At 45.3% G+C, this 144,179-nt stretch overlaps 1 protein-coding gene and 1 long non-coding RNA gene across 2 annotated transcripts; both read left to right on the top strand.

Moving 5' to 3' along the window:
- Positions 1-74,513: 74,513 nt before the first annotated feature.
- On the top strand, positions 74,514-126,807 carry LOC146835275 (uncharacterized). The gene is made up of 3 exons (XR_014960403.1): positions 74,514-74,699; positions 90,921-91,025; positions 126,338-126,807. It is a non-coding gene; the product is annotated as an uncharacterized LOC146835275 (long non-coding RNA).
- LOC146835276 (uncharacterized) lies at positions 76,684-87,923 on the top strand. Its single transcript, XM_085600178.1, has 2 exons — positions 76,684-76,793; positions 80,355-87,923. The coding sequence occupies exon 2, from the start codon at positions 80,398-80,400 to the stop codon at positions 86,860-86,862; it is 6,465 nt and encodes a 2,154-aa protein (XP_085456304.1). The 5' UTR covers positions 76,684-76,793; positions 80,355-80,397; the 3' UTR covers positions 86,863-87,923.
- Positions 126,808-144,179: the final 17,372 nt, after the last annotated feature.

Raw genomic sequence — 144,179 nt, 5'->3', positions numbered from 1 at the left:
CTATTTATGTTGTTACTACCGTGTCAGAATTTGTTGCAAACAAATTCAGAGGTATTGAGGAGGAGAAATGGAAGGAGTGTGAGGGAAGGGGAACGTTATGCAAACTGTAAGAAGATATGTTATGGAAGAATGGCCTAGCAAAAAACCATGTCAGCAGAGTTCATGTCTTTCTGGAGAGTGGCTGTAGAATTGGAGGTGGAAGGAAATGTAATTTTTCAAAATGGGAAATGTCTTCCACCTAAAGGTGTGTAGGATGTAATTTTGTTGTTGGCACACAAAAGGTATCCAGGAATTTCCTCCATGAAGAGACTTATTCGCACATGTTTTTAGGGCCAGGTCTTGACAGGATGGCGGACAGGGTGGTGAGACAGTGTGAAGTTTGTGTTAACAGTGAAAAAATGTTGAAACCTGCTCATGCCCCCCTTCAACCAGTACCATGGTCATATTTGCAATGGCAGAAGATGGGTTTTGATGTCCGAGGACCATATTATGCCCTGTAGTGTGATGCTCGCTTTGCATTAGTTCTTGTGGACTACCATTCGAAGTGACTGGAAGTGAAATTGGTATCCCATGCCACTACTAGTGCCATTGTTGAGTTTTTCAAGGAGGTCTTTGCGAGGGAAGGTTACCCAGAAGGGACAATAAGGTAGAATTAAAATCTAATGAAATGCAGAGTTTTCCCAAGTACAGGAATATTTTTCATGTCACTATGGCTCTGTATGAACCCCAAGGCAATGGACAGGTTGAGAGATTCAAATGTATTAAAGGAAAGTATTCTGTGGGCAAGTGGTTTTGGTGGAAATTGGAGGGAAATTGAGGGAGAAACTGTGGTGGTATTGCATCACCCCTCAGAGTACCACTAAGGTTAGCCCTTTTAGATTGTTGAAGGGAAGACTACCTGTGTCAAAGTTGTGTCCATGGTGGTTCAGAAAGAAAGAAGGAAAAGGTCAAGAGCTATTGGTGAGGGAGAAAGCAAGACAAAGAGTCTCATTACGCCAAGTGGAGGGTCAGAGTACCTTTTATTGGAGTTGGTGACTGGGTGAGAGTGCTTAAGCCAGGGTTTGTAACCAAGGGTACACTCAAATTTGAATAGGCCAAGAAAGTGATAAAGGTATGCAACAAGAGTGTAGTTACCAGAGATTACAGGTGGTGAGTAAGACCTTCAGCTTATTTTGTTTAAAGTATTTTGGATGGACAAATTTATATAAGCAGAAATCGCCTACCATTATGGATTTGTAATAGGAGGAGTAGAAAGAATGTTCCTTAAGTAGTGCTGTAATATTTTTAAACTGGAAAGCTCTGGAGTAAAATAAAAGGTCAGGGCTGACAATACCTCCTTGTTCTTTTTTTCTGTGCAATTTCTTCCATGTTATTCTTACGCCTTTTGAGGCCCAAATGAAACCATTTAATTTGCCTTGTATCTTCTTAAGTCATTGTTTTTTTAATTCGAGCAGGATAGTATTAAAGATAAAAGAGAATAGGGGTAGAATGGTCATTTTATTGCGTTAGATTTCCCCAGGAAAGACAGTCGTAAACCACTCCAAGTTTTTTGAAGTTTCCTTATCTCTTTCACTCTAATGTCGAAATTTGCTTGCTCGATTTCGTCGATGTTCTGTGATATCTCTATTCCTAAGTACTTTATTCTACATTTTGCTAACGGATGGGGAAGTAGGGAATTCCATTCCCTGATTTCTGTCTTTTGATGGTTAACTTGGTGCCCCGAAATTTCTCCCAAATCGTCTAATAGCTTTGTGATATTGGGTAGTAACACCCTTAGGTTACTTGTGAACACCATTAGGTCTTCTGCATTTAGTGCCTCTTTTCTTCCCACCCTTGAAAGCTAAAAGTGATAACTCCTTGTGTTGTTCTTATGGAGTTAGCTAATGGCTCAATGTACAGATTGAATAAAGACGGTGAGAGCGGGCATCCTTGGCGAGTGCCTCTTTTGATTTTAATTTATTTGGTAAGGTTTCCATTTACCAATATCTTTGCCACTGGGCCTTCATATATTTATTACTGCCTTCAAGAACTTTTCTCCTAGCCCAAAGTGATTTATTACATTGCAAAGAAACACTCAATTTACTCGGTCAAAGGCCTTCGGGGCGTCAAATATGAGGACTGGGGTATCAGATCAGAAAAGTTCTAAAAATCCCGTACTACAGCACCTTTGCATCTATCTGGGAATCAAGCAAAAACCAAAGGAAATGATGGACGGAGTGTTGAACATTGCAAGCACTCACCCCCAGTCAACTGATCTGGGTTTAATCCATCACCGTTCTTTAGCCCACTCTGCCACCCCAGTTCAGACATGGCCATATGCAAATCAGTCTGACCCTGTGCCTCATGGGAACAGTCCAGCCCGAACTGCCAAGCCATGTCTTCCCTGGACCGGAAAAAAGCTTCCTAGGACCGGTTTCTGGCATTTCAGCCGTCTTCAGCCAGGCTTGCTTGAATCCAGTGGGAAAGTGAGCAAGGGACTCACGTCTGAGCATACCCTGCCAACTTATGGCGAACAAAGCAAAAACCAAAGGAAATGATGGACGGAGTGTTGAACATTGCAAGCACTCACCCCCAGTCAACTGATCTGGGTTTAATCCATCACCGTTCTTTAGCCCACTCTCCCACCCCAGTTCAGACATGGCCATATGCAAATCAGTCGGACCCTGTGCCTCATGGGAACAGTCCAGCCCGTACTGCCAAGCCATGTCTTCCCTGGACCGGAAAAAAGCTTCCTAGGACCGGTTTCTGGCATTTCAGCCGTCTTCAGCCAGGCTTGCTTGAATCCAGTGGCAAAGTGAGCAAGGGACTCATGTCTGAGCAAACCCTGCTTGCAATGTTCAACACTCCGTCCATCATTTCGTTTGGTTTTTCCTATCTGGGAATCCCCAGGTACACCAGAATGTTTGATGGACACACTGGCAACCCCTATAAAACATGCGGGTATAACAAAGTGGGGACAGCTGATACAAGCAGGATCTTTGGTAAGCTGGGACTCTCTTCAACAAAGCTCTGAGGGAAAACTTTCTAGATTTAAGTTTTACCAATTGACAAGCTGGGCAAAAGGCTTGGAGAAAGGGTATGTGGAGAATGTGAAACTAGAGGAAGAACTGCAAAGCGACTCACCAAGAAAGGAAGTACCAAAATGCTATTGGCTAATGATTCAAGCAGGAGAGGAAAACTTCACACTGCCAGTAGAGCCATTGGAGAAGGACTTGCCGGCGCTGTGTGTTCAACACCTATGGCAAGTATATATGATTACATTATGGCGTGTAATACAATCTGCACCTCTCAGGAAAAAACATATTTTTACACTACACAGGGCATTGATCAGTGGCAGAATATCGACCGACAAAATATCAAGGTAGCAAAATATCGACAACAGAATATCGACATCAAGAATATCGACTTCCCATCTACAACATAGTAAGTACAAAAATATTGCGAAAAAAATATCGATGTAAAAAATATCGTTGTAAAAAATATCTTTATTTTTAAATGTTTAAAAGTTTTTTTGTTTTTTTATATTTTATTTATTAATTTTCAAAAAAGTGGTACAATACAGTACATAAACAGTACAGCTTGGTGGTGTGTAACCAATCAAATCCAGAGCGGGAACATTTGACATGCACAGTTGAACAAACATTGTATTTTCTGAGGGCAGCAATGACATTATAGACCTGTGATAATATCATCCAACTTTGTATATATTTTCCTTATGGCATGACTCCCTTGACAACCTAACAAGTAAAGCTCCCTCACGACCTAAATATAATTTCTTGTATTTAACAAAATGTTATTGAGACATGTAAAGCAACATGGGCTTTTAAACAAATTTACCACTCATTTCTTTACTCTTATTTATTTTGTTTTTAAATTATCCTTATTTTTAAAATATATAAGTCAGTCTTCATTTATGACATTATCACAATTATACATTTCACATTATTTACATCAATTCCCTAATACAGAATTATTATTCCAAACCATACCCAGGTAGAGAACACAAAACACTCATACTACTCATTCATACATCCACATACCATACACATCCCATATGTAAGTCTCAATAGCTATCCCAGTTGGCGCTTATAGGTTGATTACAGTCTTTGTAACCCTAAAAGGGAACTACTAAAACATTAGTAGGATTTGAAAAGGACTTGGTCAACGCGTTTCGGTGGCATAAGGAAACGTGGAAGCCACCTTCATCAGGACCCGCTACTTCTCATATCACAGGTTCTCAAACCCTGGGGTTTCTATATATGAATCTGATACTGGGGTGCAATACTTCCTGATGTTACAACAGGCAATAACCACAGATATATCCTGTGTAACAATACCCAGCAAACAACACCTTCTATTTCTTCTTGTTGTTGGAAAGAGCCCCGATCCATACGATATTTATTTAGAAATTCTCCGTATGCCTTTGTATAGTGTATCTTATTGGAGTCACAATGATATTTCCATTTCGTCCATATCCGGATACACAGCAGCTCCGGATAAAATTCACGATTTTATCATTCTTCGTAGTGTCCCATTTTTATTTTACGTGTCAATCCTCCATTCGCATGTCAAAGTCGTCGGGTCTCCTTCCTGTAGGTCGGTGAGCTCCCTTGACAGACAGATGAAATATAAACTCCACGTGAAATGCATTATCGTATGCATTTATTATTTTCTTGCAACATTTATTATTGTCTTGTATCCCCCACTTAATCCTGCTTTACACATTGCATTCTGAAGATCACACAGACGGTTCCGTATCCCCAGCTTCTCCAGTATTTACAGGGTCAACAACATGTGCCCGAATCCATTCAATAAAGGGCTCCCATATCTCCCTAGGCCTAGAGGACAGTGGCATGAGTTCCTAGTATGTTCCCAGCTGCGTTTGACCATATGTTGCTTCCCTTAGCCAATCTTTGAGTGTGGGCGTCCTTCTTTTTCCCCAAACAATTGCAAATGACGTCTGGCAAATAATAAAAGTAGCGCTTGCAACTTGCGTTTTTTAACGTGCGTAGTTTTGACGTATCCTAGTAAACCCACCAGAGGGGAAGGGGGCACCCTGAGGTCCAGGATTTGATTAATAGAGTCAAAAATATGAGACCAATATACACCAATGGCAGGACACTCCCAAGCCATATGGAGGAACGATGCAGCATCCATTCCGCACCGCCAACAATAATAATTTGCTCTTAATCCCACCCTGTATAGCGATATTAAAAGACTCCGAGCGCTAAATCCTGTACCTTTGTCTGTATGGTGTAAGAATTTAAAATGGATTAGTCTGAGTTTATAGTTAGGGGAGAGCTTAGTCATCTGAGCACAACAGTATGTCCACTCCTCGTCTGTCATGGGGGTGGGCAACTCGGCATCCCATTTAATACGAGCATACAAAGTCATCCCAAGGGCATCCGTCTGCATACGTGTGTATAGTCTGGTGATCAATTTACGTGGCGATGGAGTGGTCAATAAGTTTTCCAGTGTATTTAGGGTAGGTGGAGGGGATGGGAAATCTGTATGCATCTGCCGGCAGATCGCCCGAAGTTTGTGATACAGAAATACCCCCCCAAACGGAACCCTCTCTCCCTCCTCTGCTGTCGGAGAGTCCCTGAATTTCCCACCTGGGTACAGGTCCGCAAAAGTTTTGAGTTTCATCACTTGTGCAATCTTACCACCGATGTCATCGCTGACCTCAGGTAACATAGGATTATATGCAAGGGGAATCGAGGAACCATACAATATAGGTATCCCCGCCCGTCTCCGCATACGCTCACACACCCATCTGAGCGTTTCAGCCGTGTCAATCCCGTCAGTGGGCCGTTTATGTTTCTGATAAACTGCCACTCGGACCGGAACAGGCGTCACTGCATCTCTCTCCACAGCTACGTGTGGTTGAAACGGTGTCGGATGCACCCAATATTGTAGAAATTGTGCCTGCGCACAGAGTGCATATAGTTTCATGTCAGGGGCGCCTAATCCTCCCATCCTGGTAGGCAGTGACAACAGTTCCCATGATACCCTAGCTTGGCCTCCCGCCCACACCAATGAAATAAGCAACAATCTCAAAGTCTTAAACTTAGGCAAAATTATCATTTTGACCAGCGCAATTTTACCGGCCAGAGACAATGGGAGTCTGCTCCACAGCGCCACCTTGTCCTCCAACCAGTTAATCGTCTTGCCATAGTTCAGGTTCCAGAGTTGTTGCATATCCCGGCTAATCCATATACATAGATATTTCACCGCATCCTCTCTCCACTTTAGCGGGAATTCCGAGTTGTTTGCCTTAGTATTGTCAGTTAGTGGAAAGATCACCGACTTGCTCCAATTTATGGATATTCCCGATAGTCCTCCAAATTTGATAAATTCCCTCAGTACCACATCTAGGTGCGTTCAGGGTTCAATATGTATAGGGTAACGTCATCAGCGTATAGCGATATTAAAAGACTCCGAGCGCTAAATCCTATACCTTTGTCTGTATGGTGTTGTCAAATACACGCGGCCAGGGGTTCCATCGCTATGGCAAATAGCAGTGGGGATAGTGGACATCCCTGCCGCGTGCCTCGCGTGATTGGAAAAGGGTCTGAGATAAGGTTATTTACTCGTACTCTGGCAGTCGGTGCGGTATACAATAATTTTATCCACCTGAGAAACAGTGGTTCGAATCCCATTTGTTCCAGAATTTTAAACAGGTATGCCTATGTGGCATCCAGGAACACCACCGCAGCCTGCACGTCGGGGTGGAGGTAATGTAGAACCGAAAGTACCATATAAAAGTTATGGGAGGTGGATCTACCGGGGATAGAACCTGATTGGTCAGGTAAGCATAGGCTGCAGTCTATTTGCTATCAGCTTAGCTAATATCTTGACATCAACATTTATAAGAGACAATGGCCTATAGGAGTCTAGCTCATTTTCAGGTTTCCCTGGCTTTAGTAGTGTAATAACATAACATAACATGTGTATTTGTAAAGCGCACGTTCACCACTACAGGTATCTTGGCGCTGAATAACAGATGTTTATTGTTACCCAACTCAATGCTACTCATTTTATCAACCTCAGATGGATGAAAGGCTGAGTGGACCCGCCGGGATTTGAACCTGTGACCATGAGGTCGAACACAGGCCCCTTCAGCAGACGCATTAGTCCACTGAGCCACTAGACCCATTGATTGAGGCAATATGCCCGTTTCATGTGCCTCTCCAAACATTGCTAATAATCTGGGCGCCAGCTCCTCAACATACACCTTAAAAAATGCAGTCGTTAGCCCATCCAACCCAGGGGCTTTGTCTAACGGCATACTCCTGATTACGTCAGCGACGTCCTCAACGGTAATGGGCAGGTGCATATATTCTTTATGTCGATCATTAAACCATGCCAACGCCACGGAGTCTAAAAATTCCTGCATACCTTCTGGACAGTCTGTTTGAGTTGCAGTATATAAATTTGCATAGAACTATGAGAATGTATCTAGAATAGCTGGGGAGCCTCTGATTGGGGTTCCACATTCATCAATAATTTCGGAAACAAAGGCCGTGGAACGTGGAGCTCTAAGCATACTGGCAAGCGTATGCCCTGGTCTATCCCCTTCTCCATCTCTACGGGCCTCCGCATATTTCCCTAAGAATTTGACTTCCCTTTGTGCTTCCTCCTTGTATTCCATCAGCTTGCTTTTCAAATCTGCCATTAAGGCCGGTTCTCCCCCACTTTGGATGCGCGTCTCTAGATCTTTTATTTGGGACTCTATGTTCCCCAGAGTGGTTCTAATGGCCTTTAGGACTCCTGCTTGCCTAGATATACATTTCCCCCTGATGATCACTTTAAAGGCTTCCCAGAACGAGGCCTCTGTGTCTACAGATCCTAAGTTCAATGCAAAGTACTCTGAAATATCATTGCGGATTTCCTCTTTTTATGCTTCGTCCAGTAGCACATGCGGGGAGCGTCTCCAGGTGAATGCTCTACGTGTGGTATCTGGTAGGGAGAGAGTCAACAAACACGGAGAGTGGTCAGATAGGGTTCTAGCCAAGTGTTTCACCCCAACCACCCAACTGGCCATATCGCTAGTCATCAGCCAGTAGTCCAGCCGAGACCAGGCATGACGATGTTCCGAAAAACACGTACCTTCCTTAGTCAGCGGATTCTGTAGTCGCCATATATCCACCATATCCCCATCATCCAGCAGAGCGTTGAGAACTTTACTTGCCGCTGGGTGATGAGTTTGCGCTGTGCCCTGTCTATCTAGTTCGTCATGAAGAATGGCGTGGAGGCCCCCCCCCAAAGGGTCGTGGCACAACCGGAAGCCCGCACCTTGGCCCACACTTCCTGAAAAAATTCAGGTGCGTCCACATTTGGGCCATATAACGCCACCAGTGTTACCAGAGTGGCACCCAGGTATCCCAATAGAACAATGTATCGCCCCTCTGGGTCTGTATAGACTTCACGCTCTCTCCAGTCCAGTCCCCGTCTTACCAACACAGCTACCCCCCTTGAATAGTTGGAGTAGACTGAGGCATAAGCTGATTCCCATTTATTATGTCTATGTTTCACAGAGGTCAGGGAGCGGAGGTGGTTCTCCTGCAACATACATATATCAATATTGTGTCGTGCAAGATATGCATGCACCATACAGGCTTTTCTGCTGGCATTGAGTCAGTGTATGTTCCAGGTTAAACAATTTATTATAATCTCATGCATGTCAAGGCCTTTCCACACATCTCATTTCGTGTCCCACCCATAACTACAAATGTCTCCCTGTCCCGCACATCATACCAATCACAGCAAGGCCACACACTACCAACCCAGTACGAAACTTCCCCAAGACCCCCCTCCCACCCACAACAACCCCCCAATTAGGTTGAAGTATACCCCCACCCATGCAAAACAACAACAAATATATATCTGGGAAATCTCCCATGGGGACGTGTGAATACCGAACGACATCCACTACTAAGGGGTCGATTCCGATCCTGGAAAAAGGCTGTACGAATCGCTGTACAGAGCGTTTTCTCCGTACGACTCGTACCCGGTAAACTTTTCTTACAACCTAGGAAGTACGATTCGTACAGAAAGCCTTTTACTGTACGAATCGTACCAAAGACCGTACGGGTAAAAAAAAACAACGATTCTGATCCGGAACAGCTTGTACGGGATGTCCGGACGTATTTAAGCAGCGGTTTCCGGCCCAGCAAGTACGATTCGTCCCTACGTCACTCCGTACGGCTCTTTTCTTACGGGAGCCAAACACAGCCGGAAAAGCAGAGTCCTACGCAAACCGCTACGCAACGGAGCCCCGGTACGTGACGTACACGCCATGAACCCCATCATACGTGTCATCCCGGTCCTCTTAGCCTACGACCTGGTGCACCGGACCCGACGCACACGCCGCAGAAGGTGAGAACAACACCCAGGAGCCAGTGTGGGGGTGAGGGGCAGGAAACATACCCCATACCCAAATCCAAACCTATAATATGGAGCCCATACATTACCACCAGGGTCTGGTCACTTGGGGGGCGTGTCCAGCAACCCCTGCGTACCGCAACAACGGAAGTGGACGTGTACGGTGCGTTGCACATGTACCCCTACGGCACCAGTAGAATAGTGATACGGACCGTACACACGCAATGAATGCGTGGGTACGGTGCGTTTCACACGTACCCCTATGGCACCAGTAGAATAGTGATACAGACCGTACACACGCAATGAATGCGTGGGTACGGTGCGTTTCACACGTACCCCTGCGGCACCAGTAGAATAGTGATACGGACCGTACACACGCAATGAATGCATGGGTACGGTGCGTTTCACACGTACCCCTACAGCACCAGTAGAACAGTGATACGGACCGTTCACACGCAATGAATGCGTGGGTACGGTGCGTTTCACACGTACCCCTACGGAACCAGTAGAACAGTGATACGGACCGTACACGCGCAATGAATGCGTGGGTACGGTGCATTTCACACGTACCCCTACGGCACCAGTAGAACAGTGATACAGACCGTACACACACAATGAATGCGTGGGTACGGTGCGTTTCACACATACCCCTATGGTGTGGAAATATGGATTTTTCTGGTCAGTTATGTCCCCTATCTTGGACCCCAACGGTTCTATGTACATGTCACAAGTACATGTATGTTCCCTCCAGTTCCAGTTATGAAGACGCAAATACATGTGCGTCCACCGTCAACATGTCCTCTGTCAGATCCGCCATGAATAGGCCGGATATTCCATTCCTAAATATGAAAGGCCACCGGCTTTGTATGGTTCACGTATGCCATTTTACAGTCCAGGCAAGTAGGCCCTGATTCTGTCATCAAACTCCTCTTGCCTTCTGCCTCTGAAAACTCGAGTCTGAGCCTGCATCTGTGATCATGAACTTTGTCTCATTCTCTGCGCGGCTCACGAAGCCTGACATCAGCCTATTCTCTGCCAAGAACTGTATTTCACCTTCGAATTATCTGCTTCACTCCTTAGCCGATGCATTCCTGTCTAGCAGTTTAAGTAAACATTCTTCCAGCTACTGAGCAAAGGCTCGGCTTCTCTGTCCCCATGCAAGTAATTCATAGCCCTGTTACCAGGGAATATTCCTACCCCCTCGCATTCAGTGTAGACACTTAGACGCTTGTACACGCACGCACAGTCAGTATAGAATAGATTCTGTCCGAGAGTCCTTCTTTTGTGGATAACATAGTTCTTTAAACATAGGATGTTAGATATGATTTGGGATTAGGTTGACTTGACCCCCCAGACTTTTTGTCTCCACATGTAGAGCTAAATGTCAAGTCCCCTTCACCCCCTAGTTGCACGTCAATTACACGTCATGCTGCTGCGCGCGCATCTATGCCAAGTATTATCTTATAGATCCACCTATATGTGACATCATAACCAATTATGTTCCTTTTACTCCTTATTACACCCATTTTTCGGTTACGCATATAAATCGTCATTTTCCTTATCAATTGTTACGCCTACTGCATTTGCTTCATTGTAATGAATGTTCTATAAAAATCATTTCTTGTCAATAAAGTATGTACTTCACTTCCTGAACCCCCGTGGTGATGGAACTTGGAGCAACCGATTATAATCGATCATTGGAATAAAGCCCATTCCGAACCTCTAATATCACGGATTCTGCCTCTCATTTTACTGAGCTATTTTATTATGTTTCTGTATCAAATTAAGTCCCGGTAAAGGAATTTTATTTACCACATGAATGGCGCCCGAATAGGGACACTTTCTCATCTCACGCGCCGGCGGTGAGTTGCAGGCCCGGTCTCCTGCCACAGCTGGACGGACAATAACGCGTACCAGCAGGATTTCCTGTATCTCCCTCCGGTCAAGCGGGGGCGACTGAGGCTGCGATCAACACCCAGACGAGGCGGTGAGAAGTGCGAAGTATCCCGACCAGAGCCTAGCTGAGAGAGCAAGATCCGAGGTATACAGAGACCCACCAGTTCGAAGTCAGGTCCAGTTTCCGACGAGTCGAGTCGAGTCCAGTCCGGTTCAAGTTCAAGTTACCGAGGCCTTCCGTTTCCGAAGCTACCCGGTGAGTACCATTACTGGGGAGGCATTTCTGACGTGCACATAGGTTGTGCCGGTCAAGACGGGTTTGGGTACACAAATCCGGTCTGCACTGTTTTAGCAGTGTATCTGTACTGTTTAGCAGTATATCAAGTATTCCGAAGTATCTAGTTATTGTCAAGAATTATGCTTGGTGATTAGTTATACAGACGATCATCATTGTTGTTTATTTTAAAGGTTAAAAAAAATGTTTAATGTTTAATGTTTAATGTGTTAAACGTCCTGCATATTGTGGTATGAATGGTTGTTCATTATTGTGCTTTTGTATTAAGTGTGTTCAAGATTAAGTATCGGATCAGTTGTCAATATGCCGCTCTTTTCGAAATTAAGACAGATCACTACTAGAAAAGGGGTACTCGAAGAAGCCGTCCCTATTCCTCCTAGGGATACTCCAGGGCACTTCATGTATCACAAACATGGCTTAGACGCTATATTATTTCTTGATTTATGGGTAGACTACACCAAGGGATTACCAGAAAGTCAGAGGTGGCCCGCAGCGGGGACCTGGGATGCAGAGTGCATCATGAAAGTCGAGGAAGAGTTATGGAAAAGGAAAGTCAGACAGTCACAGAAAGACGCCGTTGAGTTATGGCGTAAAGAATCTCATAGACGCACAGAAAAGGCACTCCGACAGGAAGAAAAGAATAAAGAAAGTTCAAATAAAGTTCGAGAAAATCTATTAATTGAGGAAGGTATCCGAGTGAAATCAGAACAAGTAGATAGACAAAGAAATGCCCTTATGAATGGTATGTATCCCCTTCTAGCCGAAGGCTTACCTAAGGCTACTCCAGAGATACCGAAAGACTTGCCACCCCCATTATTCCCAATTAAGGTACACCCTAAGGGGCATCCTAGAACCGCAGAAGATGTTTTTCTTTCCTCATATTTAGATGACGCAGCTCCCGAGTATGCTAATTCCGCCCCACATAGACCGCATACCAGGGAGGTCCAACGCCAAGATCCAGCACCCGTATCCCTACAGCAACAAATCGAGTCACAAGTTCCGGCAAGCACATCTGTTTCTGCATCTGTTCCTACAGCTACTTCTATAGCTGTGTCCACACCTATAGTTGCTGTGTCACGTTCGACGAATCCTTTCACACCCGACACCCCAGATGGGGCCACGGGAGGTGCTACCAATATTTTTTCTACGCCACCCAGAATAAATAAACTTACTTTTCAAGAGTCAGCACATTCACGTACACCCAAACTCATAAGTGCCCGTACGCTTAAGGAACTTCTTATAGATTGTAGATATGACCCGGTGCCCGGTAAAGAGGACGAAATGACCCTGGCATCATTGCGTATCAGACGAGCCGCAGTGTATTTAGGGAAGTTACCAGGAATGACTGCGCATCTAGATAAAATATATCATTTTGTCCAAACAGGGCGAGATCCAGAATGTATTAACAGAGCTATGGAATACCAGAAAGTAGAGATACAGGGGGAACTGTTACGTTTCCTCATAAATTGTGTGATCAGAAATCAAGACCGACCGGGGGTAGACCCGGAAGCAATGCAAATTCTTACAAGATGGAGCCAGAATATATCAGAAGGGAGACATGATAAGCAAAATTGTATAATAGCCATGTGCCGAAAGATCCGTAAAGAAATAGAACGCCTACACGAAGAAAGATTAGAGGTAGACGAGTTCGAACAAAGCGAGGAAGAGGGGTCAGGACTGCCCGCGGGACAGTCAGACACCATAGCCTATGTAGGTAGAGGAAGATCTTGTAATAGTAATAGATGTCTTACTGACTCGATACGTCCGATATGTCCAGATAATAACAGGAATTTCCAAATACCTATAATTAATATAAGGTCTAACGAGCATTCGTTCCAAACCGCCGACAAACTACTACGAGAACGAAGGGGTTATCATTTTCTCGATTCTATGGATGAACAAGATTTAGCCAGGGCAGCTGTCCATTGGGTGGACAGTCCCGGAAAATATAGTGATGATACCGTAGTACGCACATTTTTGAATCTCACCCCAGATGAACAGAGGTTAGCTGGGATTTATATGATTCAACAACTCATTATACTATATCGGAGTCAGCATTCGGACCCTGGTCCCTTACCTGACATATTGACTGAATTGCTTATGAATAAATGGAGAGGTTCAGGTACTAAATTAATTAAAGAAATTCTAGAATCAAGAAAGCAGTATATTCTTTTTGTATGCTCAGAGCATGTCTCATTGCCCGTCAAGGAAAGAACCACGTATCACATGGATAGACAGAATCCCTTACGAGAAGTGCACCCAATAAAAGGCGAGGACAACGAGTTTAAGCGCGTATTTGTATATACGCCCATATCGAAAATAGAATTGTTACAAATGAAGAAAGTGGTACCCAGTCATGACAAAGATCCAGCGGGTTTCCACCGAGAAATTAAAGACATGTTACTCATGGGAGAGTATACCTATCCCGACATTATGACAATATTAAAGGTATTGATGCCTGCTGGTATTTATGAGAAACTCAAGGAAAAAGAGTGGGAGGTAGGAGACCAAAAGATAGAATGGTCAGTGTTAGAAGCGGAAGAAAAGGCCCGAACTGCAGGAGCAGGACTTGGGGATAAAACTAAAGCACTACCAGGTTTATTAGTACAGGTACTGCCACGTTTATTAACTACGAAAAAGGAAGATTGGGGTACAATTTCAGCCTGTAAACAGAAGCAAGATGAAGACACTAGTGATTACTATGCCCGATTCGAAAAATGTTTTGGTATAAATAGTGGCATAAAAGCAAGTAGCGAATCATACCCGCATCTGTTTGTAACAAAATTAGTAGAAAATGCCCTGCCCCCAGTAAAGAATAGAGTATTAAAATTCGAGAGTACCTGGCAAGGTAACACTCCATCACAAATGTTACAAATGTTACAGTACCATCACAATAGAATTAGAGAGGAACAAGAACATGAACACAGACGCATGAAAGACACGAAAATGAAAATGCTAGTTTCCCAGACAGTTCCAGCTGAAGGACATAAAAAGGGTATGACACATTCCGATTCAGTAGGACCTGTAAAAGGGACATGCAATTATTGTAAAAAGCCAGGTCATTACGTACACGATTGTCCAGTTTTAAAACATAATATCGCCATAGGTAAAACACAAGAAAGATCACGGCCACTCAGACAAGATCAGAATGAACAAGGAGCTCTGCAGCATGCACAGGCCATGCCAGCCGCACAACAGCCAATACAGTTTGTGCCAGCTGCACCACCGTTGCCTGTTGCTGCCACACAGACAACAACACGACAAATGTATCAGACCGCACAGTATGAATATCCTGAGTATCAGCGTTACGCATGAACTAGCCTAGAGAGGGAAGTTGACTTACCCCTTATCGAGATTCCTGTAGATCAAGAAGGACCTTATGTACATAGTGAATTATTAGGCCAAGATAGAAATTTTTTACTCGATACAGGGGCAAGTCGAACAACTATAAAACGTAGTGAAGTTCCAGGGGCACCCCTCTCAGGCTCTCAGAATATTTCCCTTGGTTTTTCAGGAAAACCTATTGTTAATGAAGTATCACAGCCTCTTCCACTTACGATAGGACCTCTGACCCGAACTACAGATTTATTGCTTACTAAATCATGTCCAGAAAACTTGTTAGGAATAAAAACACTGAAAGCTCTAGGAGCCATAATATGTTGTTCTCCGGAAGGAGTAAGGTTGTTTTTACGTGATTTTAAAGGTCACTATGTGTCTAGAGACATGGATCCCCGACTGCAGACTTTACCTACACATCTATGGGCACAAGGCCCTACTGATGTTGGTTGCATGAATATTACACCATATCGAGTCACATTAAAGGCAGGAGTGGTGCTACCACGAATGCGACAATACAAGTTACCACCAGATGCTGTAGTGGCTTTACTACAAATCATTGACGAGCTCATTGCCCAAGGAGTAGTTGTGGAAACAGACTCCAATGTATGTAATTCACCGATAATTCCGATTCTTAAACGAACAGATCCTACGGCCCCGCCAGTATATCGATTGGTTATTGATCTGCGCGAGTTAAACAAATGCATTGTGCCACAATTTCCTGTGGTCCCAGATATCTCGTCATTACTGACAGCTATTGATTCCGAAGCAACATTCTTTACTGGAATTGATCTCAAGAATGCCTTTTTCAGCGTCCCAATAGATCCGGAAAGCCAATATTTGTTCGGATTTAGTTTAAATGGGCGTAGCTTTAAATTCTCACGCGCACCTCAAGGATTTACAGAAAGCCCCAGCATCTATAGCCAAGCACTGAAACGAGAACTTGACAGTATCCACATGCCAGTTACTGTGTCCAGCGAGTTATTTATCTTGGACACTCGCTGTCCAAGGAGGGAAGGCAGCTTACACCCGACCGCATTCAGTTAATAGCTAACATGCCAATACCCAAGACACAAAAGGAAGTACGAGCTTTCATAGGCCTCACGTCATATTGCAGGCAGTGGATCCCTCAGTATGCATTTCTAGCAAAACCACTCATTCAGTTAACAACACAGGAGGCAGCCACATCGACTGTTCTCCCTTGGACTCAGGAACATACACAAGCTTTTGAAAGCCTAAAGAAAGCTTTGTGTCAAGCACCTGTTTTAGCAACGCCATGTTACAGAAAACAGTTTACACTCTTTGTTACAGAACGCGAAGGTACTGCCTTGTCAGTACTCACACAGGAACAAGCAGGAGCACACAAACCATGTGCTTATTTTTCTAGTACATTAGATCCCGTAGCTCAGGCTTTGCCTGCATGCCTAAAATCAGTAGCAGCGACAGCTTTAGCAATCAGACAAAGCGATGCCATAGTGTTAGGACATCCATTGACAGTTCAAGTACCACACGCAGTAGAGGTTCTTGTAAATAGAACGCAAACACAACACTTGACTATAGCGCGACTTACAGGATACGAACTTACATTGTTTCAGCCACATATAGAAATCAGACGCTGTAACACATTGAATCCTGCCACACTTTTGCCAGTAACCGGAACAGACCCACTAGCCCATGACTGTATTGAAGTTATTACAATAACGACAAAACCCAGACAAGACTTAACCGATGTCCCATTGTCAGATCCAGACCTGACATTGTATGTAGATGGTTCATGTATGAGAACAAGTACAGGAGAGTTAGTGGCCGCTTACGCAGTCACAACAGATACTGAAGTCATTGAAACTAATCGTATAAATACTTTGTCAGCTCAAGCCGCAGAGCTTATCGCTCTGACACAAGCCTGTATTCAAGCCACGAATAAAAAAGTCAACATATACACTGATTCACGTTATGCATTCGGAGTTGTACATGACTTCGGCGTGCTGTGGCGAGAGAGAGGTTATTTAACTTCCCACGGTGCCCACATTCAGCACGGACCCCTCATTCATGCCTTATTAGATGCAATACATCTACCCACTGCAATATCAATTATGAAATGTAAGGCTCATACGAAGGTGACTGATATCATTTCCCAAGGCAATGATCTAGCCGACAGAACAGCTAAACAGACTGCTCAAACTCAAACCCCCGACATGACAAAGACAATAGTCCCGACACCGACACATTGTATGACAGTTAAAGATCCTACTCTTGACGTAATTGACATACAGACACATGCTACACCAGACGAAATAAAGAAATGGACTGAATTAGGAGGGATCCAAACGGACCAAGGATGGATGATGAAGGAAAAGTCTGTATGGTTCCTTCCTGATTCAATGGTCCAAGTTATAATTAACACCATACATAGTCCAGCACATCTAGGAGAAAAAGCTATGCTAGACAGCATTCAACACATTTGGTTCAATAAACATTTACGAGCAGCAGCCAAACAAAAGGTCCGTACCTGTATGATCTGTTGTCAGTTTAACCCAGGAAAAAGCGTTCCCGTAGAACAGGGTGGATTTCATCCTCCTAATCACCCTTTTGAAGCCCTCCAGATGGATTATATCCAGATGGAACGATGTCGAGGATTCAAATATGTTCTCGTAGTTGTCTGCGCTCTGTCCCGTTGGACAGAGGCATACCCGGTTTCAGATTACACTGCCCCGACTACTGCCAAACAGTTGGTTCGAGAATTCTTCCCACGATACGGTTTACCACGTGTTGTTCACTCAGATAACGGCCAGCCGTTCTCATCCGAATTAATGAAACACGTTTCACTTCTGTTAGGATATCAGTGGAAATTCCACTGTGTCCGACACCCCGAGGCAGCAGGTCTCGTAGAAAGACATAATCAGATACTGAAAATCAGATTGTCCAAAATATGCAGAGAGAAAGGTGTCGACTGGGTAGTAGCGTTACCAGTTGCACTCTTTTACAAGAGAATGGTAGCACACTCTCGAACAGGGCTATCCCCGTATGAGGTGATCTTCGGCAGACCACCGAATATGTGGGGGACGCCTATACCACGCAAAATAACTGATATTGACTGTAATATGCTGACAGATTACTTGGCTTCCTTGATGTCTGCACTACAATCTTGTCGTTCACAGGTTGCTGCAGCCTTTCCCGACAACACTGAGGTGAAACCCCATGACGTAGTTCCGGGGGACCTCATACTTGTGAGGAATTTCGACCGAAAGACTCAGCTGGAGCCCAGGTGGAAGTCGCCCAAGTTGGTCCTGCTCACCACAAGAACAGCCGTGAAGATCGAGGGCAGGAAAGGCTGGATTCATTCAAGTCATATCAAGAAATTTCATGGACTTCCTGCAGATGTAAACAGCCCACCTCGTGTGTCTTCACCCATTGACTCAAAACTTCCTTTTGTTGAACAGAATAACTCTGAACACTATAAACTAAAGCTTAGGCCCAACAAGTCGAGCAATTTGATTGTTTAAGTCCTCTCCAAGGTGAAGCGGTTGAATTGTCTCTGACATGTATCCCTTGGACCTGAGTAGAGAAAATACCCGGAAAATGTTGAAACGACAGGCGTATTGTAAATCACTGCGTAGCCACTGCATAGTGACATTATTAATTTTGTTTTTCTTGAGTCTTTTAATAATTACTGCAAGTATATTGTTGCACATATATTACCCTATTTCTAGACATGTTTATAATGTTACTGCTGAACATTCTTTTAGTGACTTACCTCCGCATGAATTGTCTTATAGACTTGCGCTGCGCAATAACACTTTCATTAGTATGTTACATCATTCCCATCAGACTAGTAATGCCACTAATTGTTGGGTGTGTGGCCGGCTCCCTCCCTATCAGAATTATGAAGGAGTCCTGCCTTTCTTTCCACATCCATTTACACATAATGGCTCCTGTGGAGCATGGTTTAGTTTAATCAATTCCATAGACTCAGACACAGCAGTTTACCAAGATCATTGGGTATGGGGAAACCTGAACCTAGTTTTACTCAAGGTCTGCTACCCTGACAAGGAGGGTCGCCCCAAAAGAACAGGAACTGATCTAGAAAATGAAGTATATGGATTAGGTAATTTTACACCTAATCTCATGATTCTAAATGTCGTATCCGAAGTTGAACTAGTCTTACCCACCATGTCAGTATTCCCAGCGAAGGGTGAATTGTGTGTAAGAAAGGTTGGTTCCATACATATGGGCCATAGTAAATGCACTACTATAGTAGAATTCAGTGATCAAGGCAAATCTTCATTTAGAGCTTATCGCCACTCCTACTTTATATGTGGTCAGACTGCATATATGCGTCTACCTCTAGATTGGGATGGTACCTGCTACATTGCATTCCTTTTGCCACCTGTTTTCCTAGCTCCTCCTGATTATTACAGAAATATTCATTTAGTACACAACAGAGAGCGGAGAGATCTCCCCATTGTCGATTACACTGAGACGGCATGGGACAAGTATGTAGATTTTAATAAAGGCATCTTTCCCTATATAGGTACTGTTACTAATAGTAAGCTGATACGTAGATTAACTAGAACCCTTGAAGCAGTAGTGAATGAGACTATTTCCGCCTTAGGCAATTTAACAGAAGAGCAGTCTGCTATGCGGATTGTTGTGCTTCAAAATCGTCTTGTCCTTGACGTCATCCTGGCTGATAGGGGCGGAGCTTGTAGGGTCATCGGATCAAGCTGCTGCGTATTCATACCAGAAAATTTGCCATCTGTATATAAAGCCATCACTCGCCTTCATAAGATTGTAAACCAGATACACCAGAACCCAGGCACTTGGACTTGGTCCAGTTGGTTTTGGAATGTGATATCAGCCTGGGGATGGAGAGTTTTATCCTTCCTAGGTATTGGCCTTCTCATACTATTCAGTTGCTGTCTATGTCTACAATGTGGACCAGCGATTTGTGGTCTGTGTACCACATCGTGTATTCCACCATCAAGATTTCATTCGTCACGGAAGAAGAAAGAAGAACAAATGATGCTATATGAACAGATCAATGGATTGATGAAGATTGATATCTCTTAACGGGCAAGTAGGGGACAAGGAGGGAATGTGGAAATATGGATTTTTCTGGTCAGTTATGTCCCCTATCTTGGACCCCAACGGTTCTATGTGCATGTCACAAGTACATGTATGTTCCCTCCAGTTCCAGTTATGAAGACGCAAATACATGTGCGTCCACCGTCAACATGTCCTCTGTCAGATCCGCCATGAATAGGCCGGATATTCCATTCCTAAATATGAAAGGCCACCGGCTTTGTATGGTTCACGTATGCCATTTTACAGTCCAGGCAAGTAGGCCCTGATTCTGTCATCAAACTCCTCTTGCCTTCTGCCTCTGAAAACTCGAGTCTGAGCCTGCATCTGTGATCATGAACTTTGTCTCATTCTCTGCGCGGCTCACGAAGCCTGACATCAGCCTATTCTCTGCCAAGAACTGTATTTCACCTTCGAATTATCTGCTTCACTCCTTAGCCGATGCATTCCTGTCTAGCAGTTTAAGTAAACATTCTTCCAGCTACTGAGCAAAGGCTCGGCTTCTCTGTCCCCATGCAAGTAATTCATAGCCCTGTTACCAGGGAATATTCCTACCCCCTCGCATTCAGTGTAGACACTTAGACGCTTGTACACGCACGCACAGTCAGTATAGAATAGATTCTGTCCGAGAGTCCTTCTTTTGTGGATAACATAGTTCTTTAAACATAGGATGTTAGATATGATTTGGGATTAGGTTGACTTGACCCCCCAGACTTTTTGTCTCCACATGTAGAGCTAAATGTCAAGTCCCCTTCACCCCCTAGTTGCACGTCAATTACACGTCATGCTGCTGCGCGCGCATCTATGCCAAGTATTATCTTATAGATCCACCTATATGTGACATCATAACCAATTATGTTCCTTTTACTCCTTATTACACCCATTTTTCGGTTACGCATATAAATCGTCATTTTCCTTATCAATTGTTACGCCTACTGCATTTGCTTCATTGTAATGAATGTTCTATAAAAATCATTTCTTGTCAATAAAGTATGTACTTCACTTCCTGAACCCCCGTGGTGATGGAACTTGGAGCAACCGATTATAATCGATCATTGGAATAAAGCCCATTCCGAACCTCTAATATCACGGATTCTGCCTCTCATTTTACTGAGCTATTTTATTATGTTTCTGTATCAAATTAAGTCCCGGTAAAGGAATTTTATTTACCACAATGGCACCAGTAGAACAGTGATACGATGCGTAGACACACAATGAATGCGGGGGTACGGTGCATTTCACCCGTACGGCACCAGTACAATACTAATACAAGCCGTACACACGCAATGAATGCAGGGGCACGGTGCGTTTCACAAGTACCCCTACGGCACCAGTACATTTGGGATACGAGGCGTACACACGCCACGAATGTGGGGTTACGGTCTGGCCCTGCATGTTACCTTCATATTGGTGTGTGTGTAGGTCCAGGCCAGCAGTGTACTGCTTCAAGGGGGTGAGTGGGTGGGTGCAGAGGATTCCCAGCAGTGGCCAGCCATATGGGGGTGGCTGCAGATCAATACCAGCAGTGTCCAGACATGTAGGTTGTGGCTGTAGAGGACTCCCAGCAGTGGTCAGCCATATAGGGGTGGCTGTAGATGAATACCAGCAGTGGACAAACATATAGGGCTGGGTGCAGATGAATACTAGCGGTGTCCAGACATATGGGGGTGGGTGCAGAGGACTCCCAGCAGTGGACTGCGATATGGCGGTGGGTGCATATGACTACCAGCAGTGGCCTGCAATATGAGGGGTGTGTGCAGATGAATAACAGCAGTGTCCAGACATATGGGGGTGGGTGCACAGGACTCCCAGCAGTGGACACAGACATGGGGGTGGGTGCATATGACTACCAGCAGTGGCCTGCAATATGAGGGGTGGGTGCAGAGGACTCCCAGCAGTGGACAGAGACATGGGGTTGGGTGCAGAGGACTACCAGCAGTGGCCTGCAATATGAGGGGCGGGTGCAGAGGACTACCAGCAGTGGACAGAGACATGGGGTGGGTGCATATGACTACCAGCAGTGGCCTGCAATATGAGAGGTGGGTGCAGAGGACTCCCAGCAGTGGACAGAGACATGGGGGTGGGTGCAGAGGACTCCCAGCAGTGGACAGAGATATGGGGGTATACATCATTATCAGATGACCACACCTACATGGTGGTATGTACGCATCCATAACTTTGGACTATGATGACAGTGCTATAACAACACATCACTGACAGCAGTGTCCCACTCCCAGGAGGATGGATGTCTTTCACCCACTGCATGACACACCACATGTGGGTGTGAGGACAAATAACACATGCATACCAACCCATGGCGGATGCAGCACAATACACACCCTGATATCATGCCACAAGACTGTATAGTCATGTAACTGCCTACAAAACTAAGATAGCCAAAGGGAACACACACTGTCACGCACATCCCAGGACTGATAGGAATGTCCAGGTGCTGGTCCAGCCACCAAGATGTTGTCTTTCATGGAAGGAATAGGGTGGAATTCCCCTAGATATAATGCCCACAATTGTGAGTCAGGTGCCCAAATTCCCTGCATAACAAGTACCATTTGTGTGATAGGCTGTGATTACACACATGCATAGTGCTGAAAAGGGTGAATTTGTCCCTGAAGGCATTTCGACATACTCAAAACACAAGTACAGTGACTAGCAAGGATGGCACAGACGATTCAGCAGGAGACATCGGTGAGCAGGCATGGCCATTGTTGAAGGGATCCGTCACCAGCAAAGGAAATGTTGACACAGGTCAGCACAACAATTGTGCAACTGTTTGCAGGGAAGATGTCAGGTGCCACAGAGGAAGGAACACTCCTTGGGACAGTGTCTCAAAACAAAATGAACACACACTACCAATGATTCTTTGCAGAGACATTGTGATGGCACACAGATACCATGGTCCACCTCATGACCATCATACAAAAACATTTCTCAGAACACTAACACATTACCAGAACACCAACTCCAGGAGCCTCATCACCAACATCAAGTGCCTGAAATGCAATAGTGTTGGAAGTAAAAATAAAGGCTTTATTCAGCACAATTTTTTTTTTAAAAAAATAGACTATTTACACAGGCCAATGGCCAGTCCATATGTAAAGTCCAAGGGGGGACGTAGGGGACCGCGTCTACGCCTAGCTTGCCTGCACAAATGTAAGTAAGTAATTTTATTATGCATAATTAATTAAAATCATTGCATATTGTAGTCATACAAATTAAAAAAAAGCAAAATTTCCTAGTAATATAACATCTGTACATTTAAATTAAAAGAAATACTTTTCTAAAAATCAGAGAATATTATACAATTATAAAAAGAGGAAAGGTTAATATTCTTAAAACGTGCAAATAGGAGGAGTTTGCAAATCATCCAAGGACTAATCACTGTTTCGTTAGACCAATAGCAAATCTAATTGGATATTTAATCTTTTCTCTGTAATATCCCAAAATTTTGTAAGGCGACAGTTTAATTGTGTAACAGTCGGAATAGAAGTATTGCTTGTCTGCAAGTCCTCACATCATGCTGTATAAAAAACGGTTTTAATAAGGATACCCTTATGTCTCTCAGTTTTTCGCATATACAGATGATGTGGGTGATATTCTCTTCACCTAGTCCACATAATCTACATTCACTGTTTTGTCCGGTTCGTTTCCATGGCGGTAATAATGTTTTTATGGGTCCAACCCCCAGTCTTAACTTCAAGAATTTTTGTTTTGTATGTATCTTTGTTCCTAAGTTTAGATAGGATTGAGGGTTGCCATTTTTATAATTATTTATAACTGTCCATCCATGAGTACGTTTTGACAATATTTCCTTATCCAGTGCGAGGGAGATGCTTTTTGTTGCTTTTGTCGCCAGTTTTTTTTAAAACATTGTGGGATACTGAAGTGTTCCATAGGTTCTCTAAGCCCAGTTTCTCAATTGAATCTTTAAGATATTTATTAGATGGGGACTTGTTGTCCCGAGTTAATTCTATCCATAGGAGGTCATTTAAAGTGCCTTTTTCAGCTAGTCTGATTTTGTGCCAGCTTTTTGCGTAGGCGCCCATTCGCTCCACTGTTTGGTTTTGTACACCAAATTCCAGTCAAAGTTGGGCTGGAGAGACATATCTTGGAAGCTGGAATATCACACGATATGCTGTTGTTATAATATTATTTAGCGATAGAGCCTGCACAAATGAACCTCCAGGTTCGTCGGACGGGGGTGGGGCATCATCTGTGGCAGTACCAGGCACCGCAGGGACAGGAGGGGGAAGTGTAGGTTTGGTGGGTGCAGGGTTGGACGTCTCCACCACAGGGGGTGGGGCAGCGCCGAAGGTGGAGGCGAGCTCGGCACTGCACACGGCTGCTAGTACGTCCATCCGAACCCCTGCACCTGAGGATTCCCCAGGGTCAAGTGAGGGTGTGGTGGGCGAGGGATGGGGTGCAGCGCTCCTGGGGGAGGGGGTTGACGTGGTGGGGGACTCAACTCCCGTGCCCGGGGACTTCCTCGCCCGCTTATGGGGTGGTGGCTCAGCGGGGGCAAGGTCCAGCTCAGCCAGAAAGAGCTGCTTGGGTGAGCGTTTGGCAGGGGAGCCAAGGGGAGTGGTTTTGGAGGGACAGGATTGTGAGGACTGCGGACTGCGACTGTGGCTGCGAGTATGTTGTCTGTCCCCAGACCCTGTGGGTGTGCCTACATCCCCCTGAGTGTGCGTGCCAGGAGGTGTGCGCTTTGCCTGACTTGAGAGTGTGCTGCCTGTGTCTGGTGGAGTGCGTGCTCGTGACTGTCTGGGTGTGCGTTGGACAGGTATGGGAGAGGGAAGTGTGGATGGGTCTGGGGTAGGGGGTGGGACGGAGCGCTGCAGGAGAGTAACTGCTGCAATCAGGGAAGAGTCCATGGACCGCAGATGCGTTGGTCACACATCGTTGCTGACATGCCCTCCATGAACGACACCATCTGTGTGAGCAGTTTAGTGTGGCCATGGAGGACATTCAGCACCGATGCCTGCCCAACCTGCAACTGCCGCAGTATGTCCACAGACTCTTCACTGAGGGCAGCAGGGGTGACAGGGGCAGGGGGTGCGGTGCCTGGGCCAAAGGAGACATGGTGGGCCTCTGCACGGACAGAAGGGACGGGAGCAACTGGGAGGGCGGAGATGGTAACGGAGGAGGCGGGGACAGATGTGGGGATGCTGCCAGGTGGTGTAGCAGCCTCCGGCTCCTCAAGGAAGTCAGCGTCGGACCCGTTGGCGTCATAAGTGGTATCGCCTCCAGACAGGTCCTCGGACTGACTTACCTCGCCCTCCGTGCCACTGGCTCCCTCGGACTCGCCAGCAATGGTGGCACTGTCGCTGGGTCCCTCCTCCAGGTCCGTGCAGGTGTCTCCTTCTATTTCGGATGATGATGCTGTGGGCAAGGAGAAGAAACAGAAATGCATCAGTCACCAGTATACATCTGACACATGAGCATAAAAACAATAGGTCACAGTGCATATCAGGCAATGCATCATGAGTAACAGCTAGATTACTCCGCACATATGTAAGCCCTGTACTGCCCAGTTGGTAGACCCACTATGACACTTGGACACAAGGAAAAAAAGAACACACCAGGCCACAACTTGAATGAGAAATACACTGAGAAACTAGTGTCTGTGAACAGGTGAGCACAGCAATACAATGAAGTCATGCCACCTCTTGTTTACCCTGAAAGAAACAGTAGTGGTGCACCCAAGGTAAACTAACACACCACACTACTCAAGGTGTCACCACACTCAGAGACCTATAAGTACTTTGGAACACAAAACGAAAACATTTTGTTACCTTGGGACTCACAATACTTTACACAATCGACATGTATTTAATGTGGCAATTCGCATTTCGTGAAAAGAACACTCATGTGCCTGCATGAAAGATGTCTCCCAAGGAAGTGCACACAAAACTACATTTACACTGTCATTGAAGTATCTGGCACCTTTTTCAAAGAAGCCACTGTTAGAAATAAATGGTGTTGCAGAAAGTACATATACATGTGCCCACGGAGATCTTGATGTCTTGACACTCGTTAGTTTGTATCCCCAACAACAAAGGAGTTTCACAAAATCAAGACCACTGTGGGAACATGTATTTTTTTTATTTTTTAAATACGTAGTTTATTGGTTTTTTGTACAACCACATATAAATCCTTACAAAATTTTCCAGTATACACCCTGAGGATTGATCACAAGCCCCCCGCCAATCATACAATACCTAATGCAAGGCCATGGAAATCCTTCCAGAGCTATGCATCACACAAACCAAAAACCTTCGTAACAAAACCCCTACCCTTAAACACTATGAAAATTATAAATTCCCTCCCCCTCCCTCAGTCCTCACCAACAACTCAGGTGGCCGTCTCTGTCCTCTTGTATCTTACAGTCCAAGGAATATCTATGTGTTGAGTTATGTGATGTACCCAGCTTGTTCCGGGGCGATCCCCTCATCCCCGGCTCAGTCTCCGCCATCAGCACCTGGCTCATAATCTCGTAGTGCCTGTACTAACGCCTCCCACGCAGCTGCTGCTTCTAGCGCCTTATCATCATTGCTTCTGTGCGCCCATTGATACCGTAGCGCGCCCTCGCTGGTGGCCCACTTGAGAAATTCCCCCTTCCATCGTTTACTAGTGGGACCCACTGTTGCTTTCCAATTTCTGTGGGAACATGTATACTGAGAATCTGCAACACCATTTAATTCTAACAGTGGCTTCTTTGAAAAGGTGCCAGCGTGTTCCATGAAAGTGGAAATGTCGTTTGGTGTGCACTTCCTTGGGAGACATCTTTCATGCAGGCACATTAGTGTTCTTAACACAAATCATCAAATTACCACATTTAAAACATGAAGAACTGTCGACAAGTGCTGTGAGTGCCAAGGTACAATTATTTTTGACTAACAACTTGAATTATGTCAGTTGTCACATGGCCATCCGTTACCTGATGACACAGTTGGCTACACATATGACCCACTGCCTGTCATGTAGAGTGGCACACATGTCCAAACCCAGGACAATGCATAAGCTAATGGGCCTGCAATTAGCTGTACTGTGGAGACACCCTCATGGCAAGCCAGAATGTCCACACAGATGTCAGCACACAAAGACCAAACTGCTTTGCATCTGAACCACACACATGTGCCAAAAAGTATGAGCAGTAATCATGTTTTTAAAAAAATGACACAGGCTGCAAAGCACGAACATTAAGCACTGGCCACCATCACAGGGGCACTGCACGGTGATTCTTTGTACAGCCAATTCTCACACACAGGTCAGACCTGGCAAGGAAAAATCAGGGGTGCCCATGTAGGCCTCTCCCGCACAACCCCCCCAAACCTGGGTCAATGTGATTGATACAGATCAAGAAGTGACACCTCTTAATCAGGGTCTCAAAACTGTGCAGCAACAATTGCTAAATTGACACAACATCACCTCGTGGGGCTGGCAACACATATTTGTGACAAACAACCATCAACAGATTGTTGTGAATAGCCACACAGGCACTGCCCAGTGTGAGTATACACAAGCCAAATGGTGTATCCCTGTCCAGTGGACACATGTAGCACACATTGGAAAAATACAAACTAGGCCAGGGATCAATGCCACAGAGGCAGACCTATGCTGAACCCACAGAGAATGTGCACAGTGTTGGATGACACACATGATTAGGAGGCCAGAGTGTCTCAGGGGATTGTAGTGGGCACACTGCTCCGTGTTCCTGGAATGAGCTGATTGTACCATGAGCAACGGTCATGGCACTATGCATATCTCCCACTCATGCACATCATGTCTGAGGCCACAACATTGGTCATGCATGGTGCAAGGGTGTTCAGTTGAAACCTCACACTCCTATGTTGAGACTCATCATCAGTGCCAACAAATATGGACCCCTAACATAGTGAACAGGTCATGGCACAAGCAAGGTACCAACACATGTCACAGACCACCCTCCCACATGATGCGGAAAGCAATGTGCACTTTGATTTTCTGGCACCCTAGATGACCATGTGCAATTGTGATTACACACACACCAGGGGACACATGTCAAGGAGGGGAAGGGATGAAAAAGAGCACCAGGTGACATTGGAGAAAAGAAAATGCACTGCACATATAAACTCTGGGAGTGTATCCAGGCTACAGAGCACTTCCAAAAGCTGGTGACACATAATAACACAACATCAGATGGGTAGAGCTGTTGCCTCCTCCATGCAGCTATGGTGCAACACTTCACATAGACACTCACCCACATGACAAGGAACATTCACACACATCAATGTCCATGAGGTCGTACACATCATTTGGACACTCTCACCACAGGTCCACTCAACTCATACACATCTGTGGGTACAGTCACCTGTCACATCGGGGGGACCACTGAATCACCTCAGGACAATAGGAAAAAAAGCCACCAAGGATTTGCCAGGCTGAATGTGTCATGCACTATGCAGTGAATGCCACGGTAAGCACAATGCAAGTGAGGAGTGCACACAGGAACTACCTCATGCTCTGCATGAGAGACATAAGCATGTCCCCCCTGGGACCCACTCTAAACAACATTGCATGTCTGTCACACCAGGACACAATATTGACAGTCACACAACAGGTGCATCGGCAAAGGTAGTGGAGTCAGCACTCACCTGCTCCCCTGGTCTCCCATACAGCTTGGGGTACTGTGGGAGGAGGCAGTCCAGCAATGCCTCATTCTCCTCTAGGGTGAGTGGCTGGGCCCTCTCCACAGTACGCGACATGGTCCAGAGGAAGCAGATACAGCAGCAGTGTGGTCGACTCGAAAGTTGTGCAGGCAAGTGCCCTCTCATGGGTGCCTTATATCTGTCTTGCTGAGGGGCATTCCTTTAGAGGAGTACATAGTGATTGGTCAGACTCATTCGCATTATACGTTTACTCCAATCCCTTTAAACAGACACCAATGACACGCATTTGCATCGTTCAAATTTTGAGCATCATGTCAAGTCAACAACCACTTTGCAACATTGTATTTTTTGGCCAACTGACTGTTCCAGGACACATGATGGACACATTGCAACTGAAAACTCTGTATCCATGACAACCAGCATGCGTTTTGGGCCTAATACTTGTCCCCTATGTGTCCCCTATGTAATTTTGAAATCCACACACATGTACGGTGCGTTTCACACGTACCCCTACGGCACCAGTAGAATAGTGATACGGACCGTACACACGCAATGAATGCGTGGGTACGGTGCGTTTTACACGTACCCGTACGGCACCAGTAGAACAGTGATACGGACCGTACACACGCAATTAATGCGTGGGTACGGTGCGTTTCACAAGTACCCGTACAGCACCAGTAGAACAGTGATACGGACCGTACACACGCAATGAATGCGTGGGTACGGTGCGTTTCACACGTACCTCAACTGCACCAGAACAATAGTGATACGAGGCGTACACACGCCAGGAATGGAGGGCTACGAGTCGCACAAGGATGTCCATCAAGTACTTGTCATTGCATACTTTCATGTGCAGGCCCTAGGTGTGTCAGCCAGTGATATTGCACAGGTCATCTCATTTAGTTGCACAGTTGATGTGTGATGACCTGTGTACACATGTCATGTGTGATGGGGCACTATGTGGCACACATCACCTTGACACTTGCCACATGTGTGTCTGTAGTCCAACTGTGTCATGCACAGCAGCAGTGGGATGGCACAGTCATCACCACCCGCACCTGTCTCCTGATGCCAGGGACAGGGACACTCTATCAAATGACATGTCACGATCAGCGTGCCCCTATGTGACTATGTCAGGTGTGTGTCATGTGTTCCCATGAGCTTGCTGTTAGTGTTCTGTCAACTGCATCTGCTGTTGGTGCATCCAACATGGGTCTGTGTGGAGATGGGCAGGACACACATCTACGCACACCATGCCACATGTGGATTCCCACGGCTGTAGGGTCTGTGTGTATCGGACATCATATTTTCCCAGCCATACATGTCTGTGTCATCTCAATGGCTGTGTTTTTTTTGTTGCCATGTGTACCCCTTCATCCCAATGTGTTTGATATGTACATTTGACATTCCATGTGACCTGTGCGTGTGCCTTGCAGTCAGCTGTCTGGATGAGATGACATCCTTCCAATGCAGCTATGTGGATGTGTGTCACTCCGGTGATATCTCTGGCTGTTCACTCAGACTTGCCCCCAGCTCATTTCAGGGCATGTCATGTAGACTTGACAATCAACAGGTGTATCTTCATTGTTCATTGACATTGATGTTGGCAGACTGACAATCTTCATTATTCCTAACAATGTCCTGCAGGGCACCGCCTGTCCCAAGACCAATGCCAGACTTGGCTGCCATGAGGGAACGTGCCTGCATCCGACGTTACAGATTCACTCGACAGTTGATTGAGGACTTGACGAACAAGCTGGCACCACACCTCCAACAGCGACACAGGTATCCTACGGTGCTGACCCCCAAGATGAAGGTGATGGCAGCCCTATATTTTTTTGCTACAGGTACGTTTCAATTGACCCTAGCTGATGTTGGTGGGATGTCACAGACAATGTTCAGCCGTGTCCTGCGTGCTGTTTTGGCAGCCATGTTGGAGCACCTTGATGAATTCATCAAATTTCCTACTCCTGAGGAGTTGACAGATGTCAAGGGTGATTTCTATGCCCTGGGAGGGATGCCCCATGTCATTGGGTCCATTGATGGGACACATGTGGCTTCAGTACCACCACAGGCACAGGAGCAAGCCTATCGCAACAGAAAACATTACCACTCAATAAATGTCCTTGTGGTGTGTCTTGCTAACATGCTGATTTCCCATGTCTGTGCACGTTTTCCAGGATCAGCACACGATGCCTACATCATGAGGCGTAGCAGGGTGCCACAAATGATGCTGCGGCTGCACAACGAACGAGCATGTCTTGTTGGTGGGTATACTCTGTTTGTCCTGTATGTTGCGGTATCTTTGGCTCCTGACCCACTTATTTACATGATGTTTCCATGTAGGGGTCTCTGGATATCTCAACATGCCATGGCTACTGACACCTTTCCGCAACCAAAGAACAGCGGCAGATCACCGGTACAACAATGCACACGGGCAGACCAGGCGAGTGATTGAGAGGACGTTTGGCCTCCTGAAGAGCCGATTCCGGTGCCTTGACAAGACAGGCGGGTCCCTCCCATATGCACCGGAGAAGGTCTGCAAAATCTTCATTGTGTGCTGCATGCTGCACAACATGGCAGTGAAGAAGGCAGTGCCACTCATCCTGGATCCGGACGAGCAAGAACATCCACCCGTGGAGGATCCAGGGCTTGGTCACGAGGCAAGTGATGAGGAGGAGGAGGATGATATCCGGAGTCAGCTCATATGCAACTTCTTCTCATAATGGTGAGTCACTGGGTATGAGTGTGCAAGCTTGTAGCATTGAGTGGGATGTGTTGCAATGTGTGTGTCCAACTGACTGAATGCAAAGTGACTTTGATGTGTGTTCTGATGTGTCACTTGAGTGATGATGTCATGCCACACAGTTTTGCGGTGAGACTTTCTTTGAAATTTGCATGTGTCCAACATTGTTCATGTTTCGTAACTGACCATGTGTGTGGCGAGAATTGTTTTAGGTGACTTCTTGTGTGTCTGTCATTCCCAGGTTTTTGCGCCTGTTGTCTGCTCGTATCATCTTTGTCCTCCTGCTATTCTTCATGAGGATTGTAACGTGTGCTGAATCAGCGTTCCATGCACGGACATGTGGAAATGTCAGTTTGGGTAAGGATTGCAGCAAGGCTTTTTGGTGGTGGTACGGGTTGGGAATGTGTGGGGACTGCTTCTGTGCATGTTGTGGTACCATGCATACATGTCTTCTCACCATGGAGCATATAACATGTAGCATCACTCCCATGACATGATAGTCACCCTTCTTGACAGTCATCTGTAGTGGAGTGTGGAGTCTGATGAAGGCAACAATGTGTGTAGACCTTGCCTCTGAAACATTGCGGATGCTACGGGTGGACATAGTGTGGGTCATCACAACAACAGGCTCTATGGTGAATTGCAGCCTCTCCGTGTGCAGCAGGATGTGTTTGGCTCATCCCCATAACTTGTGTGCTAGTTCATTGGGATTTACAAAATCCGTGTTGTGAAGGGGGGGTCCAGCGTATGTCCCACATGTTATGTCAACTGACATGTGAGTCTGTTCATATGGATGCATTTCCCTTTGTGTGAGTTTGTGTAATAAAGGTGTTCAGCACAATCCAAAGTGCCACATCTCTGTCACTGCAGATCTCTTGCCAGTGTGCATGCGTCATCTATGGCATAATTGTCAAAGATTGAGGTATTCATGGCTAATAATCTGTATTGTGCATGAAGTACCTTGTTGTGTATGTATTTGTGCAGGTTACTCCCGACAACGGGACGTCAACGCCTGCTGACGGTGTGTCTCCTGTGCGCAGCTCCGCATTTTGTTGCCTGATCCTGTGGCCGTCATTTTTGGTGATTGTTCATACATTTTCTCGGAGTGACCCATGAGTAACCTGACACTCCTTCCTTTACATACACCTGTTGCACTGTGCCTTTCTGACCTCCTTGTCTTTGTGTGCTACTTTTTGCCTAGTTTCTCACCCCTTCCGCCTGCTGCTGCCTCACCTGCAGCACCGCCCCACCGAGTGCCCTGATTCTGTAACCCACACGCCTCCAAAATGCTCCTCCCTTCCCCCCTCCACCCATTCTTAATGCAGCCAGCAGCTTGTCTGTGCCACTGTTGCGCCAACGCCGTGCCAAAGGCAGGACTGTCTGCGCCTGCAACGTGCACAGTGCACGACCCTCTGGTCCTTGCATGACCCACGTCACACAACAGGCTCATGCTGCAGCCACACTCCAAGCAATGTCCACCAAACAATCAACCGCCTGCTATCAGGCAACCCCTAAGCGCACACACGACACCTTCGCATGCTGAGTGTGCAACTCCAACTGCCTACACAGCGCTGCCCCGTCTACCAGACCCTGAATCAGGTCATGTGCCTCCTACTCCACACCCGCTCCATCCACCAGCACGCCATTGGACTCTGTTACCTCCTCAACACAACAGCCCACACATCACCTTCATGACAGTAACCTGGATAAAAGCATCCTCATCACACAACTTCTTCATTGCCATCTCTGACGGATACAAGATCACCCGCAGGGACGGCACCAACAATCCCGGAGGATGAATTGCAATTTATTCACAAGTACACCCTCAGAGTCACAAATCCGGTTTCGCACCAACCCCCTGGCAACCCTCAGAGTAACACTCATCAACAGATCTCCAGGCCTACATCCACAATTCCGCAAAGCCATCAACACGTACATCTGCACGCATGCCCTCACCTCCACAGGCTAGATGTGACTGGGGGCCAGTAACTTCTTGCTGGAGGAGAACCACACCACCATCCATCATTGGTCCATCAACATTTGCATCCACGTCTCCGACAAGCAACACACTGCCCCACACCCCGCTACCGATCCCCCAAAGATGCTTGATGTAAGTCACCACAGACAAGCTGTGTGGGACACTCGAACCAACAACCCCGCCACACCCTGCAACCTCACACACTGGATCAGCAACTGATCCAACAATCTTGCCACATTGACAGACTTTCCTGTGAAGCACAACAACAGTTAAGCCACCTGGGACAAGGCAGACCTACTGGACTCATACAGATCTAGCTGGACTCTTGTGCAAACCTTGCAACACAAAGAACCATCAGTTACCTTACAGCCCTGGAAAACGCCACACACAGCCATCACCATATCATCAGCAAGTACAAGTGGAGATGCTTCAGATAGGGCCGAGGCACCAAAATACACGACATCAAGGAGCTCATCAGCATTGTGAGTGAACTGACAGCAGCTCTCCATCCAAAAGACACCCCACCCTTGCAAGGCAGATCAAATCCCTTGCAACTTTCTACCACTGCAAGCTCATGGACATACACGACAGCCTTGGCACACAGAGGCAGATAGCACTATTATCCGCGGGACAAACCCCCCTCAGGTTCTGGACTACCGTCAGCAGCAAATACACCACCTGGCTCATGTGCACCATCCACTCTGGCTCTCCATCAGGCCCCTTCCCACACAACATTTCAACCACATCATTCCCCATACTTGAAGCCCACGTCCAGCACATCATGAATGTCTCCTTTGAGTTTGCCACATTCAATGGGAGCTGGAGGCATGCAGAGACCCAGGCCCTTCTTAAACAACGGACGGCAGTACCGCAGGATCTCCTGGAACATCACCCTGCTTCCCTACCCAGCAAATGTCATCAGGAAGACACTCAACGAGCAACTGACAAACTTCCTCCACGCAAACAGCTCCAGGCAACCGGCACCAGACCATCTTCCACAGTAATCACACCACTGCAACCGTCATAATTGCCACCACCAACGACAACTTTGCCCTGCTCAACAATGGTGAAACCACCCCCCTTGACCTCTCAACGGCATTCTACACCATGTGCTACCACACTGTCAGCTCACACATCTCCAACACTGGTATCCAGAGGAGGGCCCAGGATTAAATCACCAAGTAGCTCACCAGCAAGGCCCAGGGAGTCGGCTTCCACCCTTCAGCATGTAGTACACTGGGGTCATCTGGCCCATGCCCCAGGGCTCATCTCTCAGCGTGACAATCTTCAATGTCTCCATGACCCCCCTCTCCACCATCACATGCGTACACGTCCTCATCATCATCTCGTATGCCATTGACACCCAGCTGCTCCTCACCCTCACCAAAGACCCAGCCATTGCCAGATCCAACCTTCAAGAAGGCATGAGATCCGTTGACGAATGGCTGAACATCAGCCACCTGAGGCTGGACTTGGACAGGACTGAGGTCATCATCTGAGGATTGTCCCCTTACGACTGGGTCAACTCCTTGTGTCCCACCGGCCTGGGCACCGCACCAGCACCCAGTGGCAACGCACGCAAGCTGGTGTTCATCATGGACTCATCTCTCACAATTACCATGCAACTCAACACCATCTGTACCTCATGCTGCAACACTCTCCGCATGCTGCAAATGATCCACAGATAGATCCACTCCAAGGCAAGACAGACCGTCCCCCAGGTCCACGACACCAGCCGGGTCAACTACAGCACCGCCCTCTATGGAGGAACAACAGCAAAACTTCAGGAGAATTTGTAAAACATCCAGGGTGCATCCGCACACCTCATCTTCAACATCCCTCGCCCCAGCCACATCACCGTCCATCTGAGATAGCTACAATGGCTCACTGTCTGCTGCAGGATCACCTTCAGACTCCTCACCCACACTCAGGAGGCAGTTCACAACCCCAGACCCAAAACCGACCTTGGACGTCTGTCATCCAACACCCCGTTGGCCCAACTCCGTGCAGCCAACCTTGCCCTGGCCACCATTCATCACATCCACAGAACAACTGCATGCAGGAGATAGTTCTCTCACCTCGCCAAACAAACCTGGGACTCCCTCCCCGGGCACCTCCACATGACCCATGACCTCTACGCCTTCATGATACTCTTCCAAATTGGTCTGTCCGAGCAGTATTGCAAGCCCCCCCTCAGCAGCTAGAGGCCATCACGGGTGAGTATTGGGCACCATATCTGTATTTGATGATACATTGTGACCCATGTGTGTCCTCGACCGGACTCAGATCCCAGTGTATGGATGGCTGGAGTTAGTTCCACACTCAGGCATACTTTGACATATCCCCACACGTATATTGTGGACTCATGCTAAATGACTGCAACATCAAATTAAATTTTTATTTTTTTATTATAGGTCTGGGGTGTGATTTGTGAAATAAAAAACGTGCAATACAGGGACCATAGAATCCAAAGTTCCCAGGGGGAGATGGGATCCTTGGCATTTGAAAGCAGCAGAGTCCAGACCACAGTGTTTGGCATCATTGGTCAGACTGTGACCAGCAAGTCCATGTGGCAGAGAATGTCATTCAATGAGGTGATGCTGTTGCACATGAAGGCCAGGTGCCAGGCCAGGTGACCTGGGAGATGTGGATGGCCCGCTGCCTCTCAAAGTCTTTTCCGTGGACGACCCACCTTCCTCGGGGGACCCACAGATGCAGGCCTTGATGATGCTTCGGACGCTCCGTCGGACAAATCCTCCTCCTCCTCCCTCCCTGTGGCTGGTGGTGGTCTTCGCCTGGTGGCACAGGGAGGTTTGCCCATGTTGTCTGCGATCCGACGGAGTGAATGGCTTATGTCCCTTTGCACCGCCAGGAGCTCTGCCAGTCTTGCCTCCATCCGTCCTTGGTGTTCTTGTTGACTGGCGTGTTGCTCGGCCTGCTGGTTCTTCATCTCTGTGATGGTCCCCTTTATCTCTGTGAGTGTCCCCACTACCTGGCTGATCTCCCTGGTGTCACGCCGGTATGCCTCCATGATGTTGTGTATGTGTGACATACCGGTCCCTTCAGCTGGCTGGTCAGGTTCTCGCCTCTGCCTGCCTCCACTCCCACAACCCCTGCCCACACGAGCCTGGCCTGCCATTGTGGGCACATCGGGTCTACGGGACCCCTGAGGGATGGCAGTGGTGGTGTTGTCTGCCTCCTCCTGGTTGCCCGGCGAACCTTGTCCCTCCTGGTCAGACTGGCTCAGTTGTTCACTGCGGGCAGGGCTCCTCGGTGTCTCCTGGGATGTGGCAGGAATGGGGGTGGTGGTTGGCACAGATGTTCCTGAACCAGGTGCTGCAGGGGCTTGGACAGCAGAGGGTCCAGGTCGGCCGGGGTCATCCACGGAGTGTTGAGAGGCGTCGCTGCCGGTGGGATCAGGTTCCTCCCGAGCCTGCGACTGTGATTCTTCACCCCCATTGTTGGGGGGAGATTCATCACGTTGCCCTGTGTGTGAGAGACAGACAATGTTAATGCTGTTTCATGCAACATCCATGTTTCATACACATTCTAGTTGGCACTGTTCCTCCAGGTAGTTGTATGTGCCTAGCATTCTCCTCAATGTTCACTTGTGGATTGGTATGTTGCGGGGGACAGATTGATATGTGTTCCTGAGTCTTTGACTTGTTGATTTTTGGCTTGGATGCTTCTTCGGCTATGTATTGGTATTGTTGTGTTACATGTCCATTGTGACAGTGGGTAAATCCATTGCCTGTCCCGGGGGTGTCTGCTTGTATAAGGGGTGTATGTGACAGGGCCTGCTGGTGGGTGTAGTGTGATTTGGCACTGGGGCTCCCAAGTGATGTAGCTGTCCCCCCATGGAGCATGCTGCCATGACAGTGAGTGTGAGTTCCTGTCCTAGATATCTGACCTTGTTGTCTTGGTGTTTGCACTGGTCACAGGAGGGCCTTGTGCTGCCTAGACCAGGGCCCAGTGTCAGCTATCTTGTCAGTACTTTCACAGTCCCTGTGCATTGAGCATGGTGCATGGGTATGCACCTGGGCCATATGGTATGAGGGCAATTGTGTCTGATTTGGAGTTCAACAATGCGTTTTGTGACACCCACCCTCCCAGCATACCGGACATCCATTCTTGGGTTAGTGCTTCGTGTAGCATGGGACATAGCATGGCCTTGCTTTCTCAATGGGGCATACACATGTTAGTGGCATTAGCGTTGTTTTTGACTGTGGTTCTGGCCAGTGATGTTTGGGGGTAGTTGCATGCATTTTGTGTAGTTGGGGTGTGGATGCCATTACCCCCATGTTACATAAGTTGTTTGTGTACTCACCAGGCTCTGGAACTCCTTGAAGTCCATGTACTCCCACCGGCGGAAGCATGGCCATCACCTTCTCCTCCCAGGGATGGAAATGTACTGGTCTGCGGGGCCCACCACCTCCAGTGATGTTGTTCTGGGCGTAGTCGTCATTCATTTTTCGCTTGACTGACCTCCGCAGATCGTACCACCTGGCTTGGCATTCAGTTCTGGTCCTTCTGATGGGTGCAACAGCATTCACCCTATCGACGATCCTCTGCTACAGCCGTGATTTTTCGGCTATGCTGGTCTGTCTGACCAATGTTCCAAATAGCTGTGGCTCGACTCTGATGACTTCATTGACAAGATTCTCCAGCTCCTCCCTTGTGAACTTTGGATTCTTGTCTGTGGGCATGGTGTGGGGTGAGGGTGTGGATGGTTGTGGGTGTGTGGGTCTGAATGTGAAGTTGTTGGTCTGAATGTGAAGAGGGGGTATGTGTGAAGGAGGTTGTGTGAAGGTGTATATGTTAAGGTGGATGGGTGCAGTTGTTGGTGTGTGCTCTCTAGCTGCAGTACGTCTGGTGCAAAGGCTCATGGTTTGTGTGTGTGGGCCCTTTTTATTGGTCCATTTGTGGGTGGGCCTCAGTTTGAATTTTTGGTGGGTGTGTTATAAGGGGTGGTTGTGAGTTTGCCCCGCTGTTTGCCTGTTTGGATGTGGCCAGGTCAGTCATTTCCATGTTTTGTGCACTGTAGACGTGTTTTGTGGTGTTGTGCGAATCGAATAGACCCTCCTTGGGCTGTTTTACATTGCCTATGTACGGTGCATACATACGCGATGTTGTAAGGTGTGCACATACGCGTTATTGGGGTACGCACCGTACATACGCGATGTTGTTGTATGGTGCGTACATACGCGATGTTGGGGTATGCACCGTACATGCGCGATGTTGTTGTAAGGTACATACATACGCGATGTTGGCATACGCACCGTACATGCGCGATGTTGTTGTAAGGTGCGTACATACGCGATGTTGGCGTATGCACCGTACATACGCGATGTTGTTGTAAGGTGCCTACATACGCGATGTTGGGGTACGCACCGTATATATGCGATGTTGTTGTAAGGTGCGTACATATGCATGGGTGGGGCCTGTACGACTCGTACCCCTGTATGACTCGCACCCCAGGAACAACTTTTCCCGGAATATGAGTCGTACAAAGTTCGCTTCGTAGCGGGTAAAGTCATTCCCTGTGTACGGGACGTTTTCTGTACGAATCCTAAATCGGAAAGCCGGTCTGGATCGTACTTGTACGGTCGGACTGTATTTTTAGGATTCATACGGAAAAGTGTCCGGGACCGTCTCGTACAACTTTTCCCGATTCGTACGGATCGGGCTGATCCATATGTATTTTTCCCGTACTAATCGTACTTCACGGGTCGGACGGGACTTGTACGATTCGTACAGACAAAATTACGGATACGAGTTGTACGGAAAACAAAATACAGGATCGGAATCGACCCCTAAGTGGGGTGGCCAAGAAACTGCAAGGACAAGAATTCGCATCCAGTGATGAATAGAGCAATCCCGTGGCCCAAGCAGCATTTCCTCCTCCCTCCATCTCTTGCTATTACGATCAAGTACCTCCCACCGTTTGGTAGATCAGCAACAGACAACTTACATGTGCAATAACGTAGCTACAGAATACTTGAAAGAAACACCTTTTTGATTTTGGCTAACCACATCCAGCAAGAGCCATAAAATGCTATATATCTAACAGCGTCCATAACAGTCCAGAGTCCTATGCCCACCATCAGAGCTAAACAATATATTCCCGGTATCATACAGAGATAGGTAGAACATAGTAAATAGAGTGTCATAGCATACACATCAGTCATTATCACTTAGCTGATTTTCAGTGGCATCTTCAGAGCGAGGGCCAGGTTTCTTCTGCTTGCCTCCTATATGTTTGGCGAATTTCAGAGCCGATTTGGCGTCTGTGAAAAAATGAGCGGAGCCATCATAGGACATTTTAAGTTTGGCTGTGTATAGCAGGGAATAGGGAATTTGTGCTTGTAGTAGGATCCGTTTTGCTGCCAAAAATTCCCTCCTGGCCACCTGAGCTGCCGGAGTGAAGTCTGGATAGAAGGCAATCTGATTTTCTTGGTGTGTCGTAGTCCCCTTAATTCGAGCTTGATGTAGCACCACATTCCGGTCCTGATAATTGAAAATGCTCACCAGAATAGGAAATGGCGGAGCCCCAACCGGTGGCCGAGCTCCCAAGGTATGATGTGCTCTTTCAACAGCACACATAGGTGATAAGTGTTCAGCGAATAAGTCCTTCAGAAGGTCCGCAACATAATTTTCCATCTTAGTGATCGCTGTCGTCTCCGGGACGCCCGTGATGCGTATGTTGTTCTGTCGCGATCTGGTCTCCAAATCCTCGTTCTTCGCTCGGATCACACCTAAGAGCCTATCCATTTGCGACAGCTGGTCCTTGGTCTCGATTTGGAATTCGTGGAGGTCAGATTGTTTATTTTCAAGAACGTCCAACCTGTGCTCGTGTACCCCAATCTGGGTTTTCACAGACTTCATCTGCGTTGTCAGCGTGTCGAGTTTTGCGTCAATAGTGCGCAAGCTGGAGCGCATTTCTAGCATAAGAGTGCGCATGTCTTCGCCATGATCCTCTTGCTGCCCCCCCACTGCCCCTCCAGCTGCTGACTCCGCGTCCGGCTCCATTTTCCTAATCGACCGTCGCTGCTCGAAGCTAATCTTGGGCTGCTTGGCATCCTGTTTCCCCATGACGGTGCAATAACACTGGTGCCCCCAGGTCACAGCGGTCTGGACCCCCGCTCCGCATACGTTGCAATTTAATTCACCCCAGTGAAGGCGTCCTCCTGCGCTTGCTTAAATTAGCCCATCCAGCCTCCCAGGGTGTGGTGGTGCCACCTTCTACTCTCTCCGCCACCTGTGCTCCAGGGGTCAGCAAACAGACTGCACGTGCTCAAGGCGGTGAGCCACCAACTGCAGCAGGTACGGACATGCGGCCCCCAATACCCTATCTATTGCACTGGGAGCCTGATTGACAGTGTCCCGCTGCTGCAGCGTATTGATCAAAATTAGGATTGCATGAAAGTACAATGCAGGGGAAGCTCCACTTCATGTATCCCCAGGGCCTATCTCTTCCACCCGTCAGTAAAATGGTGGCCGGGCAGCATCAAGCTTTCAGGTCAGCCTGCTCCAAAAATTGATTAATACAATTACCATAATGATCAATTAATAAATTAATAAAAATTAATAACCAATTAATAATTAATTAAGTCAATTAATTCTCAATACCAATAAACAAAAAAATATATTTACTTAATCACAATTAACCCCTTCGATGCTGCGCAGATTCCGCCGCTGTGCTGGCGGAATCTTGCGCGGGCGGGGTCAGGACGGAATGGTTCCGTCATGAGCACAGCTCAACCGTGGGTCATGACGGAACCATTCCGTCATGAGCACCGAAGGGGTTAAATTACTTCCCGCACTATTCCCCTATAAACCCACAACCCGCTACAGAACTAAAACGCAAAATTTAATAAAAATTAATTATTAATTCCTAAAAAATATTATTTAATAAACTATAATTAAATTACTTCCCTATAGTCCCAATGTCTTTGTTCTGGGGTGCACTTCAAACACTACTGAAGTGCACAACACCCCGTTCACATTGTAAGCCCCGGCCACAGACACACCACAGGGTTGAGGAGCAAGCATTGTGGAAGGTAGATACAGCCCTATTCAGGTGCAGGTGCTACTCCTCCCACCACTCCAAGGGCCATATGTACGACCCCTTTTTGCATGCGCAAATAGGTTTGCGACCCGTCTGCGCATGCAAAAACCTAATGGGCCATGTACAAACCCTATTTAGCGAGTCACAATTTTTTTGCGACTCGCTAAATAGGAATTGAGACTTTCTATTGGGATGGGGCGTTTCAAGGGCGTCCCTTCCTAATAGAGACTCTCAACCCCATGTATGAATATTTTGCAACCGCTAATGTGGTCGCAAAACACTTGCAATTTGCCGCCCTCTTCAAGAGGGGGTAATGCAGTTGCAATTGGGAAGGGGACCCCAGGGAACCCCTTCCCCTTTGCAAATGCAGGGTAAAATTATTGTTTAGGGGCAGGCAGTGGTCCCTGGGACCACTACCTGTCCTTAAAAAATGAAACGAAAACGTTGCATTTTTATTTTTTAATGCATCCCGTTTTCCTTGAAGGAAAAAGGGCTGCATTTTAAAAAGAACTGCTTTATTTAAAAGCAGTCTGTTGGAAGGCGGACCCCGAGGAGTCGGCGAGACCACCAAGGGGGGCCCTCCCACTGTATGAAGTAGCCGAGCGCTGCCGAGAAGTCTCCTGGGAGATCCTTCTCCGATCACGTACTAGCACAATAACACCACCACACAGGACTCAAGGAGGTTGTCTCAAGACAAGAAATGCTTTATCATCAATAAGAAGGTTACGAGGTCAATATTTACACGAAGGGATCGAGGGATCCACCAAAAGTCTCAATGTCTCTTTGGAAGGGTAGGGGTAGCGGGACAGTCTTTGGCAGGGATGCGGTACGAGGGTACCTGGGGCCTAGTTCTTCTTCTCAAGCTGGAGGACCTCCGACCTCGGAGGGGTCGAGCCGCGACGGTGTCAGCAGGGCTCCGGCGTACAGTTCAGGGAGAGCCGCGATTCGATCAGCAGGGCTCTCAAGGTGGTTTCTGCTCAGCTCGAGCCGCGACGTCGTCAGCAGGGCTCCGAGGAAGGTTTCAGCGAGGGTGGGCCGCGACAGCGTCAGCAGGGCTCCGATGTTCCGAGTGGCTTCAAAGTGTTCACAAGAAGGAGCCGCGACGCAGTCCGCAGGGCTCGTGATGGTTCCCATAAAAAGTTCTTCTCCGTAGGGTCAGCCGCGATTCAATCAGCAGGGCTCTCGACTCCGGGATACAACTGCCGATCTGTGGCGGGGTCACCCCAGATATAGGACTGGAGCCCTTTGATGTCCGGACCCAGGCGCCCGAGGTGGGCGGAGAGGCCGGGTGGAGGTGGCCAGACGCCCAGCAGGAGTGGCGCCAGGCCCAAGAGAGTTGCAGGCCGATCACACCTAGGGATGGGAGGACAGTTGGGGGTCCCATCGATACTGTCCTCCGCCGGGGGCGATGAATGGTCCCTGCGGCGCCCCCTGGCCAGTTCGTGGTGCCTGGATGTCGGGGCTTCGCTGGGGTCGAGGCCGGGTTGAGCAGGGACGCGCTGGCTGGTGCATAGTGTGACGTGGATGCCAACAAGATGGCGGAGCCACGAGGAGGATGCGACCGCGTGCAGCTCCGGGTGAAGGGCCGTGGTGCAGTTCAGTCGGGTGGCCCGTGAAGGCCGGGGCGGGGAACGGGCACAATCCATAGGGTTAGGGACCACGCCACGAGGCCGGGTCCAACAGGCGTCCCCCCCAGCCGAAGGCATGGAGAGTCACCCATCTCCTTGGGGATTCTCCTCGTCAAGGCGGAAGAAGTGGGACAGGCCGTCGGCGTTGGCGTGGTCATTGCCGGGCCGGTGTTCGACGTCAAAGTCCATCCCTTGTAGCGAGATGGACCACCGCAGTAGCTTGGGGTTCTCGCCCCGCATTTGCATTAACCACCGCAAGGGCCGGTGGTCGGTCTGGACCCGGAAGTGGGTGCCAAAGAGGTAGGGCCGGAGCTTCTTGAGGGCCCACACCACAGCGAAGGCCTCACGCTCAATAGTGCTCCAGCGTTGCTCTCGGGGCAGTAGTCGTCGGCTGATGAAGGCCACTGGTCGGTCGAGCCCCTTTTCATCGGCTTGGGATAGGACAGCCCCGATCCCATACTCGGAGGCGTCCGTCTGTACCATGAACTCTTTCTGGTAGTCCGGGGCTTGCAGCACCGGAGCAGTGCACATGGCTGACTTTAAGGTGTCAAAGGCTGTTTGGCAGCGGGGTGTCCAGTGCACCTTCTTGGGCCACTTTTTGGACGTTAACTCTGTGAGGGGGCCAACAATGCTCCCATAGTCCCGGATAAACCGCCGGTAGTATCCGGTGAGGCCCAGGAACGCCCGGACAGCGGTCTGGGTAGTGGGGGGTTCCCAGGACTGGATGGCATCTATCTTTGCTTGGAGGGGGGCCACCTGCCCGCTCCCCACTTGATGGCCCAGGTAGGTCACGGATCCGTGGCCGACTTGGCATTTGCTGGCCTTGATTGTGAGCCCGGCCCGCTGGAGGGCAGCCAGGACGGCTTTCAGGTGAAGGAGGTGCTCTGCCCAGTGGTTGCTGTATATGGCAATATCATCTAGGTAGGCCGCGCTGAAGGCCTCAAGCCCGGCCAAAACCTTGTTCACCAGTCTCTGGAAGGTGGCCGGGGCGTTCTTCATTCCGAAGGGCATCACCCGAAAGTGGCCATCCGGGGTCGAAAAGGCGGATCTTTCTTGGGCGCCGGGGGTGAGCTGGATTTGCCAGTACCCGGCGGTGAGGTCCAGCGTGCTCAAGTAGCGAGCGGCCCCCAGGCGGTCGATGAGTTCATCGGCCCGGGGTATCGGGTGGGCGTCGGTCTTGGTTACAGCATTCAGGGCTCGGTAGTCCACGCAGAATCGCAACTCTGGGGGGTGGCCGGGAGCTGCGGCCTTGGGCACCAGGACGACAGGGCTGGCCCACGGGCTGTCGGAGGGTTCGATGACCCCCAGGGTCAGCATCTTCGTTACTTCGGCCTGGATGCAGGCCCGCACTCGGTCAGGCACCCGGTTGGCTCTGTGTCGCACGGGGGGGCTCTCCCCGGTGTCGACGTCGTGGACGCACCAGTGGGTCACCCCCGGGGTGAGGGAGAAGAGGGCTGCGTAGTCCCGCAGCAGTCGCTGGCAGTCCTGGCGCTGTTCTGGAGTCAGGGAAGAGGCGAGTTGGACCCCTTCGATCGATCCATCCTGAATGCTGGACTGCAAGAGGTCGGGCAGGGGTTCGGAGTCGTCCTCGCCCCCCTCGTCGGTCGCCAGCAGCAGGCTCAGTTCGGTCCGGGCAAAGTGGGGTTTTAGCCGGTTCGCATGTAAGACCCGGAGGGGGTTCCGGGGGGACTCTAGGTCGACCAGGTAGGTGACGGGACTTTTCTTCTCCACTACCTTGAAGGGCCCGGTCCACTTGTCCTGGAGGGCGCCGGGTTCGACCGGGGCCATGACCCATACTTTCTGTCCGGGCTCGAATTCTACGGTAGAGGAGTTCCGATCGTACCACCGCTTCATGTCCTCCTGGCTGGCCTCGAGGTTGGCTTCGGCCATGGCTCGGAACTTGCGGGTCTGGTTCCGGAGAGTCAGGAGGTATCGGTAGACGTCAGGAGGGGCGCCTTGGGGCTTCATTTCCCAACCCTCCTTGACCAGGCTGAGCGGTCCGCGGACCGGGTGTCCGTACAATAGCTCGAACGGGCTGAACCCCAGGGACTTCTGCGGGACCTCCCGATAGGCAAACAGGAGGCACGGCAGCAGAACATCCCATCTCCGCCTGAGGGGCTCTTCCAGGCCCTGGATCATCCCTTTTAATGTTCGGTTGAACCGCTCAACCAGTCCGTTCCCCTGAGGGTGATAGGGGGTCGTGAACTTGTATGTGACCCCGCACTGCTGCCACAGGGACCTCATGTACCTGGAGATAAAGTTTGTGCCGCGGTCGCTCACCACTTCGCAGGGAAATCCCACTCGGGAGAAGATCCCCATCAAGGCCCGGCCTACCACAGGGGCCGTTATAGTTCTGAGCGGGACCGCCTCCGGGTACCTGGTGGCGTGGTCCACGAGGACCAGGATGAAGCGGTGGCCCAGGGCGGTTTGGGGATCCAGGGGCCCCACAATATCGATTCCGACCCGTTCGAACGGGGTGCTGACGGCTGGAAAGGGCTGGAGGGGGGCCTTGACCCGACCCCCCGTCTTCCCGCTGGCTTGGCAGGTCGGGCAGGACCGGCAGTGGTTGTCCACGTCTTTCCGCATCCGGGGCCAGTAGAAGTGGGTCACCAGATGGCTGTACGTTTTGTCTTGCCCCAAGTGTCCGGCGAGGGGCACATCATGTGCCAGGTTGAGAAGGAACTCCCGGAAGCGGAGGGGGACCACCAACACGCGGCTGGCCCCGAGTTCTGCCACTTTCTGTTCGCTGTACAACAGGCCCTCGGCCCAGTAGACCCAGTGGGTGCCGGTCTGGTCACCGTTGGCTTGCGCGGTCGCCTGTTGTCGGATCCCCTCGAGAGAGGGACAGGACTGCTGTTCTTGCTGGAACTGCTCTCGGGTGGGGCCCCCTTCGTGTCGCCATTGTGTCAGTTCTGGTAGGGCGCTCGGGGACGCCATCTCTTCGGGGGAGGATTCGCTGGGTCCAGGGTCGGTGTCCGCCTCCTCCTCGCTGCTGGTGGTAGGGGGTGTGAGCCCCTCGGCTGGGGCGGCCCCGGAGGTCGAGGATGAGCTGGAGGCCCGGGCGGTCATGGACCGGGTGATGGCGCAGGCCCAGTCAGCCAGTCCCAACATCCGGAGGTGCTCCCGTCGCTCCACTTGAGCCCAGGGGGAACTTTCCAAGTCGTTCCCCAGGAGACAGTCGACAGGGGCGTCGTCGCGCACCGTCACTTTCAGCAGGCCCGTCACCCCTCCCCACTCGAAGGGGACCAGGGCCATCTGGCACAGGCTTTCACTGTTGTCGGCCGTCCGTACGGGGCACAGGACATTCGGTAGAATCTGTTCAGGGGTCACCAGGTGGCAGCGGACAGCGGTGATACTGGCGCCTGTGTCACGAAGGGCTTCGGCCCGTTGTCCATTGACCGTGACCTGCTGCCGGTACTTCTGGGTGTTGCTTGGGATGGGGGTGCAGGTACCATTTCTCGGCTACCCAGGCAGACCAGGGACATGGCTGCAGGCTCCCACTCAGTGTTTCCTCGGTCGAGGGCCTCCTCTTCCTCTTCTCCTTCTCCCAGGGCGGCGGCCGCCAGCTGTCGGGGCGGGGGCCCGCCGGCCCCGTTTCTTCGGTTCAGGGGGCAGACCGGATCGCTGGCATAGTGTCCGGTCTGTTGGCAGCTGTAGCAGGTCACTGGTGGCCGTGGTCCGGGTCTGGCCGGGGGCGCCCCCCTTCGGGCTAGGCTCGGGGAGAGTTGTTGCTGCGGTGGCCCTCGAGGGGGGCTCCTGGGGGCCCCGGCGGGAGGGTCTCGGTTCCTGTTCGGCCCTCCCCCTCCACCGCGCTGGCGGGGGGGTCCGGTGGGGTTCCTCTGGTACTCCCCCATTGAGTTCCGGGGGACCCGGGAATTGACCCATCGATCGGCCTCGACGGCGAGTTTTCGTGGGTCGGTCATTTTGCTGTCGAGGAGGTGCTGTCTCAGTTCCACAAAGCAATTGTTGGAGAGGTGCTCCCACACGATGAGGTCGACCAACTGCCCGTAGGTAGTGACTTTGCTCCCTTTGATCCACCCTTCTAGGGCCCGACTGAAAAAGTCCACATATTCCACCCAGGTGGTGCCCGGGATTTTCTTGCAGTCTCTGAACCGCTGGCGGTACATTTCCGCGGTGAGCCCGTAGCGGGTGAGCAGGGCCTCCTTCATGTGATCGTAGGAGGTCATCACCTCCTCCGGCAGCTGGAGCAGCGTGTCTCGACCCTCACTCAGGAACCGCCCCCACAGGCCCGCACCCCAGTCTTTTCGGGGCACCCGATGAGAGGTCATGGCCACCTCGTAGGCCTTGAACCATTGCTGGATGTCGTCATTCTTGTAATACTCCTTGACGACCTCTTTCGGGATATGTACCTTGGTCTCGGAAGGCGGTAGAGTGTCTCTAGTACTGGGGGTGTTGGTCCCTCCGTTCTTGGCCTTGATCTCGAGCTCCTTGAGACTGCGCTCGTGCTCAAGAGTCAGTTTCTTCTCCTCCAACTCCCGGTGTCGTCTCTTCTCCTCGATCTCCTCTTGAAGCCGTAGCTGTTCTAGGGCCAGTTTCTTTTCTGCCAGCTGGAGTTCGCCGTCCAGCCGCAGTCGTGCGAGCTCTAGCTCGTGGCTCCGGACCTTCTCCCGCTCTCGTATTTCGTCTTCGGAGAGGCCGGTTTCCAGGCTCTTTCTTCCTCCAGTTGCCGAAGTCAGTGCGGTTGCTGTGGTCTCAGTCAGGGGCAGGGGACCTTCTTCCTGGGAGGGGCCTGCCCCGGCCTCCCACCATGCCCTTAGAGCCTTCTGCATCTCCTCTTTGGTACCTAGGCCGGTGGTTGCAATGCCTTTGTCCTTGCAGAACTGCTTTAACTCTTTGTGCGTATATTCCTCCAGCCGTTTGGGCTGGAACTCCATTGTCGCGTTGTTTTCCTGGCTGCTCATGATGCTGTTCGTTCGGATGGGTAGCTAGTGGGTACTGGCTGGTACGTATTGCGTTCGGCTCGGATCCCGTCGCTGGCCACCAAATGTTGGAAGGCGGACCCCGAGGAGTCGGCGAGACCACCAAGGGGGGCCCTCCCACTGTATGAAGTAGCCGAGCGCTGCCGAGAAGTCTCCTGGGAGATCCTTCTCCGATCACGTACTAGCACAATAACACCACCACACAGGACTCAAGGAGGTTGTCTCAAGACAAGAAATGCTTTATCATCAATAAGAAGGTTACGAGGTCAATATTTACACGAAGGGATCGAGGGATCCACCAAAAGTCTCAATGTCTCTTTGGAAGGGTAGGGGTAGCGGGACAGTCTTTGGCAGGGATGCGGTACGAGGGTACCTGGGGCCCAGTTCTTCTTCTCAAGCTGGAGGACCTCCGACCTCGGAGGGGTCGAGCCGTGACGGTGTCAGCAGGGCTCCGGCGTACAGTTCAGGGAGAGCCGCGATTCGATCAGCAGGGCTCTCAAGGTGGTTTCTGCTCAGCTCGAGCCGCGACGTCGTCAGCAGGGCTCCGAGGAAGGTTTCAGCGAGGGTGGGCCGCGACAGCGTCAGCAGGGCTCCGATGTTCCGAGTGGCTTCAAAGTGTTCACAAGAAGGAGCCGCGACGCAGTCCGCAGGGCTCGTGATGGTTCCGACAAAAGTTCTTCTCCGTAGGGTCAGCCGCGATTCAATCAGCAGGGCTCTCGACTCCGGGATACAACTGCCGATCTGTGGCGGGGTCACCCCAGATATAGGACTGGAGCCCTTTGATGTCCGGACCCAGGCGCCCGAGGGGGGCGGAGAGGCCGGGTGGAGGTGGCCAGACGCCCAGCAGGAGTGGCGCCAGGCCCAAGAGAGTTGCAGGCCGATCACACCTAGGGATGGGAGGACAGTTGGGGGTCCCATCGATACTGTCCTCCGCCGGGGGCGATGAATGGTCCCTGCGGCGCCCCCTGGCCAGTTCGTGGTGCCTGGATGTCGGGGCTTCGCTGGGGTCGAGGCCGGGTTGAGCAGGGACGCGCTGGCTGGTGCATAGTGTGACGTGGATGCCAACAAGATGGCGGAGCCACGAGGAGGATGCGACCGCGTGCAGCTCCGGGTGAAGGGCCGTGGTGCAGTTCAGAGGGGTGGCCCGTGAAGGCCGGGGCGGGGAACGGGCACAATCCATAGGGTTAGGGACCACGCCACGAGGCCGGGTCCAACACAGTCCCAGACATGGAGGTCTGCTGAGCCCAGCAGGCCACCATACCTGGGAGGGCCAGCCATTCTCAATGGGGTCGCAAATTGTGAGTGCCTCATGAATATTGATGAGGCATGCAATTTGCAACCCCATTGAGAATCGCAAACAGTGTCTCTGACACTTTTGTACATGACACTTTACGAATCGCAAATTGCGACTCGTATTTGAGCACAATTTACGACTCGCAAAATGACATGGTCATATATCTGGCCCCAAATGCAGACCAGTCTTATTCAGGTGCAAGGGAAAACTCCTCCTGCTACTCTAAATTCAGCCATTGTCTATTCAGCCCAGCGCTGAGTCACCCAGGAAAGCCAGGACACACCTCAACCCCCCCTAGGGACTGGCTGGAGCGAATGCACATCTCCTCTCACCTGTCAATCAGAACCATGTGGTCAATACACATCCAGGCAGGGCACAAAGACATATAGCACACAGAAAGGCCAGTTTTTACAAGTAGCATTTCTAAAATAGTAATAATAAATCTGCTTTCACCAATAAGTAGGATTTATCACTACTATTCCAAACATACCAAACATGATCACACTACCCCTCTCAGATCAGAAATTACCACTGAAGCACATATCAGGGAATCCCCAATGCAACCCTATGAGAGGGCAGCCTCACAGTAGTGAGAAACCAAATAGGCCGTGTGTCACTACCAGGACATGCCACATAGTTAAGGCGTGCGCAGGCCCTGCAGTGGCAGATGCCTGAGACAGGTTTGAAAGGCCACTTCGTTGGGTGGCACAAGCAGTGCTGCAAGCCCACCAGTAGCACTGAATTTACAGCCCTGGGTATATGGGATACCACTGTACAAGGGACTTACAGGTACATTAAATATGCAAAACAGGTGTAGACCAATCTTACCAAGTTTACAAGAGAGGGCACATGCACTTTAGCACTGATCAGCAGTGATAAAGTGCCCAGAGTCATAAAACCACTAACAACAGGTCAGGGAAAATACAAGAGGAAGGCAAAAAGATCTGGGATGACCCTGAAAAAAAGGGACAAGTCCAACACAACCCCCTTCCAGCCTAAAGTCAGGGTGGACTAATCAATACCCTGATGGGCTTCCCTGCTTGGGGCGATAGAACATGGACCCTGGCTCGCAACTGCAGAGGCACAATCCAGTTCTATGCCAATCTGAACCCATGTGGATCTCTCTGTCTCTGCACTCATGAGCAACTAAGCTAACCCATGGGGACTCCTTGGTTGTCTGTGGTCAGAACCAGGCCCCAGGACATCCAGGTGTCTCCGGTCCTTGCCATCTCAAAGAGTGGGGGGTGGTAGGCCGAGAAACATAGGGGAATATTCACAAGGAAGTTGCAGAGAGAGGCGCTAGCCTTCTTGCCTTCTTGTCTTAACGCCTCTCTCCGCCACTTCGGAAAAGCAAGGCTGCACCATATTCACAAGGATATGATGCAGCCTTGCCTTACCCCCTGCGATGGAGCTAAATTTCACAACTTAGCGCCAATGCAGGCACCCTTGCACCAGAGTGCAAGGGTGTCTGCAAGCAGGGAGTTTCGTTTGTGTACATGAATGTGTCCCTTCATGCACATAAACAAACCTAAAATGCTAGTTTGTAACTTACATGTGTGCTGCTTGATGCAGCACACATGGAAGTTACAAAACGGCATTTAAAAAAAAGGTTTGTTTATGTATAGTAAGGTACACCTTCATGTACATAAACAAACCATAGCATTTTTCATTTTCCAGGTGTGCGGCACAAGGCAGCACACTTGGAAAAAGCAAAAACGAGGAGAAATAAAGCATTTCTCCTCGTTTCGCCAACTTAAGACAAGGGTTTTCCTGGTCTTACGTTTGGCGTTAGCTCCTATTTACGCTGCCCTTGTGAATAGGGGCCAGCGTAAATATCAATGGGTGTTGCGGTGAAACGCCCACCACAACATACACTGCAAGCCCCTTTCATGCTAAACACAGTGTGAAAGGGGGCCTTATTCACAAGGCAGCATTAAGCCACATTAAGTGGCTTAATGCTGCCTTGTGAATAAGGCGAGGTCCCTATTGCCACCACAACGTCACTGAAAGTGACGTTGGCGTGGCGATAGGGGCTTGTGAATATGCCCCATAGTATCCTTGATCCACTCTACCTCTCATCAGTACAGGAGTTCTACTCTGCCACTGTTTCCTCAACCCAGGCACCCTCAGACTGGCCAGGGGTCACAGGCAAGCTCTCCTCCCCTGCCCCTCCTTCTGGGGTTCCGCACCCTCATCCTAGGAGAGGTACCACCAGAATATAGAACTGTCAGGGTGCTGATATCACACACTTTTCTCCCACCAGTTAAGGATTTCTACCCTGCAACTGGTCTCCCAACCAGAGACCAAACCCGTAGGATGAACCGGGGCCAGAGGCGAGTACTCTCTCTCCCTGCATCCCCTTCCAGAGTTCTACACCCTCCCACCTGGAGTGGTACCCCCAGAAGACAAAATGGTAGGGACACTGCTAGCAGTTGTCCTTCCCTCCAGGTCAAAAATTACATCCTGAACCTGGCCTCCCAGCCCAGGAACTACACCCTGCGGCTGAGCAGGTGCTTGGCAAGCCAGGACTTCCTAGGGCGCACACCCGCCCCCCTCAAGGGTAACACATACCTCATGTGATGCGTGACAGTCTGCCAGGCGCTGATGTCCTGACCCCTGCCCATCTGACAGTGCACGAAGAACAAGAAGCGGTGTCACCTTGGTCATTCCTGGGGAGCTCTACCCTCAGAGCTGGCCCCTGCCCACTGGTTCTCCCACTGGGGAATGCCTCCCCCTCTCACCCCTCCATCTGGGCTTCCGCACCCTCCTCTCAGGAGTGGTGCTGCCAGATACCAGAACTGGTGGAACGCTGCTTACAGAAGCCCCTCCAAGTTCTCCTGACACTAGGAGATCTCCCTCAGCGGCTGAGCTTCCAGTACAGACTAGGCTCTCCTCCAAATGTGATCACTCATGCAACCAACCAGGCTCTGGGATTGGGCTTTGGGCACCTTGGGACACATCCCAATCCCACCCTTCTGAGACAGAACGTGGGTCCCTACACCCCTCTCACTACACCAGGACCTATCTGGGTACTACAAATATTTCTCACCACCCTCGGCTGGGAAAATACCTGAGCCACTCCCGTTAGAATCACTCCCAATTGCCTTCCCAGACTCTCTGGTACTCATCCAGAGGTCCGCCTCCTGTGCAAGTTCCCTGGGATCAGAGAACGCACACTCCAACAAGGGTTTTGGCGTAGCACTGGAACACTACAACGGAACATGTGCTGTCTGACAATCAGTTTGAACAGCCCATTCAAATTGTTTGCTGTGCAACCCGTTACCCAACCCCCAGTGTATCACAACATTCTTCCACAAACTCCCCCCAAGACTGGTGAGAGAGTTTCCTACCGCCCCTGAACCTCAACCTATACCCTTCAGGTGTGACACCCTCCTCCTGGGAACTAGGTACCACGGTCTGGGATCTGGGAGTGGAAGTTTCTACACTGGATACAATATTGCTGCCACCACTGGACCATACCCTCACTAGTGAATCCAGAACCCTGAAACTATGCTCAGGGAGCAACCTATCCTCAAGGACTAGTTTGTCTCTGGCGAAGGCCCTCTCTACCTCTGCCATCCTCTCCTGAACTAAGGCTCTCTCCAAATCAGCCCTTCTCTCCTCCACAACCAGCTGCGCTAGCTCCTTGGCATGCTCCTATCAGAGCCTTTCCAACGCCAGCTGGTGCTCCCTTTCTTTCCTCCTGTCCGCCAACTCCTTTGGGGACAGAGAAAGGGAGAGGACACTATTCCTGGCACTACACCAAGCAAGGGACGCCCTCTCCACTGGGTCCTGTACTTACTGGTGTCCCTGCCCAGTCATTTCCTCCCTCCTCTTCAGACTCTCCAGGGGTATGGACTGGGAACCCTTCCTCTGAGTCCTCCCTAATCTCCAGGTCCTACTCAGGGGCTCCCTCAGAACCATCACCCTCCTGGGTCTCTGTTGACACCACTTCAGGGAACTTTTCGGCATAGTACTTAGTCCTATAATAGTCCTTACGTTCCCATTTGTACTCTTGCCACTTGAGCAGGAATTTCCGAAGGTCTAGCTGAGTTTCTGCCCAACACTCTGCTATGTTCCTCTCCCTGCAGAACTCCTTTAAATCCTCTAGACTGTATTCCAAGTCATGTATGCTAAAGGCAGATTCCATTTTGGTAAGGCTCTAAATACACATGTGCAACACAAGATTCCTAGGAATAAGAGCTGAAGCCTGAGTACACAATAACAATTACTAATAAGAGAAAATCAGGAGACATCAAAACACATGATTGTCGAAATGCAGAGTTTGTATTGCAACCATGCGTCACTGTGGTACTGCGCAAACACAAGTCCTATCGTCACTGCTGACAACCAATGTAAGAAATGGGGTTTCTGGTTCGCTAGGGTATGCACCTAAGCCAGGCAGAACCCACCACTCTAGTCAGGACAAGGGAGTTACACGCTAAAGATAACCCCTGCTCACCCCTTTGGTAGCTTGGCAGAGCAGTCAGGCTTATCCCAGGGGCAATGTGTAAAGCATTTGCGTAACACACACTCACACCAGTGACACACTAGGCACACCACAATAGAGATTCAATACAAGGTTATATAAAAATATTCTTTGTATTATTCATAGGAAAACATTAGATCACAATCACATATATTACTGCGCCACTAGGCACTTGTCATGACATCACAGGGATTACACAAAGCCACTTAACCAATCAAGCTATTGTCATAAACATCACACTTAGGGTGACCAGTAACTACTGGTAGGATTACACTTAGCATAAAACCTAATGCATAAACGCAATCAGCAGTGCACTATACTATAGCAAGTAATAGAAGCGGGCAACTTTAGAAAACCACCATTGTGGTACATATCCCTGCAATATGCAACATTACATCAGCGCACAACACCTACGAATTACCAAATGTCCACAAACCACCAGCTGCACACATGCATCAGGTGGTGCGTACAATTAACATCACCGGTCACAGGGTGTAGCAGTAATTACCACTCCCGACCGGGACATCCAACACGCTCCTGTTTCTGGTGGAGGAGTGGGGGCCTCTATCGAGGTTTACCCTATGCTCCTAAAGATACGACAATGCCCCCAGGTAGGTGCAGATATGAAGGAGGAGGCACTGACACAGGAACTGGTAAGGGGGAAGACCTCCCTGGGTCTTCCACTTTCCCCTAAGCCGGTAGCTGCTGCCTCGGTCTGGCGGTGCAGCTGCCTCTGCCCGCTTTCTACAAAGGGCGATCCTGAGACCTCGACTGGTCTCTAGCTGCCTCGCCCAGGCAGCGCAGCCCGGGACAGGGACACGCTGGTCCCGCAAGCACTCACCTTATTGGCAGTCTCTCGAGGGAGGTGCTGCTCCTCTGGGCTGTGCGAGGCCACACATCCCTTTGCGGCTGGGGAGGCTGATTGTCCCCAGCCGTTATCGGTCAAGTTGGTTGCCTGGCAATGCCTTCCAGTCAGCTCCCTCCTGCCGGGCCTTGGATCTGCGACCTCTCCTTATGACGTGATTGCACTCCTTCACACCTGTTGCACTTTAGTGAACCCACGTCTCGGGCTCCAACAACAAATTCAGTCCCCCCCCATGCGCTTCTGTAGTGTAGTCACAGTGCTTCTGAGTACAGAACAACAAAGCGCTGCACACATTTTATGGCAGTATGAGCCCACATCTGGGGCTCAGGCAAACAAACCTCAGCGCGCCCCAAGCCCAGGTTCAAGGCCAAGAGCCCAAAGAATCAAAGCGCTCGAGTCTGCCGAGACATGGGGGACAGCAGCATTCCTGGGAGAGCACTGGGGACATGCTAGCAGGGTGCAGCCAGGCAGGCCAGCACTAGGGTTCCAGAACATAGTGGTAGTCCTTCTCTCAGCCCAAAAGGTAGCAGACCAGCACTCCAGAGCAATCTAGTCCTGTGGCGGTTCCTCCTGGCAGTTCTCTGGCCAGGTGCAGTCAAGGCAGTGTCTTCTCTCCAAACATGGGGTCACAGCCCCTATACTTGTAGTCCCAATGTCTTTGTTCTGGGGGCACTTCAAACACTACTGAAGTGCACAACACCCCCATTCACATTGTAAGTCCTGGCCACAGACACACTACAGAGGGCTGGGGCCAGTATTGTGGAAGCCAGGCACAGCTCTATTCAGGTGCAGGTGCTACTCCTCCCACTACTCCAAATGCGGACCAGGCCTATTCAGGTGCAAGGGAAAACTCCTACCGCTACTCCAAGTTCAGCCAAAGTCTATTTAGCCTAGCGCTGAGTCGCCCCGGAAAGGCAGGATACACCTCAACCCCCCAGGGACTGGCTGGAGTGAATGCACATCTCCTCTCCCCTGTCAGTCGAAACCAGACGGTCAATAGACATCCAGGCAGGGCACAAGATATATAGCACACAGAAATGTCCACTTCTAAAAGTGGCATTTATAAAATAGTAATAATAAATCTGCTTTCACCAATAAGTAGGATTTATCACTACTATTCCAAATATACCAAACATGTTCCCACTACTCATCTCAGATCAGAAATTACCACTGAAGCCCATGTCAGGGAATCCCCGATGCAACCCTATGAGAGGGCAGCCTCAGAGCAGTGAGCAACCAAATAGGCTGTTTGTCACTACCAGGACATGCCAAACAGTTAAGGCACATGTCCTACCTTTTCCCTAGACAGCACCCTGCCCATAGGGCTAGCCAGGGCCTACCTTAGATGACTTGTAGGTAGTAAATGAGGAGTTGCAGACGTGTCATCCACTTTCAATGCCACGTCACAGCGGCAGTAAGCTGCGTGCGCAGGCCCTGCAGTGGCAGAGGCTCAGACAGGTTTGAAAAGCCACTTCGGTGGGTGGAGAAAGCAGTGCTGCAAGCCCACCAGTAGCGTTTAATTTACAGGCCCTGAGTGTATGGGATACCACTGTACAAGGTAAATTAAATATGCCAAACAGGTTTAGACCAATCTTACCCAGTTTACAAGAGAGAGCACATGCCCTATAGCACTGATCAGCAGTGTTATAGTGCCCAAAGTCATAAAACCACCAACAACAGGTCAGAAAAATACAGGAGGAAGGCAACAAGTCCTGGAATGACTCTGAAGGAAAGGGCCAAGTCCAACAGCGTCCATCCATCCACTCTACCATCCATCCAACCATGCACCAATCCACTCACTCTGCCATCCATCCACTCTGCTAACCACCCACCCATCCACTCACCCATCCATTCCCTGTGCCATCACTCCACACCCTCTGCCTTCCAGCACCCGTTCTTGGGCGAAAAGCGGCGATAATTATATTGCATTATTTACAAGGACACGCTAGCGCGTTTCCTTGATTCAGCTCCCGTTTTGTTCACGCCTCGCTTTGCATCTCTAATGAGATGCAAAGTAGGCGTTGCCTGCAAAAACTAATGGGAAATGGTCGCTAACTGTCCTTCTCCGTATTTACAGTACGGCCCATGACACCCATAGCGATCTTAAAAACAGCGCTAACCGCTGTTATCGCCGGTTTTGTACGTCTGCTTTTTTTATGACTACCCTATCTTTGACATGGGAGGTGGATTCAGTGGCTGAATCCACATCTCCCTATCATCAAGAATCTCCCTAATGTTGTAGGGATATCGTTGGATTTCCAGCGATATTCCTGCATAACTCCGCTTTTGATGGGTTATTTATCGCTCTGGAGAAGCGCGTTGTTGATAACGCGTTATCCAGGTGATAAATTCCAGTGATAGGCAGCGATAAATATTAACGCGCTAAACGTGCTTTGCAATATTTATTGCCGTCTGTTGCTGATATGCCCCAATATTCTTTAATCTTCTTCTTTTCAGTTTACCATCTATAGTTCTCCCTTGCTCCTACTTGCTCTTCTTTTGATGCTGCTTTCCTTTATAGCGTTAATTATGAGCATTTTGTCTGCCGAGTTGCAGATGGAAGAGCCCCACCCCCGCTGTAGTTGCCAAAGCAGTGGGTTCATGATGCCCCTGAGCTAGTCTTTGAAACATAAGACAAATGGTAGGTGACATGGTGTTGGCATCTCGTACAACTGTACATAGTATTACACGTTTAGCGTAGTACTACGCTAAACACGATTACAACCAGTTGGGGTGGAATCACTGGAGCCGGTCAGAGGGAGAAGCTGCACGCAGAGGGGCAGATTTATGTTCCCTGGCGCATCCCTGCAAATCAGCATGGATGCGCCAGGGAAGATGCGTCACGCAAGTTTGCCCTTGCGTCACCGTAGATGCGCCGCATTTACAATGCGGTGCATCGTGGCGCAAGGACAAGCGGATATGTGACGCATCTGCCGGCGTAAGGTTGGCGCAGTGCTGAAGTTGCGTCGCAAGCGCGACGCAACTCCAGCACTGTTCCAACCTACCCTATCCCTAACAAGGTGCGTCAAGCCTTACGCCTGCTTCAAGCAGGCGCAGGGTTTTGACGCATCAGCGTTGGGAGAGTGACTCAGTGAAATCTTATAGATTTCACTGAGTCACTTTCAGGGGCGTTCCTGCGACGGAACGCCCCCTCCTGTGTCAAAACGCCCACGTGAAACCTGACGCAGGTTTCACGTGGCGCAGAGCTTTACACCATGACACATCTCCATAGATGCGTCACGATGTAAATGGGGCGCAACGTGGCGCAGGGTTTACACCACTGCTGCGTCACAAAAGTGACACAACGGCGCCGTAAAAGGGGCGCAAGTCCCTCATAAATCTGCCCCAGAATCTTTATGCAGAAGGTCAGTGGCCCCCCTGCTGGTTTTCTCCACTCCTCACAGGGGCTTGAACCGACAACCGAAAGCAGGAGCCTGTTTCTGTACCAGGAGGCGGAACAGGAGCTGAACCCACCGTACTGCCTGTTTGTCCTGAAGGAGCCTAACCTCGAGCGACAGAACTGAGCACTGTACTCCCAACTCTCCTCTGAGATGGGCCCTGAGATGGGCCCTGTGTGTTTCCGTTAAAGGCCGGAAGTAAAAGTTTGCTCATGGCTGCAACACCAATTCTATTGGTGCAAACATTTATTTTATTTTTTTGCAGTTTTATATAGTGCAAAATCAACCCGAAAGTTATGTTACACAGGGCACATTCTTTTTTTGTGGTAGGTACGGGGAGAATAAGGGCCACATGCATCAAATAAGTATTTTGCGATTACCAAATGACATTTTTTTACCAAATTGCTGCTTGGTAATCACAAAATGCTATAGGCCTTATTAATGAAGGCCTTGCGACAGTTTTGCGCCACCGTTGCATCACTTTTCGTGACGCAGCGATGGCGTAAACAATGCTCCACATTGCACCATATATACAAGGTGACGCATCTAGGCAGATACGTCACCTTATAAAGTCCTGCACCACATTATACTTGCGTCAGCTATAATGTATGCAGGGTAGGCAGTCCTGCTGGAGCGGGTTATGCAAAATTTTGTATACCCACCCCATTTTGCATGTTGTTTTATTAATTAAATTAATTAATTAATTATAATAGAATTAATGGATTGGAGTGATGTGGAAAATACTTACCAGCCTTACTAATATACGAATTACATGTGGGATTTGCATCTGCATGGCCTAATTAATTACATAAACTAAATTTCATACGCATACTAATGATAGATAATTAGAATATTGCATGATATATGTCGCTTTTGTGATGTAATTGTGATTCGTGCTTTATTTAGTAAGTATAAACTGTATTGAGTGTTGTTTTGGCTAGATAAATACATACACATATGGGTATTAGCGAGGGAATAACATTTAATTAGTCATTTCTATGTATTAATTACGTTTTTGTGTTTCTTTGCTTAAATTGACCATTTTGGCCTATCGAAAGATGGTTGCCTTTTGGTGCCTAAACCGACTGCCAACGCTGAACAAGGCCTGGGTGAAGTGTGCCTGTGCTGACAACAGATACACAGTGGCCTCATCCTGACCCCAGATGAACATGTACCCTTCAAGGTTGCTCTGGGATGCAAGCCAGCTTTTCTGAATGAACAATAATGTGCTAGAAAAAAAAAACGGATAATTCAAGTTCAATGACATCAGAGGTTTTTTTTAATGAGAATTCTGTCAGACGATTTCATTGGACCAATCAGAACATTTGAAGACCCGTTTTTGATACAAATTGTCAATGATTTTTACTATAAATTATGGTAGAATAGAGAGGTGGGTGCGGGTTCGTTTCTGGCCTTTCTCGATTTCCTGACGTTATGCTGACGGAGAGGACGGTGACACTGCAGGACAGCTGTTAGCCTGAATCTTTGACGGACTGAATTAATGCCCAAACTCCTGATGAACTGAACCTACTAAATTGATGGGCAGAAATTTGCGAGACTGCCAGATTTGACATAGAGGACGACATTTAGCCAGAATAGGTAAATATGAATGGCAACTTGATCAAATGAATGATTTAATTTGCAAAATTAATATAAATTTGAATTTGAATATCTACAGAAATGAGTTGAGTTGTTTGTTCATTGAAACGTGTTAATGAAAAGATTAATTAGAGAATTAGAAATTCACTGAAACCAGCAACTGACTGATCCGTCCCGATTTATGTGAGGAATACTAAAGGTGAAGTTTAGGGCCTAATGAGTATCAGAAGGTTGTGTATATTTGTCGCTCATTAGGGTAAAAGTGGTATTTTCCCTCTCATTTCCAGCGCTTGGAAGGATAATCGCCTCTCACACGGACTGATGGTGAGTGAATGTTGGTGTTATGGGCCCCACCAGCGAATGTATGGATAGTGTGTGTATGTGAGATCTTTGGTCCATGACGGTAGGGAGGGATTTTGCACTCCGCGCTGGAGCAGTTTTCTGGTAGCAAGATGATGGTTGTTATTGTTTTGGTTTAATGATTATTGCTTGTACATTGCTTATTGATTTGGTTATTGACTGGTATTGATTTATGTACTAACACTCTATGTTGAGTTACGTTGAGTTATATGTTGTTTGCACGGCTTCTGGGATGTAGGAAGTCGGAAGTTTGTAACGGTTCCGTAGTAGAGCAGAGGTAAGCGCTGCTCTCGGGAAAGACGGAATTGTTGTTGCCCTGTAGGTACACAGGGGAAACGTGTGACAATTGAAGTTGCACGGCGCATTGTCTGGGTTCGATTCGGTAGCATCGTCGTGTGTTGCCATTAGAGACATTTACAGTGTGAGAGAAGTGTGCATGATAGCAAAGGTTACCTGTGAAATTCTGGTCTTAGGTACCAGGGATCCAACTGGCATTCCGATAATACTTATCACTGGAAAGGTAATAGGTACTCTCTGAGCTTGTTAGAAGGACAAAGGAGAGGTAAGCGCTGCTTTGTTAACGTATGACATAATTCTGTAGTAGGACAGACTGTTCGCTGTTCTCGGGAAAAACAGGGTTCTGTGCGAATGTACTACATTTTCTTGTGTGAACGAGTGTGAATGCAAAAGCATTTGGGTTGATTGCGAAACTCTGGGTTTATTTCTCAGGAGCATTGGGTCTCCAACTATGTGTCTTAAATGCCAGAGAAACAATTAGCTAATGCTTGTTAGAAGGGTGAAGTAGAGGGATGTGCTACTTTATCAACGGAAGTAATGATTCCGTAGTAGGGCAGAGGTAAGCGCTGCTCTCGGGAAAGACGGAATTCTCGTGAGAAAGGTCTTTTTGCTGTTCTTTGGTTAGCGAAGTGGACAATGGAGATGTTTCTATGTTGTTACTAACAGATGTGTAGAAATTGAAACAAAAACTTATTGAGCGGATTTGTAAAGGAGGAGTAGACAGAAGCAGGAGCAGGAGCTGCTGCAGCAGCTGCTGACGTCAGAACGACCGCGCTGGGATTGGACAGTCGGACAGAACTGTGAAACGCCCCGGATTGGTGTGTTAGTGTACGCCGCGCTAGGATTGAAGAAAAACAGGGTGACGTAGACGTTCCTTATTGGTGCGTTAGTGTGAGTCGCGCTGGAATTTGAGGACTGTGACAGTGACGTGGATGCTCTGAATTGGTGCGTTAGTGTGAAGTCGCGCTGTGATTGGATAGATTAATGTTACAGTTGTAAAGAGGGACTAGCGTTGCGCGAAAGACAAGAAAATGTATTACGACCCACCAGAGAAAGAAAAGAAAACCTTGTTAGGGAGAATCAAGAAGTGGTTTAAGAAGGACAAACCAGTTAAAACTAGGGAAGGACAGTTACTTCCTCCACCGAAAACCCCTGCATCCTTTATGATTACGAAATATGGGTATCATACTTGTAATTGGTTTGATAACTGGGTGAGATATACCAAGGATGACGGAGTATTCGCTTTCCCAGAGCATGGTTCATTTAATTTGGCTGTTTTGAGAAATTTGAGAGAAACAATTATGAATTTGGAACCAAGACCTAGACCGACACAGTTTGAGGCTTTGACGGAATGGGAAGATGAAATGCATGAAAGAGAAAGACAAAGAAATGGTAGAGGATATAGGTACTGGTTTGGAAGACCATACGGACACGAAACGCATAGCGATCGAATGAAAAGATGGCGAGATGCTAGTATGACTGAGGGCGTGTTCCCTGTAAAAACTGTATGAGAGAATGAAGGACGAAAGTGTGTAGAAAAGAGGCATAATGTGGAGTCGAGAGGGTATGGAGCGAATGAGTCTGAGGATGATGTTCTTGATGATATGTTCCATAAAAATCCACCACCGTATCGACCAGAACCAGAAATGTTAACTCCAAGTGCCCCAATGAGAGAAACGATGCGATTTATAAAATCGGAACCAGAATCCCTAAGTTTAAGCAAAAATAGTGTTAACAGGGAAGTAGAAAATAGATCAGAAGGAAGAACAGATGGAGAAAATTCTGCAGAATTAGCGAAGACAACCCTGGAATTAACTGAGAAAATAAGAGAATTGACTAAAAATCTAGAAGCGGTAACTGTTCCAGTAACGATAGGTCCAGTAATGCCTATTTTTGACAAACAGAAGGACAGTGAGAATTGTTTGACAGTCCCTTACAGAAGTAATAAACCAGTAGAACAACCAAGAGTGAGTCAGAATGAGAATCCATGGAGGCAGACTATGAGTGTAATGGAACTGAATTTTACAAATAATCCATTTGCAGATCAGAATTGTGCAGAGAGACGTATGACAATGATAGAGACAGTGTCAGAAACACAAAAAGATTTTGGACACGGGAGTATAGAAAAACCAGTAGGACCATCAACAGACGAGTTAAGTGAATGATTAAGAAGCTTGCAGAGGAAAGACAAGGAATCCCAATCAATTGATGTGGCCAAGTTACGAATGGTATTGGAAGAATTAATCGTAGGGACTATCCCGACAGAAAAATTGAAAACCTATCAGGATGAAGAACTATTATTTTTGTGCAAAAGTGTGACCTGGAGAGCGAAAAATTTGCATGAAAGGTTAGAAGAAGTAGCAAATGAAATGGGTATTGATTTTGAAAAGGTAAAAGCCTTACAGAAACCATATCGAGTAGAATTCACTGAAAAGGACATTGAGAATATGAACACCACAGGACGAATAGGTCAAATTAAGGACATAATCATTTTGATGAGCAAATGGGGAGACGTGGATAAATGGAGAAGCAGGTGGTATAGAAAATGCGATAATGCCGCAGATAAGACATTTTCAGGCTTTCCTGTAAGAGAAAAGGAGAAGGTAGTGACAGAGTGCCCTATGAGAGAGATTCCAGGAGGAGGATATGTACATGTCCCATGGACGAGACAGGATATTTTGTCTTTTACGAATGATTTCCCCCGACTACGCGAAAAGCCCGTCGAGTGGTACAGACAGGTAGACAGATTTGTGAAATTTTCTAAAGTACTATGGATTGATTTGAAAAGTCTATTTGACATAATTGTACCAGCAGATCTATGGTCAGAGTGCAAGTTGATGATCAATTGGCCAACCAAAGAATATCCTGGGGATCCTAAAACAGGAGCACCAGACCCCGAGGTAATGAAGAAATATGAGCAGGTTATGGTATTTCTGAAAAATAAAGTGCCCCCTAAAGAGATAGACTGGGTAAAAATTGATCGAACACACCAGGAAAGTAAGGAGTCAGTGCATGCATATTACGAGAGGCAAATACAAGCTTTTAAGCAGTTTAGCGGAGATGAGAATCTGAGTGAAAAGGATTTGAGCCATTTTGTCTACAGATTTGTATATGGTCTACGACACGAAATTGGTGAGATGATTAAGCAGCATACGGTAGATTGGTAAAACAAGAAAATAGATGAAGTATTGAGACATGCTAAATACTTCAGTGATGAAATTAAAGCAAAACAGCGGAAGTTAAAAGAGAAGACAATGTGGGCACAGGTAAAGGTGGCAGAGAGACAGGAAGCACAATTGGTGGAACAAGCAGGGTCAAAGCCGAAATTTAATACTGGGAAGTATAAAGGGAATATTGAAGAAGCTAAAAAGAAATTTCCATGTCATAATTGCGGCAGGATAGGGCATTGGAAATCCGAGTGTAAGTTTTCCCCGAGTACTAACAATGAAAATCCATAATTGAACCCACAGGTGCAGCATGAGGTGAGTGGTCAACTGCAGCAACAGCAGCAAGTTGTTCCCCCACAGAAACAGGTGCCAAAACCGCCATTTCCACAGAGCAGAAACACACAGAAGTATAGTAGTGAATCGGGATTCTACAATGAAGAACAGGTAAATAAGCCGCCACGCGCTGGCGCTGTCTCGCAGTATTGGCTGCAACGCGATGAGAGTGACGCAGAAGAGAGCTATTGACGGTGCCGAAGGGAGGATGAAGAGTGCGTACTTGGCGCTGCTCTAGAAGTAGACCAGACAGGACCTTTTGTAGATGGGAGGGTTATTGATGAAAATATTACTTTCCTAGTGGATACTGGTGCTACTCGATCTTCCTCTCTCGGATGAAACGATCCAAGTAGTTGGTGTGTCCAACAGACAGATTAAGACATACCTTACAGAACCAGTGAAAGTTAGCATAGGGAACTTTTCAGAAATGCACCGCTTTGTGGTGTGTGACTCCAGTCCTGTGAATTTATTAGGTAGGGACCTGTTGTGCAAAATGAATTGCACTATATTTTGTACTCCGGATGGAATAGCTTTTGAAACACCAGATGATGATGTATTGTACAAAATGACCATAGCTAACAGAGAAAGTGAAGTTACTGAAACATATGCTGTATTCAATCCTGATGAATTACCTAAGGAATTGAGACAATCTGTAAAGGCAGAAGTTTGGGATTTCACTGGAGAAGATGTAGGACTAATGAGAAATGTCGATCCAGTAAAAATAACTGTGAAGGAAGGAGTAACATATCCTAATGTTCCGCAGTATAAACTGACACCTGAGATAATTGAAGGTGTAACTCCTGTAATAGAGAAAATGATTAGGCAAGGAATTTTGAGAGAAATAATGAGTAGTCCATGTAATTCACCGATAATGGGACTGAAAAAGCCTAATGAGAAATTCAGGATAGTGCAAGATCTGAAAAAGGTGAACAAAATTGTGGTATCATGTTGTCCCATTGTACCAAATCCATCAGTGATTTTAGATCAGATTCCCCATGATGCAGAATGGTATACAGTGATTGATATGTGTCATGCTTTCTTTTCCATCCCATTGCATCACGACAGTCAGCAAATTTTTGCATTTCGTTTTGGTGAGCGTATTTTGGCATGGTGCCGAATCCCACAGTGGTATACAGAAAGCCCCTCAATATTCAATCAGCTATTAAAGAAGTATTTGGAGAGTTTAGAAATGCCAGAAAGCTCTGTATTGGTCCAATACATTGACGACCTTTTGGTGGCGTCAAAAACATGTGAAGCTTGTGAGGTAGATACAACAGCCTTGCTGAATCATTTGGCAGATGGAGGACTTAAAGTGTCACCAGCGAAACTACAGGTTGGTAAGAAGGAAGTGCAGTATTTGGGACATAGCATTGAGAAAGGACTAAGTAAAATAACCATAGACAGAATCACAATAATAAGGAATGAGAGCTCCCATGACTCAAAGAGAAGTGAGAATGTTTTTGGGAATGGTTGGGTACTGTCGTCAGTTGACAGGTAACTTTTCCTTGATCGCAAAGCCTTTGGTGCAATTAACGAGAAGTGATGTAAAAGATCCCCTTGAATTAAACAAAGAAGAATTGGCAGCATTTAGACAATTGAGAGATGGTTTGTGTGAAGCACCTTCATTAGGTATGCCTGACTATGAGAAAATATTTGAGTTGTATTGCAGTGAGAGAAATGGATGTGCACTTTCTGTGTTGACCCAGAAATGAGAAGACCAATTGCATATTTTTTATCAATGTTAGATCCGGTAGCTGTAGGTTTACCTGGATGTTTGAAAGCGGTGGCTGCAACATGTCGAAGTTTGGAGCAGAGTGAAGGAATTGTGATGGGATATCCATTAAAAGTGTTTGTAACCCATGATGTAGCAATTCTGTTGACAAGGAGTCGTACTCAGTATATGGCACACAGTCGGCTGACTAAGTCTGAAAAGGTCATATTGGGTGCCACTAATGTGAGTCTTGCAAGATGTGTGAATGTGAATCCTGCAACTTTGTTGCCTGATGCTGAGATTGTGGAAGTAAGAGATGAAGTAGATCATGATTGTTTGGATGTACTTGATTTTTGTACAAAACCACGACCAGATATAAAAGATGTACCTCTGCCAGAACGTAATTTTGTGATGTTCGTTGATGGGTCATGTTTGAGAACAGATGAAGGAGTGCTGAGTGCAGCGTATGCAGTATGCACAGTCGCAGCAGTAATAGAAGTATCATATTTGAAAGGAGTGAAATCAGCCCAAGTAGCAGAACTTGTGGCCTTGACTAGAGCATGCAAGATTGGGAAGAGTGTGAGAGTGACTGTGATAACTGACAGCCAGTATGGCTTTGGAGTCGTCCACGACTTCGGCCAACTATGGCTACAAAGAGGTTTCCTGACCTTGAGTGGAACTCCCATTAAGAATGCAGAAGTGGTTGGAAAGTTGCTTGAGGCGATACAGCTGCCTAAACAATTGGCTGTTGTAAAATGTGCTGCTCATAGTCAAGGTGGTGATTATATTTCCACCGGGAACAGGTACGCAAACGACATGGCGCAGTATTGTGCACGAAATCAGAATTTGGTCAATCGGGCTAAGGAAAGAGAAATGTCTTCTTGCTTATTGATGTTCACTAACATTGTGGGAACTTGGGAAGAGGTAAGACAATTGCAGGATGAGGCAGGAGATGAGGAAATGAGACAATGGGTAAACGCAGGATGTGCCCCAAGGGAAAAGGATCATGTGTGGGTCTATCGAGATGGAAGACCAGTTATGCCTGATAGCATGATGTCTACCATGGCACGGATGTATCATGACCAGGGACATATTGGGAGAGATGCCATGATCAGGTCATTTAAGCAGACCTGGTACAATGCAAAATTCAGACTTGTAGCAGAAAGTCTTCGTCAGAGATGCTTAATATTTCAGCAGTACAATCCTGGAAGGAAGACAGTAGTGAGTCTGGGAACAATACGGCCTTTCACCAGAATGCAAGTAGATTTCATTGAGATGCCTCCCTGTAACAGACTGAGGTTTGTTTTGATTGTGGTCTGCCTATTCACCAGGTGGGTGGAAGCATTCCCAACAAGAAGAAATGATGGTTTGACAGTAGCCAAGCTACTGCTGAGAGAGTTCATTTCCAGGTTCGGGTTCCCAGTAACAATTGAGTCAGACCGAGGAGGACATTTCCATAATGAGATTGTAGGATTAATTTGTGAAGCATTGAATGTACAACAAAAATTACATTGTGCCTACCGACCAGAGGCTTCTGGTGTGGTTGAACAGATGAATGGTACTATCAAAAATAGAATAGGGAAAATGTGTTTGGCCACAGGTATGAAATGGCCTGATGTCTTGCCTCTAGTACTCATGACAATAAGGTCAATTCCAGACAGAATTACAGGATTGAGTCCTCATGAAATAATCATGGGACATGCTATCAGACGTGTTTATACCAGTCAACAAGCTGATGACATGGTGTTGGAATACTGTAAAGGCCTGGCTGACGCAGTTCATTCTGTGTTTCATCAGGTTGGACCAGATGCCACCACACTTGAAAAGAAGCAAGTCCATGATCTGAGCCCAGGTGATTGGGTAAGGATAAAGGTCCACAGAAGAAGAAATTGTCTGGTTCCAAGGTGGGGAAAACCACGACAAGTCATTCTGACCACGACCACAGCTGTGAAGTGTGCTGGACTGAAGAACTGGATCCATGCCAGTCATACATTGAGAATTCCAAATCCGGTGGACAGCACAGGAAAAGAATACTTTGATGAATCAGAATCAAGTACTGAGTCTGATGACGAAGGGTCAAAGACACGAGGAAACTCTGAAAGGGGGGAAACAGAACAAAGTTCACCTTAAATCCCCAGAAGTAGCTCTCTGAGAAGAAGATTGCAGATCTCTGAATCAAGCGATTCTGGAAACAAGCAAGAAGCGCAGGGTTCTAAGAAAGAACACAGAAAGACAAGAGGAAAGAGTACTGAAGACACAACAAAAGAAATTCGTGAAAAGGAAGTGCCAGATGAGAGACTGAGAGAAATTCCACCTGAAGTAACAAATTTAAGTGAACAAGGGACAGGTACAGAGAGAGAGGGACAGATTTCTACGGAAGACCCCCGAGGAGGTTTAGGGAACTGCAACATCCAGTTAGGTGAAGGGACAAGTAGCCAGCAGGAAGATTGCGTGTCGGAGAACCGAGGAGGGACAGAAGTAGGGAAAACAAAACAAGTGGTGGAAGAAGAAGTTGCTGAAAAGACAAAGCAAGTTGAGACAGAGTTTGAAGAGAGTGAAAATGAAATACCTGAAGGTCGAGTTCTAAGAAAGAGAGCTTGGAGGAATGAAAAGAATGACAAAGGAAGTAAAGTAAAAAGAGCTGCAAGAGATGATTTTTGGCCCAATAAAATAAGGAAATTGAGATACCGACTGACACGAGTGAATTCACCGAGAGCCGAACAGGTGAATGAAGTGACAAGTCAAGAAAAATCAAAAGAAGACGAATTAACTGAAGACAAAGAGAGTAAAAGATCAAGGAAACCTAACCAGAAGTATAAGTCACCAGAATGGACGTAGGTGGCTCTGCCTGAAAAGGGAGAAGAGGCAGATAGTCAAGGAAATCCAGAGGAAACTGTACTGAAAGTGGTTGAGGATGAAATAGAATCAGAAATCCTGAGAGTTCTCTTGTCCGACATTGGAGAAGAAGAAATGGAAGTTCAGGGAAATCCATATTTGGATGACGAGAGAACAGTGAAGAACGATGAGATGCCAAACTGAATAAGTTAAGAAAACTACTGATGAAGAAAACCAAATATTGAATCAAAGATAGAGACTGGTAGAACCAAATAGGTGTTAGAACCTTAGGTTAGAAAAACTAGTTGTGAAGTAAAAGAGGCTAAGTCAAAAGATACGGTCCATTTTAACAAAGATGGCTAACATAGAAAGAAGTAAAGGTAGATGTACATTCATGAAAAGATGGTGTCAAATGTGTTGTTGTTGTACTGGATTATTAATGCTTTTATGGAGCATCCTTGCTCTTGTTATTTCTTTTAAGGCCACTATAGATACATTAGAAGGACATAGTGAGTATAAAACTAATATAGGGAAGATTTCAAAGGTAGTTCCAACCAGAATAGATAATAACTATTTACATAAAGACAGGTCAATAACAGATTTTTCTAATAATGTGTTTTCAAAATTATTGTATGAATATGTAAAGACAATGGGCGTACGGGACTGCTACGTTTGTATGCAGTTACCTGCATCTGTTTCTGAAGGAGTGACTTATCATCACCTCCCAGCAACGTATGGAATAACATGTAGTGTAATAGCTAGTTTTTTATGAGACAGGGAAATTAGAATATTATTTTTCAGATGTAGATAACATTTTTGCGCAAGTGCCTTCTTATAATAAATTATACAAAGTAAAACCTGCTAAGGTATTAGGTGAATTCTTCTTAGAAACTAAGGAACTAACATTGGAGTATATTTTTAGAAACAATCTAACATGCAGTTTGAAGAAGGAGGAAAATACATTCCTAGACATGGTTGACGAAAGAAGATTGAAAATGCAAAGAAAGGCAGCAGAAGGAAAAGTGGAGAAAACAGTCTGGGATATAGAGAAAGAAAAACATTTAAAAGGAGAAGCTAGTCCAACTATAGCTTTAGATTGGCCTCAGAAAGGGAAATGTTGTATTCAAAGGAATCAAACGGTGTATGATAATTATTTTCTAGGTAATAGTGAGTGCCATGATACATATCGAATAATGGGAGGATGGGGATTCAAAGGTGGTAAAGATCCAGTCTTTCCTGGATTATATTTTATTTGTGGGAACAGGGCATATTATCGTTTGCCAGACCATTGGTATGGCACATGTTACGTAGGCCTGGTCTTTCCGAAAAAATTTCATATGGATAGAGGAGAAGATGGTGTACATAGCTTAAGTAATCATTTAGCTAGAACCAAGAGAGAATCTTGGGCAGAAATTGTAGGTGACATTTTTCAGGCATTGATACCAGCAGTGGAAATAACTCTGAATGCAAACAAAATTAGAAAATTGTCAACAGTAGTGGATCGCTTGTCAACAAGCACCGCTGGAGGATTTTTATTGGTTAACACTGAAATGTTTGCCATGCGTGCTATGGTAATGCAAAATCGACTTGCCCTTGATATATTATTGGCAAAAGAGGGTGGAGTCTGTGGAATGCTGAAAGTTCAACATTGTTGTACTTACATTCCTGACGAAAGCAAAGATCTGAAAACTAATATTAAGAATATTACTGAATTGCATGATGAACTTGCACCACTGGAGGTTGAAGGTGTTTGGGAAAGGATTGGAAAGAAAATAGCTGCTAATAAGAATTTCTTAGTAAAAATAGGTAATACTCTTATAGGTAAAATATTGTTTCCATTAACATGTGTAATCTGCATAATTTTAGTGATAAGATTAGGTTGTATGTGCTGTAGACACAAGAAAAATAAGAAAAGAATAAAAAGCGAAAATTCAAAAAGAAAAGATAAGAAACAAGAAAGAGAAATTGAGGAAATAGAATTGGAGGAGTGGAAGGAGAGTATGTACGAATCAGTAAAAAGAGAAAACGTAGGTGAAACTGAATTATGATTAAGAGCAAGAAAACATTTTAAAGATTCCGTAAGACAGAACAAAATTTGGGTGGTGTGGTGATAAAATCACCAAAGGGGGGATTGCTGGAGCGGGTTATGCAAAATTTTGTATACCCACCCCATTTTGCATGTTGTTTTATTAATTTAATTAGTTAATTAATTATAATCGAATTAATGGATTGGAGTGATGTGGAAAATACTTACCAACCTTACTAATATACAAATTACACGTGGGATTTGCATCTCCATGGCCTAATTAATTACGTAAACTAAATTTCGTATGCATACTAATGATAGATAATTAGAATATTGCATGATATATGTCGCTTTTGTGATGTAATTGTGATTTGTGCTTTATTTAGTAAGTATAAACTGCACTGAGTGTTGCTTTGGCTAGATAAATACATACACATATGGGTATTAGCGAAGGAATAACATTTAATTAGTCATTTCTATGTATTAATTACGTTTTTGTGTTTCTTTGCTTAAGTTGACCATTTTGGCCTATCGAAAGATGGTTGCCTTTTGGTGCCTAACCCAACTGCCAACGCTGAACAAGGCCTGGGTGAAGTGCGCCTGCGCTGACAACAGATACACAGTGGCCTCATCCTGACCCCAGATGAACATGTACCCTTCAAGGTTGCTCTGGGATGCAAGCCAGCTTTTCTGAATGAACAATAATGTGCTACAAAAAAAAACGGATAATTCAAGTTCAATGACATCAGAGTATTTTGATGAGAATCCTGTCAGACGATTTCAATGGACCAATCAGAACATTTGAAGACCCGTTTTTGATACAAATTGTCAATGATTTTTACTATAAATTACGGTAGAATAGAGAGGTGGGTGCGGGTTCGTTTCTGGCCTTTCTCGATTTCCTGACGTTATGCTGACGGAGAGGACGGTGACACTGCAGGACAGCTGTTAGCTGAATCTTTGACGGACTGAATTAATGCCCAAACTCCTGATGAACTGAACCTACTGAATTGATGGGCAGAAATTTGCGAGACTGCCAGATTTGACATAGGACGACATTTAGCCAGAATAGGTAAATATGAATGGCAACTTGATCAAATGAATGATTTAATTTGCAAAATTAATATAAATTTGAATTTGAATATCTACAGAAATGAGTTGAGTTGTTTGTTCATTGAAATGTGTTAATGAAAAGATTAATTAGAGAATTAGAAATTCACTTAAACCAGCAACTGACTGATCCGTCCCGATTTATGAGAGGAATACTAAAGGTGAAGTTTAGGGCCTAATGAGTATCAGAAGGTTGTGTAGATTTGTCGCTCATTAGGGTAAAAGTGGTATTTTCCCTCTCATTTCCAGCGCTTGGAAGGATAATCGCCTCTCACACGGACTGATGGTGAGTGAATGTTGGTGTTATGGGACCCACCAGCGAATGTATGGATAGTGTATGTATGTCAGATCTTTGGTCCGTGACGGTAGGGAGGGATTTTGCACTCCGCGCTGGAGCAGTCCCACGTAAAAAAGGGACATAGTAGTGTTGAAGTGAAATCTATAAGATCTCACTGTGACACTTCAAGGACGCCACTGCATCAAAACCATACTCCTGCCTCATTGCAGGCGTAAGGGTGACGCAGTGCCATAGACACAGGCCTACTCCATGCATTGCTGAGTTGTGTCATGCTTGCGACACGACTCCAGCAGAGGGCGATACATCAAGATTCTAGACGTATCTGTCATTCCTTGCGACATGGAGCACCGTACATTAAATACAGCGCATCCATGGTGTCGCAAGGAGGGCGCAGTGAAAACTGTTGCATTGCTGTTTTATCGCAGCGATGCAACAGTTTTCATAAATAAGGCCCTATGTATGTAAGGAATCGCCAAAGATTTAGCTATTCCTTAATATTACCTAATGACGATTCGGTAAATAGCAAATCACTATTTGGTTAAATAACTCCATTCGTTCCTAAAGGCCCATAAGTGCGAATGGTTTTGCATTAGCTAATTTGCGATTGCCTTATTGGTAATCGCAAATAAGGTAAACGCAAAGCCAAGGGTGTCGGGGAACCCCCCAAAAATAAATGTGCACATGTGCTTAAATGACACTTTGAAAAATACAGTTTTGTGCATTTTTTTAAGATGGCACATGGTTACCTTCAAGGCGGTGGTAATTGCATTTGCAAATGCTTCATACATTGCTATGGGAATTTTGAAGTCGAAATTTTAGGTAATCAAGAATTTTGCAATTACAATGACCAAAAATTGCTACTTACAAAGCCTTTCACATGTTATAAAAGGCTATTTTGCATTTGCAAAGGGCCGATTTTACCGTTTGCAAAAAACGTTCATATATGTGGCCCCAGGTTCATAACACTCAGCAATAATATAATATCGAACATATTTCAGCGTAACTATGAACTCAGAACCTTCTCTTTTTAAGATGTAATCAGACGATTCCTCCTGGAGTAGGTTTTCAATAATTCAAGCAGTGGGATGGGAATCACCGCCACACAAAGTGCGGTTGCGATTGGGTATTGTCCGGAAATGGGAGCGTTCCCCAGACTGCTCAATCATTAATAATCACTCCAGAATATTAGTGTACCGCCGCAACTCATTGCATTCAATAGTTACATTATGGCAGTAAACGTCAACCTAGCTTAGTATATTTGAGTCGACGCGTCCATGAGAGAAATAGAAGTGGGCGAAGGGATGTAGATCTCACACTCCAAGGCTTGTGGGGAAGTGGGCGGTACGCTCTCACTTTTGTGACGCTGACTGTCCTTATGCATCGACCCTGAAATTTCGAACCGGTGAAGTGCTTGACTACTTTACCCCTACATTCAGACGATTCGTCCTGGAACCGCCCTTCAAAAATTTCGCGTAAGATCTCACTGCCACACGAAGTGCGAGTAAGACCTAACAACGAGAACAAAATACTCGAATCGATATGGGTCGGAAAGTCGAATTACCAAGATATTTTAATCACCTAATAATATTAGTGTGAGACAACAACTTTTTGCAATTGATAGTACTTGGTATGGTGGTAAATCTCAACATATGTTAGTACAAATGCAATTAATACAAATATTTTTCATTCCGTAAGACAGGAAGATGAGTTCCATGTGGGGTTGTATGTAGATATCATAACAAAGGATTATGGGGAAAGTGGGTGTTGCTCTCACCGTCTTGTGACCCTGCAGCGCTGCCTTGCCTTATCTCGCAGCAGCGCAGCACATCTGAAGGGTCTTTGCATCGATCCTGGAAGTATGGAAAGCTGAGTTGCTTTTTGTGGTCTCTCTTTCCATGCAAACATGTGCATGACTTCAGGGCACAAGACCTAAAAGAAGAAGTGGGGGGACAAAAATAGTTCAGGCAGTATGGAAGCGAGTTCACGGCGCGCGGCACCACTGCGCGTGACATCACGGCGCATAACGCTGTAATTCCTCCTTTCCTGAATCCCCAGCAACCACGGACACCAAATGAGCTTCAAACCGGTCTTTTTAATGAGAGCAAATAGGCAAAACAATTACTCTACGCGTTTCGGGATCACACTCCTTTGATCACGAGTAAGGCAAAGTGAACCAGGAAGTACAATATATAGTCATGTGATTCTTTTTAGTAAACAAAGAAAACAGACTTCCAGGCTACTCGTTACTTCACGAGGCCATTTTTTTCTTGAATGCAACTTTAACAAAGTTTACATTTCGACAAAAATTTCATTGAGTGGAACTGAGTAACACACTTGATGTGATCTGAACCTTCATTGCATTATATATAATAAATAACTATTCCCGTTCATTTAAATCATACAGGTTAAATATATACCTTCCATCATATTCCGATTCAATCGTTATTTTTTCTAAACAATTGTCCACTAAAGCCCCTGTGGGCATTAATATACAATGTCAAAATTGCTTGTTTGAACGGAAATTAATCACATCAAGTGTGTTACTCAGTTCCACTCAATGAAATTTTTGTCGAAATGTAAACTTTGTTAAAGTTGCATTCAAGAAAAAAATGGCCTCGTGAAGTAACGAGTAGCCTGGAAGTCTGTTTTCTTTGTTTACTAAAAAGAATCACATGACTATATATTGTACTTCCTGGTTCACTTTGCCTTACTCGTGATCAAGGGAGTGTGATCCCGAAACGCGTAGAGTAATTGTTTTGCCTATTTGCTCTCATTAAAAAGACCGGTTTGAAGCTCATTTGGTGTCCGTGGTTGCTGGGGATTCAGGAAAGGAGGAATTACAGCGTTGTCGTAATACGGAGAGGTTTGCCACCTCGCTGCGGACCACCATCACAAGTGAGTAGGGGGGGGCTAACGGTGGCGGTTCGCTACCATTGCGGTTTTTGATATATATATATATATATATATATATATATATATATATATATATTACCTACTGGCGGTCGCCAGTAGGTAGTTATAGTTAGGACCACGTTTCCATAGGAAAACCTCAACATTCTATTTTGAATAACTTTGGCGCCGGTCGACGAATCCTCGCAAATTTCTCAAAATAGGTGGGGCGCTACGCTCCGCTCCTACCCTGAAAGTCTCGGGGGGATCCGTCAAGCGGGGGCTGAGATAAAAGGGGGGTCCCAAAACGCGTTTTTCCCATGCATTTTTCCATAGGACCTTTAGAACGAGCTACAGCCCGAACGGCTGAACAGAATTACTTGAAATTTGGCAGAGAGGTAGTCCTCAGGTCAAGGAAGTGCCTTTTGTAGGTTTGGTGTAAATCTGTTCAGTAGATTCTGAGAAAATAGCCTTTAAATCAATATATATATCTGAGCCCGCTTACGGTACGCTTACCGTACGCTTACGGTAAGCGTACGGCGGCGTGCGCGAGCGCGATTCTGATTGGCTCTTAGATCTTAGTAAACATTCGAATCGGTCGAAACCAGGAAGCGGCGGCCGCCATTTTGTGTATTTCACTCTGAAAAAAAAGAGTGAAAACAAGGAAAGGGGGCAATGAGGAGAGTTACAGACCCCCTAACAATTGTAAGGGGGTCAAAGAAGGACAGAAAAGTACAAAAAAAACATTTATTGATTTTAAAAAAAATCACGGGGTACGCGTACGGTAAGCTCACGGTAAGCGTACGGTAAAAAAAATAAAAATAAATAAATGAAAATCAGATTTAAGAGTTTAGAAATTAGGGAGCTCTAAAAAGAGCTGTTGTGTTTATGGAGTCATTTTTTTAGTGGTACCTACAAGTAAGTACCGATGCAGAGTCTAAGGTTCAAGAGGAAGACTCTGTTCCCTTCATCATTGAAGTGCACACCATCTCCTCTATAAATGTCTTGCATGTCGTAACGCAAGTTGTTGTGGTAAATGGCACCCATACCATAGTCACGGAGGAAAGCAGAAACAGATTTGTTGACGTGCTTTCTTGCTTTGTCAATCTGTGGACAGAAATGATTGGACCAGTTCCATTTTTGCCTTTGGCATATGTTGGAAAACACAAAGGCAGTTTTAGGGAAAAGTGTAAACAGTTGTGCAAAGGTGTCCTTCATAAGCATTTCCAGACCTACCCCAGTCAAAGTGCCTAGGTCATTGCCACCACAGTGCACTATTATGAGGTCAGGGTGTTGGATTTGCATGAAGGATTTCACCAATGGCATCAATTGGTGCCACTTTAACCCTCTCTGACCAATCCATTTAATGTCTACATTTGGCAAAGCAAGGTCTCTCACCATATCTGTTTTCTCTGCAAACTTTTCACTCCAGAAGACATAGCTGTGCCCTACAATCCACACTGTGAACATCTTCAAAGGAGAACTGGATGCACTCAGGAGGTGTCTTTCAGTAGAATGGCAATATGAAAAGAAAGACAGTTTGGAAATGGAGGCATACATATTTTTTACAAAACAAAAAGAACTGATTGGCTGTTTCATACCATTCTAGAAAAAAAACTAGGCTGTATGTGAAAATTAATAGAAGCATGTTTTGTATTGGTACAAAAAAATGTGTAACCAAAGAACAGTACTATGGATTTGCAGTTAGGTTTGAAAAGTCAAGCACTCTTGCTCTGTGGAATTGAAACATTGTGTGTCGAACTTCTGACCTAACTGCACACAGCAGTGTTCCATGAGCTGTTGCTATGGTAGCAGGCAGAAGTCAAGTTGGGGGAAGGGTACTAGGCAGAAGTCAAGTTGGGGGCAGGGTACTTTTGGAAAAGGGTTGGTTTTCAACCAATAGAAATGTGTCATTACATTTGAAAAAAAGGGGGAAGCACTGAGATTTGAAACTTACATGTATATGTGTGGAAAAATAGAGGGAAAGTTTGCCATTATCTGGTTCTGCTGAGAGGAGAGAGGTGTACAGAACAGAGATCCTGGCTCTGATAATCTGCTGTTTGAGTGACACATTTCTTTCACAACTAACTAATTTTAAAGGTGAGTTTACAGTTTGAGAGGGGATGTATGTGGTAACTTAAGAAATGAATAATAGAAATGGGAATTGTTTTTGTTGTAGTTACACATGGTGGATTCATAATGTGTCAGTCTGTAAAAGAGATTTTCACTTGGCCCGAAAAAAAAAGAGCAGTAAGTGTGCTTTCAAATTGGCAAAGAAATTTCGTTTTGGCACTAATGTGAAAACATGACTGTGTGTGCATAGAAGAATTATAGGCAGAAATGTATTGCGTCTTGCTCTGGTGATTTCACAGTTGCAGTAGATGGAAAAGAGGAGCGAATTTTTGGGGGAAGAAGCAGAGGTTTAGCACACACCCATGTGCTTGCCATGTATAGTCATGCACAGTAATTAGAAGCGAGTGGGGTTTTCAGGTTTAAGTCTGTAATGCAAATACATTCAGCATCACTAAGGCTGGTTGCCCCTGCTGGAGTGTAGGCAGTCACAGAGAATACACACGGTGGTGGTCTGAAAAAAAAACAGCTTGGACATGTGCATTTAAATAAATTTAAAAAAAAAGGTTTCAGAATGTGTCAGTCTGTAAAAGTGATTTCAAAGTGTAAAAAGAGATTTTCACTTGGCCCGAAAAAAAAAGAGCAGTAAGTGTGCTTTCAAATTGGCAAAGAAATTTCGTTTTGGCACTAATGTGAAAACATGACTCTGTGTGCATAGAAGAATTATAGGCAGAAATGTATTGCGTCTTGCTCTGGTGATTTCACAGTTGCAGTAGATGGAAAAGAGGAGCAAATATTTGGGGGAAGAAGCAGAGGTTTAGCACACACCCATGTGCTTGCCATGTATAGTCATGCACAGTAATTAGAAGCGAGTGGGGTTTTCAGGTTTAAGTCTGTAATGCAAATACATTCAGCATCACTAAGGCTGGTTGCCCCTGCTGGAGTGTAGGCAGTCACAGAGAATACACACGGTGGTGGTCTGAAAAAAAAACAGCTTGGACATGTGCATTTAAATAAATTTAAAAAAAAGGTTTCAGAATGTGTCAGTCTGTAAAAGTGATTTCAAAGTGTAAAAAGAGATTTTCACTTGGCCCCGAAAAAAAAAGAGCAGTAAGTGTGCTTTCAAATTGGCAAAGAAATTTCGTTTTGGCACTAATGTGAAAACATGACTCTGTGTGCATAGAAGAATTATAGGCAGAAATGTATTGCGTCTTGCTCTGGTGATTTCACAGTTGCAGTAGATGGAAAAGAGGAGCGAATTTTTGGGGGAAGAAGCAGAGGTTTAGCACACACCCATGTGCTTGCCATGTATAGTCATGCACAGTAATTAGAAGCGAGTGGGGTTTTCAGGTTTAAGTCTGTAATGCAAATACATTCAGCATCACTAAGGCTGGTTGCCCCTGCTGGAGTGTAGGCAGTCACAGAGAATACACACGGTGGTGGTCTGAAAAAAAAACAGCTTGGACATGTGCATTTAAATAAATTTAAAAAAAAAGGTTTCAGAATGTGTCAGTCTGTAAAAGTGATTTCAAAGTGTAAAAAGAGATTTTCACTTGGCCCCGAAAAAAAAAGAGCAGTAAGTGTGCTTTCAAATTGGCAAAGAAATTTCGTTTTGGCACTAATGTGAAAACATGACTCTGTGTGCATAGAAGAATTATAGGCAGAAATGTATTGCGTCTTGCTCTGGTGATTTCACAGTTGCAGTAGATGGAAAAGAGGAGCGAATTTTTGGGGGAAGAAGCAGAGGTTTAGCACACACCCATGTGCTTGCCATGTATAGTCATGCACAGTAATTAGAAGCGAGTGGGGTTTTCAGGTTTAAGTCTGTAATGCAAATACATTCAGCATCACTAAGGCTGGTTGCCCCTGCTGGAGTGTAGGCAGTCACAGAGAATGTACACGGTGGTGGTCTGAAAAAAAAACTGCTTGGACATGTGCATTTAAATAAATTTAAAAAAAAAGGTTTCAGAATGTGTCAGTCTGTAAAAGTGATTTCAAAGTGTAAAAAGAGATTTTCACTTGGCCCCGAAAAAAAAAGAGCAGTAAGTGTGCTTTCAAATTGGCAAAGAAATTTCGTTTTGGCACTAATGTGAAAACATGACTGTGTGTGCATAGAAGAATTATAGGCAGAAATGTATTGCGTCTTGCTCTGGTGATTTCACAGTTGCAGTAGATGGAAAAGAGGAGCGAATTTTTGGGGGAAGAAGCAGAGGTTTAGCACACACCCATGTGCTTGCCATGTATAGTCATGCACAGTAATTAGAAGCGAGTGGGGTTTTCAGGTTTAAGTCTGTAATGCAAATACATTCAGCATCACTAAGGCTGGTTGCCCCTGCTGGAGTGTAGGCAGTCACAGAGAATACACACGGTGGTGGTCTGAAAAAAAAACTGCTTGGACATGTGCATTTAAATAAATTAAAAAAAAAGGTTTCAGAATGTGTCAGTCTGTAAAAGTGATTTCAAATTGAAAAAAGAGATATACACTTGCCCCCGAAAAAAAAAGAGCAGTAAGTGTGCTTTCAAATTGGCAAAGAAATTTCGTTTTGGCACTAATGTGAAAACATGACTCTGTGTGCATAGAAGAATTATAGGCAGAAATGTATTGCGTCTTGCTCTGGTGATTTCACAGTTGCAGTAGATGGAAAAGAGGAGCGAATTTTTGGGGGAAGAAGCAGAGGTTTAGCACACACCCATGTGCTTGCCATGTATAGTCATGCACAGTAATTAGAAGCGAGTGGGGTTTTCAGGTTTAAGTCTGTAATGCAAATACATTCAGCATCACTAAGGCTGGTTGCCCCTGCTGGAGTGTAGGCAGTCACAGAGAATACACACGGTGGTGGTCTGAAAAAAAAACAGCTTGGTTTCATAATGTGACAGTTTGTTATACAGATTTTCACTTGCCCAAAAAAAAAGAGGAGTTTGTGTGCATTCAAATTGGCAAAGAAATTTCGTTTTGTGACTATTGTGAAAAGAAATGTAGTAATATATTTATATATTGTTTTTGTTGTAGTTACACATGGTGGATTCATAATGTGTCAGTCTGTAAAAGAGATTTTCACTTGGCCCGAAAAAAAAAGAGCAGTAAGTGTGCTTTCAAATTGGCAAAGAAATTTCGTTTTGGCACTAATGTGAAAACATGACTCTGTGTGCATAGAAGAATTATAGGCAGAAATGTATTGCGTCTTGCTCTGGTGATTTCACAGTTGCAGTAGATGGAAAAGAGGAGCGAATTTTTGGGGGAAGAAGCAGAGGTTTAGCACACACCCATGTGCTTGCCATGTATAGTCATGCACAGTAATTAGAAGCGAGTGGGGTTTTCAGGTTTAAGTCTGTAATGCAAATACATTCAGCATCACTAAGGCTGGTTGCCCCTGCTGGAGTGTAGGCAGTCACAGAGAATACACACGGTGGTGGTCTGAAAAAAAAACAGCTTGGTTTCATAATGTGACAGTTTGTTATACAGATTTTCACTTGCCCAAAAAAAAAGAGGAGTTTGTGTGCATTCAAATTGGCAAAGAAATTTCGTTTTGTGACTATTGTGAAAAGAAATGTAGTAATATATTTAAATACAATAAAGAATTTTTTTTTTAGTTTTTTTGCAGGTATTGCTGAAGAACAGTGAACAAAATTTAAGATGCCTACAAAATCTCGAGTTCAAAAAACGCTAAAAAAAAAACTATATTTGAGGACAACTGGAGGACCAAAGTTAGTAGAAGATGCTGATGTTGGGAAAAAGAAAAAATCTTCTGGTAAGCAAAAAAGACAATTCCTAAACAAAATATTGAAAACAAACAAAAATGTACAAAATGTCTGTTCTCGGAAAAATGTAACAAAACCTACAGAACAGCAAAAAATTGAGGATTTAGTTAATGCAAATATACCTTCTGCAATTGAAAAGTTTAACATAAACAGAAAAACAGCATTTAAAGAGATACGTAGAAAAATGTTTCAGAGAAGAGTTATGTCCAATTTGATAAAGGATATAAAGAAATATAAGCAAAAGGCTAAATATTATAAGAGAAAAAAAGAAATTGAAGCCATTGCAGCAAAGGCATTAGAATTAAAAAGGAAACTATTCATATTAATTTTGAATAGGATGCGTACATTAGATAAAATGGTTAATGTACTGAAATCACAAAGCAAAAGCAAAAGAGTAGTGAACAGAACAAATTTTTGTAAAGTGTTTTTAGGAAAGTGGATGCATAGCTCAAGTAGTGAACCTTTTTTTAATGAAGAGAGCTATTTTCAAAGTAATAGTTTGCTGCATGCAGTTGACACCAGAGGTCGTTCATACGAAGTAAAAAATGGTTGCATAATGGAGAAGGAGATAATGGTTCCAAGAGATGAGGTACAAGTGATGGCAGATGAGGCAATGGGGAGACGTCCTAAAGCCCCAGTGTACACTTGGAATTGTAGTAGTATTTGCACTGTGCGTCAGGAATCTATTGACAGATTTCGAGAGTTTCTAAGAGAATATAGTAAAAAAAGTGTAAAACAAAAGATTAAGGTGCTTCAAAGTCTGGATCCATGCAGAGTGAGAGAGAATACTGGTTTGCAGGGTCATTCTCTTGCTTGTCTATCTAGAAAAGTGTGCAATAGTGTTTTCCATCATTTTAGGATGCTGGCTGTTCATCATACTGAAATGAGAAAGTTTGTGAGACGGTTGTATTTTGCCAAAAGTCCAGCAATAAAGTTAAATGAATTGAATAGGGCTCTGTTCCGAGGAACGGTATCAGATGTAGAGAAGGTTGTTGATGAAATTCAGTTTTGTTACTTTGGTCCTGAACAAAACAGTGCAGAGAAGGACACAGTAAATGAGGCAGAAGTGGAAGAGAATGTAGAACCTTGTGTAAGTAAGACATTTAATGATCACATAACAAAATTTGCAATAGTCTCTAATGAAAGACCAAATGTTACTTGTATTTGTTGCCGCAGAACTCATTATAGAAAACAAACTAGGAATGTTGATCTCTACAGAAAGAGTGAAAATGAAGATAATTATAAGTGGATGGATTTTGCAACATATATATTTCTTGAAAATTGTTTTGAATTGGGTGAAGATCAGCGTATTTGTAAATACTGCTACAACAAGTTAGAGGAAAATAGAATGCCGACCAGAGCTGTACATAATAATTTAGAATTGGATGCTATTCCTGCTGAACTTTCTGAATTAAATACATATGAGTCTATACTCATTCAATGTGTTCATCCGTTCCAGACCATAGTACGTATGGAGCCCAAAACTGGTAAATTACCTCCTTCAGATTTAGTGAGAGGTTTAAAAGGTAGAGTGGTGTATTTGCCCTTGGATTTGAAAAAAAATATGGAAACTATTGATGCGGATACTTTGGAAACTGAACCATTAATTATTCTGGTTAATGGTGTACCTACAAAGAATAAGAAGATTTGGCAGGAGCTGGTAGATGTGCGGAAAGTACAAAGAGCAAATTTGTATTTGAAAAAAAATAACAAATGGTATGAATCAATTTATATAGTAGAAGAAGAAGAAGAAGAAGATTTACAAGGAGATACAGAAACACCAAGTGGACAAATTGAAAAAGTGGACAAGTCAAAGGAAGAAGAAATTTATGAACATTTTAGCATACATCCTCTCCATTCGAAAGAAGTTATGGGAGACAATATTGATCTCTTTCAGATGAAGAAAGCAAAAGGAAATCCCGTGAGTGTATGGGAGGAGAGCTTGGAAGCTCGATGTTTTCCCCAGCTGTTTCCTAAAGGAAAAGGAGGACGATACGATGAACGTCCGGAACAGATTCCAGCTTCTGAGTATCGGACTACAAGACTATATGCTGAAGATCCCAGATTTCGACAAAGTATCCCTTATTTGTTCCATCTTTTATTTGAAAGCGACTTGTCTGCACTGTCTTATGCAGTAAATCACATTTTAAAAAGTGGAGTACATTTACAAAATGTGTCTGCTAAGGATTTTATGGAGAAAGTGCAGCACCGAGATGATCATTTGGAAACACAACTGATCAATCTGATGGCTTGTCAGCGTGGGACAAATGAATATTGGTACCGACGCCATGGTGAACTAAAATGCATGTTACGCAATTTAGGAACACCAACATGGTTCCTTACCCTAAGCTGCGCCGAGTACGCTTGGGATGATTTACTGGATTTTCTACGAGAGGCCAATTCAAACATTGAAAACATCGAATACAAGACAGCAGGAGAACTGTGCTCATTGGATCCGGTTAATGTTTGCAGATATTTCAATCATAGATTTGAGGCTATGATGTCCTTCATCTGCAATAAAAAAAATCCACCCCTTGGAGAAGTAGTGGATTTCTTTTGGAGAAAAGAGTACCAGGCAAGAGGTGCTCCTCATATTCATATGCTGCTGTGGATCAAGGATGCCCCAAAGTTTGGAACAGATACTGATGAAGCAGTGTTATCTTACATTGAAGAATATGCAACATGTGCTATACCTAAAAGCACAGAAGAGTACAAGTTAAAGGAGCAAGTTCTACGTTTCCAAAGTCATCGGTGTGGAAAATACTGTCGACGGAAATACAAGAGCAAAGAAAAATACTACACTAAATGTCGATTTGGATTTCCTAGACCTGTTCTTACAAATGGAAGAGTCAACAGTTTTATGTCAGCTGTGAGACATACTATCACAAGAAAATCACCTAAGAATACCTACAACCTTAAAAGAAAAGAAGAATCAAAAAATATAAATGACTACAACCCAGTCATTTTATCCATGTGGAACGCTAACATGGATATACAGTATGTTGCTGACAATTCCATTGCTGTTGCTCGATATGTAACGTCTTACATTACGAAATCAGAAAAAACAGAATTGAAGGAAATGTGGGAAGAGATTTCTCACGAGAAGACTGTCAGTAAGAAGCTGTACAGTTTCAGTTTGAAGATGTTATCGCATCGAGAAATTGGATCCTACGAATGTTCAGATAGATTATCTTCTGCAAGTCTCTACTCGAAGTCAAGAAGAATAATTTGGGCAAGTTTAGGCCTTGCAGCAATGAGAAATCGGGTACTGAAATCTGTTGGAGAAATTGAATATTTGGCACAGTTCGAACCTGAAAGTACAGATATATTGAAAACAAACATGTTGGACACATATTATCCCAAGAGAAGTCATCATCTGGAGAACATGTGTCTCTATGAAGTGCTGCAGAACTACATTTATTCACGGAAAGCTGCAGAAGACATCAATAATGGAAAATATAAAGTCGTTGGTGAAGAAGGATGTTTGGTGAAGCAAACCAAAGGAAGTTTGATAAATCACCGGAAGCTGAGTTGCGACACTACCGACAAGAAAGAATTTTACTACTTGGCTCTTTTACAGTTGTTTAAACCATGGCGTTCAGAGGATGAACTACTGGGAGAATTCCAGAGCTATGAAGATTCTTTTAATGCTTGCAAAGACAGCATACAATGCAGTACATTCTCAACTTATCTGCAAATGTTAAATGAAGAAATTGAACAGGAAACTACAATTGCAGCAGAAATTGCTAGAGACAGTTCTCAGGACAGCCAAAGTTCAGGAACATACAGTCAAGATCCCCTAGGACAACCAATCGTTGAAAATGAAGCATCAATAGCCATGAATGAAGTGGAAACGGCTATGAATCAAGCTCAAGAAGCATTTATAGACTTAGAAAATTTGGAAAGACAACTGAATCAAGAGCAGCAACAAATTTATGAAGAGATCAAAAACAAAATTGATCACGGATTTCTACATGAAAAAAAAGAGTGCTCATGCACATCATTTCATCCAATCAGGATGTATGTAAGCGGACAAGCTGGCACTGGAAAAAGTTTCCTAATTAAAGTCATCAGAAGCTACCTAAAGCAAAAAACAGATTCTACTTTGTCTTGTGTGGTTACTGCTCCAACTGGGTTAGCAGCATATAACATAAAAGGAATCACCTTACATCGTTTGCTAATGTTACCAGTGGAGCATGAGAACAAAATACAATTCAACAAGCTAACTGGAGAAGCATGCTTGGAAGTTTCAAGAGTATTGAAGAAGATGCAAGTTCTCATTATTGATGAGGTGAGCATGGTATCAAACTTAATGCTTGCCTTTGTGCATTTAAGAATGCAGCAAATTTTGAAGACAGACTATGACGTGTTATTTGGTGGAAAACACGTCATCGTTTTTGGGGATCTTTTGCAACTTACTCCGGTTAAAGGACAACCAGTGTTTAATACTGTGACACATGAAGACACGAAGAAGTCATTGGGAAGCATCGGTAATACAAATATTTGGTCCTTCTTTGAGTACAAGGAACTTACAACTAATATGAGGCAAACAAACGATGAAGAATATGGAAGTATTCTGAAAGATATCAGGATTGGACTACTCACAGAAGCTGGCAAAAAAGCATTACAGACTCGGCTGCTACATAATTTATTTCCAAAGGAAGAAATAGTTGCAGAGAAGATATACAAGAACATTGCAGAAAACAAAAGTGTCATCTGCTTAATGCCAACTCTACGTGAATGCTCAATATTCAATGAGGAGCTTTTGAAATTGGAAAAGGAAGAGATCATGAAATTGGAAGCAGTGGACAAAATTGAGGATGGAAGAATTACTGTCACAGTAACAGGCAAACTGAAAAATAAATTGGACTCACTAGAGAAGAACATCTCCAAAACAGCAGGATTAGAAAAAAATCTATATGTTTGCATGAACTGTAGAGTGTTTTTAAGGAGAAATTTGGATGTTGAAAAAGGCTTAGTAAATGGAGCGATGGGAAGAGTTGTGGGTTTTATTAATTATCAGAAAAAAGATGGAATTGAATGGTTAAAAATAAAATTTGATCAGATAGAGGAAGTTAAAGACATTTGTCGTTGTTCAGTTCGTTTCATGCTTGTGAAAGACTTATATGTACGTAGGAAGCAGTTTCCGTTTTCTCTAGCATATGCTGTAACTATTCACAAGTCTCAAGGATTGACTGTAGATTGTGCATTTGTGAACATTGGATCTAGTGTGTTCAAAGAAGGTATGGCATATGTTGCTTTGTCACGAGTCAAAACATTATCAGGTTTATTCATGATAGACTTCGATGACTCAAAAGTTAGTGCTGATACAAACTGTGTAAAGGAGTATAATAGATTAAGAAGAAGCTATGCTCCTCATTTAGGTCAGTATCCTGTGTTGGAGAAACGTGTAGTTTCTCGTAAAAGGAGAAATGAGAATATCTGTAATGAAGATGTAGAGAAGAGGAAAAAAAAGAGGAGTGATGTAATTGCAAGCAAAAAGAATAAGGAAAATGAAGAACAGGTTGTAGGATGTCATTTTGAAAATAGCTCTGGTGTCAACTGCTACGCAAATGTAGTGCTGAATGTTGCTTTTTATCTGGAAAGTTTGCAAGAGCAGATAATAATAAATCAGGGAAAAAGATTCTGTTCAGAGCTCAGTCTCCTTTTTCAAAAGCTGAGTAAAGATAAAACTCAAATAGAAAGTGCTACTGATATTAGAAAACTTTTAGATGTATGTTCAGGACGAACACAGTTTTCTCAAAATGAACAGCAAGATGCTCACGAATTTTTGATGTATTTTCTTCAGGTAGTGGAAGAAGAAGGAGTTCCCATTGACATTTTTTTTGGTCTCTCTTATAAATGGGAACATAGTTGTGATAATTGTTATAATATAAGTGGTTCTATTGTTGATAATGAAAGGTTTATTTATTTGACATTGCCAGAGAGTAAAACAGTCACTTTTGCAAACTTAGTTAAAGATGCTAATCATAGCATGAAATGTGGTGAGTGTAATTCTGACATGTTATCAACATTAATTTTAAGGGAATACGGACAGTATGTAATTTTAATGATGCAACGATGTAGAGCTGATGGATCAAAATTGGATACTTTAATAAAGAAGTTTACAGGACAGCAATTATCAATTTCAGGAAAAACTTTTGTAACTGTTGCAATAATTTTCCATGATGGACCTACTGTTACTTCTGGACATTACACAGTTTATCTAAAATGTGAAAAAGGATGGACACTGTGTAATGATTCCCAATTGATTTTCAAACAACGTTTGCCTTTTGATTTAGCAAATTCCTATCTAATCTTCCTGAAACCTAAATTTTAGAGAGACTTGGCAAGATCTGGACAAAATAATTTTACCATTTTACAGGATTACCATTGCAATTTTGTAGAAAAAAGATTTTTAAAATTATCATTTGGCCTAAAGGAAAGATAACCAATTGTAATGTGGACTTTTTAAATTTTTAATGCAATTTTGAAAAACCAATAATTTAGAGATTATCGGTAACTTCTGCACATTTTAAATTTTGGAATGTTATTGGACTGCCACTGGAAATTTTTTCAAAAATAATTTCAAAAATTACTATTTGGCCATGTGGAAAAGTAAGCAATTCTATTGTGGACTAAATAAATTATTCGAAAAATTTTCGTGAACCAAAATGTTACAGAGAATCGGTGAGATCTGGACAGATTAAACTTTAGAATTTTAATGGTTTTCCCTTGGAAATTTATTCCAGGGAAAGAATAAAAAATACTATTTGGCCTAAAGGAAATAAAATCAGATGTATTTTGGAGTTATTTGAGATATATTATTGTGAATGTACTTCTGAAACAAAAATATCAGACGGTATTTTAAAGAAAAAAGTATTGTTTTTAGATGACATTTTTTAAGAATAATATGCATTTCTGTAATGATAAGTTTAAGTGAGAAGAGATTCTGGGCTTTTTTAATACAATCTTTGAGATTGTTATTTTTTTTTGCCCGCTGTAAAATGATGAATGCAATTGCTTTCACAATTTATAGTGAAATGCAATATATTCTGAAAACAGCAAAAATAAGGCAAAAATATTTTTTGGGAAAAAATGTAAATATGTGTACTGTATTATAAAATGTTTTAAAAATATTAATACTTTTTTCTTTTTTTTCAGATCGATATAGAAAATTTTCGTAAACTACAACCATTTTAAAAACTATTTTTTAAAAAAACAAATGAATAAATATTTTTTTCAGTGAGTATGGTAAGTCAATAGTAATAATTGTAGTCTTTCAAGGACCTTGTAATGTGAAAAATGATTTTTAGTGTTTTTTTTAAAAAATAAAAAAAAAGGTACGCTTACCGTACGCGTACGGTAAAAAAAAAAAAAGTTTTTTAAAAAAAATGTAAAAAAAAGATGAAAGATAAGGTTGGCTCTTAAAAGAACCGTTGTGTTCATGCAGGGACAGAGGAAAGGAACCATGGGAAAATCATTCAAAGCTACAAATGTGCTGATCTATTTTGTTATTCACTAGGGAAACACTGGTCTCCCTATAACAAATTAGAGCTTTACAAAATGTGCAATGAATATCAACCTTCCGAAATCGAGGGTTCATTTCCAGAGGGCCAGCAAAAGGAGATTCTCCCCCCACAGATGAAGGGCTCACCTGACCTGCAGAAGAAGGAGTAAGCCCTGCAGGTGATGGTCCAGGCTGAGCTGCTGTGGATGTACTGGCTCGTCTTTCTGAAGAGTTACCTCCAAAAAGATGACCATGTGTCCTTCTGTGTACATCCTGGAGGTGTCTCTTCATGGTGTGATTCCCAAAGGAATACTTCCTGTTAGGATTACCTCTAGAAAGTACACGCTGACACAGCTTGCAAGTAACTAAGGGTGCATTCACCTTTTGCTGGCCTTCTGGAAAAGTAAAATAATCCCAAACATAAGAAGGTTTTACTTTCCTCGCTCTCTGCCTCAAGACAGTGCTGCTGGTGCTAGCCTCACTCTCAGAAGAGCTCTGCTGTTCTGCCATCGTATCCCAAAGACAAACCAGCTCCTTCTCCCAAGGGATCACAAGCAGAAATGAGGGGAATGGGTGTGGTGTAGGAGAGTTCTAGAACTGAAAGTAGTTTCAACCAATCAAAAGTTGTGTTTCAAGATCACATGACCTACCGTACGCTTACGGTACGCTTACGGTGCGCTTACGGCAAAAAGTACGCGTGCGCGTAAAAAAGACACGCGCTTGCGCACATGCGCATAACAGTCATTTCCCGGCACTTCCGCGTAACGTGCGCGTGTTGCGTAAGCGCGCACGCGTCCCACGCGCAGTACGCGCGGCTACGCAAAGTGCGTAACTATACGCAAGCAGCGTAGATAGATTACGGACGTTCCGTAAACCGTACGCTTACCGTGAGCTTACGGTACGCGTACTATAAAAAAAAAAAAAAAAAAATCTGGAAATAAATTTTACATGTTTATTTTAAAAAAATATATATAAAAAAAATATTTAAGGATTTTAAAAATTAAAGCATAGTCTTTATAAAAGATAAGAAAATTAAAATAAAAATATGTTTGAAAAAAATGAAGAATATAAAAAAAAAATAGCATTTAAAAAACCTTGCAAATTCACTGAAAAAACCATGGGTTTCACACACGTTATAGTTAGGAATTAGCATTTAAAAAACCTTGCAAATTCACTGAAAAAACCATGGGTTTCACACACGTTATAGTTAGGAATTAGCATTTAAAAAACCTTAGAAATTCACTGAAAAAACCATAGGTTTCACACACGTTATAGTTAGGAATTAGCATTTAAAAAACCTTAGAAATTCAGTGAAAAAACCATAGGTTTCACACATGTTATAGTTAGCTGGACATTTTACTCGTAAAAAACCAATGAAATTGCCCCGTTATAGTTAGTTCAGCTAACTATAACTCGCGCGCCCGCAATGCACTGCTGATGACGTCACATATTACATCACTCATGACATGGTCAGTGACATCACTCATGACATCACTGATGACATCTCAAATGACATCACTGATGACATCACTGATGACATCATCTAGTGAATGTGTGTTATTCTGAAAATTAAATATGTTTTATATATGTATATCTCATGGTCGATGGAAGAATAAATGGGTATATAAGTGTCTAAATGGATGATTTGTTTTTGAAAAATTGATTGTGTAACTGACTGATTAAGTGTATCATAGTGAATACATGGCTTAGTGAATAATGTTTAAATATGTAAATATCTGTATCAGTCTCTCACTTTGTGTATAAGTGGCTGCATGGGTTGGTGAGTAGCTACATGGGTGCCTATTTAGGTTATTAGTTGTTTTTTTGAGTATCAGTCTGAGTGTCTGCATGGTTCGGTGGGGGGTATTACGTAGTGCATCGGTGCATGAATGAGTGACTCACTGTTTGTATGTGTTGAACACAGCATGTGTGCAGGACTGTATGGGTGGATGAGTGTGTGTATGGGTGTGTTAGTGAGTGAATGACTGTCTCAATAGTGTCTTCAGGAGTAACTACATACGTTTTAAACTAGTATATGTGACTATTGGTGTATATATGTGAGTATATGTGAAAGTGAGAGATTGAAAGAGTTCCTGTATGAATAAGTATGTGTTTCTATAAGTGATTGTTTAAAAGACTAAGTATGTGTAAGTTTCCGTAGAAGTAAGTGTGGTGGTGTGTGTATAACTGTATATGCAAGTAAATGTATGTTTGATTCTTTATTAGCATGAGTGACTATGTGTGTGAGTAACTCTATGGATGAGTGGCATTGTGTAACAGGATGTATAGATGTATGAGTACATATGATGAGTGAGTACATGTATGAGTGACTGTATAGGACTGTTGGTGAATGAGTGGATGTGTATGTGGATCTTAGAATTACTGAAGAGGTTGTTGTAACTGGTATTGGTATGTCCATTGTTTTGAAATTTTTAGTCTCTATTTTTGAATGTGTGTATCAAAGCTTATATTAAGGTGAGAGGAGGTCTGCCACTCTATCACAAGGATGATGTCATCAGTGATGTCATCAGTGATGTCATTTGAGATGTCATCAGTGATGTCATGAGTGATGTCACTGACCATGTCATGAGTGATGTAATATGTGACGTCATCAGCAGTGCATTGCGGGCGCGCGAGTTATAGTTAGCTGAACTAACTATAACGGGGCAATTTCATTGGTTTTTTACGAGTAAAATGTCCAGCTAACTATAACATGTGTGAAACCTATGGTTTTTTCACTGAATTTCTAAGGTTTTTTAAATGCTAATTCCTAACTATAACGTGTGTGAAACCTATGGTTTTTTCAGTGAATATATATATATATATATAAAATCAACTACAATCAAAGATTTCTAAAGATTTTGGTTTTTTAACAATTCTACCACTAGATGTTCTTACGATGTCTTCATTACAAGATAACTGTGGTGTAACAGAATCCTGAACATCATGTGGCTTGTCACCCAGGGGAGAATTGACATCTGAGGAAACCTCAGGTAAGGAAACACTTTTTGGAGAGACAATACAATCACGTGAATTCTCAAGATTAACATCAAAAGATATTCTTGGAATATCAGAACAATCAGAAGTTACACTTTCATCATTTGAATTGAAATTATCCATATGTTGTGAGAAATCACATGTATCTAACCACCAAAAATTCTTGCGTTTATTACATACTTCTGTTTCAGAATTATATGAAACTGGTGCAAGACGACTACAATGCCAAACTTCACCATTTTGAAGTAAAGCAGTGTTGTTCATAACCTTGACTACTACTTTAGGTTCACTAAACTTGCTTTCAGTTTTTGAAACTCTCTTAGCATTTGTAACTCTAACCCATTGAACTCTAAGGGGCATATCAACAACACCCGGCGATAATTATCGCTCAGCGCTCTTAGCGTGAGGATAATTATCGCCGGCTAGCGTGAATTGTTATCGCTGAGATAGCGTGCTATTAGCAACGCTTATCTCAATAGCGATAAAAATCCTCACGCTAACAGGCTAACGTGAGATTATCGCTGGAAACCCAGTGATAATCTCACGTTACCTTGTTGATAGGGACAGGCAAATTTAGCCATGATATCCTCCTTCCATAGGATATCATGGCTAAGTCTGAAAATTAGCAGACGTAAAAAAGCAGCGTTAACCACGGTTAGCGCTGCTTTTTTTGTCTCTAACAGGGTTAGCGATATTCTTGATAATAGGAGAAATGTCGCTTAGCGACATTTCCCCTATTATTTTACTCTGGAACGCCCCCTTTGCATCTCATTAGAGATGCAAGGGGAAGCGTAGAGTAAAAGGGTGCTAACATGCAAATTTGCGTGTTAGCACCCTGTTGTTGATAGGGTGCTAGTTTTATCTCTGCTTTTTTGGCTTTTAAAGCCAAAAAAGCAGAGATAAAACCCTTGTTGATATGCCCCTTAGTAAGTTAACCTGTTTGGTGCCATGTTTCAAATCATAATAGGTCTTGTTTTTCATCTGAGATTCTTTAATATTCTCTCTCACAATAGGTATGTCGCAAGAAACCATTCCACTTTTATTTAACCAACCAGGATTGATTTTTGAATGTGGGATTCTGCCTCTCATTAAGGAAAAAGGACTTACTAGTGGTACTATGGATAGTACTTCTATACGCCCAAAAAAGTTTTTTTAACTCTTCTTCCCAGGATAGGTTACTTTTGTTAGCAAGTTGGATATCTCCTTTAATACTACGGTTGGCTCTCTCAACAATACCATTGCCGCTTGGGTGATACAATGACGTGAATCTCTGTTGAATCCCAGAAGCATTTAAATAGTTTTTCATTTCAAGGGATTTAAATTGTACTCCATTGTCAGATAGAATGAATTTAGGGAAACCTTCCCTTAAGAATATATCGTCTAAAAATGTTATTACTGTTTTAGTATTGATGATATCTACAACACATATTTCTAACCATCTTGAAAAAGTATCAATGAGTACCAAAATGTATTTCTGTGAACTATCTTGCCAACAAATTGGTCCCATACAGTCAATGGCAACAACTTCCCAGGGAAAATTTGGGCAACCAGGAGAAGCTAAAGGTGGATTGAATGTTTTAAGCGTTTTATCATAAATCTCACACTTCACACATGATCTCACACATCTTTCTACATCTAAATCAATCCTAGGCCACCAATATAATTCTTTCAGACGTAGTTTGGTGCGTGTAATTCCTGAATGTCCTTCATGACATAACTCAACTATTTTATTCCTTAGGTTTTTTGGTGGTACAATTTTATCACCACGTAAAACCAGAGTATCAGAAAGATTTAGTTCATTCCGAACTTCCCAAAAACCTCTCAATTCATCGTTGACAAATTTTTTATCAATTCCATTCCATCCCTTCATAATTAATTGTTTGAGGACAAGTAATATTTGATCAGAGTTCTCCGCTTCGAGCCATTACTCTTTGCTAAAACTACTTTGAGTCCTATTTGATGATATGTGAGCTACTGAAAAATGATTCCAAGAATTCATGTCAAGCTCAACCAATGGTAAAGACATACGACTTAGAAAATCTGCAGGAAAGTTTTTGACACCAGGCATATATTGAACTTCATACATGAAGTCCTGTAGTCTCATGGATAATCTAGCAATTCTGGCTGTGGCATTGGTCAAACCATCAGTGGACAGTAATTTAGTCAATGGTTTATGGTCGCATCGTAAGATAAATTTCCTTCCCCAAAGAAATTTCCTAAAATGTTCTAGAGCCTATACACAAGCTAGGGTCTCCCTTTCTAAAACAGAGTAACGTTTATCAGAAGGAATGAGGGAACGTGATGCGAAAGCAATAATGACTTCTTTGTTGTTCTCATCTAATTGTGTCAGTACACTATCTAACCCCCTGCTACTAGCATCAGTGGTGACAATGGTTTGTGCGCAAGGTCCAAAACCTTGAAGACTAGGTGCTTGCGCAATGGCTTTTTTTATTTCCTCAAAGGATTTTTGGCAAGAAGCACACCAAATAAACTGTGCCTTGTTTTTAAGTAGGGATCTCATTACGCAAGTTTTCTCTGAGAACTTGTCCACAAATTTTGAGTAAAATTCTGCAAGTCCTAAGAAAGATCTAAGATCCTCCTTCGATTTGGGTGGAGGAGCATCTTTAATGGCACTTACCAGGCTGGTTTTGGGTCTAATACCTAAGGCACTGACTTCATGACCCAGATATGTCACGTTATTTTCTGCAAATTTACATTTTGAAAGTTCAGCTGTAACTCCTTTGTCTTGTAAGATGCCCATAACTTTCCTTAAACGTTCATCATGAATTTTTTTGTTAGGACCCATTATAAGAATATCATCTTGGAAGAATATTATACCTTGCATATCACCAAATAATTCATGCATGAGCCTTTGAAATACAGCAGCTGCGGACGCTAACCCGAATGGCATGCAGTGAAACTGGTAACAACCAAAAGGAGTACAGAAAGCTGTGAGGTGTTTACTCAAAGGATGTAAAGAAATTTGATGATATGCACACGATAAATCAATCGTTGAGAACCATTTTGCACCTTTGGTTAATGAAAGCATTTCATCGATTCTCGGGAGAGGAAATTGATCAATGATTATATTCTCATTCAAATACCTTAAGTCTATGCACATGTGAATTTTCCCATTAGCGCGTCTGGCAATAACAATCGGGGAAATCCAGATGCTTCAATTGGTTCAATAACTTCTGCTTCTAGTAATTTTTTAAGTTCTGCTTTTACCTCATCTCGAACAATTAGTGGAATGTGACGTACTTTATGAATTTTGGAAATTGCATTGGGTCTGACTAAAATTTTATGTGTAAAACCCTCAAGATTCCCAATGCTGCCACTAAACACTTTTGGAAACTCCTCCAAAACCCATTTCTTTGTGTTCTCTGCTTCACACATGACTAACACTTGCTCAGGACTATTGGGATTCAAAATAATATCAAGAGAACGTTGGTCTTTCCAACCCAAAACTGAAGACCCATCTTGGGCTACATACAATTTACACAATGCCCTTCTACCCTTGAACTCGAATATTAAAGATCTAAAGCCAAGCATATCAATTTTTTGTCTAGTGAAGCTTTCAGGGTTCACATCAGTTGGTTGTAACTGTGGGCCAATAATGCTAACGAATTTATTATCCCACACTGATTTAGCGATGATGGTGAACGGAGAACCAGAGTCCGCTGCAACCTGTAAAATTATGCCACCAAAAGAAATCATACATAAGGGCTTATTGCTATCATTGCTTGTAATATTGACCACGACATGCTTAGTTACACCACTGGAAACATTTGAGTTCTCTAATGAGTCTTCATCTTCATTGTTATCTGATAAATCAGAATTGTTGTTCGTAATACAAGTTACATGTGATTTTTTATAACGTTTCCTCCTACAAACTTTTGAAAAATATCCAATAATTCCACATACTGAACATTTCGTAGATTTAGCAGGGCATTTTTCAAATCTTGCAGTATGAGAAGTGCTCCCACATCTGTAACATACAAAGCCAGACTGAGAAGGATTTTCTTCTTTTTTAGAGTTAGGAATTTGCAGTGGTTTCCAATTGTTGTTTTGATAAGATCTAGGTTGCTTGTAAGTAAAACTTTTGTCTTTCCTGGTGTCAGTAATTTTATTGACAGTGACTACTTCACTTGAAATAGAAACTGCTTTAGCACATCTTTCTGATAATTCTGCTTTTTTAACTAACGTAATAATATCTTTAAGACTAGCATCACCTTCAATTCAAAGTTTGTCCTGGATACTCTTATTTTTGGTGCACAAAACTATTTGGTCTCTTATCATGTCGTCATGCAAAGAACCAAATTTGCACTTTAGGGCAAGATTTTTTAAAGCAGAAACATAATCCTCAATCGATTCGTTAGTCTCTTGTTTACGTTTATAAACCATGCGTCTGGATACTGTTGCACAAACAATAGGTGAATAATGGTCATCTAGGTCAGCTATGGCACATTTGAAGACGTCAACATCACCACTTCTTTAATTTTTCTGCATTTGCTTATAAACCTTCAGGTCCTAAACAATGCATTAAAATTCTTTTTTTCCTTTCAGGAGACATAACACTACCATTATCCTCAAGAGTAGCAATATAATTAATGAAATATTCTTTCCATTCTTGCCATTTAATAATAGGTTCTCCAGGATTGGTCAGAAATTCTTTTGGGTTACTTAGATTAATGCTGACATTTGTATTTTGTGTAATATTGCTTGCTGTGGAGATTGTACTGGATTCACCATCCATAGTCACTTACTTAGACATGCTGTTGAAGTATTTAATATAACAGTAATATGTAAAACAAATCTTACTGTAGAATAGAATGAAAACGGTAGATTTTCAGTTTGTAACTCCTTAAAATGTGGAGAATTCCTTGTAAGCGCTGTTACAATCGAAGTGCTTCACTCGTACTGTATTTCCAATGAATACTGAATAATCAAGATGGCCGCCAGGGTCAAGTTGCGTGACCTCGTAGCTTACGCGAGCTGATGTCACCTCGTTGCGCTGCCAAGAAGCACATAGTAGACGCTTCTTTCAAATCAGCGCCACGCGCCGAGGAATGGAAGCTGCCGCCATCTATACGAGGTAAATAGCGCTCGCACGAGGGAAGTAACTGTCACCAAATTAAATACCAACAGCGCCTGCGTTGGCAGAAACAAGTAGATTCTTGAAGTAGATACGCTGGGAATTTGAAAGAAATCGCAACTAAACTCACGCAAATGTCGAGTTGTCCGTTGCTGTTCCCCCTCGCGAAATACTGCTTTTGTTGAGATGATGAGGGATAATTTGATTATTTATCCGATTCAAAAGTTGGCAGGGGGCTGAGCATCCTTGTCGCCAAATTGATGTAGTATCCTCAAATGAGAGTCAACCCAAATAAAGATGAAATTGCTAAGTTCTTTATTTCAGCCCCCCCCCGCATACAGGAAAAGCACCTCCAGCGCTGACAGTCTCCTTAGCAGACTCTCTTAAGAAAGAATCCAAGAATACAATACATTCTACAATCTAAAATAGTGTGACTCATCTTAAAGCAACATACTACACCCTCCTGATCATGGGAGAAGATTCACACTTTTGTAAGCTACACATAAAACATTGTTGCCTTTTGTCAGAGTAAAGCTTTCTTTACCCAAGGATTCAACAAACTAACTCTACCGCTAGCCTTCTCAACCAGGCATAATATTCCATATGCATCACATTTTCATGTTGATGTGATTGCTTTAACTGCATGCGCTCTCCAGAGCTCTCCAGAGGTGAGACCACGCCTATGCAAAGTAATCTTACTCAGCCTTGCCCACCTGCACTCATTTGAGGAGATTGGGGATCATTTTTCACCAACAGACCATGAGGCAAAGCAATAGGGAAAGACAGAAAGGGAAGATAGAAGAGAGATAAGAAAACAATGATGAATGCATGAAAGGGGCTGAAAAAAGAACCTGCAAAAATAAGCATTTTTAGGGTAGTGAAGAAAAAGGTTATTGCAACCTTGGCATTCAGCAATAGGACCCTAAGAAAAAGTTTGCGTATTTTTGTTTTTCCAAAGCCATGCAAAACGATTCAAATAACGAGGAGAAATGGATATATTTCTTCTTGCTACGCCAGCCTCAGGTAGACTCACCAGTTTGGTGCAAAGAAACCTATATTTACAAGTCTTTGTAAATATGGTTTTGCGTCAAAATACATTGATGGATGCACAGGAACGCCCTAGAACCTCCCATATAATGCTGACCTGAAGCAAGGTAACGCAAGGCAGGGCAATGTGTGGTACTGTAAATCCCAAAATAGATTTTAAGTTAAGGGTCTGCCAGAAAAGTGACTTAACCCTGACGCAAATTTTGGGCCTCAATTTATACATTTATTTTTATTTAAACATGCAACACATTATGAAACATGCAAATGACAGATGTAGCTAGGTAAGTGGGTTACTGCTGTGAACACAGAGGGACATATTATCAAGCACGGCGTTAAAATTATCGCCGCTTTAGCGGCAGAAAACTGCCGCTAAAGCGGCAATAATGGGCTTGATAATATGCCTTTGAGAATTCCAATAGAAGCCCATGTTGACACCAGAACATGGGCTTCTATTGGAATTCTCAAAGGCATATTATCAAGCTCATTATCGCCGCTTTAGCGGCATTTTTTATGCCACTAAAGCAGCGATAATTTTAACGCCGTTTCTTGATAATATGCCCCTGAGATCCTTATGTTACTTGCAGTTGCATTTTAAACCTTTTAATATAGCATAGTGAGCTTGTGGAAGATATGTGACTTTTACACCTTGTAATCCCCCACTGTTTTATGCAACACATCCTGTACTATGATTTACAAATGCATATGATTTATTGTAAATGTAATATGCAAGTGTGATGTAAAGCGTTCTGACACCCTGCATTAGGATGAGTAGCACAATACAGGAAAACATAGTGGTACTTAAATTATGTCAACGCCTCCTCAGGGGTAGCAAATGCTATATAAACTACATCTATTTTGTGTAAATATTGGGAGAGACCAACACATCAGACGTTCTTACAGTGCATGCATTTCTCGTAAACAGAGCCTGAACAAAGTGAAAAGCTGCTTCTTTAAAGTATGTGTGAAGTGCTACAAAGTGTGAGCCTTCGTTTCTTCTCAGCTGCTTTTGTGTCTAGGTGCGTGGCTCCTGACTGCTCCCAGCCAGTTGGTTCAAACATAAGGAGGCCTGATGACCCCTCTGATTGGGCCTTTGTTAGGGGCCCCCATTACAAAAAATGGGGTGACCCAATACCAGTCTTGGACCTGGGCTCAGTTTGATATAGAAAACAATGGAAATATGGAGCAGGCTCCTGCCCCACAGAACGTCAAAAAAAGTGACATTCTGGCGGTGCAAAGGGCCTCGTAAATGAACCCCTGAGTGTGAGTAAACTATGAGTAGCGCTATACAGAAATGAAATGTTTGTCAGAAAGGTGCTATAGAGAGATGAGGTGCATTGTTGGGGAGTGGACGTGAGGGAATTCAAGGAGAAGGAGGAAATGGGGGTGCCAAAAAATGCTGTTGCACAGCGTGCGACCAGTGCTAGGGCCCCTGGCTGTACCATATTCTAGTAAATATTGCGCAGCCCTGCATTTCTAAAGTGATGAAGCGTGTCGTTAGCCTTCTTGGGTTAACCACACGCTTCTCCACTTTCTTGTAAATATGCCCCCAACTGTCAAAAGCCCCCTTGAGACTCCACAGAGCATTGCATTCTAGAACCCTGTGACGTCACATAACCCAGCAGCTACTGAAAAGTGAAAGTCATGCAGGACACGGGTCTGGGGTACACGCGGGTGGATGGCGTCCACCCACTCTTTTCACAGGGTGGACACTGTACACCCTGCCAAGAAGTTGGGCCCCACTGAATAATGTGCTTAATTTGTCCCGGTGCGATTTTCGAACACCGGGATACATTCAGCAGCACCTGCATGTTGTTGTCTGCTTTGGATAAACAACAACTTGCAGGCGGGGACAGGGCGTTCTTAGTTCAGAGTCCTGCTGGGCCCATAACAAATGAATCCATCTTTTGAGCTTATGAGTTGTCCGCTCATAGTAATTAAAATCTAACAAGAAATAGTGTGCAACAGCCCACGATATCCAAAATAACTTAATTTATTCAGTCATAATTGGAAAAGCAGTTATAGACTTTACTGCATTCATTCATTTATAAAGAACAACATTTCAGAGTGGTTGCTCCAAGGGAACGTGCAAAAGAGAGGGTGCTCAAGTGTGGTGAATGGGAAGGATCCCGGGTGAAAATAGAAGAAGGATTTAGAAAATGGTTAAACAATTAGATTGATAGAGGAATATCAATCTGGGTGACCTGGCCTAGGAGTATCAATAGTTTACATGGTCTATTTACATATTTTACACAATCCAAGAGTGTATCATTCTTTAGCACGACATGGATGGGGGTTGTTTGGTCCAGGTTCAAAGGGTATAGGTGTCGACGTTTCGACCTGACTTGGGGCACAGAGGGTGCTTGGGGACTCGGCCTGCGGGTCTTCCTCAGGACTGGGGTGGGCAACCAACTGGGGGATGTGGTGTCCGTGTGTCACATCTATATAGATGATAAATTGGGATGTCAGGGTAATGCACATACATTAACACAATGGTAAAAAGTTAACCAGTATAGCCAAATAATGGGGTTTACCCGCAATGTTTTGCGGAGGGGGCCAATCTAATCCTTAATGGTACCAATGCAGCAAGCAAGCGTCCTCTGCTGAGGTGTGTAATTCAGTGGGTGATATTCAACCCATGTTGAAGGGTGGTCTTACTGCTAGAAGTCAGTTCTATAGGCAAGGAATACAGAGAACTGTAATAAAAAAAACACAAAACTATCATGGTGCTGTCTGGTTTAAACAATCGGTATAAGTTCCAGAGGCAGCGGGGTGCATGCGGCGGGTCAATTACCTGAAGCGTCAGTCTCCATTCCTGAACTCCGATTAAGAGGTAGAGGGCGGGAGAACCGGAGTATTTAACGACAAACCCGTGCCGCGAGGACATTCAGTGGAACGATCTGCTTGCGTAAGCGTGAGCCTCACGCTACTCGCGCAGTGATCATTGATAGAAAATGTCAGGTCGTAGGGCAGTAAGCACGATACCGACACGGGAATCTTATCAAACTCCTTTATTTTCCGCCTTACTGTACCACGTCCCTACTCTAACTAACTTTCCCCGATTTCGCTCCGCCCCCTCAATCCTGGTTTCCCTCCCCACTCGTGGGTTGGTCTTAGCACCCAGCATGTGTCACAATCCTACATCGTCCCCCTTCTTAACAATTTGAAACACTTCAAGTGTGTCCAATGCATGTTGGAGTATACAATAATAGAAAACACTATAGTAACAGTTCTTCGATCAGGCGAACGTGTCTTCGATGAGTTCGCTGAGGCCGGAGGGGTGCTTCTTGAGCCGCCCGTTCCCCTTCGACCAGAGATATGGCAGGTTGATGATTGCTTGCTAACTCAGGTGCATCTCCTTGAACCACACTGCGGGGTGCCGTTAGCATGTCTCTGACCTGAGGCGTGCACTTCTGAAAATGCATCACATTCCTCGTGATTTTCTTGTCCTCCGATTCAGCTGTGATCATAGTCCCTTTTTGTTTCGTAACAACTAGAGGACAGGGATCACTGACATAATATCGACTACCAAAATATAGACCTACAAAAATATCGATGCCAAAATATCGAATGCAAAAAAATCGAATTCCTATCTACAAACAGGTAAGTACAAAAATATCGAGTCTAAAATATCGTTGTAAAAAAATATAGTCAGTCAAAATCTCGAATTTTTTTAAATGTATTAAAAGTAATGTTAAAATAATACATATAATTAACTAAAAAATATTTAAAAATACTTAAATAACCTTAAAAATAATAAATAATTAATGTAACTTCCAAAAAATAAACTTACATTTTTATTTTTTAATAGATATATATAAACGTAATATTAATACAAAATAATTAATATTTTTACTGTAGGATATCGGCTGGGTAAAATGTATCATTACCACTCCAGTGAGTGCAACAGTAGGGAAAGCGTCAGATAGCGTAGAGGTAAAAATAACTATTCCTACTCCAAAGAGTGCAACAGTAGGGAAAGCGTTGGATAGCGGGAGGGTAAAATTTAGTATTCCCACTCCAGTGAGTGCAACAATAGGGAAAACGTTGGATAGCGTATGGGTAAAAATTACTATTCCCATTCCAAAGAGTGCAACAGTCGGGAAAGCGTTGGATAGCGGGAGGGTAAAATTTACTATTCCCACTCCAGTGAGTGCAACAATAGGGAAAGCGTCAGATAGCGTAGGGGTAAAAATTACTATTCCCACTCCAAAGAGTGCAATAGTAGGGAAAGCGTTGGATAGTGGGAGGGTAAAATTTACTATTCCCACTCCAGTGAGTGCAACAATAGGGAAAGCGTTGGATAGCGTAGGGGTCAAAATTACTATTCCCACTCCAAAGATTGCAACAGTAGGGAAAACGTTGGATAGCGGGAGGGTAAAATTTACTATTCCCACTCCAGTGAGTGCAACAATAAGGAATGCGTTGAATAGCGTAAGGGTAAAAATTACTATTCCCACTCCAAAGAGTGCAACAGTAGGGAAATCGTTGGATAGCGTACGGGTAAAATTTACTATTCTTACTCCAGTGAGTGCAGTAGTAGGGAAAATAATAATTTTAGATTTTTATTAAAATAATTTTATTATTAATACCAATACAAACATTATTAATATTAATTACCAATAACAAACTATTTAATAATCAAATAATTATAAATACCAATACATATTGTTTATTTAATTAATTACCTATTAATAATTAATTAAAAAACAATTAATTTTCAATACCAAAATGATTAAATACAAATAATACCAATTAATATTTAATTAATATTAAATTAATTATCAATGTACAAAATGAATTTCAATAATTAATTATTTAAAATTAAATTACTTCTCACCAAATTGCCCTATAAACCCACAACCCACTACAAATAATAAATTAAAACAATTAACATAATTATCAATTAAACAATTAATAAAAATGAATTACCAATTAATACAAATTAATTACCAATCAATAATTAATCAACAACCAATTACCAATTAATACAAATTAATTACCAATTAATAATTAATCAACAACCAATTAATTTTCAATACCAAAATTAATAAATTATAAAAAATGCAAATTAATAATTAATTAACAGTAAATTAATTATCAATACCAATAAATAAAAATAAATATTTACTTAATTATTATTAAATTAGTTCCCACCCTATTCCCCTATAAACCCACAACCTGCTACGGAATTAAATTACGCAACAATTTAATAACATAAAATTAATTACTTTAAAAAAATTAAACATACATTACTAAAAATATTATACACTTTTAACACATATACTAACATGCAAAACACTTTAAAAAATCGATATTAATAAAAATTCGATATTTTTTCATGCCTATATTATGACATTCGATATTACTTACTTGCAATTCGATATTTTTAACGACTATATTATGTCCATTCGATATTGTGTCCATTCTATATTTTAGACTCGATATTATGTCTAGTTACCAGAGGACAGGTATGATATCGACAGTCTGCTTTTTTCTGTTGTACTTGTCGCACCAATACCCAGTCTCCTTCCTGGATAGATGGCTGTGCAGCTTTTGTTCTGCATATTCCTTCATCTTCTCCATTTTTAATCTGTCTCTTGCTGATACTTCTTCGTGGTCAGAGTCTTGAGACATGCCACTGGCTGTGTCTTCCCAGACCGGTAATCTTGTGCTCACGGTGCGACCCAGCATTAGCGTTGCTGGACACCTGCCTGTGGTAGGATGTGGTGTGGTGCGATATGCTCGTAATACCTCATTTAATGCCACTTGCACGTCACGTTTGGACAGTTCTGCTTGTTGAATGGTCTTCTTTAGAGTGGCCATAAATCTTTCCACCATTCCATTGGCCTGTGGCCACAAGAGAGTAATTTTCCTGTGTCTGAAGTTTAGGTGATTGGCAAAGGCAGCAGATTCTTGCCCATTGAATGGTGGGCCATTATCTGTTTTGACTACCTTTGGTATGCCCCATGCTGCGAAAGCTTCATCCAGTACAGGTATGGTGGAGGCGACTTTAGTTGACGCTGTGAGATGCGCAATTGGGAACCGTGAGTATTCCTCCATTATGACCAGGATGTACTTGCCAGATTGTAACGGGCCAAAGAAGTCAACTGCGATATGATGCCACACACCATCCGGCAGTTCAGACATTTGGAGAGGCGCAGGGGGCTCCTCTCGACTCACCAACTGACAGTGGGGGCAATCCTTCAGGGTAAGTTCTACCATCCGATCAAGCGTCGGGAACCAGACTCGCTCCCGCAGCGCCCTCTTTGTGGCAACAACACCTCTGTGCCCTTCATGCGCTACATTGATGACTCCTTGGCGCAGCTGTTTCGGAATGATGATTCGTTTGTCCCTTAGTATAAGACCATAGGAGGTGATGGATAGTTCATCTTTCACATGTCTGAAAGAGGACAGCTCAGGACCGTCAATGTGTCCAGATTCCTCCAGATGTCTCCAGCTATTCGTCTGAATGCGATGTTTTACATTTCGGAGTGTGGCATCTTCGTTGGTAGCATAAAGGATGGCCTCCAAAGGGACGGCGGGTGGTCTGGCTTGAGCCACCACAAAAGGGATATATTCTTCAGCTACTGATGGATTGGATGTGGACGTTGCCTTGGGATGTCTGGACATATAGGTGCCGATTACGATCCGGTAAAAACCGTGTACGAACCGTCGGTCGGAGCGTTTTCCCCGTCCGACTCGTACCCGGTCGTAAAACTTTACAAACATGGAATTACGATTCGCACGGAAACACCATTTCCGTACGAATCGTAAAAAACACCGACCGACGAAAATATACATACGAATGTGATCCGGGAATGCTGCGACGTGACGTCGGGACGCTTTCAGGCAGCGTTTCACGACCCAGGAATTACGATTCGAACCGACAGCAGTCCGGACGGCAATATTTTCACGGCACCCAAAAAGTGCCGCAAAAGCGAAGTACGGCGCGAATCGACCAGAGTAGGTGGCCCGGTATGCACCGTACCCCCCCAGCCCCCGTAGGTACGCGCCGACCCCCCCCCAGCCCCCGTAGGTATGCGCCGACCCCCCCCCAGCCCCCGTAGGTACGCGCCGAACCCCCCCCAGCCCCCGTAGGTACGCGCCGAACCCCCCTGTATGTACACCCGTGTACGTGTCGAACCCCCCCGTGTACGTTCGAGTCGTACCCCCACCCGTGTATGTATGGTGCGTACCCCCCCGTGTACGTACGAGTCGAACCCCCCGTGTACGTTCGAGTCGAACCCCCCGTGTACGTTCGAGTCGTACCCCCACCCGTGTATGTACGGTGCGTACCCCCCCGTGTACGTACGAGTCGAACCCCCCGTGTACGTTCGAGTCGAACCCCCCGTGTACGTTCGAGTCGAACCCCCCCGTGTACGTTCGAGTCGAACCCCCCGTGTACGTTCGAGTCGTACCCCCCCGTGTACGTTCGAGTCGAACCCCCCCGTGTACGTTCGAGTCGAACCCCCCCGTGTACGTTCGAGTCGTACCCCCGTGTACGTTCGAGTCGAACCCCCGCGTGTACGTTCGAGTCGTACCCCCCGTGTACGTTCGAGTCGTACCCCCCCGTGTACGTTCGAGTTGAACCCCCCCGTGTACGTTCGAGTCGTACCCCCCGTGTACGTTCGAGTCGAACCCCCCGTGTACGTTCGAGTCGAACCACCCCGTGTACGTTCGAGTCGTACCCCCCGTGTACGTTCGAGTCGAACCCCCCCGTGTACGTTCGAGTCGAACCCCCCCGTGTACGTTCGAGTCGTACCCCCCCGTGTACGTTCGAGTCGAACCCCCCCGTGTACGTTCGAGTCGTACCCCCCGTGTACGTTCGAGTCGAACCCCCCCGTGTACGTTCGAGTCGAGTCGAACCCCCCCCGAACGTACACGGGGGGGGTTCGACACGTACACGTGTGTACATACAGGGGGGTTCGGCGCGTACCTACGGGGGCTGGGGGGTCAGCGCGTACCTACGGGGGCTGGGGGGGGGCGGCGCGTATGCGGGCACGTCTCCATGGTTGCTATGGGAGTTCGGTGCGTGTGAGAAGTTGGCCTGATATGTAGTGCTCACTATTCTAGTGATCACTGTGTATCATTCCAAACGACCCTTATTGATGATTGGTTGTAAGTCAACCTTTTAGACCAGCTATCCTAGTAGCGTGGATACGAGCAGTCTTAGGCTAAACTCTAGAGGGCGTGTTAAGCCAGCTGTTTACCATCACATATACCCCTTGAACACCAAGTGAAAGGACACCACACAAGTTGTTATGAAAATAAAAGGATATTTATTTATAACAAGACTACCCTGGCTCTTTATGAGTCAGGGAGCTAAGCACACTACAAAACTCTTAGGAAAATACTTCAGTTGCACACTTTACACAAATGCCCGAGGGGCACGAGAAACCATCTACACTAACAGTGAAATGCGAATGGTTAGAGTCTGGAGGTACTGATTCCGGAGTGATCCGATCAGTGGGACTAAACGAAAAAGGAACTGGACACTTGTAGAGCGAACCTGCGATGGAGCACCGAGATGCTCGAGTTACCTAGCCCGGAGGCTGCGGCTGCGTGAAGTTCGGCAAGATGTCGGGAGTCCTCGTGTAGTCTCAGGAGCCTGAAAGAAGAAGTTGCTGGCAGGCGACCAGTGACGATGTTCAGAGCGATCCAAGCCTGGATCGGTGATGAAGGAAACCTGAAAGCAGAGGGGACTCAGTTCTCAACCGCTAGCCAGCGATCGTGTGGGTACCAGGAGGGTACCGGCTGAAGTCACCTCGACCAGGTGAGTGGGTGACGTCGGACTCGGCTGTTCCTCGGACCAGGAGGCGCGGCGGCGACCAGGATGGAGGGCGAGCTGTCCCACGAAGGTGTCTGCTGTCGATGGTGCTGGGCCCAGGAAGGGGCAGCGGATCTTGGCAGTGGCAACCCAAGCGGGGGAGTCAAGATGGCGTCGGGAGTGGACCAGGAGGGTCCGTGGTACTCCTCTGTTGAAGGGGAGCAAGAGCCAGTCTGGAGCAACCAGACTAGTGATGAAACAATCGTGGTGCGTCGTGAAGAGGGCCACAAGCCGGTCGGCAAGTGGTCGGACAACGCGGTGAACAGCAAGGAGCGGAAGGGCCCCCACGCAGATCTCGTGGATGCTGGGGAGACAGACTTCGATGCTGGAGCTGCTCAGGGTTTAGGGCTTCTCAAACCCTAGGTGCACTCACTCGAGGGTCCCTCGGTGGGCGTGCTAGATAAGCGTCGTGCAGGTTCTGAAGATAGCCGGTCCCGCAGGTCTCGTCACACCTACGACTCTCAGCTGGGCTGATGAGGTAGGTAAAAGGTCAGAGATGGCAGGGAACTCGGGGCTCGTCGAGCTGGGCAGTCTTGATCCGTAGGAGAGACTTACAGCAAACCGCAAGCGCTTAGATGGTGCCTGCTGGTGCAGGGTGGCTACTCCTTAGCCACAAGGGAGAGTCTTCAGAAATAGTCAAGAGTTCCTTTCGTGGAAAGTGGTTCGTGATTCGGAGTTATCCGATTATCTGATTATCCAATTTGGGAAGGGGACTCGCTCCTACCTTTATTCTAAGAAAAGGGGCTGGCCCGTGACTAGGTTCTACCTATGGGTGGAGCCAGGAGGGGGGTGGTTACACCCCTATCCTTTGTCCGGCTTCGCGCCAGCTCAGGGGCTGGTGTGCCCCCGAAACTGGTTTGAGCCGGGCTATGCACAGTGAGCACCGGGGTGCCACTTGCAATCACCTTCCTTTCAGCCCTGCCTACCTGGGATACACAAACCCTGTCTGGGACGGTGCTAACACCGCCCTCGACAGGAAACCCTTTGTCCAAGCTCCCCTTGCTGGAAGGTCCCCCAGCAGCAGGAGGTCAGACTTGTGTCTGGTGGCAGCATCCATTTTGTGATGCTGAGGCTTGAGTCAACTTTAACCGGGGTTCAAGGTTACTTCCATGTCGTGTCCCTCTAAAAGGGGGGAATGCTAACCCCGTCACCAGGACTGGCGAGGGGTTCGTATTCCCATTCGTATGACACCTTACTCGACATGTATAGGTGATGTGAGGCCAAAGTTAGCAAAAAACCGCCAGGATTATAATGCATTAAAAGTAGTTGGCCCGCGTCACCATGGAACGGCTATTAGGACTTGGTTCCGCAAGCCGTCGACGGGCTCAGCTCGCGCCAGAGCACCGTCCCACATGATTCCCTGCACTCTGCCTTCAGGATTGATAAGGCCTGCTATAGGAGTGACTGATAGGAATCCATGTGTCCATTTTAGGGTTTAGGTGTAGGAATACTACACCTACAGCAACGGGTGATTACACCACGTGGCCCCAGCTGTCGTGCAGCCAGTTGTGTCAGATTTGGGTGGCCATTCCAGGGGTGGCATAATACATGCTTCAGCCCCTGGTAGGCCCTGGGTACACCGATGCCCTGGATACCTGTGGTATGCTGAGACAGGGACTGACAAGGCGGCCCAGTTCCAATTAGTGGATGCACCTAATGTACATGTGTGTAAATTTCGAGAGAGAACAGCTAGGCTGTGGGTCTGATTGGCAGGCCCACAGCCGGGGAAAGTCGTAAACCAATGAAGCAAAAGCAAAAAATCTGGGTGATCATAGGATTGCAGACCCTACTCTCCTACAGTGCGGACGGTGATTTTTCCATCCGGTTGTAACCTCGGACGCACGGGATGGATCGTGATTCCTCGGTCGGACTTCACCTTTCACGTTTGTACGGTAATTCGTACGAGGACGTGTCGGACACATTTTCCGACCCGAGGACGTGTGGGGAATGATTCCCAATGCGGTTCGTATGGACTTTTTACCATGCGAATCGTGATTGCCAGTTCGTACAGCACTTGTACGATTCGTACGGTGAAAAGACCGGATACGAGTCGCACGGGGTTATTTTTTACCGGATCGTGATCGGCACCTTAGTCAGCTGGATTTGCAGCTTTTCCTGGTTTGTGGATGATGGTGTAGGTATACTCTTGAAGGCGGATACCCCAGCGCTCTATTCGGGGCAGCATCTTGGCTCGAGGATTTCCAAAGATGGTTACCAGGGCCTGGTGGTCCGTAATAAGTGTGAAATGCTTTCCATATATAAAGATGTGAAAGTGTTCGCAGGCCCAGACCACCGCCAAGCTCTCTTTTTCCGGCTGAGAGTATGCTCTCTCTGTGTCCGTAAGACTCCTGCTGGCATAAGCTACAATATATCGCTGATCATTCTCTCTGTCATATTGAGCTAGTATAGCTCCAAGTCCTACAGGACTCGCATCTACGGTGATTTCCGTTTTTCTTCTAGGATTGAAGTATGCAAGGTTATTGGCAGATTCAACCGCAGCTTTGATGGCATGAAATGCTTGATCACATCTCGTGGTCCATTGAAACGGGTGTCCTTGTTTGGTCAACTTCCTCAGAGGGTAACTGATGGTGGCATAATCCTGGATGTATCGGGCACAGTAGCTTGCCATGCCCAAAAATGAACGCACATTCCCTGTGTCTCGCGGCCTGGGGGTCTCATTCAAAGCAGGAATCTTTTCTGGATCGGGTTTCATTCCTGCGCCGGAGAAGATGTGTCCGAAGAATTTTAGTGTGGATTTGTGAAATTCACATTTGTCTTTGTTTAACATGAGATTGGCATCCAACAGAGCATGACAGACTCGGTCTAGTGCCGTGTCATGTTCTTGCAGTGTCGCGCCATAGACAAGGATGTCATCACTGTAGTTCAGCGTGTTGGGAATGTGATGAATCACCTTCCTGATAGCCTCCTGAAAAATCTCAGCGGCAGATGAAACTCCAAAACTGAGGGGCAGATTTATGTTCCCTGGCGCATCCCTGCAAATCAGCATGGATGCGCCAGGGAAGATGCATCACGCAAGTTTGCCCTTGCGCCACCACAGAGGCACCGCATTTGCAATGCGGTGCATCGTGGCGCAATGACAAGCAGATACGTGACGCATCTGCCGGCGTAAGGTTGGCGCAGTGCAGAAGTTGCGCCGCAAATCCAGTACTGTTCCAACCTACCCTATACCTAACATGGTGCGTCAAGCCTTACGCCTGCTTCAAGCAGGCGCAGGGTTTTGACGCATCAGCGTTGGGAAAGTGACTTAGTGAAATCTTATAGATTTCACTGAGTCACTTTTCAGGGGCGTGCCTCCAACGGAACACCCCCCCCTGAGTAGAAACGCCCACATGAAACCTGACGCAGGTTTCATGTGGCGCAGGGCTTTACACCGTCACGCATCTCCATAGATGCGTCACGATGTAAATGGGGCGCAACATGGCGCAGGGTTTACGCCGCCGCTGCGTCACAAAAGTGACGCAACGGCAGCGTAAAAGTGGCGCAAGTCCCACATAAATCTGCCCCTGAGTCTTTTGTATCTGAACAGGCCTTGATGAGTCGAGAATGTGGTTATATATCTCGATTTCTTGTGAAGCTCCAGCTGATGATAACCCTTGTTAAGGTCTAGTTTAGAGAATATCTGCGCACCGTTGAGGGACGCAATCATGTCACTGATGTGAGGCCCTGAGTGTCGTTCTCTGTCTATGGTGGTGTTGGGTGCTCTCATATTTACACAGAGACACACTTTGCCAGGTGAGCCTTTTTTGGGCACTACAACCACTGGAGAAACCCAGGGAGTGGGTCCTAATGTCCTCTCGAGGATGTCAGCCTGGAGAAGGTCCTACATTTCCTCCTCTACAGAAAGTTGAAGGTGAAACGGTATTTTTCTGTGATGTTGTGCTATGGGAGTCACGCGTTCATTTATGTGCAGTCGAACCTGACAGTGCGCCATCTTTCCAAGTCTAGTGAATAGCTTAGGAAACTTGTGAACTATGTCAGGTTTATCATCAACTTTGTACAGAATTTCTTTTTTTGTTTTTTTTTTAACTTTGTACAGAATTTCAACGAAGCGAAGTAGTTCCGCCGTTAGCAGGCTGAGAAGACAATCTGCTTCAGGACCATCAATGACATGGATGCGGGCTGGAATAGTCCTGTCTTTGTATGTGAGATTAGTCGGGAATTGTCCAAAACACAGGGGAGGTTCCTTTGACATCCAGGTGTACACGCGGACGGCAGCTTTATGCAAATGCGGTGGCGGATTCATTTTCTTGTATTCTGCAACTGAGATATAGTTGAGAGATGCTCCATTGTCCAGAACAAACTTGGCCAAGTTAGTGTCCATTTTAAGGTGTAATCGCGGGTCATTCTTCAATCGGTCCGGATCCACGACCATGCAGACATACTCATCACTGTCTTGCGATATTGGCGACAGCGACTTTGACTCGCGAGATTGCGATCGACGGGATTGGTATGTCCCATGAGAATGACGGCTGGACTGTGAAGAACCAGTGGAGGAATCTCTGCAGTTCCACACCGCTTTGGCATGATGACGAGTGTTGAACTGTCTGGACTGTCTGTAATTGTCTCCGCGATTGTCTTTGCGTTGTGCTCCGCACACATTCTCAAAGTGGTTGTCCCGGCCACACTTCCTGCATTTTTGGCCTAACGCAGGGCAGGTCTCCGTGTGAGGGAAGTCATATCCACAACGATAACATTTAAGCTGGCGCTCCTGTCTTTTGTCAGTACGACTGGTACTGCGATGACGGCGATTTGAATAGTGAGACTGCGCTTTGGATCGGGATGATCGTTGCTTTGCAGGAGAGTACCTTTTAGTGTTGCTAGATTGAAGCCTAAATGCCTGTTCACGTTTTTCGCCTCTACCAGCTTCCATTTTCTTGGCATGTTCTTCTGCCTGATCGTGCACTTGCGTCATTTCTTCAATTTCATCCAGAGAGTAGCTTTTCTTTAATAGGCGTCTGCGTAACAACTCAGACTGGCATCCTTCTATGATTCGCAGGCGAAGGGCATCTTCCATCGTGAAGGAGTCAAATTCACAGTAACGAGCCAAACGTCGCAGTCGCGTAATGAAAGTACTCATGGGCTCATCTTTTTCTTGAGATGCCAGGTTAAATGTGTATCTTTCATAATCAATGTTTCGTTTGTGAAGAAATTTCCTGTTCAGAGCGTCACGCACATTGACGTATGACGAAACAGCGTCGGCCGGAAGTTCTTTTATGATCTGACCCGCGTCTTTCCCAATTAAATTGCGTAGTGCAATCAGTTGATGCTCTTCCTCAGTCACATGTGACCCTTTCATGAAGTCTTCGAAGTCCTCTAGCCATTCTTGCCAGCGAAGACCCATGCCGCCCCCCGATATGAGGACTAGGGGTTCCGGCGGCCGTAAAAAGGGGACTCCGAGCATTCCGAGTCTTTGGCCATCCATGTGCGCGGTGGACGTGGATGACACCAGTCCGGCGCTGGTACTCGCAGAGGCATGACCCTGCCTTGATGTGGGTGATCCAGACATTATGTGCGACTGTGTATAAGACAGTTGATCAACTCCTTGGTAGTGACCAGTCTCGCACCAGAGCCCTCGCAGCGCTCGTCACTCAGTTTAAATCAGCATATGTGACACTTATCTGCACATGTATATTCTGTGGACTCACCAGCAAGGAGCCTCGTAGGGATGCAGTCCATGGAAAACTTTAACCTCTTCGGTGCCCGTGACGAGCTGGACTCGTCATGGGCCGCGGTGGCGCTGTGCCCATGACGAGTCCAGCTCGTCACAAACCCCGCCCGCTAATGTAACGGCCGGCACAGGGCGGGGAAAGGGGCGGGCACCGAAGGGGTTAATGTAGCCTTGTAATGTCATTTACAGCATGTATTAGTCTGTCAGAAGCACATTTGCCAAGGCTTGTTGCTATTTTCAGCTATTTGCCTGACTCCAAGATGGCTTCCGGGCACTCCTTGCAAGGGGATTGGTGGAGGTGCCTGACTCAAAGATGGCCGCTGTGAGATCTCGCTCCTCGCGAGATTTGCAAGCCCAACACACACTAGGGCAGCAACTTGGAGATATGCAGGCACCGGTACCTGAGCTCAGCTGAATTCGGTCACCGGGCGTCTCACAGGACTCAGCACTCCTCTCAGGACGGCAGCAGCCATACGAGCGCGCAGGGCCCAGACCACACGACCGGGGTGAGCTCCCGGGTCGCGACTATCAGATGCACTGGCTGAGGACACGCACGCGACTGGGGTGGGCTCCCGGATCGCGATGATGGCAGCACCACAAGATCTAAGCGCGGCTGGGGCGGACTCCCCAGGGCGCAGCAGAGCTCAGAGGCAGCGGAGAATGACGTGGCAGGGTCACAACGCGACCGGGGTGGGCTCCCGGTCCACGAAACAGCACCGCTTCGATGCAGCGAAGCACGCCTGAATGCAAGGTAAGGGAGGCCGGGTCCACGACCACTCCTCGTCGCCAGTTGTCAGGTCGTAGGGCAGTAAGCACGACACCGACACGGGAATCATATCGAACTCCCTTATTTTCCCCCTTACTGTACCACGTCCCTACTCTAACTAACTTTCCCCGCCTTCGCTCCTCCCCCTCAATCCTGGTTTCCCTCCCCACTCGTGGTCTGGTCTTAGCGCCCAGCATGTGTCACGATCCTACAGAAAGGAAGCGAAGACTAGATCCCCTGTCGGTGTCATACAGGAGGGATGCAGTGGGTTGAAGCCTGACTGTGACCTGACATTGGATAAAAGCATGATCTGGTTACATAGATTGAGCCCAGTGATTGTATATACAGCCAGACATATTTACAGTGTTAATCGCACGACACATCGGGATTACAAACCAAATGTATTTATACATGGGTGTGTTACATTGTGTGAACTGAGGTGAACAGTAACAATGTAATGTGGGTGACTTTATTGTAAACACAGATATTTATACATCGGATGATGAGTGATAGTACATATACTCAATATACAGTGCAATACACATAAAATACCATATTTACACGTTAAAACAAAGACAGTAGATCTACAGTTTATTTGCAAGTGAGCTAAATTAAACAGGCGGAGCGGATTGGCGATCAGAGATTTAGCCATTATTGAGTACTGTCACCTGTTTTCCTATATCCTCATATTCGTTGAGGCCCCTTGTTAATGTGTCAAAGAGGTGTATCCACCTACATTCGTGGATGTTCAAGATATTCGAGAAATCCCCCCTCTTGGGTTGGGCTTCACCCTCTTTATAACCCACCATTTGAGACTTTCAAGGGTATGTCCAAAGGTGGTGAAGTGGTTGACTAAAGGGGCTCCCTGGACCCTACATCGTATGCAGCTGCAGTGTTGTAGGATCCGGCTTTTGACTTTCTGGATCGATGTACATAAAGTCACACGGACATGTTATGGCATAGATCACTCCTGATGTATTACAGTTGCTGTGATCTTGCAAAATGTGGGTGTGATTGTTGTGGGTGAATAGTTTGACTGCATTTGCCATGGGGCAGGCCTTACACCAGTCAAGGGTGGTGCCCCTTGACTGGTGGGATTCCCCACAATGTCGTTGTCTGTGTTCTGTCTGCTATGGGTAACAGGGATTTAACTACATGTTCCCTCACATTTTTGCCTTTTTTGAAAGCATGTAGTGGTGGTGGCATGTCCCCTAGTTCATCAGCAACCAAATGCCAGTGTTGGTTAATGATCTTTTTCATGGCGTTACTTTTGGTCGAGAATGTTGTGACGCATACTATGCGTTCCTTATCGTCAGGTGGTTTTCTGTGAAAGTCTCAAATGTTGGGTTATAAAGAGGGTCAAGCCCAAACCAAGAGGGGGTGATTCCTCGAATATCTTGAACATCCGCGAATGTAGGTGGATACACATCTTTGACACAGTAACAAGGGGCCTCAACGAATATGAGGAGATAGGAAAACAGGTGGCAGTACTCAATAATGGCTAAATACGCTCCACCTGTTAAATTTAGCTCACTTGCAAACTAAACTGTAGATCTACTGTCTTTGTTTTAACGTGTAAATATGGTATTTTATGTGTATTGTAATGTATATTGAGTATATGACCTATCACTCATCATCCGATGTATAAATATCTGTGTTTACAATAAAGTCACCTACATTACATTGTTACTGTTCACCTCAGTTCACACAATGTAACTGTAGAGGTGTGGGATTAACAGCACGCAGACCAGGACGTTTAACGTAAGGTTTTATTGTGGAAGTTACACGTCTAAATCTGCTAGGCAGTCTCTCCTCCTTCTTTGCTGGCTCCGTGGTGGCGACGTTGGTGTTGGTCCTCTCTTCGGCTATGGGAGCGTTCTCCGCTGGCACTCCGGTACTCCAGGACCCACAGAACGTATGTGAAGGAAGGGAGAAAAGGACCGTTAGGACTTTACTCTGGGACGTAAAGACACCCTAACACCGGGACCGGGGGTGAGGACACACCTACTCTTGTGTTCAGTGCGGTACGCTTACACGTGTGATTAGTGCAGGGGTAGGAAAATAGAGAAGGGGAACACGGCGGTCTAAACGCTCTTTCGCCAGCCCATCAAGCCCCTGACCCGCTCCCGTACCTGGGGTAGCCACCCTCCTCCGGGAGAGTGGCACGGCGCTGCGTGAGTACGTTGGCCTCCTGGCTTTCCTCTAGAGTCCGTCGGGTAGTTCTCGTCTGGTTGCTCCACTGGGTCGTCTCCTCCGCTCCGCAGCTCGCCTCCCGGAATCCACTCGTCGGTGATGTCACACGCCGAGGTCTGGTCTTCCGCCCCAATATCCAATCCCGTGCGACCACGTGATGACGGGGGCGTGGCTTCCACGAAAAGACAGTGCTGCTTAAAGGGACCCGTCTCGTAATCCTTATCCACTTCTGTATGTTCACGCATACCCCAATCGTCCTGCGGGTGGGTAAAAGAAGAAGATAGTGGGGGTGTAGGTAGCCACCAGTCCTGGTTATCCCGTACCTCTTCCTGAGAAGCTGTGACCCGTTTACAGTAACACACCCATGTATAAATACATTTGGTTTGTAATCCCAATGTGTTGTGCGATTAACACTGTAAATATGTCTACTTGTATATACAATCACTGGGCTCGATCTATGTAACCAGATCATGCCTTTATCCAATGTCGGGTCACAGTCAGGCTTCAACCCACTGCATCTCTCCTGTACGACACCAACAGAGGATCTAGTCTTCCCTTCCTGTCTATCAATGATCACTGCACGAGTAGCGTGAGGCTCACGCCTACGCAAGCAGAACGTTCCACTGAACGTCCTCGCGGCACGGCTTTGCCGTTAAATACTCCGGTTCTCCCGCCCCCTACCTCTCAATCAGAGTTCGGGAACGGAGACTGATGCTTCAGGTAACTGACCCGCCGCATGCACCCCGCTGCCTCTTGAACCTATTGTTTAAACCAGACAGCAACGTGATCATTTTTTGTTTGTTTTTATTACAGTTCTCGGCATTCATTGCCTATAGAACCGACTTCTATTGGTACGACCACCCTTCAACATGGGTTGAATATCACCCACTGAATTACACACCTCAGAAGAGGATGCTTGCTTCCTGCATTGGTATCATTAAGGATTAGAATGGTCCTCTCCGCAAAACATTGCGGGTAAGCCCCATTAACTGGCTATACTGGTAAACGTTTTACCATTGTATTAATGTATGTGCATTACCCTGACAGCCCAATTTATTATCTATATAGATGTGACACACGAACACCACATCCCCCAGTTGGTTGCTCACCCCAGTCCCGAGGAAGACCCGCAGGCCGAGACCCCAAGTACCCTCTGTGCCCCAAGTCGGGTTGAAACCTGGACCAAACAGCCCCCATCCATGTCGCGCTAAAGAATGATACACTCTTGGATTGTGTAAAATATGTAAATAGACCATGTAAACTATTGATACTCCTAGGCCAGGTCACCCAGATTGATATTCCTCTATCAATCTAATTGTTGAACAATTTTCTAAATCCTTCTTCTATTTTCACCTGGGATCCTTCCCATTCACCATACTTGAGCACCCTCTCTTTTGCACGTTCCCTTGGAGCAACCACTCTGAAATGTTGCTGTTTATAAATAAATGAATGCAGTAAAATCTATAACTGCTTTTCCAATTATGACTGAATAAATTAAGTTACTTTGGATATCTTGGGCTGTTGCACACTATTTCTTGTTAGGTTTTAATTACTATGAGCGGACAACTCATGAGCTCAAAAGATGGATTCATTTGTTATGGGCCCAGCAGGACTCTGAACTAAGAACACCCTGTTCCCGCCTGCACATTGTTGTTTATCCAAAGCAGACAACAACATGCAGGCGCTGCTGAATGTGTCCCGGTGTTCGAAAAACACACCGGGACAAATTAAGCACATTATTCAGTGGGGCCCAACTTCTTGGCAGGGTGTACAGTGTCCACCCTGTGAAAAGAGTGGGTGGACGCCATCCACCCGCGTGTACCCCCGACCCGTGTCCTGCATGACTTTCACTTTTCAGTAGCTGCGGGGTTATGTGACGTCACAGGGTTCTAGAATGCAATGCTCTGTGGAGTCTCAAGGGGGCTTTTGACAGTTGGGGGCATATTTACAAGAAAGTGGAGAAGCATGTGGTTAAGCCAAGAAGGCTAACGACACGCTTCATCACTTTAGAAATGCAGAGCTGCGCCATATTTACTAGAATATGGTGCAGCCAGGGGCCCTAGCACTGGTCGCACATGGTGCAACAGCATTTTTTGGCGCCCCCATTTCCTCCTTCTCCTTGAATTCCCTCGTTACCACTCCCCAACAATGCACCTCATCTCTCTATAGCACCTTTCTGACAAACATTTCATTTCTGTATAGCGCTACTCATAGTTTACTCACATTCAGGGGCTCATTTACGAGGCCCATTGCGCTGCCAGAATGTCACTTTTTGTGACGCTCCGGTGGCGCAGGAGCCTGCTCCATATTTACGAGACAGCACTAAGCCACTTTATTTGGCTTAATGCTGCCTCATATATATGGTTCCCTTTAACACAGTTTTCAGCGTTAAAGGGGCGTTCCATGGGTGTTTTGCTGGGGCATTCCCCAGGAGAGGCATAAGGAAGGCACAATGAGGAGAAATATCTTTATATCTCCTCGTTTTTCCTTTTTCTAAGTGTGCTGCACTTGGAGCACACGTAGAAAAAGGAAAAAGCCTCTTGTGATTGTTTTTGTGCAGGAAGGTTTCCCTTCCAGCACAAAAACAATCGTCCCCTCAACGCATACACCCTTGCACCAAGGTGCAATGGTGGATGCGTTGGCGCACAGCAGCCCATTGTGCACCGGCGCAGGGGAAAAGGACAGGAATGTGCTGTATCTCATATGTACGGCGCATTCCTGCCCTTTTCTTTTGCCGTGGGGCAGTGCAGCAGGAAGGCCTGCTGCATTGCCCGACAACAAAAACACATAAATGGGGCCCTCAGTTCTGTGATCTGCATGGTACATGTTCTTTGTAGCAGGCACATTAACCCTCTGCGCTGTGTGGGCGGCAGGAGTGCCCATGTGAGTGTAAGGTGAGTTATGCAACAGTGTGAGAGTAGGGTAAGAGGAGTGACTGCAGGGTGAGTGAGGTGACCATATGAATCTGGGTGCGGATGTAAGTGCAGAAATGAATTAATTAATGCATGGTTAGTGATTGGCTTGTTTGAGTGAGATTGCAGATTGAGCAGTGAGGGGGACAGGTGAGTGAAGTGTCACATGAGTGCAGGGTGAGACGTGTGCTCGTGTGACTGCAGGGTGAGGTACAGGGTGAATAGCACAAGTGCATTGTGAGTGCAGAGTGATCACTGTGAGTGCAGAGTGAGTAGGTGAATGGTGTGAGTGCATGGTGATCAGTGTGAGCGCATTGTGATCGTTGTGAGTGCAGGGTGAGCATGAAAGTGAAGGGCAAGAATGAGGAGTAAGTTGTCTGAATGCAGGGTGCATTCCCAGACACTTAAAATAATTCAGCATGTTATTGGCGGTGGCATAGGGTTTCAGATATAAGTTAAACTATTGCTACTATTGCATTAATCAGAGATCGAGGGAGGAGGAAATAAATAACGTGCTAATCCTTCAACAAACCTCTAGTCTTATGATTAGGGTTGCCACCTCATTATTTTGATGTGCTGGACGGTACACAAATATTCAGTCACCTAAAGCCGTATTTACAGCACTTATCTGTGCATACTTCGAACAGCAAATATAAATAGAAAGCACTTTTAATTGGGTTCTAGGGCTGCCTGAATGATCCATGACTGATAATTAAAGAGAACAAAGTAATAAAAGTCACATTACAAATAAATACATACTTTTTTCTATTTATAACCCTATTTAGGTGCCGATTCCGATCCTGTAAAACCCGGGTACAAATGGTCGTACGGAGCGTTTTCTCTGTACGACTTGTACCCGGGAATTCCACCGTACATACTAGCAAGTACGATTCGTACAGAAATACCATTTCCGTACGAATTGTAAAAAACACCGTACGGCTAAAAAATACTTACAATTCCGATCCTGGACAGCGCGTACGCGACGTCCGCACGAAGTCAGGCAGCGTTTTACGGACCAGCAAGTACGATTCGTACCTACAGCACTCCGCACGGCTATATTTTTATGGGAGCCAAAAAGTGCCGGAAAAGCTAAGTACGCTGCGATGCACGAGGAAAAGGGGGCCCGTTACGCGACGTACATGCCATCACCCACATCGTACGGGTCATCATGTACGGTGCGTACCCCAACATTGCATATGTGCGGACCGTACCCCCACCCCCCCGTATGTACGGACTGTACCCACCACCCCCCGCGTATGTACGGACCGTACCCCTCACCCCCATGTATGTCCGCACCGTACCCCAGGCGTACCCCCCACATGCGTATGTACGGACCGTACATACACGAGGATTGGGGTACGCCTGGGGTACGGTGTGGACATACGCGGGTGGGGGTACTTCTGGGGTACGGTCTGTACATACGGGGGGTGGGGGGTACTGTCTGTACATACGGGGGTGGGGGGTACGGTCCGTACATACGCAGGAGGGGTGGGATCGTACTTGCGCGCTCGGACTTCAGTTTTACGATTTGTATGTAAAACTGTCCGGGGACGTCTCGTAGACTTTTCCTGAGGCGATTCATATGGATTTTTCACGTACGAATCGTACTTCGCCGTTTGTACGGGACTTGTACGATTCATACGTAAAAAAATCCGGATACGAGTCGTACGGGAAAAAAAAATCCAGTATCGGAATCGACCCCTTAGTGTCAAGACGAGATCTTTGCAGGCTCTTTAAACAACACATGGCTGGCATTTTTCTTTTGGCAACCCTACTTTATATTCCTTTTCATGAAATGCATTCTCACACTGTGGCAGTAAATGTAAAATGCGAATGTAAGGAATAGGCAGAGTGGGGGTACTGGAACCATTAAAAAAACACAAGCCTCGGTAACCAGTTTACAAAGGTATATAAGGATGTAAACGTTTTTTAAAGACCTGTGAAAAGCTCGGGCATGCCGGAGATATGACTCCAGACACTGACCCAGCCGAGCCCACAGCAGCTTGAGCTGCAGCAGCCCGGGCTGAGACACACGACGGCTGGGGGGCTGAAGCCCTTTTAGCCCTATGGGCGTTGCGCTCCTGGGTGCAGCCCTGCATTTCCCCCTGTGCTGGTGCTAAATTTGGCAGCCTAGCGCCAATGCAGGCACCTTTGTACTATAGTGCAAGGGTGTCTGTGTGCAGGAGAAGATTGTTTAAGTGCAGAGAGGTTCAACTTCCTGCACATAAACAATCTTTAAATGCCGTATTGTAACTTCTATGGGGCATATTTACAAGTCCCTATCGCCACCACAACGCCACTTTCAGTGACGTTGTGATGGCGATAGGGGCCTTGCCTTATTTACAAGGCAGTGTTAAGCCACTTAACGTGGCTTAAGGCTGCCTTGTAAGTAAGTCCCCCTTTCACTCTATGCTTAGCATGAAAAGGGCGGGCAATGGCTGTAGTGGGCATTTGACGCTGCCTCCTATTTACAGGGTCCGCATAAATAGGAGGTAGCACCAAAATTAAGACCAGGGAAAATCTGGGGGTATATATACAAGCCCCTATTGCCAAGGGGACTTTTTTTTACTGAGGTTTCCGTGGTGATACGGGCTTTGCCTAATTTACAAGGCAGCGTTAAGCCACTTAATGTGGCTTAACGCTGCCTTCCTAATAAGGTTCCCTTTCATGCTATGCTTAGCGTGAAAGGGGTGGGCAGTGGGTGTTGCATTGGGCATTCCACTGCAACACTCATTTATTTTGATGGTGACCCCTATTTACAAGGGCAGCGTAAATAGGAGGCAGCACCAAATTAAGGCCAGGGAAAACCTGGTCTTAAATGTCCGAAACTTGGAGAAATACTTTATTTCTCATCGTTTTTGCGTTTTCGATGTGTGCTGCCTTGTGCAAAAAAGCAAACTGCCTTGGATTGTTTATGTTCAGGAAGGTGATCCTTTCTGCACATAAACAATCATGTAAAAAAATGCTATTTTGCAACTTCTATATTTGCTGCATTAGGCAGCACACATAGGGGCATATTTACAAAGAAAGTGCCAATACACCGGTATATAAGGAAGACAATCCCAGACCCTTATTGGCAATCTCAACAATGTCATGGAGGTACTCCTCTTGCAACTTGGAGCCCCAAGAAGACCACCACCATCACCACAGAGGCAGCGCCGCAGAAGAGAGCGGGTGCAGTGTTTCTTTCATGCCTTTTTCTCTGCACAAAGCAACACGCATAGAAACAACAAAAACGAGGAGAAATAAAGCATTTCTCCTTGTTTCGCCTGTTTAAGACCAGGGGGGATTTTTACAAAGACTTGGCGGAGTGAGGCGTTAGCCGTCATGGCTTAACGCCTCACTCCGCCACTTCAGAAACGCAAGCCTGCAACATATTTACAAGGATATGGTGCAGCCTTGCGTTTCTCTCTGCGCTGGTGCAACACTTAGCAGTGTAGCGCCAACGCTAACACCCTTGTACCATAGTGCAAGGGTGTCTGCATGCAAGGGAAGATTGTTTATGTGAAGAAAGGTGTCCCTTCCTGCACATAAACAATCTTTAAATGCCGTTTTGTCACTTTTATGTGTGCTGCTTAATGCAGCACACATGGAAGTTACAAAATATAATTTTTTTAAGGATTGTTCATGCTCAGGTAGGGTCACCTTCCTGAACATAAATAATCCAAGGCGTTTTGCTTCTTCCATGTGTGCTGCACAAGACAGCACACATGGAAAAAGCAAAAACAAGGAGAAATAAAGCATTTCTCCTCATTTCGCCAATTTAGGACCAGGTTTTCTCCGGTCTTAATTTTGGCGCTGCCTTTTATTTACACTGCCCTTGTAAATAGGGGGCAGCATCAAAATCAATGGGTGTTGCGGTGATACGCCCACCGTAACATCAACTGCTTACTCCTTTCACGCTAAGCAGCGCATGAAAGAGGGCCTTATTTACAAGGCAGCGTCAAGACCCGCTGTGGTGTCTACCACCAAAGGATCACCTTCATACACCTACGGCCAGAGGAGGTGATAGTCCATTTAAAGGCTAAAAAGGTCCTTCATCTTACCCCTACTCAACCAGATAGCGCCAAGGCTGCAGGCCCCATCCTAGAGCAGCACAAACAACCCCCCACAGACCAAGCTACTTGCTGTGCTGCAAATGTTGGCCTTAGCTTCCAACCAACCACAGCCAGAGTGGCTCGAGCCTGCCAGGCATCCTTTTCAATGTTCCTCCCCACTATCTTGGATGCCATCATCAGCTTGACGCTGCAGCACCTAGGCTTCCCCAACACTACACAAGAACTACTTGCCAACAAGCAAGGCTTCTGTACAATTCCTGGTTTTCCACATGTGGTGTGGGCAATTGACTGCACCCATGTGCAACTTGTGCCTCCTTCGGACACTGCACACATATACAAGAACAGGAAGAACACATACTCGATGAATATGCAGGCAAGTGTGGACCACCTTGGCCTTTTCATCAATGTCGTTGTCAAGTTTCCAGGGAGTGCGCATGACTCATACATCTTCCGCCAAACTGTCACCAACCAGTGGTTTTAGAATGGCTCTTATGGAAATGGACTACTCGTTGGTAAGTACAAACTGAACACACCACCCACCTCGTCACCAATTATGTAGCTCAACTATGTGAGAATGCACATGTGGCAAATAGAATTCTGCATACATTGTAACTGGGCTGTAAGTAGGCCCAATAAGGGATTAGGCTAGAAATACTCTTACAAACAAATAAGTCACTCTAGGAATACAGATCTTGCAGAATTCATCAGACAAAAATTGCACGGAATAAATGCAACATGCGCTACAAGGCATATGCTTGCGCTGTGCTGCATTCATTATGAAACAAAGACATTTGCCATTTGTCCAACAAGATGACAGTTCACCATGCCATCCCCGGCGCTGGTGCACAATTAGCTTACATGCACAAACACAGGCACCCATGCACCATGGTGCAAGGATGCCTGTGTCATGGGGATGAAAGTATTTCTGCATGAAGGTACACCTAATTGCACAGAAACAATCACATAAGTGGAATTAGCTTTACTCTGGGTCTTGTCAGAATACAGCATGCATAGAAGTAGCATACAAACAAGAGAAATATAAACCTCACTCCATGTTGCGCATCCCTATGCCTCCCTTGGTAAGGTGTATCAATCTGATGCATATGCAAGTGTAAAATTAATACCAGATGCACAAATGTAGCCACATAAAAATGTGTTGTGTAGGAACTCACATGCCAATATACATGGCCTGCCTCCAACATGAATTCAAGCGGATTGAAGGTTAGCATATGCACAAGGACATCAATAGACATGTGCGTTGTCTTGACATGTTCCAGTAAGTCGAGTGTACCAGGTAGCAGTGCTACTGAGTCCCAAGCAGTGCCCGCCTGGGTTGCAAGGGGTATATCACTAACCTACAATGAGTACAACATTTAGCATTCAAGTACTTCCGGTGCCAGCTACCCTCACGACAATAACTCACAATGATGGATCTTGCTGATGCACATACATAGTAATGTGTCAAAAGTCACGGGGGCCTCTGTACAAGCCCCTTGGGCCACCGGTGCGTCATTTTCAATGTGTGCAAAAGTGATGTACCAGTGGCACAAGGGGCTTGTTAATAACCCCCAAGGTGTTCTGAGGTACCCATACATCCTGACAGTTACACCATGGAGATAATACATAAGACCTGGCCAATGGCATCATGGTGGTGTGTAGGCTGTAAAGTATAGGCAATTCAATGTCAGCGTTGCAGGTCAATTGTATGTACCACAACATGATGAAGTAGAAAGTACAAAGCTGCACCACGGACACAAAAGAAACAAGCATTGGAAATGCAATAGGTCTCGCATTTGTTTGAGTTAGAGCTATTGGCATTGTAAATGGTGGACAGCAACTCAAACACAATGAACATTAAAAAGCGCGTATCAACCCTCATTCAATTTAACAAAATATGCTGGTCTGGTTAAGAACGGCAGTGAGCTGCAGACACAGAAACCAATACGTTACCTTGTGCTGCATTCTTCTGTCAGAGCTGCCGCTTTGAGAACGTGGTGGTTCTCACAAAGGATTTGTGATTAAGCACAACAGACGAGGAGCTCAGATTGGGCCAAACAGTTCAAAAGCAGAACAGTGAGTGGTAGAAAAGTATCGCCCCTTTAGCGTCAGGAAACTGCAGCTAAAGCGGCGATAATGGGCCTGATAATATGCCCCTGAGAATTCCAATAGAAGCCCATGTTCTGGTGTGAACCTGGGCTTCTATGGGAATTCTCAAGGGCATATTATCAAGCCCATTATCGTCGCTTTAGCGGCAGTTTCCTGCTGCTAGAGGGGCGATAATTTTAACTTGATAATATGCCCCTTAGATTTGAAGTGGCACTGGGGCCCATGGGAAGATGTGCACACAGCACACCAACTATGAAAAATGTTTACAAGCCATCCAGGGGACCCTAGGCATGTCTTTTTGTTTGTATTGACACCCAATTACACTTATACCACCGCCCAAGTCCAGGGGTGCAGTAACACAGGACCGAGTCACAGGAGGAATACAGCATGGACTAGGGGCACGTCTCTGCCTCTACGCACCACAGTGGGAGAACCGAGAGCGATGGTGAACCAGCAGAGATTTAAGGATTTTAGCCAAAAGAAGGAGTACTTATGGAGACTACGAAAGGTGCGAGAAGCAGGGTCCTCATTCTACAGCAAGATTGTGTGCGTCGTGTAAGTCAATGCTCTGTTGAGAGAGTGCTGCTATGCTGCACAGCACTACTAAGGCAGGGGTGCACAGCAGTGCTACAGAGGGACTAGGGGGTACATGACATGGTGAAAGCAAGGGTGTGCAGCGCACGACTGGCGAGAGCGACGCTGCTCTAGTGTAGTCCAAAACAGTTGTACAGTTGTACTCAGTGCTACATAAGTGGTGGGCGGCTGTGCTGCACTCGGGGTGTCCAGTGGCAGTAGAACTGTGTACCTCAGTGCTCTAGTGGGGAGAAAGGGCAGCGCTACAATGGAACTGCAGCTTGCAGGGAGCTTGGAACTGGTGCGGGGTACATAGCAGCGCTAAGGTGCACGACAGTGCTGAAGATAGGTGCACTCTCATATCTGAGGTACTAGTGTGCACGGCATGGCTTCCGTGGAGGGTTAACTTCTAGACCCACCAATGTGTTTATGTGCTCCAATACTAAAAAAAATAACAGAAAAGCATTATTGGTGCACAGTTTGGCTTTCAGACGGTCCAAAAGACCAATATCTGTATGTACTTTTTGTTTTATTTATTAATGCCGACTAATTGTTGTTGCTTGAGATGCATGTTTGCACTCGGTCTCCCGAGCAGGCACTATGAAGTTCATATGGTTTGTGATAGACAACTGCAATATGAATAAAAGAGATCAGTTTTGAATTCTATGAACGTGCGCAAAATAAACACCAAAACATAAGGAGAATAACGTCCTCTAATTCCATAGCTGAGAATCAGTAGAGTTTTCGCAGAGGCTACTAGAATTCAAGCCATGAAAGGGATGTTTGCGTTAATCGCTCGGAATGTTCTGGATGCCATTCACAGACGAGGAACCATGAAACGCTCCCTAAAATCTCCAAAGAATGGAAAAATGTGTCGCCTGGACAAATATTACACGGATTGTGGGATTACGTCACGTTTGAACATTAAAACGCAAGGGAAAGCCAATTATAAATGTGAAATATGAATTTAAGGAAAGTTTTCAATGTGTTAATGGGCGTGTGTTTGGTGGTCAAGGCATCTGAACAGTTTTCATAAAATTGAGATAAGATGGGGTGTGAGAAGAATTCTGGCGTCCTTGAAAATCTGGCAAGCAAGACCACCAGCATCGACGAGAGTTTTTCATGTTGATGTAGAGCATGTTTTTGATATTTCAGTAGAGCATATAAATTGAACAAGAAGGCAATGAGATTGCCAGATCTATTAAATCAAACCATTTCTCTACATGCATTGTAGCATTTATAGACCCTGCTACCAAAACTCGTCTTCTCGTGTTTCCCCCCGAATTGGGTAAAAACAACGGTGGGTGTTTTTTTTTCAATAAATAGACGTCCCATTGTAGTTATACGGCATTATTTACGTGTTTTCTATTGATTGGCCGTTGCTTTAAACTGCATCCAGGATCATGCTAACACTCTGCTGCCTGTTAGTTGTGAAATGGGATGGGCGAGACGTTTGGGTGCGTTTCCTGATGTACTGTGAATCTCTGCTAACAGGCACTGATGAGTGGCGGGACGCCCGAGGCAGTTACAGAAAATAACTTGGAGCAAGCTGGCGGCCACTGGTTGATTGTCACTGTGAAGAGTGGCGCTGCCTGCATGCATCTGTTTTTTTAAATCGCCACGGCCCATGAAGCGCAGTGGCGATAAAAAAAAAAATGGGACGCATCTATTTTTTTAAATCGCCACGGCCCATGAAGCGGGTGCCGTGGCGATTTAAAAAAAAGCCTAAGAAGTCCCTAAAGGAAACGGACAAAGCCCTACAGCGCAATATAACTGTAGTTGGTCGGTGCTGCTTCCGATAAAAACGGAAGTGATGCATCGGACCAGCAACCAATAGGGAGGCCGGAAATCACAGTCATATGTGAATAAGCCAATTGCAAGAAGCAGGCAAGCAGCAGGCGGGATTACCCTCACTATACAGATAACTAGATGTCTCGGAGAGACAGCGCATGCGCGCTGCCTAAGCGAGACCTAAAAAGCATACTCTGCAAACACAGCAGGCCTGAATTCTAATGGACACTTCTCTCCATTTTCTGTTTCAGCTGATCAAGGATGTGCACTGTCACCATGGCTGATGACCCACATCAAAGTGATCCACACATAGGCCCAGAGAGACTAAAATGTGGCACTGGGTCGCACCAGGGCCATCGTGGAATGCCATTGGAGTCTCTAAATCAAGGTTACGGTGCCTTGACATTTCAGGGGGGAAGGTTCCTGTACAGGCCTGAACTGGTCTGCAAAATCATACTGTGGTGTTGCATTTTACAGAACATCTGTGTACGGACCAACACACCACTGCCAGAAGACCATGAGGAGCAGAAAAATCCGGTGGATGGGCAGAACGAAGAAGGTGATACAAGGCACACCACAGCATCGGCAGCTTGAACAGAAAGGAGGGATGCCATCATCTGCAACTTTTTTTTCCCAATCCCTATCAACAAATGTCTTGTAACAAACATTTCTTTCAACCAAAATGTACACCTTATGTGTTTGCAAAATAAAATATCACCACAACGATGCCTTGTCTGCTTGGTTTGTGACTTCGGAAGGGGAACAATCATGTAAAATCACATTAACAAAACAACATTGTCACAGAGATTACTCAGCAGGGGATATGACACCAATTAAAGAAAGAGTGGGAATGGGAATATGTATTGGGCATCTGAATTTATGACAGTGAATCAAGAAGTGGGTTTTGTGTGTTCTCAAGAGCACAATCAGGTCCATTTCACACAAGAGCATAGTGCAACGTACAATGTGTTTCTGATGCATCATTGTAGCTGGGGCCACACAGCTCTAAACCATTATAAAAATTGAAATACAACATCTCTGTGTATTCTGTGCCACAGGAAAAAAGGTAAGTGACAAAAGTCACAAAGATACATGACAATTGTGGACTGGATCCACTTGCGGGTGTGCAGGATTAAGATTCAAAGAATAGTAGAGCCAGACTACTGGATGTATCAATAAAGTGCAGGGAATGCTTCTAACACCAAGCATACCTATTCATGCAGCATTAGCAAGTGACACTACCTCCCTAGCAGACACACGTGTCACTGTAATGATAAGTAAGCACCTGTCTTGCATCACTAACACTGTGCGTGATTTATCTATCAACACTGCGCTGATCGAACAACGCTATAGTTTCAAACGCACAAACAATGACACATAGGTCAGCCATGGGACAATAGGCAAGGCATCAGCAATCAACAACATGTATGTAGGATTATGGAGCGGGCAATGCAATGGCAAGAAATTGTTGAAGTAATATGCACAACAACATGAGTGTGGTATGGCAATGAAGGTGCAGAATTGGCTGTATCCCCATCAAATAACACTTACTCTGTGTTGACACCACCAAGACAGAGAACAGACATACACAAGAATGAAGTGCAACAGGGAAACCAATAAGTACAGCCTAAACATGCAAGTAACATACAACCAATTACATTAGGAATGACATTGTATTTGGTCAGACGGACATGAAAACAAATAGTAGCACCATAAAGTTGCACCACCTCTCTCTGGTTGGCCACTACAGGTTTACTAATGCAAATTGCATGATGTGTGTAATCTAGGAATTAATCACAACTACAGCAGTCAAAGTAGCCACACATCTGCAGGCACAGTTGAACACAGATACAACCATGCATCTAAAAATAAATGTCAATGTCACATATTGTTGTATCTCTCAAGGAATGTACAAAATACTCTTGAAAACACATCATTGCACTATATGGCCTGGCACCATGTATGGCATGTATTGCAGGCCAGTGTGGCCAATAAGCCCCTCAGCTCTAGTCAGGTCTATGCTAGACAGAAATCTCTGTCCAAATAGCACCAAGGGAAATCCACCATACACCCAAGAGCTCAATAACGTGCTGAGGAAAAGCAGCACCACCCAGTTGCCTCCTGGAGGCCAACTTTTGCAAGCAGTTTACATGTTCAACATTCTCCCCGTAAATCTGGGTTGTATAAGCAGTGTGCCCATGGCTTTCGGGCAGATACCACCCCTGGGTCTCCTCCGCTTCACAACCAACATACTCCCAAACTGGACAACAAAACCAGACCTCAAACTGCACTGCCCGCTTGAATCAGTGACTCAGCCAGCTGAATCCTCTGTCAGTCCAGATTACACAAACCTGGGTACAGCAGGGTACTCCGAGTATCTAGAGGAACCCACAGGTGCAGGAGATGCAAATGGCCCCTCTAAATTCCCCAGTCACAGGTCCCCTTCCACACAAGATTTGTCCAGGTCAGGGCCTAACGAGCAGCACAAACTCCTCCAGTGTGATGATGTTGAGAGGCACAGCACCAAATAGGATGTCTACCCTGTCAACCCAGTGTAGTGGTGGTGTGTGCCATGCAATGCAGACTAACCTTTGTTCCTGATCAGGAGCACCTTGATTGTTCACCACTACAAGGTGCACCATGTGGGCTTCCCATGTCAGCAATGTGTCTGCATCTGACATGCCAGACTTTGCCATCAGGTAAGGGTGATTGCTGACACATCAATATCTACAGCCAGGGCCCACAGGCTTCTGCATGACCCAGGCACCGCCTTCAATGTCAATCTGCAGTACCTGTGTCTAACCCTCCAGGTCTAATACAAAAGCACAGTGTGGTTTCCGGTTATAAAGTGCTGCATTGCTGTTTCCAGCCAACAATGTCCTGTCCTCCTGGGACTCTGGTTCTACAACATGTTTTTACATGGCTTTGTGTGCGTTGTTGACCTCTGCATATTTGGGTCATGGCTGCTCCATTCTGCATTCATTTCCGGGGCATACATTTCTTACAAAATCATCAGAGATGCCACCATAAGCTCCTGTAGCCTACAGAGGCTGAAAATTCACGCAGTGCTCACTCACATAAAATGTTTGGTCCTCTTCCTGTTCAGCCGTCATAGCGTTACTCTCCTAGCTTCAAGTTGTGTATCGCTCTCACACTAGACTGATGGGCAATTGTGTCTGACACAAGCTGTTCTTACGCCATGTAACAACGTACTGTACATATGTGGCTAACATGACAATGGATATGCTTGATAGACACTGTTTCAAAATGTTATCAGATTTACAAACTCTCCATTGCGTCCCACAACCTCTTTGAATCCTGCCCATGAGTGATTTTGCACAGCCCATTGTAAATGTGCACATCTGTCACTAAGCAGAGTGAACACTCAAATATAAATCTGTGGTCAAGCCTTCGCATTGTTTGCTGCATCCAAATCTGAATTCCAAATAGTGAATGCCTGATGTTCATGTCCATGTGTGTTGCAAGCCCATCAAACACGTACAGACATCACAGCAATGTGTAATGTGACAGTCACATATGTTGTCACACATATAACCTATGCTAATCATAATAACTAACACTGATGAATGCATTTACAATCACACATGACTAGATGCGGATAGGCATCAATGTGAGGAACAAGGGCATGTCAACAGCTCTGGATTACTGATACCATGACATATCAGAATGACTGAAGTCACCTACACAACACAGATCACATCCAATAGCCATTTGGTGTCATTAGTCATGCAGTTTCATGAAATATGGTACATCTGATGATAAACTAACACTCAGCATCAAACATTTTGCCACATTAACACGTAAGCGATAATTGTTTTCATAATCACCATGGAAAACACTCACAAAATACAGGTTACAACAATGAAAATTCTTTCTTAGCCCTTAGCGGGTAAAATATTCTCACTGACTCCAAAAACGTGCCGCAAACGCCCAGGAAGTGATGTCAGTCTGTGTCCTGTGTCATGGAGGCGTACTGTACACTTTCACTTTCTCTTTTAACCACACTGATAGTGTCTGTGGAGAGTATTGGAGGTGTTTGGAGTTGTGTGTTGGTTTTGTTGTGGAAGAGAGTGGTTTTGTGTCTAGTGCACTGTACATAGTGTCTAGAAATCCTGTGTCTTAGTCTTTGTGTGTTTTTTATCTTGTTGATTATCTTGTTGGGTGTCTGCCAAGGGCTATATTTGTGTTTTGTTATGTTTCTGGGTAATTTACCTGGATTTAAGTTTTTTTAGTGTGTTTAGTTATGTGTCTGGAAATGTTGGGGGTGGGTAGAGAGGGCAGGATGCCAGAGGGGGCATTGGGGGACTTCCTTTGGCTCGTAAAGTTTTACCTGCCGCTGATGGTGGAGAGTGGGGGATGGGTCCTGCAGGGCTATGGGGTCCAGGTCCGGAAGGTTAGGTGGGAGCAACTTCATGATGCGGATCTTTGGGGTGGACAGGACTGTCCACTAATGGAAGCACAGATGGGATTGTGTGGGATGTGAGGGAGACCTCTTGTATCACCTGGGAGTCTTCGTTGGCAGGAAAGGTGGTATGTACATGACAAAAGTTTCTTTAAATCACAGTGTGTTTTCTCAGTCAACAACTAAAGCCAGTTACACAATGTAATAGATGCTACAGGATGATGCATCCATATTTTACTAAAGCAAAGCTGCCTCGCTCAAACGCAATCACAATTGCACCATTGTGCAAGAGTGACAGTCTTGATGTTAATAATTGACCATGTGAGGAATGTGTTCCCTCACGCACATCAAAACTCATGATTGCTGTATCACGTTCTGATGTGTGATGCGCAGTGCAGCATGCAAAGATAGTGGATAGGGAAATTTGTGTAGGGCTCTTCAATGTGCATGGTGTGCCTATGTGAGCTGAACAATGCAGCACATATGGCAAAACACAAGGTCTATCCCCGATGTGCCAGGGTCTAAGCATTTGTCAACCGTTCCCTATGTAGGTGCAGGATCAAATGTACGCAATACTTTTAAATCTGCTCTATTGCAAAATGACGCGGGTGTTGTGGTGTAATGTCCATCGCAAAACCCATTCCATTGGAACACTTGCCACAATGTTCTGTGTGTAAGTCTGAATTATACACCATGTGGGATCAGACCACATCAATTGTCTGAACACACCCTTGTGAAATATGCTAAGCACATATTGACTACCCAACGTCTTGAAAATGACATTGAGGCTGGAAATTGGGCCTTGTGAATGTGTCACTCAAGTAGTGGTGCAAAATGAACACATTTACCTGCAGGATTGTCTTGTAGTCCTACAGGGCTGCAATTGTCATGTGTTGTGTTTCAGACAGGCAACGCAGATCCCTTCATGTATGCAACATGAGACAGAACTGTTACAGGCCATCGAATTGAATGTAGATGAATACGATAATGAACATGGCACGTGAAAAGTCACATCTGATACAAATTCATGTCTTTTACTTGTCTCACAGCTGGCAGACCATTGATAAATCGGGGGGACGTTGATGCCTTCATGGACCCACACACCACTGGAGAGTATCTTCCTCATATAGGTTGATATTTTGTGAGATGTGAAGATTTGATGGAAATGCTCCTGTATGTAGTTGAACACAGTCTGGGTGTGTATCACATGGATCTCACCTCTAGTGTGATGAAGCAGCCATAAATTAAGATGTATGCACATATTTATGTTGTTGTGATGGATCACAGCATTTGATTACTTGACTTAACGTTGCACATCCCCAGTTTGTCAAATTCATCACTACACAGTATTAGTAAATATCATGCCAATCACTGACTTTTGCCCTGCCTTTGAGCAATTTTCACGGCATCCCAAACATGTAGGCACTCTACCACAAATGTGCAAGGGGCTCATTTTGGTGCTAGCCATAGCAAATGTACACTGTTGTGTATGCAAATTATTGTTGGCACGTTATCATGACACCTTGTTTGCCAACATGCATTAGCCACATGTCATACCTGAATTTCAAAGATTTTGGTATGTCAATACAATACAACATCAATATCAAAGGGTACCCACCATAAATACATTTCATCAGATGTTTGATCCTATGGTATCCATTGTCCAAATTTTCTTTTTCGTTGCATGCTGTGGCTGTGGGTGCTCATGCCCAGATAAATGCTGTATGGAACTGTCCCACAATGTGCCAGCAATTTGCGTAATATTGTGATATCAGGTGTGAATTTATGTCCAAAGGACTAAGCGTAAATGCCTTTTTGGTATTGCATCATGTGTACGTGGCAGCTTTGGCTCATGTTGCATGTCGACAGCTAAATGACGTGATTTGGTCAGTCTGTACTGACTGATTCAGTCATTGAAACCTGTGAAGTTACACAGACACCTTCACTGAGGCCTGAAATTCAGAAGGGGTATGTCACTATGTCACTATGTCTGAAATTCAGAAGGGGTAGTGGCATACCCCTTCTAAATTTCTGATGCATGTGGATTCCACAGTCTATATACAGGAGAGGAAACATGTGAGTGATGTTGGTGAAGGATATGACCAGATATGTAATCTATGTACACCCTGGACTGAGATAGCTGTCACTGATGATCAGTTCACTGGAGCTCCAGTTGTCAGTTACAGGTATCAGTCCAAAGAGTCAGTCACATACACAATATGAGAGCTGGTGTACGAAATTAGTTTGCGTGGCATGAGCCAGAGTCACACCTTCTGGAGTCGACATCACTGTAAGAGATAATTAGGTACCAACATTTGATTCCTGTCTATAGTCACTGTCTTTCCGATGATCTAGTGTATCTTTGGCATGTTGGTGCATATTACAAGAACACCATTGTCTCCGCCACGTTACTTGGAACAAAAGTGTGGTAGCATGAGTGGCTTAGCCTTAGTCACAATTAAGCGTTAAGCCACCTACCTCTGACTAACATACACTTGTACTTTAGACCCCCCCCTTTTCACACCATATTTTAGGTGCAAATGGTGGGCAATGTCAGCCTGCAAGCCAAATTTTAAGTAGCCTACAAGCCCAGCATGAATATGGTGGAGTGCGTAATGTGTAAGACCCTGGCAAAAATGTATTGAAAAATGCGCAAAAATGAGGACGGTTTATTTTCTCACCATCTCTGCTGTTCCAATGTGTGCTGCGTTGTGCGGCACACATGGAAACAGTAAAAGGCCATTGATTGTTCATGTGCAGAAAGGTGAGCCTTACAGCACATGAACAATGTTTGAAAAAATTGCAATTTTGCAACTTTTATATGTGCTACATTAAGCGTGAAAGTGACAAAACGTCATTTAAAGATTGTTTATGTGCAGGAAGGGGCACCTTCCTGCACATAAACAAACTTCCCATCAACGTAGACAACCTTGCACCATGGTGCTTCACCTTATTTCCAATGCAGCGTAAATCCACTTAACGTGGCTTGACGCTGCTTGTAATGCGGCGCTCTTTCATGCTGTACTTTGCGTGAAGGGGAAAGGGCAATGAGTGTTGAGGTGGGGGTTCCACCGCAACACCCATTGATTGTGGCTGCCCCTATTTACAAGGTAAGCATGATTAGGCCGCAGGGGTAAAATTAAGACCAGGTAAAACCTTGACTTAAACATGCAAAACAAGGGAAAATGTGTTATTTTTCCGTGTTTTTGCTATTTTCATGTGTGCTGCGTTTTGCAGCACACATGAAAACCGCAAAAGCCCAATGATTGTTTTTGTGAAGGAGTGGGAGACCTTCCTGCACATAAACAATTTTCCCCTCAACATAGACACCCTTGTACTGAGGTGCGAGGGTGCCTGTATTGGCGGTAGGCTGCTAACTTTTGCAACTATGCAAAATAAACAATTGATGAACGAAATGCTGGTTAAATCCATCATTCTTTTGCTCACCACACCACCCCAGTTGATGCAAGACAGGTGCTTACTTTGCATATGGCGCCCTAAGTGGGAAGGGTATGCCCAGACGTAGGTCCCGTGCTCACTACACCACTGAATTCAAGCTAGCCTGGCTGATGAGGGGTGATGCCCTGAAACCGGTCCCAGGATGCTTTTTTCCGTTCCAGGGAGAACCTGGCTTGGCAGTTTGGGCGGGACTGTTCCTCTAAGGAACAGGGTCAAGACTGATTTGCATATGGCTGGGTCCAAACTGGGATGGTGTGGTGAGCAAAAGAATGATGGATTAAACCCAGATCCTTATGACTGGGTGGTGAATGTTTGCATTATCCAGCATTCCGTCCATCAATTGTTTCTTTTGCAACTATTGCAACAGCACTGGGTGAAACGCAGGACTACATCATATTGTTGTCAATTAGGTGCAGCCCTGTGTTACCGAATTGGCAGAGCTTGGTGTTGAGCCAAGGAGGCTAATGCAACACTCCTCTGCCACTTCTCTAGTCAATATGCTCCTGGCTCGTATATTTTATGTAATTCATGTGCTCTGAAGTCCTTATGTAATGTAACTGGTGCTATTGTAAAGCGCTCTGACACCTTCGAGTAAAGTATGCCCTATGTGTAAACACGTAAATAAACAATAAATAAAATAGATGAGGGTTTCCAGTGGAGGGTGTTCCAAAGGCAATGAGAGCAAAACAAGCAGTATTGCCCAATGAAACAGAACCCATTGTGTGGTTATGAGCACCATTTTGAGTGTTTGGGATAGAACTATGCTCCTTTGCTTGTTAATGTAGTACAGAGTTTGGAGACACATGTGTGGTCAATTGTCTATATATTTACATTTTTATATGTGCATGTGTGCTGGATTACAAGTCACTTACAGCACCATTATGTATCTTTATATGTATTCAACAGCTAAAGTGACATGCGAGTATACCCTGAAGTACCTCTGTATCTGGAGTTTGGTCTTCACACAGTGTGGGTGGGCACTGAGACATATTTAGATGAACAGAAGCAACATTACTCGCCCACCCCATATGCCTGGTTGTTACTTGCCCTGTTGCTCATGTTGCTGGTCATAGTCATCACTATCCTGTCCTCGACTCCAACCACCGACTCCTCACATATGACTGCAGACACCACTGCGCCCTCCACGGCCTGGTCGCCCCCACGCTGCCCGCCTGCTCTGCCTGCCTCCTTACCTGCTGCCTGCCCGACCTCGGATCCCCGGCGCCCCAGCCGCTGCAGGGCCGCCCGACCTCGGATCCCCGGCGCCCCAGCCGCCGCAGGGCCGCCCATCAAGCCCGCATAGGTTTTCCCGCCGTTCCCTGCCGCGACCCCGCCCCCCCACCTGCCGATTGGCCTGTGGAAATATGGATTTTCATGATCAGTTATGTCCCCTATCTTGGACCCCAACGGTTCTATGTGCATGTTACCAGTACATGTATGTTCCCTCCCGTTCCAGTTTCTAAGACGCAAACACATGTGCGTCCACCGTCAACATGTCCTCTGTCAGATCCGCCATGAATGGGCTGGATATTCGATTCCTAAGTATGAAAGGCCACCGACTTTATATGGCTCAGTTACTCCATTTTGCAGTTCGGGCGAGTAGGCCCTGATTCTGCCATCAAGCCTTTCCTTTCCCTCTGCCTTTGACAGCTTCAGCTTGAGCTCGCATCTGTATCCATGAACTTTGTCCTACTCCCTGTGCGGCTAACGGTGCCTGCCTCGGCCAGTTTCGCCTGCCTGCCAAGAAACCGTATTTCACCTTCGAATTATCTACTTCGCTCCTCAGCCGATGCATTCCTGTCTAGTAGTTTAGGTAAACATTTCCTTCAGCTACCGAGCAAAGGGCCCGGCCTCTCTGTCCTCATGCAAGTAATTCATAGCCCTGTTACCATGGAAAGTTTCTGCCTCTTGCATCTCATATAGACACTTAGACGCCTGTACACGCACACACAGTCAGTATAGAATAGATTCTGTCCGAGAGTCCTTCCTTTGTGGATAACATAGTTCTTTAAACAGAGGATGTTAGATATGATTTGGGATTAGGTTGACGTGACCCCTCCAGACTTCTTGTCTCCACATGTAGAGCTAAATGTCAAGTCCCCGTCACCCCCTAGCTGTACGTCAATAACACGTCATGCAGCTGCGCGCGCATCTATGCCAAGTATTATCTTATAGATCCACCTATATATGACATCATATGACCTCATAACCAATTATGTTTCTTTTTACTCCTCATTACGCCCATTTTTGGTTACGCATGTAAATTGTCACTGTTCTTATCAATTGTTACGCCTTCTGCATTTGTTTCATTGTAATGTACATTCTATAAAAACGATTGACTGTCAATAAAATATTGTACTTCACTTCCTGAACCCCCGTGGTGACGGAACATGAAGGCCGCGACTCGAGTCGGCCATTTTGAATAAAGCCCATTCAGAAACCTCTTATACCACGGATTCTGCCTCTTATTTCACTGAGCTGTTTTATTTAGATTCCGTATTAAATTCAGTCCCGGTAATAAAATATTTACCACATGATTGGCGCCCGAACAGGGACACTTTCTCATCTCACGCGCCGGTGGTGCGTTGCAGGCCCGGTCTCCTGCCACAGCTGGACGGACCATAACGCGTACCAGCAGGATTTCCTGTAGCTCCCTCCGGTCAAGCGGGGGCGACTGAGGCTGCGATCAACCCAGACGAGGCGGTGAGAAGTGCGAAGTATCCCGACCAGAGCCTAGCAGAGAGAGAGCAAGATCCGAGGTATACAGAGGCCCACCAGATTTCGAAGTCCCGACGTCCAGAGAGTTCGATGTCCGCAGTGTCGAGTCCAGTCCAGTCCCATTTCGAGGCCTTCCGTTCCGAGCTACCCGGTGAGTACCATTGCTGGGGAGGCGTTCTGACGTGCACTTAGGTTGTGCCGGTCAAGACGGATTTGGGTACACAAATCCGGTCTGCACTGTTTCAGCAGTGTATATGTACTGTTTAGCAGTATATCAAGTATTCCGAAGTTTTTAGTTATTGTCAAGAATTATGCTTGGTGATTAGTTATGCAGACGATCATCATTGTTGGTCATTTTAAAGGTTAAAAATGTTTAATGTTTAATGTTTAATGTGTTAAACGTCTTGCATATTGTGGTATGAATGATTGTTCATTGTTGTACTTTTTGTACTAAGTGTGTTCAAATTCAAGTATCAGATCAGTTGTCAATATGCCGCTCTTTTCGAAGTTAAGACAGATCACTACGAGAAAAGGGGTACTTGAAGAAGCAGTTCCTATTCCTCCTAGGGACACTCCAGGGCACTTCATGTATCACAAACATGGCTTAGATGCCATATTATTTCTTGATTTATGGGTGGACTACACCAAAGAATTACCAGAAAGTCAGAGGTGGCCCGCAGCTGGGACCTGGGATGCAGAGTGCATTATGAAAGTAGAAGAAGAGTTGTGGAAAAGGAAAGCTAGACAGTCACAGAAAGACGCTGTTGAGTTATGGCGTAAAGAATCGCATAGACGTACCGAGAAAGCGCTAAGACAGGAAGAGAGAAGTAAAGAAAGTGCAAATAAAGTCCGAGAAAGTTTATTGATTGAAGAGGGTACACGAGTAAAAGCAGAGCAAACCGATAGGCAAAGAAATGCCCTTATGAAAGGTATGTATCCCCTTCTGGCCGAAGGATTACCTAAGGCTACTACGGAGATACCAAAAGACTTGCCACCCCCATTGTTTCCAATAAAAGTACATCCTAAAGGACATCCCAGAACCGCAGAAGATGTTTTTCTTTCCTCGTATTTAGATGACGCAGCTCCCGAGTATGCTAACCCCGCACCACATAGACCGTCTGCTGGGGGGGCTCAACGTCAAGATCAGGTATCTGTCTCTGTGCAACAACAAACTCCGACACAAGCTTCGGCAAGCACATCTGTTTCCGCATCTGTCTCCGCAGCCGATTCTACAGTTGTGTCCACACCTGTAGTTGCTGTAGCACGTTCAACGAATCCTTTCGCGCCCAGTACCCCAGATGGGGCTACCGGAGGTGCTACTAGCATTTATTCTACGCCACCCCGAATAAGTAAACTTACTTTTCAAGAACCAGTACATACACGTACGCCCAAACTTATAAATACTCGCATGCTTAAGGACCTTTTAGTAGATTGTAGATATGACCCGGTGCCCGGCAAAGAGGATGAAATGGTCATGGCATCATTACGTATCAGAAGAGCTGCAGGGTTTTTAGGGAAGCTACCAGGAATGGCTATCAACCTGGATAACATATATCATTTTGTCCAAACAGGGAGAGATCCTGAATGCATTAACAGAGCTATGGAATATCAGAAAGTGGAGATACAGGGGGAATTGCTACGTTTTCTCGTAAATTGTGTGATCAGAAATCAAGACCGACCGGGGGTGGACCCGGAAATAATGCAAACTCTTACGAGATGGAGTCAGAATATATCAGACGGAAGACATGATAAACAAGGAAGTATAGTAGCCATGTGTCGAAAAATAAGGAAAGAAATAGAACGTATACATGAAGAGAGATTGGAGACAGACGAGTTTGAACAAAACGAGGTGCCCGAATCAGGGGATCCCGTAAGACAGTCAGATACCATAGCCTATGTAGGTAGAGGAAGGTCCTGCAATAATACTAGATGTTTTACTGATCCGATTCATTCGATATGTCCAGATAATAACAGAACTTATCCGACACCTATCATAAATCTGAAGTCTCCCGAACATTCGTTTCAAGCTGCTGACAAAATACTCCGAGAACGAAGGGGTTACCACCTCCTCGATTCTATGGATGAGCAAGAATTAGCTAGGTCCGCCGTTCATTGGATTGATAGTCCCGGAAAATATGGTGATGACACAGTAGCACACACGTTTTTGAACCTCAGTCCAGATGAACAGCGTTTAGCTGGAATTTACATGATTCAGCAACTTCTTATATTATATAAGAACCAACATTCCGATCCTGGTCCTTTACCTGACATATTAACTGAATTACTCACGAACAGATGGAAAGGTTCAGGTAATAAGTTAATCAAAGAAATACTCGTATCCAGAAAGCAGTACTTTCTTTTTGTAAGCCCAGATCCTTTCTCGCTGCCTCACAAGGAAAGAACGCCGTATTACATGGATAGACAGAATCCTTTACGAGAAGTACACCCAATAAAAGGCGAGGATAATCAGTTTCACCGTGTATTTGTATATACACCCATATCTAAAATGGAATTGTTGGAAATGAAAAAGGTGGTACCCAGTCACGACAAGGACCCAGCGGGTTTCCACCGAGAAATTAAAGACATGTTACTGATGGGAGAGTATACCTATCCTGACATTATGACGATATTAAAGGTGCTAATGCCTGCTGGCATTTATGAAAAACTTAAGGAAAAAGAGTGGGAAGTGGGGGACCAAAAGATAGACTGGACAGCATTAGAAACCGAAGAAAGAGGTCGAACTGCAGGTTCAGGGCTTGGGGATAAAGTTAAAGCACTACCAGGTTTGCTAGTACAGGTACTGCCACGTTTATTAGCTACGAAAAAGGAAGATTGGGGTGCAATCTCAGCCTGTAAACAGAAACAAGACGAAGACACTAGTGATTTCTATGCCCGATTTGAAAAATGTTTTGGTATAAATAGTGGGATAAAAGCAAATAGTGAGTCATATCCACATTTATTCGTGACAAAATTAGTGGAAAATTCCTTGCCTCAAGTGAAGAATAGAGTATTGAAATTCGAGAGTACATGGCAGGGTAACACTCCGTCACAAATGTTGCAAATGTTACAGTATCATCACAATAGAATTAGAGATGAACAAGAACACGAACAAAGACGTATGAAGGACACTAAAATGAAAATGCTAGTTTCCCAGACAGTACCAGCGGATGGTCACAAAAAGGGTGTGACACATTCCGGAGATTCAGCAGTTCCTATAAAAGGAACATGCAATTACTGCAAACAACTAGGTCATTATGTACACGATTGTCCAGTCCTGAAGCGTAATATAGCTGTAGGTATTGCAAAGGAAAGACCACGGCCACTCAGACAAGATCAGAATGAACAAGGAGCTCCGCAGCATGCACAGGCCATGCCAGCCGCACAACAGCCAATACAGTTTGTGCCAGCTGCACCACCGTTGCCTGTTGCTGCCACACAAACAACAACACGACAAATGTATCAGACCGCACAGTATGAATATCCTGAGTATCAGCGTTACGCATGAAAAAGCCTAGAGAGGGAAGTTGACTTACCCCTTATTGAAATCCCAGTAGATCAAGAAGGACCTTATGTGCACAGTGAATTATTAGGTCAAGACAGAAAATTCTTACTTGATACAGGGGCAAGTCGAACAACAATAAAACGTAGTGAAGTTCCAGGGGCACCCCTCTCAGGCTCTCAAAATGTTTCCCTTGGTTTTTCAGGAAAACCTATTGTTAATGAAGTATCACAGCCACTTCCACTTACGATTGGTCCCTTGACACGAACTACAGATCTATTGCTTACCAAATCATGCCCAGAAAACTTGTTAGGTATAAAGACATTGAAAGCCCTAGGGGCTATTATATGTTGTTCTCCGGAAGGAGTAAGATTGTTTTTACGAGATTTCAAAGGTCACTATGTATCCAGAGACATGGATCACCGATTACAGACTTTACCCGCACATTTATGGGCACAAGGCCCTACTGATGTTGGTTGCATGAACATTACACCATATCGAGTCACACTGAAGGCAGGAGTGGTACTGCCACGAATGCGACAATACAAGTTACCACCAGATGCTGCAGTGGCTTTACTGAAAATCATTGATGAGCTCATTGCCCAAGGAGTGGTTGTGGAAACCGACTCCAATGTATGTAATTCCCCGATAATTCCGATTCTTAAACGAACTGATCCGAAGGCCCCGCCAGTATATCGACTGGTTATTGATCTGCGCGAACTAAACAAATGCATTGTGCCACAGTTTCCTGTGGTCCCCGATATCTCATCATTACTGACAGCCATTGATTCACAAGCTACATTCTTTACAGTAATTGATCTCAAGAATGCCTTTTTCAGCGTCCCGATAGATCCGGAGAGCCAATATCTGTTCGGATTTAGTTTAAATGGACGAAGCTTTAAATTCACCCGCGCTCCTCAAGGATTCACAGAAAGCCCCAGCATCTATAGCCAAGCACTGAAACGAGAACTTGACAGTATACACATGCCAGCTTGCACTGCACTGCTTCAATATGTCGATGATCTGCTGATCACCGCCCGAAGCGAACCTGAATGTGAAAAAGCATCACTGACGGTTTTACAATTTCTAGCCGAAAAGGGGCACAAGGTATCCCCTTCTAAGCTGCAATTCTGTGTACAGCGAGTTGTTTATCTTGGTCACTCGCTGTCCAAGGAGGGAAGGCAGCTCACACCCGATCGCATTCAGTTAATTGCTAACATGCCAATACCCAAGACACAAAAGGAGGTGCGGGCTTTTATAGGCCTCACTTCATATTGTAGGCAGTGGATCCCTCAATATGCATTTCTAGCAAAACCACTCATTCAGTTGACAACACAGGAGGCGGCCACATCGACTGTCCTCCCTTGGACTCAGGAACATACACTAGCCTTTGAAAGCTTGAAGAAAGCTCTATGTCAAGCACCTGTTTTAGCGACACCATGTTACTATAAACATTTTACACTCTTTGTTACAGAACGTGAAGGTACTGCTTTGTCAGTGCTCACTCAGGAACAAGCAGGATCACGCAAGCCATGTGCTTATTTCTCTAGTACATTAGATCCCGTAGCTCAGGCTTTGCCTGCATGCCTGAAATCAGTGGCAGCAACAGCTTTAGCAATAAGACAAAGCGATGCCATAGTGTTAGGACATCCGTTGACAGTACAAGTACCACACGCAGTAGAGGTTCTTGTGAACCGAACGCAAACACAACACTTGACCATAGCAAGACTTACAGGGTATGAACTGACATTGTTTCAGCCACATATAGAAATCCGACGTTGTAATACATTGAATCCTGCCACACTTTTACCTGTAATAGGAACAGACCCACTAGCTCATGATTGTGTTGAAGTTATTACAATAACAACGAAACCCAGACAAGACTTGACAGACGTTCCATTGTTAGATCCAGACCTGACGTTGTATGTAGATGGATCATGTATGAGGACAGGTACAGGAGATTTAGTGGCCGCGTATGCAGTCACGACAGATACTGAAGTCATCGAAACAAACTGTATAGATACTTTGTCAGCTCAAGCAGCAGAGCTTATTGCTCTGACACAAGCCTGTATTCAAGCCACAAGTAAGAAAGTTAACATATACACTGATTCACGTTATGCATTCGGAGTTGTACATGACTTCGGGGTGCTTTGGCGAGAGAGAGGTTATTTAACTTCTCATGGCACCCACATTCAGCACGGGTCCCTCATTCATGCTCTGTTAGACGCCATTCATCTGCCCACTGCTATATCGATTATGAAATGCAAAGCACATACGAAAGTCACTGATATCATTTCTCAAGGCAATGATTTAGCTGACCGAACAGCTAAACAGACTGCTCAGACTCGCACATCCGACATGACAAAGCCAATAGTCCCGACACCAACACATTGTATGACGATTAAGGATCCCGCACTTGACATAATTGACATACAGACACATGCTACCGCAGACGAAATAAAGAAATGGACGGAATTAGGAGGGATCCAAACGGACCAGGGATGGATGACGAAGGAGAAATCTGTATGGTTCCTTCCTGATTCTATGGTCCAGGCTATCATAACTACAATTCATAGTCCGGCACACTTAGGGGAGAAAGCTATGCTAGACAGCATTCAACACATTTGGTTCAACAAACATTTACGAGCAGCAGCTAAGCAAAAAGTCCGTACCTGTATGATATGTTGTCAGTTTAACCCAGGAAAAAGCATCCCCGTAGAGTGGATTTCAGCCTCCTGATCACCCTTTTGAAGTCCTCCAGATGGATTATATCCAGATGGAACGATGTCGAGGATTCAAATATGTTCTCGTAGTTGTCTGTGCTCTTTCCCGTTGGACCGAAGCCTACCCAGTATCAGATTACACTGCCCCGACTACTGCCAAACAGCTAGTTCGAGAATTCTTCCCACGGTACGGGTTACCACGTGTTGTCTATTCAGATAACGGCCAGCCCTTCTCATCCGAACTGATGAAACATGTTTCACTCTTGCTAGGATATCAGTGGAAGTTTCATTGTGTCCGACACCCCGAGGCAGCAGGTCTCGTGGAACGACATAATCAAACTCTGAAAATCAGATTGTCCAAAATATGTAGGGAAAAAGGGGTTGATTGGGTAGTAGCCTTACCAGTTGCACTCTTTTACATGAGAATGGTAGCACACTCTCGAACAGGGCTATCCCCTTATGAGGTGATCTTTGGAAGACCACCTAATATGTGGGGGACGCCTATACCACGTAAAATAACTGATGTTGACTGTAATATGTTGACAGATTACCTGGCTTCCTTGATGTCTGCACTACAATCTTGTCGTTCACAGGTAGCTGCAGCCTTTCCCGACAATACTGAGGTGAAACCCCATGACGTAGTTCCGGGGGACCTTGTGCTTGTGAGAAATTTCGACCGAAAGACTCAGCTGGAGCCCAGGTGGAAGACACCCAAGTTGGTCTTGCTGACCACAAGGACAGCCGTGAAGATCGAGGGCAGGAAAGGATGGGTGCATTCAAGTCATATCAAGAAATTTCATGGACTTCCTTCAGATGTAAACAGCCCACCTCGTGTGTTCTATAAATTAAAACTTAGGCCCAAACCGTCGGACGATTTGATTGTTTAAGTCCTCTCCAAGGTGAAGCGGTTGAATCTGTCTCCGACATGTATCCCTTAGACCTGAATAATGGAAAAACGCGAAAAATGTTGAAACGACATGCGTATTGTAAATCACTGCGTAGCCACTGTATAGTGACGTTATTAATTTTGTTTTTCTTGAGTTTTATAATAATCACTGCAAGTATATTGTTGCATATATATTATCCTATTTCTAAACATGTTTTTAATATAACTGATGAACATTCTTTTAGTGACCTACCCCCGCATGAATTGTCGTATAGACTTGCGCTGCGCAATAATACTTTCATTAGTATGTTGCATCATTCCCATCAGACTAGTAATGCCACTAATTGTTGGGTGTGTGGCCGACTCCCTCCCTATCAGAATTTTA

The sequence above is a fragment of the Triturus cristatus genome, chromosome 4_2 (assembly GCF_964204655.1).
Source record: "Triturus cristatus chromosome 4_2, aTriCri1.1, whole genome shotgun sequence".
Lineage (NCBI taxonomy): Eukaryota > Metazoa > Chordata > Amphibia > Caudata > Salamandridae > Triturus > Triturus cristatus.
Note: the sequence above shows the minus strand (reverse complement) of the source record. Positions and strands in the feature narration are given on the sequence as shown.

Bases quoted from the DNA above. Each gene is read 5' to 3' on its own strand.
- LOC146835276 (XM_085600178.1), top strand. From the start codon at position 80,398: ATGCCTACAAAATCTCGAGTTCAAAAAACGCTAAAAAAAAAACTATAT.